The sequence below is a fragment of the Magallana gigas genome, chromosome 2, assembly GCF_963853765.1.
Source record: "Magallana gigas chromosome 2, xbMagGiga1.1, whole genome shotgun sequence".
In the NCBI taxonomy this organism is placed as follows: Eukaryota; Metazoa; Mollusca; class Bivalvia; order Ostreida; family Ostreidae; genus Magallana; species Magallana gigas.
This window is the reverse complement of record NC_088854.1, coordinates 26,571,970-26,716,148: the sequence shown is the minus strand read 5'-3', so window position 1 is coordinate 26,716,148 and position 144,179 is coordinate 26,571,970. Positions and strand designations below refer to the sequence as shown.

At 33.2% G+C, this 144,179-nt stretch overlaps 9 protein-coding genes, 1 long non-coding RNA gene and 1 pseudogene across 22 annotated transcripts; 8 read left to right on the top strand and 3 right to left on the bottom strand.

Moving 5' to 3' along the window:
• Positions 1–2,014: 2,014 nt before the first annotated feature.
• LOC105344556 (nose resistant to fluoxetine protein 6) lies at positions 2,015–14,432 on the bottom strand. The gene is made up of 14 exons (XM_034447729.2): positions 13,916–14,432; positions 13,023–13,192; positions 11,277–11,367; positions 11,038–11,137; positions 9,516–9,682; positions 9,109–9,276; positions 8,720–8,816; positions 7,851–7,943; positions 7,552–7,717; positions 6,997–7,076; positions 5,762–5,878; positions 5,442–5,568; positions 3,084–3,413; positions 2,015–2,475 (listed from the first exon to the last, which is right to left on the bottom strand). The coding sequence occupies exons 1-14, from the start codon at positions 14,229–14,231 to the stop codon at positions 2,335–2,337; spliced, it is 2,163 nt and encodes a 720-aa protein (XP_034303620.2). The 5' UTR covers positions 14,232–14,432; the 3' UTR covers positions 2,015–2,334.
• A 16,188-nt stretch (positions 14,433–30,620) lies between these two features.
• LOC105344563 (uncharacterized) lies at positions 30,621–33,932 on the top strand. The gene is made up of 3 exons (XR_004596377.2): positions 30,621–30,772; positions 31,855–32,212; positions 32,761–33,932. It is a non-coding gene; the product is annotated as an uncharacterized lncRNA (long non-coding RNA).
• An 11,938-nt stretch (positions 33,933–45,870) lies between these two features.
• On the top strand, positions 45,871–48,897 carry LOC136272890 (uncharacterized). Its single transcript, XM_066075896.1, has 3 exons — positions 45,871–46,097; positions 46,687–47,044; positions 47,776–48,897. Exons 1-3 carry the CDS (start codon positions 46,037–46,039, stop codon positions 48,866–48,868), a joined length of 1,512 nt encoding a protein of 503 aa, XP_065931968.1. The 5' UTR covers positions 45,871–46,036; the 3' UTR covers positions 48,869–48,897.
• A 7,554-nt stretch (positions 48,898–56,451) lies between these two features.
• Positions 56,452–61,333, top strand: LOC136272891 (uncharacterized). The gene is made up of 3 exons (XM_066075897.1): positions 56,452–56,568; positions 57,980–58,337; positions 58,690–61,333. The coding sequence occupies exons 1-3, from the start codon at positions 56,508–56,510 to the stop codon at positions 59,780–59,782; spliced, it is 1,512 nt and encodes a 503-aa protein (XP_065931969.1). The 5' UTR covers positions 56,452–56,507; the 3' UTR covers positions 59,783–61,333.
• A 3,394-nt stretch (positions 61,334–64,727) lies between these two features.
• Positions 64,728–92,289, top strand: LOC105330661 (tripartite motif-containing protein 2). Of its 8 annotated transcripts, none has more exons than XM_034447720.2 (5): positions 79,585–79,858; positions 86,956–87,017; positions 88,963–90,863; positions 90,973–91,133; positions 91,491–92,289. In XM_034447720.2, exons 3-5 carry the CDS (start codon positions 89,039–89,041, stop codon positions 92,154–92,156), a joined length of 2,652 nt encoding a protein of 883 aa, XP_034303611.1. In that variant the 5' UTR covers positions 79,585–79,858; positions 86,956–87,017; positions 88,963–89,038; the 3' UTR covers positions 92,157–92,289. The 8 variants fall into 8 exon arrangements, with proteins under 8 accessions (XP_065931966.1, XP_034303611.1, XP_034303608.1 ...); XM_034447719.2 differs by lacking the exon at positions 79,585–79,858 and adding an exon at positions 85,776–86,458; XM_066075894.1 differs by lacking the exons at positions 79,585–79,858; positions 86,956–87,017 and adding an exon at positions 64,728–64,793.
• On the top strand, positions 66,821–76,022 carry LOC105330666 (uncharacterized). Of its 3 annotated transcripts, none has more exons than XM_034447726.2 (4): positions 66,821–66,918; positions 69,884–70,262; positions 71,636–71,993; positions 73,237–76,022. In XM_034447726.2, the coding sequence occupies exons 2-4, from the start codon at positions 69,890–69,892 to the stop codon at positions 74,327–74,329; spliced, it is 1,824 nt and encodes a 607-aa protein (XP_034303617.2). In that variant the 5' UTR covers positions 66,821–66,918; positions 69,884–69,889; the 3' UTR covers positions 74,330–76,022. The 3 variants fall into 3 exon arrangements, with proteins under 3 accessions (XP_034303617.2, XP_034303618.2, XP_034303619.2); XM_034447727.2 differs by lacking the exon at positions 66,821–66,918 and adding an exon at positions 67,488–67,640; XM_034447728.2 differs by lacking the exons at positions 66,821–66,918; positions 69,884–70,262 and adding an exon at positions 70,281–70,642.
• Positions 67,580–68,583, bottom strand: LOC136271418 (uncharacterized; annotated as a pseudogene).
• A 6,073-nt stretch (positions 92,290–98,362) lies between the features above and the next one.
• Positions 98,363–107,733, top strand: LOC105317954 (solute carrier family 23 member 1). The gene is made up of 13 exons (XM_011414775.4): positions 98,363–98,578; positions 99,648–99,805; positions 99,999–100,099; positions 103,069–103,151; positions 103,284–103,465; positions 103,817–103,937; positions 104,029–104,182; positions 104,453–104,602; positions 105,422–105,525; positions 105,724–105,853; positions 106,060–106,203; positions 106,444–106,539; positions 106,665–107,733. The coding sequence occupies exons 1-13, from the start codon at positions 98,363–98,365 to the stop codon at positions 106,913–106,915; spliced, it is 1,890 nt and encodes a 629-aa protein (XP_011413077.2). The 3' UTR covers positions 106,916–107,733.
• A 582-nt stretch (positions 107,734–108,315) lies between these two features.
• Positions 108,316–116,735, top strand: LOC105317952 (solute carrier family 23 member 2-like). Of its 2 annotated transcripts, XM_034447716.2 has the most exons (13): positions 108,316–108,492; positions 109,681–109,838; positions 109,983–110,083; positions 110,973–111,055; positions 112,044–112,225; positions 112,380–112,500; positions 112,611–112,764; positions 112,945–113,094; positions 114,095–114,198; positions 114,365–114,494; positions 114,774–114,917; positions 115,243–115,338; positions 115,487–116,734. In XM_034447716.2, the coding sequence occupies exons 1-13, from the start codon at positions 108,364–108,366 to the stop codon at positions 115,738–115,740; spliced, it is 1,806 nt and encodes a 601-aa protein (XP_034303607.2). In that variant the 5' UTR covers positions 108,316–108,363; the 3' UTR covers positions 115,741–116,734. The 2 variants fall into 2 exon arrangements, with proteins under 2 accessions (XP_034303607.2, XP_065931965.1); XM_066075893.1 differs by lacking the exon at positions 108,316–108,492 and having other exon boundaries at positions 109,793–109,838; positions 110,000–110,083; positions 115,487–116,735.
• Positions 116,736–117,404: 669 nt separating this feature from the next.
• On the bottom strand, positions 117,405–122,648 carry LOC105317956 (cilia- and flagella-associated protein 77). 3 transcript variants are annotated; one of them, XM_011414776.4, is made up of 7 exons: positions 122,453–122,648; positions 121,682–121,781; positions 121,184–121,427; positions 120,869–120,971; positions 120,512–120,565; positions 118,606–118,710; positions 117,405–118,286 (listed from the first exon to the last, which is right to left on the bottom strand). In XM_011414776.4, exons 1-7 carry the CDS (start codon positions 122,549–122,551, stop codon positions 118,152–118,154), a joined length of 840 nt encoding a protein of 279 aa, XP_011413078.2. In that variant the 5' UTR covers positions 122,552–122,648; the 3' UTR covers positions 117,405–118,151. The 3 variants fall into 3 exon arrangements, with proteins under 3 accessions (XP_011413078.2, XP_019918642.2, XP_011413079.2); XM_020063083.3 differs by lacking the exon at positions 120,512–120,565 and adding an exon at positions 119,543–119,569; XM_011414777.4 differs by lacking the exon at positions 120,512–120,565.
• A 16-nt stretch (positions 122,649–122,664) lies between these two features.
• On the top strand, positions 122,665–130,213 carry LOC105317957 (UPF0547 protein C16orf87 homolog). The gene is made up of 5 exons (XM_011414778.4): positions 122,665–122,821; positions 123,759–123,840; positions 127,100–127,218; positions 127,868–128,012; positions 129,729–130,213. Exons 1-5 carry the CDS (start codon positions 122,750–122,752, stop codon positions 129,863–129,865), a joined length of 555 nt encoding a protein of 184 aa, XP_011413080.3. The 5' UTR covers positions 122,665–122,749; the 3' UTR covers positions 129,866–130,213.
• The last annotated feature ends 13,966 nt before the right edge of the window (positions 130,214–144,179 follow it).

Sequence of the window (144,179 nt, the reverse complement as noted above, 5' to 3'; positions counted from 1 at the left end):
TTCGTGATGTTCATCATAAGTCAAGGTCTCGGGGGGGGGGGGGGTCGAAACCAGAGGTCAAGTTTATTATTGTTACACCCTTCATAACTACTTAAAAGTTAAATGAAAAACAGTTACCCCGACAGTGACAAAATATGTTTATTTTATAAAGTAAAAACAAAACATTATACAGAGTTAACACTTAGAAATTTGGTTCAGTGTATATGCTTCAAAGTAGAGGTTTAATTGTGGTATTGCAATACAAAAACTTTAAGGCTTTTGATTTTTAATTTTCCTTTATGATTATTAATGTATAAATACATTTTTTTCCTTTATCAATATTCATCGAACATTTTTTTTAAATGGTTTGAAATGGTAATTTTGATACCAAATGAAATAAATGAAACTTTTTATCTTTTACACATTATTCATCTCCTTCTCTCTCTATCTCCTTTTCCATATTATATACACATATCAAATGGAATTATGTACACTAACCGTATAATGCTGTGAATAATACATGAAAGAAATGATTTCATGATACCAAATAATTTTCACCCACATATATGTATAAATTATGCTAAATGTATGCATTTTTTAAATACATGTATTTTGGAAAATAAGTAAATATGCATACTGAATCTAGGAGATATACAGCTAAATAAGTGAAAGAGTATATCGTAAAGAAATATTTTTGCATGCAGGCATGTCTGAAATAAAGACTCACTTCCCTGCTTGCTCAATATAATTATGTTGTATATTGGATTTTTCTTATTTTTAAGAACACATATATTATGCGATATTGGTATAACATAATTAGAGTACATTTCACAATTTTAAGACCTGTAAAATTGAACAAGAACCTGTACAATTGTATATATTTGATAGTTATCTATATCCAGTTTTCTGTGTCACCACCTCTGCTTTTATAGCATCCAAATCGTTAAGGATGACGTTTACTCAGAATGAAAAAAAATTCCACTGATGATAATGAAAAACCAACTATTGTGTGTTATAGACCTTACATGGTAGTGTCATTCTTCACTTTCAAAAAAGTAGGTCAATGACCTAATTTTTGAGTAAATGGCCATTGAATATTTTTTGAAAATTTAAGAAAAATCCATAAAAATTTTACACTATGATTGAGATTTTCTTAATTGTGAAAATAATACAAATTGCTTAACTCTTTAACAAATGAAATACAGTTTTTGAATGGTAGTGATATTAAATAGATACAAAGCATTAAGTTTTCATTCACAATTTTTATAGATATTCTATTCCGAATTTCCTCTATCAGTTTTCAAATTACTACCCATTTTTGATTCAACATAACAAAAAACTTAATGATGATAATGCTAAAACATTTATAGTATTAAACCAAGTATATTGACTTTTCTCTGCTGGCATGAAATTTATATGAGGTCAATGATCAAAATTTTGAGATATGGTGTCTTTAATCATTTTTAAGCATTTTTCAATATTTTTGTAGTGTGTGCATGCGCTTATCTAAACGAAAAAGCAAAGTAAAACCAACAGAAAATATGCAAAATTATGTTGACTAACAAATAAATTCTTAACTTTAGTTATTATAGTACTATCAAAGATGTTTCAGTGGAAAACAAAATCTGAAAAATTTAGTCCGAATTTCCTCTGTTTCGCTAAAACACAAACTTTGTCAGAGCCTAATTCCATAATGTAGTAAAACTATCTATTGTTATGTCAATAATAATTCATTTCATAAATACTTTTTGTATTTAAAACAATTTTTACCCATGAAATTGAACCTTTTCACAATTCGGATTTGAGAACTCAAACCCTGAGTAAACAACGTCCTTAAGTGTATTCCTCCAAATATGAACTTAATAACAACTTGTGTTTGTACAATATTCAAAATGTATAAAGTTGTTAATTCTATTTTATTGTTTATTACTAAAATCCATACAGTTCAAAGGTTTGAATAAGCTGTACATTAATCATTACACAAATAAATACAGTGTTATTACAATCTTAACTTAGACTGCTTTAACGTATGATTACGTATCGTTTAAAAAATTATAGTGAAGAGTACATTAAGCCGTATTAAGTATTGTTTATCATGCAAACATTGTCACGTTTAAAAAAAGTCGATAAATCAGATTCTTATATACTTTTTATTTCACATGCGGCCTTATTTTTTTTTAATTATTTACACAACAAGGATATAAAATCATTTTTCAAAAAAAGAACCGATACATGTTATTATAGTCATACCATTTATTTAGAACATCTATAAGCGTTTGGAGAATTACAATGTAAAGTTTTGTTGATACACATACAGACCACAAATACAAAAGGGAAATAGAAATACCTAAACATCTATGCTATTATAATCTCATCTTTTTTTTTATCTCTTCCGAGTAGTACTTTCTCTAATCCCATCATAGGTGCCTCGAAAACCAAGGACGCAATACACGCAACCATGAGGGAAAACACTAAATTACCAAGGAAAAGGTATATCTGAAAAAAAAAATCATTAAAAAAAATCATACGTTCATCAACAAACAAGTAATTAAGAATTTACCAACAAAAGAGTCAGCAATAATCGGCTTTGCCTTAAGAAATAGAATTGCTTTTGGAGATATCGAATCTTGCTGACCGAATCATCGGTGCACTTTTCACTGTTTTATTATACTAAAGCTAACAATAAATCAGGAAAACGTTCAAAATGATAAAACTTAGTTCTTCATAAAACAAAATAAACCAATTTAATTTCTATACGATATAGATCAATTTGTAAACAAAATTATATGGGGGTTATAACCAGATTAAAATTATAAATGATTATTTTTGGATACATTGGATAGTTCTCCTTTTGTGTAAATAGCTTAAAGTTCCGAATTTTTGTGCATCCTTTACTTAATATAATCAAACTGACGTTATTTTATGCAAGGATCCAGCCTGTTAGCCTAATTTTCTAAGATTAAATAAAATATATTGATTTATTCCTAGAAAATAAAACTAAAAAGATATATAATTTTATCTTACATATAAAAAAATAAGACTAATGTTTTCATCAGTAAAAGTTTTGACGCCAATTCAAATCTTTTTGTTATATTTATACATACCGCTGTAAAATCAGTAAGATATATCGGAGTCCTGGACGAATAAGAGTACGCATACATGATAACTGGATGGACTAGGTAAAGACAGTAAGATAGTCTAGCTAAGGGTCCGAAGACAGACCAGGACAGAACTGTATTCACAAAACCTCCGTTTCCGGTTGCGCATGCATATATAACCCAGCAAACGCATGCACCCCAAACGGATCTGTGCGTTGCGTTGTAGAGAGATGACACATTTGTTGACAACGGATTGCCATTCAAAGAGTCATAGAGACCGTAGAGCACCAGGCAAGCCAAAGTAGTAGAAACTGCCCAAACTAGTAAGTTTAGTACCTACATGTATATCATAAGCAAACTTAGAAAATATATTTCATAAGATAGTCTATCTACCACTCAATGGTAAAAAAGATTGATATAAATTTACATGTTGAAATCAGAATTTGTTTTAAATAAAAACGTGATCACATCCAACAAAGTCTGGAAAGCTTTATCATAGATTTTATTTCGCTCCGACCACAATCTTTACTTTAATATATTCAAAGAATGACCCCCTGATAATTATATTTATTTAATCAAATTGTGAGCACCTGTGCAATCAGATAAACCTAATATATAAGAATATATGTATAGAAGAATATGTTACATAGTGTTATCACAGACATCGACACTGAACATTTACACAGAATGCAAAGAATGAAGAATGCAAATATATGTTTATAGAACCATACAAATTCTTCTTTGTCCAGCTTTGACTTTAAAAGCAATTTGTCAACTCAAATACTATTTTTTTTTCAATTAAGAATTGCGTACACTTAACAAAAGGCCCATGGACCACATAAGTAAATTTTTAAAACTTTGAACCCCCTCTGGGACCCCATATTGGTCCGTGGTTTATGGTTGGCTTTAAAGGGGCATGGTCACGATTTTGGTCAAATTTCATTTTTCTGTTTTTATTATTTGTAATACTTTAGGAATGCATTTCTAATGATCAAATGAAATTTGGGTGCCAGTTATTGAGTTTTAAGCAAGATACAGGACTCACCATTCTTCGCCATGTAAACAAGGCTCGTGCCCTGTTTTTGTTTACATAGGTTCAATATACCAGTAAAAAATCTTTTTAAAGCTGGTTTGTCTATCTTATTATTCATTTAAAGCATGAATAAACAGTTCCTAGCGATTTAACATTTATTTTAGGTCTAAAACTGGAATTTTCACTTCAACATTCAAAATGTAAACAGACGCTTTGTTTACCTAGCGAAGAATTGTAAGCTTTGTAACTCGCTTATAACTCATCAAATGACACTAAAATTTTGGTTGCCTATTAAAAATGCCTTACTGAAGCATTGTAAATATTAAAATCGAAAAAATTATTTTTGATTAAAATCGTGCCCATGCCCCTTTAACAATTTGGAATCTACACTATCTTAGGATGCTTGCATAGTAATCTCACCAACTGTATGCCTCTTAGGGCCCCAATAATACTCCAGTGGTCACAGTTTTATTGATTTACTAGAATCTACATTATTTAAGGATGCTTGCATAGTAATCTCACAAATTTAAGCATTGTAGTTCTTGAGAGGAATATTTTTAAACACTTTTTCAATGTATTTCAATCTTTGAACCCCACCTCGTGCCCCATTTTTGTCCGGGCCACCACATTTCATTATATATACTACCTTTTGTGTAAATGTTAGCACTACTGGTGCAGTAATTCTCGAGAGAGGATTTTTAAATATTTTTCTTACGTATTTCCAAGTTAAAATTTGAACCCTGTCTGAGGTCAGTGTTTTGGTCCGAGGGTTACGATTTTTACAATTTAGAATTTTTTCTTTATATACAAGCTGTGATGTAAATATTGGCATTTCTGGTGCAGTGGTTCTTGGGAAATATATTTGTAAACATTTTTCCTATGAAATTCTATGTAATTAAAACTTTGAACCTTGCCGGGGGCACGAGTTTTGGTCTGAAGATCACGATTTTAACAGTTCAGAATCTTCAGTATATAAACAAGCTTTGGTGAAATATTGGAATTTCTGGTGCAGTATTTCTGGAGAAGAAATGTTTAAAGACACACACCCTATACTCACTGTTTCGCAGTTATCTCCATTTTTAAAAGGGTTACGCCCTTTATTTTAACAATTTAGAATCCCCTTGCCATAAAGATGCTTTGTACTAAGTTAAGTTAAATTTGTACTAGTGGATTTAGAGAAAAGAAAAGTGTGAAAAGTTTTCAGACGGACAGACGGACGGACAACGGAAAATCAGGTGATCAGAAAAGCTCACTTGAACCATCGTTATACGTGAGCTAAAAAAATAAAATAAAAATAAATTGTAAAAATAACGATGTGTTATTTTACGTACTTTATTGATCCTTAGTTTGCTTTTTGTTTTATACAAAAGATATCCAAATAGTATTCCAATTATATATGGTCCCATTCTGCACCATGGCTTGACATAATACTGGTTAGTATAGGCATCATATACGTCCCTGTAATTATACACGCACAATAAACGTAATTCAATTTTTTTTACTGCAACGTGCATAGATAGATACCGGCACGTATTTTTATAGCATTTGTTTTTTAATTTTAGTTCATTGCGTAGAAGAACTTTTTGTAATTTTAATGCTTTTTTAATGATAAACAAAGGAACAAGAAAGAGGAAGTGATGGTTTTACTTACTGCGAACTGTCAGCAAATAAACTTGCTGGCATATCGTAATAAGAAGAAAGCACCCCAGGGGCTATGGTTGTACCCAATAAAAACACCATGCACACGATGATACCAGCAACCTCATTACTGTAGAAAAAAATCTAATGGTTTGATTTTGATACATTGCATTCAAAACTTCATTCATTCTTATATTTTTTCACTATCATCAAAGAAAACATTAACCCTTGATAATAGTTCTCATGTGTGAATTGTTGTATCCCTTTTTTGTAGTTCCATTAAAAAAATACATGCATAACTCCGGTTAATTTGATTGTGATCAAACTTTGGTTTCATATGCATGTGGTGGAGATTGGGGAAATCGTGATATACTACTAAACAAATTAATGTTTAACATATCTTAAATCTTGTGATAGATATTAGTTTATTAATCATCTTATGTTTTTACTTATAAATTCAGTGTCAAACAGATACAGGCATGCATACAACATGTGTTTAGAAAAGCTCAGCAGGCATGTAACGGGTCTAGTCCTTGTAATCTTAGAGGCCTGTACATCAGGTCAGGCACTTGCGAGCGCTTGACACAAGAAATCTGTTGCACTGGTACGGTTAAACTTTATTAAACCCGAGGAATTAATATCCGCTAAAATTGTGGGAAGAAACATTAATATCTGCTATTTTAAATTTCCGCTTTATAACAATCTTTGTCGCTCGATAATTCATATTTATTTATATGTTAAGACCTTTTATTAACAAATCAAGGCAACGTTGAACGTGTTTATAGTAAACTATAGAAATAGTATTGGTTACATCAAAGGTAGCTGTAAGACATACAAACAGTTGACTAGAAGAGAAAAAATAAAATGGGTCTCCCATTCACAAAAATGCTATAACTTAAACACACGCTAGAAAAATACAAATTCGAAATTCAATGGAAACGTGGTGCATGAAAAATGTCATCAACTGTTTTCTCGTAAATTTATAGAAAAAGGTGGAATCACGTAAAAAAGAGAATTCAAATCTATGGTATGGGGAATTTCGGTCCGTGGCAGCATTTGTTCTGCTGAACAGGTCTCGAGTGAATGTGGTAACAGATACCTAGCTCTGTTTTGACTTTTATTTCGTCAATTTGAATGGAATGAAAGAAAGAATAGATGTCTAGCATGATCTGTTAACGACACAAGAGGATACAAACTACAGGACATAATTAATAATATAGTTACATGTACAGAAAAATCAGTACTTACTAATACAAAGGAATTAACAGGAGAGGACTAAGGATGAAAAACTGCATGTCGTTTGATAAATACCATGACCAGCCCATGCACTAAAAGAGTTAAATTATAAAAGTTTCATTCTTGAAATCATATACATCCACAGTTTACTTTATAGTAAAAATACTTACCTCGTTGGTTCATTAAAAAACTCAGGGATTACTAGTATAATATATCTAGTTGTTCGTATGGCCAATAACTATTGTACATAAATATATAGAAAGAACATTTCTTAAAACTTCATGTACATGTAACTCTTCATACTTTAGATTTAATGATACATTTAATATCCCAAATTGATTTGTTTTATGCATTTAAATTCGGTAAAGGAATTTGATGCATTTTGGTTTCGACTGAATGCCCAACGGATGGAAAGACGGCGCTAAAGACTGTTTAAATAGCCCCCCCCCCCCCCCCACGATTTCACTGGTAAGTCGACTAAGCGGTATAAAACTCCGAGTTTGTCCTCCAATCTTCGACGTTAAAGACAAGGTAAATATTAAATGATAACGCACATTGTTTACTTACCATTTCAGCTGGATCAAATAAATTGTTGATGTAAAGTAGATTCTTCCACCAGCTTTTCTCGCAATAGTCCACCTCAAACCCCTGTGGCGGGTATACGGGTCCGTCGGCAAAATACGAAGACAGTGTGGCCTCCGTCATCAGAACCAGCATATAGGCGGGAGTCAACCTTGTCGAGGGAAAGAAAAAAGTAATACAATATCCGTATTTATTTTGAAAGAGCTGTGAAAAACATGTTCATTTCTGACTGATAATTTGCTAAAATGATTATTAATTGATTTTTTTTTGGTGAAAATTCCTACCTCCAAAATCGATGGAAATAAAACATAGCCCATTTCAATTTCCCATTTCTTTTGTCCATTTCTTTTAAAGTTAGGTATGCTAGAAGAAATCCACTGCAATAGAATTTAAATGTAATTCTATTCAGAGCTGACATGAATTCATAAATACGCATTTTTTCTATTTTATCTCCGACTACTGGAGTATTAGTTTACGATATCTGATCACTTCACACCCGTTTATAATGCTACGTTCCCACTAACACGATTCGCGGGGCGATTGATATAGCGGTCTTAATCGTAGAGTAATCGCAGCATCAAGTATCACTAGATCTTGAGATCTGTGGTTGCAATCGTGGTAATCGTAGAAATATTTTTGACGATCAAAACTTTCATAACAATAAACACAATTATTATTTTAAACGCAATCCAACGAAAGATGAAACAAAATAAAATGAAATGTTTTAATGCCCCCTAATTGTGATGATCTGGGTCAACCTTTCGGGTGAAAAACATCATGCTGCGCTGCGTTTTATTATGGCCAGTTGGGCTTAAAGATAATTCTCTTCACTTTTCAATTATTGCGAACATATATGTAACTATGGTACATGTAGCTCTTGCAACTACATATTTTCTACTACTGTAGAAAGAGCCTGTTCTTGAAAATCACGCCCTAAGTATTTAAATTTCTTGACAAATTCTTTTTCAATCGATATCATTTAAATAAAAATGATAAAATTAAAGTTGACAAGCGATTAAAAATTGCATGGTGACTAAATACCTTTATTTTTTCATGTCAGATTTAAACTTATACTTATTCAGTATACATTCTTGCACAGATTTTAAAAAATAACGGACATAATACACTTTATAATAATTAAATTATTATTTACCTGATAGCAAAGAAAGAATCAACGGCCACCAAAGCATTAGCTATAGCTTGGAAACTCCTTCTTCCCAGCATTTCTTTTAAAAAGGGCCCAGTATTGCCTAGAAATATAGAAATATGACATATACTTTTGTATTTTTTACTTGGGCAAAAGTCCAACCGACATCGCAATACAACTACATGTATTATGTAAAATATGCTTACTATTGTAGATTCCTTATTTTACTTAATTCCGCGATTAAATGCTTTTGCATCAAATCGCGAGAGTATAAAATCGCGAACGCCGAATTATTTTCATAATTCCAAATAGTTTACATCTGTCCGAGAAATAAAAACGAGATTTAAAAATCCGCGAGATGTTCTTCAGTATCCATTAGACAATACAATACGTACTGATACTTGATAGTGCAAAGGTATACGTGTGACCAAGAACAACCCAGGATATGCTCAGGAACCGAATACCATTCAATGCAGTCAATGTTTCCGACGTTTTACCGGTGCTTAGGATCTTTTTAGCATTGGAGTAGACGGAGAAGGACAGAAGAAGTTTCTCAAAAGTGTCTAAAGAATAACAATTTATTATTGTTATTTTTATATTCAACATATTACATATATCTATAGATGAAATATTATTAAAAATAATACGAGAATAGGACACCATTGTTGTACTCTGTCTAGTGCATATTTTCTCTATAACAAAATGGACAGTCATAACCATTGGGCAATGTACGGTTAAGTAATATTGTTGATTTACTCAATATCTCTCTGATTACTTTGTTGAAAATATCAATTCCTTTTACTTTCTGATTCCATATGAACATCTTTTGAATTAGGATTCAATAAGGGAATCTTCTCATCTTCTATATGTTTCTCCAATTCGGATCCGATGTTACGCAACCACTGAACAACTATGACGTCATAAGATGTACCCACGATAACGATGAGTGTCAATATGCTTAGGATAACACTGAAAAAAATACAAATAAAGTTATTTACCTTTATCTCATACGTGTGATGTATATTACCCGTGTGATAAACCTTTGCTATATCACACGGGTGATGCTATATCAAATACTTCCGGTCCGAACTATTTTTGACACAACCCCTCGCTTCAACGCTTCGGTGACCTATTTTCGAAGATTTGCTAGTACTTTCAACATAACTATATCTACTACAAAAATTAATATAAAATTGATTTTGTCAAAGATTCAGATTACAAATATGAAGGAAAACACATAACTGCGTAGCACAGGCGTCGGAACCGGGGGGGGGGGGGGGGGGGGTGTTAGCCCCCCCCCCCCCCCTACACACATACCTTTTTTGCAAAGCTTTTCATAACCGTAACCACAAGACCCCTTTTTCTTGTTTGTCAGGAGTTTTGATAAGTTTAGCCGACTTCCAACTTTCAATTTTCTTTGTGAAGTTAATAAAACTGCAAATTACGTTAACTATCAAGGAGTACATCCTGACGACGCGATGAAAACAGAGCGCTCTGTTTGTGTTTATATACAATAACTTACCGAAATAATGTTTCATAAGACTTTTATTCCACCACCAGTAAGCATCCTTATTCATTATTTTCAATTTCGAATCATAAAGCTAGCCTAGTGTTTGTTTTATTAAACAGCAACAACTGTTCCTCGTTCGAGTCAATTCAAACTAACGAGCATTCGCAACTTTGTTTATGTAAACAAACTTGATTATTCAAGTCTTCTAATCGGAATTTCCATTTAATCAAGTGAATAAGCTCTAAGAAAAATTATTTTGAGCTAAAAAATTATTTTAAGGTTTATTTCAGTGAAACTTTACATTAAAACAGTTAGATTTATCTCAGGAATGACGTACTAAATTGTATTGCGCAAGGTCACAATAGCCGCATAACACAACGTTGCATCATCGTTTTTATCTTTGAAAAAAAAAAAAACAATTCGGGTCACATAAGGGACTGTCTCAAAAGCTTCATAATATAAATCAAATTGTATGAGATAAATAGAACATCTATAATTTTCAAAATTTTCAATAATTTTCAATAATTTTCAAAACTCGTTGAAATGGTTATATTCGCTCGGCAAGCCTCGCGAATATATACACCATTTCAACTCGTTGGATAAAGCAAATATAAAATCACACAATATAGATATCCTCTATATAACTTACTATGAAACTATTAGGGTTTAATCTTGATATAAAAAGGGGTAGTTAGTATAATGTGTACCATGTTGTAGTACTAGTTACTTAACCAAAGTGATTATTTTAGTGATTTTTTAAGAATATTCATTTATTTGACAGTAACAAAAGGCTGATTTGTATATTTATACTTACATTGCTACGACTGCATTTGAAGTGAGCGGTTTGTCTTCTTCCTCAGAGGTAACGTAAAATTTAGAGCTGGAATAGTTTCCAAAAGGTATCCTACCAATATCTGAAATGAAATCATAAAGCTCTCTCTCTCTCTCTCTCTCTCTCTCTCTCTCTCTCTCTCTCTCTCTCTCTCTCTCTCTCTCTCTCTCTCTCTCGCTCTCTCTCTCTCCACGTCCCTCTCTCTCTCAGAAGTAACTTACTGTTGTGGACGAGGGCTGTTATATCTCCCGTACTACAACCATCAGGGAGGCATACTCCGATAACCAGAGAGACTACCTCTGGTCCAGACACCTAAACAAAGTAGTATAATGATAAATGTACAAATATGATTAATCGATAAAACACTTACATGTATGTATCAATCAAAAATATCTTGCTATGTAACCACCGACATTGTCGTTTATTCATAATGTACTTCATGCTTACATGTTCCTTTAACGTTCAGTAATTTATCTCCAACTCAGAAATTATCTCCAACAGAAATTCATCAAGTAAAGATTTTAAGGGAGATTCTTGGCCATCGCTGTACACATTTGGACCAAAATGTGAACATTTCTTGAACTAACTTGGCTATGACTTAACTCTTGTCAAAAGATAAAAAGCAGTGAATATGAGGTTTATGACTTAAATATTAGTGTTAATCGTTTCTCAGAAAAAGATTGTAAAGCGGACAGTAATGTTCCCTTTCATCTTTTCTTCTGATTTTTTAATCTTCAGTTTAAGTCCGCAGCTGAGAAGTTCTAAGTGATTAAAGAGGCACTGCTCTGCTCTTGCATGCGTACTTTGCATTGCATACCAAATAACAAATAAAACCTCATATTTATTCGCTTTTTATCTTTTGACAACAGATTTATCAGTTTAAGGCAGAAACAGAACAGTTAAAGAAATGCTTACGTTGCGGTCCTCAAATGAACAAGATAGCCGGACATCTTCCTTATAAGGGGGAATGCTACACTAAAATTTTTAAAATTAGCAATATTTCTAATGTTTAGCCAATTTGATTCATTTAAAAAAAAGACTGTCTTATATTTCATCTCTGTAAGTCACGTCTCTTTAAAAGACTTTATCCATAGGTTTGGGATTTGGGGGAAATGAACAGAATTTTTGTATTAACTTAAAAATTACACATACTTTTTATTTTAAAAATAATTTAACGTCTTATTAGACATTATTTATTAAATATTAATATCATGCATTTATTAACACTTAGTTTAAAGCCATACTGTGTGTTACCAAACATGTTTTCCACTTTCTAAAAAAAATCAAAATTCGTTTTGAAAAATTGAGAGCATATAATTATCTTTCTTAGAACAACAATAATATCATCTTTCAGAAAAGATACTTTACATGTAACAATCAATACAGTTTGGTTTACTATTCCACCATTATTACCCCCCCCCCCACCCCACCTAAAACAAAACAAACAAACATACAAACAACAACAACAACAACAACAAACGAACAAACAAACAATAAAAAACAAACAACAGCAACACGCATCAAATCAATTAAGATACAATTTTCGATGTACCTAAATTCCAAAAATTATCATTTTCATTACATGCAATTTTTGTAACTGAACTTAAACATGCGTTCACATAGTTTGATAGGCTTAATGTGCGCACTGAATTAAAAACGATCTGAATTATTTTCTTGATGAATTTATCAAATTTGGATTGGAAACGTGGATTTGACTGGGGTAAGATTTATATTAAAGAAAGTGAGACAATGGAATGCTCAACTCTAAAAATTGTACGTTGTATACCTGCCAAATAATGTTACTGACTATAGTGTATATTTGATATACGCTCTTTGTGTCACAGGAGCGGGAAACGATATCGATGTGATTTTAAAAAAAAATGTTAGGCAGCATGTAATACACGAAAAAATATGTCATTGAGAATGTAAAGCAACAAAAAATTGAATTGAAAATGCGTGAAACATACTGCGGTTGTGCTTGTTCCAACTGGTATTGTAAGTAGAGAATATTTCCCCTTGATGTCAAGAGATCTCGATTCGTTGTGATAGTTTGTTCGTTTACACTCGTCGTAGGAACCAAGCCATTTTAAACTACCATCTAGGACTCCGGCTTCAGGTTTAGCTATGGCGTCAATTACTGAAAACGAAATTATAGCATATGTAAGTGTAAATATCTATTAATTGCCTAGACTCATTAAACCTCAAAAGTTAATAAAATTAAGTTTAGAACGTATGTCCAATACTTTGACTGAAAATTATTATATTGAATTCAATGTATGAAAAAAAAGTTACAATAGTACATGTTTATCAAACTATCCGCAGGGTACTACTCAAGCTTAAGCATACTTTTGATTGTCTTGTTGTAAAATAGCACGTGTAAAAATGATGTTTTAAAGGAATACATGAATTATGTATAATTCGTTTTTTTACGCACTTTTCCTTATTGTGTTATATTGCAAATTGAATAAGAGCATGCCCAAAATACCTTATAAATATTAATCTAGAAAGCCAAAGATTGCATTTCAAAAGCAACAGTTTCCGGCTTTGACCGCAACATTAATCTATTTACTGTCGAATATGTAAGTGTTCATACTTCGTAAAGTATTGCCAATACAAATATTGATAATGACCTGAGAATAATCAGCGGTTACCGCCCTTCTTCCTCCTCCAAAAAAAGAAACGTATGATAAAATAGTGTAAAGGAGAAAAAGACAAAGGAATCGGGAATGCCGACGTATACATACATACACATACAACTCAAAGTCTATCCCGACGCTCACCCCTACCTAATCGTAGGTTTCAAGACTGATTAATTGAATCAAAATTAAATAAATTGTTTAAATCATAATAATAAACTTACTTTGTAAGGCCCATGTTTCTCTCTGAGTGAGGCCAAGCTGTAGGGCAGCCAAGCTGAAACTACACTGTTCACTCACGTTGTATTGGTCGGCTGCATTTTCATTTTCATTCAACAAATTTCCCGGGATTTCTTTCCAGTAGGAAAGAGTATCGAGAAACTTGTCATTTTTAGTTTGGTCTCGATTTGCGTTATTAACTGCTTTCACTGCGTCCCGTATCGCATCCAAGTAAGGTACATGTTTCTGTGCCAATGACGAGGGGGTATAAATCGCGAAAACGAAACCGAAGTACATGTACAACGGCGTACTAGAAAACATGCCTTGAGATTCTTTGGTCTACACAACACGGCTAATTTTGTAATATCATAAACGAAAAATCGAGAACTTCATTTGTTTATCTGAGTTATCTGATGTGTGGTAAGTGATAAAAACGATGTACCCTAAGTCAATATAAAGGTGAATTTTATATAGAACAGGGGCCCGTTTCACAAAAGTATCTTAATTATGACTAATATCTATCTTAAAACCCAATTTGTTATAACATCTAAAAATTCATATTAATATCTATGAATATTAAAGGTCTGTCATAATCTAAAGACAATCAAAATACTTATCTTAAGTCCAACTTTAACATGGCAAGAGCCTTTATTTTGGTTCACAACCAAAAGGCGAGTATCATTCGAGTGCGCATTGTTTTATTTTCATGCTGCCGTTGGTGCAACGTTTCTGTAGTATTGTTTTCAATCACAATAAACATTTTCCGTAACCTTTATGTGTTAAAATAATTCATTTTTAGACATTAATCGGATAAAATGCTAAAGAGATGCTAGCTTTTAAATACAGCATATAGTAATGATTGCAATATATACTGCACTTCTCCTCTCCAAGTTAAGAGTGATAGAGCGCTGAAAAAAATTAACGTTGATATAATCCAAGTTTAACCAATGATAGACATTTTAAAAGCATTTGGACTTTTTACGATAGTTTTCTTACATGTGAAAGAAACATTAGAAGTACAAAAACTAATAATTTATTTGTTGATGATACAAACTCTTTTTTGACCGTCTTCTGGTTTATAACTTCAGTTCATCCCTCTCCTCTCAATTCCTGATGCTTTCTTTTCATGTCTTCTGTATTCTTGTTCAGAGCATTTGCAACAAAGAAATTCTGGATTGAAATTAAATTTCAACTGCATTTTTTAAATTGGACACAACATATCGTAGACGTTTTCACATGAATGTTCTTAGTCCAGTGTGTTCTACGTTATCAACTAGTCGCTTGCGTACAGTGTACCTGTCCATTTGTTCTTTAAAATATAACATAAATCGGACAAACCATTAAACAGGGTATAAATTCTGCCATTTTAAAACTTCTGTGAAAATGCAATTTGACATATTTTATCATGTTTCTATTGTTTGTATTATATTTATTATTAGCGTACACTCACACATCATTAAAATATCCCTTATGGTTTAATCAATCTAAATCTATGTTTTTTGGTAAGCAACCATATTTGTTCGTCATTATTTGCCGTGTATCCAATTTTTAAAATCTTTTTTTTTACTCGCAGTTAAAAAAACGGGGAAAATATTCATTGTTGTAATTATCCAAACCTAATTTGTATAAGATGTCTCACGGGCCGGGGGATAAAGGTAAATGTTAATTAATGTACAAATAACCACAGAGTCGTTGTTCACGGACGATTGATAGAGTCACAGTACTAGGTATAATAAGCCTTTATGGTTATAAAAAGGACAATTAATTTTCAGAGGCTGTTTAGAATATATTACAATATCAGTATGGAATCATTTTATTCGCGGGGTCAATGTAAGCAGGAACCTAGAATTTTCCTGGTTCGTGGGGACGTAGTTTTGCTTGTAGTTAGTTTGGAATGATTTTAATAAATATTAAACAGATGCATTTGTACAAGTTTGTGGGGGTGTAATTCGTGGTCAAAAACTACCAAACGAAAGCCACGAACATTGATCCGACAAAAATGATTCCACAGTATCTCTAGTCAATAGTACGAAAGCCGAGAAGGATCATTCGAGATTCGAGATTCGAAATACGAGATTCGAGATTCGAAATTCGAGATTCAATATCTAAATTAACCAATCAAATCATGGATCTGAAACCTGTATCCTAGCAACATCAAACTGTTCTAAATAAAGATCATTCGTACATGCTCTTTCCTACAAATAAATGTCTTAATAGCTCTTATATAGTGGTTATAAAATGGTTAAATTAACATTGATGAATTAACCCCACACAGTATAAACAATTAAATTAGAAATAACACTGTTGGCTTTGCGAATCTATTAAAGTGGTTTTGTTTGCCCTGTATGTATTCCCCCCGAACAATTTTAACCCGAAGTGTATTCACCCCAACTGTGTAAAAATCGGCTCGCGAAGAAAGATCTGTTTAATCTAAATGTTTTAGCTATGAAACGAAACTCAATGAATTAATCGACATGTCAAAATATAGGTAATGATAAAGTTTTAAACCATAGAAGATATAATGATTTACAACCTCAAAGACAAAAATCCAGATAAGAATAGTATATTGTAGGGTATGACAATGCCATTGTCGATATGAGAGAGAGAGAGAGAGAGAGAGAGAGAGAGAGAGAGAGAGAGAGAGAGAGACAGACAGACAGACAGACAGACAGACACAGAGAGAGTTTTGTAGTGTCAAATTCAGTTTCATTTAGAATTTGAAATTGATTTGATTTGTTACAAGCATATATAGACAATAATTAAGCCTCTAAAACGAGAAAAGAGAGGAGGTAGCTAGGGTAGGGCAGACCAACTAGCAAGCTTTAATTTTTACGGTGTTAGCGCACCTGTGATTTACATCGACTCTCTCTCTCTCTCTCTCTCTCTCTCTCTCTCTCTCTCTCTCTCTCTCTCTCTCTCTCTCTGTCTCTCTCTCTCTCTCTCTGTCTCTCTCTCTCTCTCATCACCTAGCATTTCCTTTTCAGTGAGAGGGTTTGGGGTATTTGTGATGTCTTACATTAGCCAGCGAAAATGATAAAAAAAACATGAAATTTTCTTTGAATTGTGTGGGGATGTTGTACGCCAATAATCTATTTTCAGTATATACATTTCAAGAGGGGGGGGGGCTATATAGTCCTAACTAATTTGTCAGTTATTCTGTCCCCGCTTTGTTTTCTCTTCGTTTTCCAGGTTTTTTTTTTATTTGGCTCGGCAAATTAATATAAAACTTTCTGTGTAGCTCCATAACGATGCACTGTAGATTAATTATGAGTAGTTTTACTTTTGATAAACAGGTACATATCCGTACTTGATTTTTAATTTGACTCTTATAATCGGATTTAATATTCCAATAATGCTAGGGTAGGAAAGAGTAGACGGGACTTTTTTGCGCATATCCTACTGTACCATTCATTCAACACAGGTATTAGCACTCATCGAGTTCGACTTGCTTTCTTTTTCTTTCATCCACTGGATTTAAAGCTATTAATTTTTGAAAATATTTTGAATTTACGGCCTGATTATATATAAATTAGAGCTGCGCTGGTGCATATATTTACCCAAATGGACCAAAATGAATCTAAAAATTTTGACAAAATTAGTTTTAAACGTACGACTCTTTTTCAATTCTAATCGGGTATGTCCTTTAGAAAAATCTTGAACCACACACACTTTAGCAAATAAAACGGCAATTGTTTCATTTTTTTAAGGGGAGGGAGATGGTGCCGGTAAAGGACATGTATTGCTTGTGGCAGTTGTGCTATACTCTCATCTGTTATAATAGGTAATACTACATATTGATATAAAATGAAAGTTTCCAATTACACTGTACATAGCTTCTATCACGCATTTTGACCCGTGCGATAGTTTAAAACAATTTTCAAAGCATTTAATGTAATTCAACCGATCATTTTTGAAATTTAATTTTCTGGATCCCCGCCTGATACGTCCGCCTTCTTGTATATTAGAATTACATGTACGTTGACCATATGTACACATTAACTTCATCGGCTATGTTATGGGACGATAACATTTTTTATCAATGTTTTTGCAGGATATGTAACAAATAACAGCCTATTTGTGGGTTTTTGCACTGATTATTTGAGATAATTTGCCGCCATCTTTTATGCATTCCACACACCACTCACAGTTTCTTTATTTGGTGTTCTGTGTGTATGGCGACAAATTGGTAAATTTGCACCACTCACCCCTTGTAGCTTCATCCTGATTACATTTTATCTGGCTAAGTGTAATGTAGTAGTAAATTAAATACACACATCTTTGTTTGCAGTGCTTATTTACATCTTTAGAGATTTGCTTACAAAAAAAGTAAACATTTGTATAACTTGTATGTAATTATTGTCAATTTTTGTGCGGTGGGGGGTAGGGGGTAGGAAACTACAGAGAAACTTAACTTGGCTGTGAAACATATGCTTTTATTCTTTCTTGTTGATATATCAATGAATGAATTATAACAAAATATATGTACAACAATTAATTTTGAAATATTCATGCACAATCAAATAAAAGGTTTTACTGTTCTCTGCACAAGAAATCGGCAATGTGAACAAATTGGCACCCTATCATCCCTACCTTTAATTGTAGAGAGTAGGTATCCTTCTATATTGAAAACAATTCCAAAAGTAAGACTCATAATAAGTTGTTTACTGAGGAAAAGGGAAAAAAATTGTATTTATTAATAATTCCGTATGATGTGATAATATCTCAATGATTTGTTTATAATCATAGTACTAGTGTATCACTGTATGCATACATAAAAACGATAAGTAATGCTTATATTTATTAGTGAAACAGGACAGATTATTTATATTTAGATTATTTAGATACATGTACTAATCTTCATGCGGGGATCTAGAAAGGAGGGGGTCAGGGGATCTGGACCCCCTCCTCGGGAAAATTGGAGCTAATTAAATTTACATAGTAAACATTTTTAAAATTGGCCTAGGACCCCCTACAGAAAAAATTAGCTACGCTTATGAAGTTCTCTACCATAACCGCATTTTTACACAAAAGGGGTGAATAAACCCGGGTTTTAAACTATTACTGGTGGTGAAATACCTTAGGGTTCAAACGCATCAGGTGGAAATGCACCAGGACAAACAAAATCACTCAGATCCGCGAAGCACACTGCATTATTACTAGTCTACTTAGATATTCTGTGTAAAAGTAAATACAAATAATTATTTAGTTAGGTAGGGAGAAGTGAACATAGCATTTATTTGTATATAAGAGCGTGTACGTATGATTTTTATTTAGAACAGTTTGATGTCGCTAGGATACATATTTTCAGATCCTTGATTTGATTGGTTAATTTAGATATTGAATCTCGAATTTCGAATCTCGAATCTCGTAGTTCGAATCTCGTATTTCGAATCTCGAATCTCGAATGATCCTTCTCGGCTTTCGTACAATAGTATCATCGTGCGAAATCCACTTTTCATTAATAACTTTATTTTGGACTTTACTTTTTAAATTCAACATCTGATTTGTAATATTTTTTTTACACAATATTTCGTACTAATTTACTTATTCAATCATTATTTGACACTTTTCGGACTCTATGTGTGATTTTAAAGAGACAGAATTAATGTCTTAAGAACTGCTAATCTGTTAAAACAACATTGTGCGAGTATCTGTGTTTCAAGTCTAGGACTTATAAGACTAATTGAGTTCATTAGATTATTTTGTATCTGTCAGTCTTTCACTCAGCTTACTTATGTAATCAACGTTCAATTTATACTTATTGCTCAGATTCTTATATATAGTTATGTACAATTGTCAGTCGGCAGTGCGGAATACGGCGGCGAGCCTCGGACAGTCGTCTGGTGTTATATAGTGCCTTTTCCCCTTAGCCATCTTTCCCCCCGGAAAAATGGCTATATAGCAGTTCTTCCCCCCGGAAAAATGGCTATATAGCAGTCTTTCCCCCAGGGAAAGCTGACTATATAGTGGGCTTTCCCCCTTTTTATAGCCAGATTACCCCCACGGAAAACCTACTATATAGTGGATTTTCCCCCTTTTTTTTTTACATTCCGGCCATGTATATGGTGGACCATTCGTGGCAATAATTTGCAATAATTGATATGATATTAATTTCTCATAAAAAAGGATAATTATGGCATTTATTAATACATAGAATAAAATAGTATTTCATGGTTTTTTAACCCCAAATATGAACTAAGGCACGCGCCTCCATAACATCCGTGTGTCATCATCGTTTATTTCACCTGTTTTTACACCTTTTTGGAACACCTTTTACACGGATTTCGGAATACCTCGAATCTTTTTCATCTCTTATCTACAGTTTCGACTTCGACGTTAAGAACACGTGAGAACACATTTGAGTAAAAATACGCTGGTTTGGAACTTTAATTTTCCAATGTATTACCATCTCTGTATAAGCTTCTCCGAGGGAAATAACTGTACAATCTTGACTTAATTTTGTAGAGGAAGGGAATAAAAAGTGGAAATGTATTACTCCCTTCGTCCAAAAGGCTATCAATTTTAAATTAATACCCTTCGAATTGACGATCTTAAAAACAATTATATATGACTGCCGTCACGAGAAAAGAGCCCTTAAGGTCAAAATTTCACAAACTCACTTTTTTGTCAATTCTGATTAGTCAACTCTTTCTGAATACAAATATACTAAGATATCCAAGATCTTATGTGTTTTAAGCATTTTATGACAATCTTAGTAAGTCACGAACGTCAATTTTTTGGGCATTAATTATTTTCTTCTATACTTCCTTTTATCGTCTTGAATTGTTTGAAATGAAGTAGAATTAATTCATAATTTTCTACAATTCTAAATTTCTTACAATTTTAGCAAAAGAGATCAAAACATTTTAAATATCCGGATATAGTTAAAGTTCTGCACACTTCTGATGACTCCGCACGCAAGAACCCCCCCCCCCCCTCCCCCCCCCCCCCCAACTACAAGAATGTAGACAGTTGATTTGAGAAAAAAGATTTTAACAAAAATGGCATCTTATATTTATAGATTAAAATTTACATCCACTAAGTATGATTCCCTGTATTTCTTACGAAAATTGATTGTAATTCACAGCTGTATAGAAACAGACAGGTCTGAAATCAACTCGTTCCAGTTCTAACCATGCAGTTTACCGATCAGTCGAAATCTTCAGCAGCCTAAGAAAAATCAGTGATTGCACGAACTACCATATATCAGGGTTTTTTTCCGCGTCATGCTTTTTCCGAGATTCAGAACTTAGAACTGTATATGACATTTACGCGAATAAAATTTTTACTATTTCAAAGTCATAGAAAAAATATTATAATATTCAAGATTGTTTAAACTTGTGAGGAAGTAGGGTAAAAGTATCTAAATTGCCGCTCTTTATGATAAAAAAATTTTGAACAATAAAACCATTTACTCGATTTCCGTAATGTTAAATAATTACCGATAACTATTTTCAGAGACGCAAACAGTCAAAGATAAATATATCATGTACCGTTACTTATACCAGTAGCTCAGGTATAATTAGACATCGGTTTACGCAAGAAAAGCGACCATTTTAATAAGCTTGTCAATGGATTATTAAAGAAACTACGAGGCTTACATACCTGTTACATGTATCTGGCGCTTTTCCTCCGATCCCGCAATTTCCACCTCTAAACTTATTGAACACAGTTTAGTGTACTTTTACATACCTGTTTACTTCATAAGAAAAGAAAGAACTAAATTATAAGAACAAAGCTTTGTATCAAATTTACGCTGATATATTTTCTGCGATTCGGAAATCGTCGCAAACAAATCAGAAATTGGATACACGCGGAAAAACCTGATATACGGTAGATAATCATAATAATGCCAAACTCAAATTCCCATATAAGACGCTTTGCCTACAGCTTTCATCTATCGTTCTGGTGTACATTAACAATAATTTAATGACCTTTGCTTACTTTTTTTTCGATCAATTCAATTCATTGACTTATTAAATAATGATGTAAATATAAACAATAAAATGCTTTTTTGCGGTCTTCGGTGATACATGCGGGTTATGGCTATAAAGATAGCCACATTACATTACATTAGATCGCTACTTTTTTAATGTTTATTGTTTGAATATACTAGTAAACACCTAATTAAGTGTATCAAATAAGGCAGGCCAACTAAATACAAAAGGCACTCCACGTGCTGAATCTACACTTCTATTCAATCACTTTGTAAGTTCACCCATACCCTTGTATTTTTGTGATGCGATTTTTATAAACCATAATCGTTGAAATAATTAATTATATATAAGCATTATTCATTTTTTTCAAAATATAAGATTGCAAGTAAATTTCAATAAGACTTCTGCATTAATTATGTCTATTCGTTTGCACTAATTGGTAGTACAGTGCCGATAGGCGTAGCTTATACTCAGTAAGAAGTAACATTTTTACATGTTGACTAAATTTAATTTTCTTATTATCGATGTTACACGATTAATGAATCTCTCTCTCTCTCTCTCTCTCTCTCTCTCTCTCTCTCTCTCTCTCTCTCTCTCTCTCTCTCATTGAATACAAATATCGGCCAAGTGATTATCGATTTTAAACAAAATGCCAAATTAAATGATAGACGTTTATAGAGTGCATAAAGTTGCATACGGTATTCCGAAATTTAAATAAATATCGCGATTCTCAGATTTTTACCATTATCTATGAAGGTAAATTGTATGGCCATGCATGTTATTAATTGTAAATGTCGCACATGTAGTGTTTATTTATCGATTAACATGAATTAATTTAAAAAACGGCAATTTTATCGACTTGATATGAAACGTATAGTAGCATAATGATTGCGTTTACAAAGCTGTTTAATTTTGAATCATGTACGTAACTGATTTGAAATGAATATAATCATATAAAATGCTATAAATCTATGAAAATGTGGTGAGTTTTCAGGCATTATATGACTGATTTTTTATGTAAGTTAGCTCAAAGAGACAAACAAAATGTGGATTTGGGTTGTTAAATTGCACAAGAAAACAAAATATGTTGCGCTCAAATAACAACTTTTTCATTAGTACATGTTAACATACTTTTATCTTGTTTCAATAAAGGCACTTTACATGAAAATGTCACTAAGAATCAGATCTTTCCATGAAATCAAATGCGATATATCAGAGTAGATTTTTACGCTGTCAGAATATTTCTCAAACTCTTCTAATCGTTAGTAATAGCTTTTTAATTTGTTAAATAATTTCAAAATTTGATTGCAAATTCTTAAATTGTAATAGAATATGCGAGAATTTATTTTGTATGTTGGCAGTAGCACTATAATTGAGACATAGCCGTTTCTCTCGTATTCCTTCCTACTAATTCAAAAAGTGTAGAATCGTGTCCCGTGAGGTGAACTTCCAAACTAATGATTTGAAATATTTGACTTGATTGTTTCACAGTAATTACTGCACAGATAACTGTTAGATTTGAACAATACTGCTCCATGCGCGGATCTAGAGGGGGGGGGGGGTCGGGGGGGTCCCGACCCCCCCCCTGGAAAATGAAAATTTATTAAATTTACATAGTAAAATTATCGCGAAAATATGCCTCGGACCCCCCCTGGCAAACACAATTATCCTTCGGACCCCCCCCCCCCCCTGGAAAAATTTTCTGGATCCGCGCATGCTGCTCTACATCGATTCGGTATGGCTTAGCCTTCAACACCTTTTAACAACGACTGAACGAGTGTGCAGTGAAGTTTTTTTTTTTACTTTATTAAATCATACATGTATTGCTCATGCAAACTAAAGTTGTAAAATTTTACTTTAATTACTTTATATAAATCATCATCAGAAATCCACGACCAGTCTCGCATTCAATTAACAGCGTATGCGAGACGGGTCTTTGGTTTCTAACATTGATTTATAAAAAAGTGATTTCCCAATTAGAACATATTTTCATCACACACTAGAAAGAGAAATGTGGTGATTAGGTTACATAGCGGATGCAAAAAAAGCTATTTCATGACGTCTCAGCATCAACTTTTGTGCAATATTTACGCGTTCGAAATGTGTAGATTATGTCTATATTTCATTTATCAAATATTTATTTTTAAATCAACAGGTAATATTTGACTGAAAAAAATATTGATCGCGGTATTAAAACAAGGCCAGACTCTAGTTATTCAGAAAACACAACACAGACGCTGAAAAAAAATAGAAACAGAAAATTAAAAAACTGCGTTTACAAAGCCGCAACTTTGACGTCGTTTTCTGAGCATTGTGACGTCAAAAGATAAGGGCCCTTGTCTCATGACGGCAGTCATATTTCTTCTTCTAAATATCAAAGGGGAGACAGGCTAGGGTGCAATGATATGATGAGAACTGAAATGTTTTAGTTTTATTTTGATTAATGGGGTTCTAAATCATGGGTAAGGGGTATTTTAATTGATTATATATTAAAAGCATGTGAAAAGTTAGTGTTACAATTTTGTTTTAAATCTACGCATATTCATATTTTTCAGTACATTTTTTACGAAACGCGAGATTTTATGATGTAAACATTTTGTTAAAAAAGTGAAATGTCTTCACAACCAGAACAATGTCGGTATCTTTGCTGGTTACTTTGGAAAATGTGAAATTGAGCCTGAACTAACCTTATGTATATATTTACACTCACTATTTGCTAATTTTCCACTTTAAAGTTTTCAACGTGATTTATAAATATACAATTTTGAAAACGATGCCATATAAATTAAGATATACGATTCACTTACCTAAAAATCGTATACAAAAATGTATTACTATTTGTTTCATATTTTTGCAATAAAGATGTACTTGTGTACCATATTATTTCTTCGAACAATGAAACAAGGGTTATTAAAAAAAAAACCCAAACCCCCAAAAAACCAACACATCTATTGTGATGAGCTGACTTATTTTTTTTCAAATATAAGCTTGGTCTTCTAATCAACTAACAAGTTAAAAAAGTCGTATACATGTATGCGCTTAGGTTGGTTATTTATTTTTGATTTTCGGTTGCTCCTTTTATGAATAAAAGTTTATTGATTTATTTATCTAGTTATTTATTAGTCATTAGTCATTAGTCATCTTATGAATTGATTAAATGTTTTGAAGAATAATGAATTTACCTGCGTACCTTTTTAAAAAAAATTGTTCGTAAACTTTGGACTATATATGATATGGGCGCCTTAGATGGCCCCCTAAAATGAACATCGTCGTTTTACTTCAATTCTTTTTTTTCTTTACATAAATATAATATATTATATGTACAGAGGGTCTGATTTTAAAAAAAAAATGTTTGTTTTATGTAATTTTGGGCAATGGATGAATAAATTAGATGAGAAATATGTCATTAAAGGATAATTTAATAAAAAAAGAAAAATAAAGTCCCGGGGGTCTATATATTGGGGCGGGGGGGGGGGGGTCGATCCTGTCCTCAAGCACCTGTGGATTTTGATTGAATTGTAGTAATAGCGTTACTTCTGACGTCATATACTGCAAGTGAGTGCAAATAAATCAAACGAATAGGTAAAAAAATATATTTTAAATCAACTCTTCTAAAAATAACATAATATTTACTGTACCCGAAACACTTTAAAAAATTGCGAATTATGGGGGCCAAATTTAAATCATATTATATATAGTTCTTAAAAAAGAAAAGCAGAATCGTAATTTTCAATCATTTTGATAAGGAAATATATGAGCGATTGTTTATTTTCAAATGATGTTATTACTTTTAAATGACCGTAAAAATATGTTCATGTGGTCATCTTTAGTTTTTGAGATATGGGGCCCTAAAAAATACATTTTTCCTTATAATTGGATTTCAAACATCGGGCTCGAAAACATATGAGATTCGGATCCCCACTTATAGAACACTATTCAATCATTATAATGGGGTTTTAAACATCGGGCCCTGAAACATCAATGGCCCCTACCCTGAGGGCTGAAATTTTCAGAGTCATCTACAAGTGGTAAACCGGTTTATTCCCACGTAGCTATAATTCTGACATTCTTATTCCCACCTAGCTAAAATTGTGGTTTTCACACCTGAGTGAGCACTGAGTATAGTCTGTTTTAGGTGTGAACTAACGTTACCTGTATAAAACTCACTTGTGATATACTTTTAGAAATTCTTGATAATATGGATTTACAGTGTTATAAAAATGTTAAGAACTATCAATTATTAAAATGTTTCATATTTATAAATTAAATAAATAAAATAAAATTCAAAATAAATAAATTAAAAAGGAAGATGACCATATATTATGTATTCTCATTTCTGATGTTAACATATTTTAATTTGATTTCTATTGTCATTCTTTTGAGCTACATGGATAAATATGATTCTGGCTCTCCAAAACCGTCAGAGTTGTAAATGTAATCATCCCTAGATAAACGCCTAGATAAAAAGGTGGAACTTTATCCGTACATATTTTCATTAACCTATTGCTTCATCACCAATTTATACTTTTTAATGATTTTTTGTTTGCTTGTTTGTTTGTTTGGTGTTTTTTTTTGGGGGGGGGGGGGGGTTGCTTATAACAACCTGTATATGTGTCTTTGAAATCAACAGATCCTTTTTCATAAAAGGGGGGAATCAACTTTTCTACATTGCTACGTGCATTGTTTTAAAATCCATTGTAAAGAAGAAAATGTTTGTAATGCAAGTTAATAACGGGGACTTCACACAGTAATAATGTTGAAAAAAAAATTAAGCACGCATGCAGAATATTACATTATCAAGCGTTTCAGTAACTTTATTCTAACATTCTTAAATCATCTATCCACATACCCTTTTCATGTGATTAAAAAAATCAAATTTATAAAATGTTCTTATAAAAGTTAGTACAAAGTTTCCAGATAAAATTCTACACTGCTTTATATGCAATGTTGCAACAACAAAAAAATTACATCAAATTCATTTACTTTGATTTTTTCATTTCATCAGCAACTCCTTTCGGGAAAATTAGCATAGGAAGTGCAACACCATCTTTGACCAAAATCGTGACCATGCCCATTTAATGCAACTATGTCTGTTTACCTTCTCATCACTCAAAAGAATGAATATTGAGTAATTTTAAATAAAATAAAATTAACTCCAAGATGAATCATAAAACAAACCATTTTAATTATTAAAATTTACATCTATTAAACGTATTTAATTAATTTTTTTTTATTTTAAAACATAATCTTGAAAATTTGTCTGTTATTTTTTCATTTAATCAAAAATGTACCTAAGGTCAATAATTGAACAGACTATAGTTCACCTGTAACTAATTTCCTTTGATCTTTGACACCCTTACCTGTGCACCGTTCCCACTTAGCTAAAATCAGTCACCCATAGAAAATTCAGAATTTTAGCTAAGTGGGAAGACACCGGTAAACCACCGCCACTATGAAAATATGGTGATATGGTCATCTCTAGTTTATGAGACATTGGACCCTTAAGAATATGCACTATAATCATTATAATAGGATTTTAAAAATCGGGCTCTGAAACATTGGAAACAAAATCTCTTTAGAACAGAGGTTTAGCCTGGATGAAATTTTCAAAAACAGACAGACAGTCTGATAGATTTATCAAAAAATTCTGAAAACATTTTCGCTTAGTACAATTTCAGAACACAGAATTATGCATATAAGTGTATAACTTGTAAAACCAAGTTTTTTTTCAATTAATTACCTAAATTAAGTTTTATGTGTAATTCCATTACACACATGTTCAATTTTCAGCATAGTCTATAAAAATAATAAATCGGCAAAACGAAACTTAGCCTTTATAGATGAATGCAGTTGTACATGTATGCAACCTGGGAGTGTAGAAACATTAATTTTAATCCTTACTGGATTTCCATCAATATTTTTTATAAAATCTGAACCAAAAACATGAGGGAGAAACCCTACTATGGGGGAAAAGCTACTATATAGTAGCTTCCCCCCCCCCCCCCCCCCAGGGGAAAGGCTACTATATAGTAGGTTTTCCGGGGGGAGAAGCTACTATGGGGGAAAAACTGCTATACAACACCGGCTCACTCACAGTCTGAGGTCGGAGGCCAATACCGACCATGTCCGTCTCGTTAGAAACATGCCTGTTTAATTGTTATTTCGTGTTGCCATCATTGATTTTCTTCGAAGACTGCACGAATTGCCTGTTTATTTCTCTCGAACTGCATATTGGTGGAACTTTAGGAATACGACAGACCTACCATTTGTTCTTACCTTACGGCCCACAGCGCGCCTCAACCTTATACATGTACCTTGCACTCTCATACGCCAACATCCCCTCATCCTGTTCATACTGCAAAAGACGGATGCAATTTCAGATGAATATCCTAGGACTGTACAAATCATATTATTAAAGGATAGATAACTTACGAATGTTATCGCCAAATATAGAGTTCTTGACATTTAAGGATGTACGTGTCGTGTTGCATTGTAAAATATGCAGTAAAAAGATTTACTTGTGGGCCTAAAGTTTAACATACGAGTGTTGTTAAAAAAAGTTCGCGGACAAAGTGCATTACGGCAAAATTACTGTGAATTTTGTAGGATGGCCTACGTTTTATTAAATATGTATGCAAAAAATCAAAAAAATTGGAAATTTAAAAAAAAAAAAGATAAAGCGGTTATTACTTTGCATGAATTAGATTTACGGAGCACCATTTCATATTTCCATGTAGTCAGGTGACGTCACACAAAAAAAAAAAGTAAAACCTGTTACTCTTTTTCAAAGTAAACACCTTTCAGTTCCACACACTTTTCATGTCATTTAACCCAAATTGCACGTTCATACCATTATTTCTCAAGTTTTTTGTATAATGTCTTTTTTGGAATATTGTAGATCATTTAAGTCCAAAAATCTCTGTCCACGCAATTTCGACTGTTGATTTAAGGGAAAACGTGAAATCCATAGGTGCAAGATCCGGGCTGTATGGGAGGTTGGGATGCTGCAAGAGCTCAAAATATCAGTTCTTCTTATCTTTAAACGTTTGTGATTCTAAGAGTAAACATTTGTTTAGAAAAATAGCAGCATCTAAGAACCTTATTGGTCTCCATTGGAGATTTTCCTGCGTGCACACAACATTAAACGAAGGCCCAGTGCTCCAAGATGTCAGTTGACGTCAACATTTATGACTCATTTTTTGAGCATTGTTCTTACAAATTCGGCGATAAAACGGTAATAATTTTTTCAATTTAATTGAAACTTTCAGAAAATGACCTTCAAAAGTGACTTTGATGTCATATGAAATATTATCTGCGCTTAAACCGTTTTTATATTTTCTTAATAATGATATATGCGTACAAAATATAAAAAAAATAAAAAAAAATTGACATGCTCCGTGAAGCATATCTTATCAAAATGATTAAGCTGTATATTTTTTATGGTGCATTTAATACATACAAATCTTTACATATTTCAGAGAAAATACGTCAAGATTAATTCTGGAAAGTTTCGCTGGTATCATGCAAATAGTCCGCTCACAAACGAACTTGTCCGCAAACTTTTCTAACAACCCTCGTATTATATATAACGAAGCAAAAAGAATTAAACCATTTTCTTACGATTGCTTATATTGCAAAACAAACAAAATGAAAAACTGGCCTGGTTAGTCCCACCTTCTGTTAAGTTTACAAAAATGCTTAATACAAATCAAGACAGCAATCACACTCTCGACTGTTATGAACAAGAAGATTAACTACTAGTGCATTTCATTTAAACGTTCAAATGCTTTCTTTTGGTGATTTATTCGGGATATGAAGATAGCGACATTGCAGAGAAAAATACATAACCTGCGTTAGCGGGTTACATTATTTTTTTCTGCAAATAATCGCTAACTTATTAACCTGCAGCAATTCTATCATGAAAAAGCAGTGTATTGAAAATAGATTTGGTTTTTTTAATTTCCCGCTTCTGATTAAGGGGTGTTTTCTCAGACGTCCGCGTTAAAAGGTATATAAGCGTCGCATCACCAACACCCATACAAGTTCAGAGTAGTTTTGACTTCAGAAGCAAAAAGACGTGTTGCACAAAGGTTTGTATCCTGGTAAATTCCCATAAGACAATGTGGAACTTTCCTTACTCTGGCGGGTTGTGACGAGCGTACTACACTTTCTTAGCTACACAGAGATTGAGTAAATGAGTACTCAGTTACTCAATCTCTGTGCAGCTAAGGAAGCTTACATGCTTAAATGTAATATTCTATAAACAATGGATAGTATTCATGCTCTTAGGAATAACCTTCACCAGATGTTCATGTACATATTAATTTCGTTATTACATTATAAAAGTACATGTACTGTTATCATTAAATAGAAATAAAAATTATTAGAATTTAAAAAAACCAAACAACAAACATTCATGCAATGTGTTTCTTTCTGAAATATTTCCTGTATGTGTGCGCTTATTTTAAGACATCTTAAGTTATTGCGCAGGGTTCACATTTCTTTTTTAAGATGAGAGAGGACATATTGGCTATGGTTTGCGGCGATGACGAGCGAGCAGCATGTGTGTATATGAAGTTGAAATTTTAACAAACATCTGTAATTTGATCAACTCAAAAAAGTCTCAAACGTGTTACAACTGTCATTAGTGTATCAAGTGATCCTTAGTCTGTTGCCAAAGCTGGTAACAGCTGTTTTAGATTTTTAAAGATAAAACTGATTTATGCAAAAATCATCAAAAGATGATTTTTTGCTACCGCATGAGTATTGTACACAAAATTGTATTCTAGCATTTTTCTTTTACTATTAAATAAACTATATTAAAAGAGATCAATCTAGAGTAAGCAGTTGAAAATTTTCTTAGAATGACTCAACTCGCAAAAATATTTTTACCTGTGCTTTTTCTGGTTGAAAACGTTTTATCAGGTAAGTCGTATACTTTACAATCATTCATAATGTAAAGAACTTCTCATTGTGCTTGTTGAATGCCAATGAAAGATTTTAATTTTTACATAAAATTTTAGTGACATTATTTACCTCAGAATTGCACCAAAATCACATTCAATTTGAGAGAGCTTGGTCGAGATCATTTTCGGACTATAATGATCTCCTGGAAAAGGAGAGATGTGTATAAATAAATGGCTATGATAATAGTTTATTTAATAACTATAATGTTGAAACTCTAAAGGAAAATTTATGGATAATTGGTTGATCAGCTGGCCACATATGCATTAAACATATATCTAATTAAATTTGACTGAGTTCACTTTTAACACTGAGCTGGATAATTATGCCAGTGCCAAGGGGGCATAACTGCACCCACTTAATATGCAGTTTTGGAAAAAAATCCATATATACCAAATGACAGACCATTGTCTAGAGATTTTACAACCACTCTTGTTGTTAGTATGTTTACTGAAAAAATCCTAGAAGAATTATATTGTATACAGGAGAATGGAATTTCCCGTAGAAATTTCATTCAGACGTGCAGTTTTCTTAAGGGAAATTAAGATTTCCTATCGAATTTTATCAAATATTCAAATCCTTTTATAATTGAAGTTCCGGTAGGAAGTGTTTGTATTCCTTTAGAAAATTTCAAATTTCCTGTAGGAATATTGTTTTTCCTTTAGGAAACATATTTTCATGTAGGAATTTATTTTTTGAAAGGTAAATATCTAACCTGACAGTTGAGATTAAATGATAACAAAGATGGTTGTAAACTTTTTGAGCAATGGTCTATCATATTGCATATTTGAATTTATCGATATATACAGCTTAGACAGTTGCAAAAATGCCGCACTGACATCACTGTTAGTGTGAAAACATTTATGCGTCGGAATTCTAAAAAAAAATAATGGCGATAATTACAATTATATAAATAACTCGAATTTTTGTAATTCTGACCCAAGGAAAAAAGTATCAAATTTAAACTGAGAATAAATAGCTAGCCTTTTAATTTTAAATTAATGCATTTGTACGGCATTTCAGTAATATATTTTTATTTCAAGGTTGCAGTGACAAATGGAAAACAATCGTTAAAACTGGAAAAGACGGAAAAGAGAAAAGCGGAAGTAAACGTGATCTAGTGAATCATTTGATGGTCGGAGATGATATCAGATTTTCTTTAGACAATGGGTTATATTTCAGTTCAATACAATCAGCCATTCTGACTGGAGATGAAAATATCTGTGCTCAAGCACTTTTTCACATCAGTAAATCTGGATACAACAATTTCCAAAGCGACGCCTACTGGTCGTTCTTAAACGTCTGTACATCAGGTCACGTGCATATGTCCAGGTGGTCTGTTGGTGCACACACTGATAGAGGGCAAACAAAAACGACATACGATATAACCTGGTATGCAAGGTAACTGAAACCCTACGGAAGCGTGTTGGTTCCATTGACACTTTTTCAATGCATGTTCATTATCCTATTTAAACATACAAATTTTACCCTCTAATGTGTAAATCTTTTTCCACTTTAAAAATGTTAATTTACAGTTTACATGTCAAATGTAGATTTTACAATTTAATCTGTAATTACTAAATGTAGATGTTTATTTAATCTGTAAAATACAAACTTAAATGGTAAAAACTATATAAAAATCTGACGTGTATTTAAATATTAATTGTAAGATTCACATTTTAATCTGTGCCATTTAAATTTAATTCAATAAAAATGCAGAGTCAATTTTTACTTAAGTACATGCATCATATAATCGACCACTCTCTGACTGCCGGTAAAAATATAATAAAAATTGTCAATGTAATTAAAATGCCTCCGTAAAAATCATATTTTTCTAAGAGCATGTTCAGGTTAAGTTATTTGCTGAATATTCAAAGCTTTTCAAATACTTGCTATACCTGTATCTTTCGATTTATGATGAAAAATATTTTATATTCTATAATTTGTAGATCACGTAATTGCCAGACAAAGCCCGTCTACTGCAATCTGGAATCTGGCTGGAGAAAGTGTGGTAATGTATCTCTGTTGGCAAAGTCGGTACGGAACGGCGCTAGCGTTAAGGTCCTCAACCCTCAAAATGGATACATCACAAGCTTTACAAATATTGCAGTATCCGGTGATAGGTTATCCGTAGCTGGGCAATATCCATGGCACGTCAGTCAAAGTATTGTTAATAATCATGCGGAGTTCAAGTCAAAGGTTTTCTGGTGGGCAACAATATGGTCAACTACTGGCCGATTGGAGATGTCTCGATGGAATGTTGGTGAGCATACTAGTCGAGGGAAAAGTCGCATGAATACCCCAATGGAGTGGTTTGTAGATGATTGCTGGACACTTGCGTACAGTCACAATAGTTTAGGGCATGAAACAGATGGTTCGCTAGACATGCTTGTTGGAGCTGTTCTTGCAGGCAAAAGAGTCAGGGTCAAAATAGGTTCGTACATTTACGTTGTTGAACCAGAAAATCTTTATGTAAGAAATGGTCATGTTTCTGCTCAAGTTTTAGGCCATTTATCAAAGAGTTCAATTTTTGATTTTAAAACCAATGTTTATTGGTTTTGGCAAATCGCTTCCACAACCGGTGATGTTGAGACAGTTACGTATAGTATTGGAAGCACTCAGAACAGAGGAAACTCGGCTCAAAAACTTGCAATCACGTGGTTTATTGAGACAAGGCCATGGTCTAATGTACTATCTACTTCCAGCACTGGCTCTGTGACACACGGGTCTAAAGCTGACTTGATAACTGCTTTACAAGCTGGATCTCAGCTTCGGTTAGTAGTCCACGAGGCCGTGGACTCTTTCAGCATAATTGAAGCAGATAATATAGCAATAGAAAACTCTGAAGTTGCAGCTCAATCGATTAGATACATCAGTGATGAAAACGGAAGTGGTGGTATTCCAAGGCGTTTTAAGACTCCACCATACTGGAAATTTACTTTGACATCAACAGATGGCAACCAAAGAGCTGTATGGTGGAAGGTAGGAGAGCACTCTTCACTTCCGGCATCAACAGAGAGGTACCCTGTAGACTGGATTGTCGGTTGATATATTTAAAAAAAATCATTAACTACATCTGATGAATGTTTTTTTTATGAAAAATAAATCTTTTCGTGCTTTTTTTTTGCATTTTGTTATTGTCAACTTGAATAAGTATTCAAAGAGTAGAATTATGTTCGTTGAATTTATATAAAAAATTCAATTTACACGTTTTAAGATTTAAGTATTATAAATACATGTATCATATGAATGACGCATATATATATATATATATATATATATATATATATATATATATATATATATATATATATATATATATATATATATACATATTACACCAAAAAAATGAAAAGACAACACAGAGTTAAACGTAAGCGTTTTCATTAAATCTTCAGACTTTTAAAAATAACAATAACGTTCCTTCGGTATTTACGATACAATGACGTCACTGTTATAGTTCTAGTTATAGAGGGATATTGCCGCTTAATTTAAAGCGCCATTTAATGTAATATTTAAGCAATACACAGAAAGTTAAATTAAATTGTATCAGTCTCTTGTTTCCTTAAAGCTGAATTAAATAATTAAATGAAAATACTGATTAGAAGTTTGTTGACATACACAGAGTTTCGAAGGCTCGTTAGTTTGAATTAACGCGAACGAGGATCAGATGTAGATGGTTTATAAAAAAAAACACTAGCCTAATGATTTGAAATTGAAAATATTGAACAAGGATGCTTACTGGTGGTGAAATAAAAGTCTTGGGAGGCATTATATCGGTAAGATCTCGTATAGAAACTTGTTTTCATTGCGTCGTCAGGATTTACTCCTTGATAGCTAACGTGATTTGCAACCTTATAAACTACATAGTTATGTCTTTTCCTTCATAATGGTAGTTTTGTAATTATTTGTAATTTAAATCTTCGACAAATGCTATTTAAATCAATTTTTGGTAGTTGATATTATTAGGTGTCCAAAATACTAGAAATTTTCGAAAATAGGTCACTGAAGCGTTGAAGGGGCTGTTTCAAAAATAGTTCGGATCGGAAGTATTTAAATAAAGCATCACCCTTTTGATAAAGCAAAGGTTTATCACACGGGTAATATACACCACATGTATGATATATATAATATATATATATATATATTTCAATCTGAAAAAATCACATTTTGTAACGGAATTATAGTAAATTTTCCAAGTTTATGACCTGTAAAATCAAACAAAATTATGTACAATCAATCAATATGCTTAGAATAGCACTGAAATTTTTAAGATACAAAGGGATATTAATTTTAATATGCAACATGTACGTTCCAGCAACCAAGGTGATCGTTTTATTTATGTTTTCTAAATTATCATTTATTTGACTGTAAAAAAGAGGTGTGCATTTGGATATTAGATAAAAAAAAATAAATCTGTATAATAATATTATACAGGTTTACATTGCTACTACTGCTCTTGAAGCGAGCGGTTTGTCCTCTTCCTCAGAGGTGACGTAAAATTCTAATCTGGGAGAATTTTCAAAAGGTATCCTTCCAATATCTGAAAAATGAAATCATATAGCCCTATTCTCTCTCTCTCTCTCTCTCTCTCTCTCTCTCTCTCTCTCTCTCTCTGTGGAGAAACAATGTTGTGGAAGACGACTGTTGCATGATGTATATCGTTCGGACCAGAGAGGCATACTCCAAGAACAACAGAGACTGCCGCTGGTCCAGAGACCTGAACAAAGTAGTATATTGATTGATGTGCTTAATAATCGATTATACAAACACTTACATCTATGTATCAACCAAAAATATCCTGCTATGTAACCGACATTGTCGTTAATACATAATATTTACATTCTATTGTCTTTTTCCATTACATTCCGTGATGTTTAAATGCCTCTAAATGCAACACCTATTCACTGCGTATGAATTTACGAGTAATTTACATAAGTAGTTCTCAAACAGTGATTTCTATGTTATCGGTTAAAAATGCATTTCATGAATGTTGTCAAAACACCATGTTTTACAATTATTCAACAACAAAAAATGACTTTATTGTTAAAAGAAACATTTCAAGAGTTATTTATCATGGATTATATTTTCATGCTCGTCGAACTCATCTCAACAGTCTATGGTGAAAACCAGTTTAAACCGGTTTTACAAAACAGCTGTTCTTGCTGTTACTTATTCACTCCCTCCGTGATCTGCACTTTATATCGATTTATTTAAGTAAACAATTGATTTCTTCCGTAAGGGAATGTAAATATAAGCATTGAATGATTTATTTTTGACGTCGTCGTGTCAATAACTGCCGTCAGGTGAGCAGACAAATTATCATAACGCGCTAACGCGCGTTATTCAATTTGTCTGCTCACCTGACGGCAGTTATTGACACGACGACGTCAAAAATAAATCATTCAATGCTATAATGTACTACATTCTTATATGTTCCTTTAACGTTCAGTAATTTGTGGCTCAGAAATAATCTCCGAAAATATTTCATGAAGGAAGGATTTATAGGAGATGCCCGGTCATCTCTCTACATATGTGGACCAAAATGTAAACATTTCTTGAACTGATTTGACTATGACTAAAACTGACCACAACTTTTGTCAAAAGATTAAAAAAAAACTCAGTTAATATGAGGTTGATGACTTAAAGGGAAAGTGTCAATCTTTTCTCAATTAGTGATTGTAGAGAGGTCAGTAATGACCCCCTTTCATCTTTTCTTCTTATATTTGAATATTAAGTTTAAGTCTGCAGCTGCGAAATTCTAAGTGATTAAAAAGGCATTACTCTGATCTTGAATGCGTAACTTGCATAGCAAACAACATGTAAAACCTCATATTTATTTGCTTTTTTAAAGGGACATGGTCACGATTTTGGTCAAAAATTATTTTTCCCGATCCTAATATTTACAATGCTTCACTAAGACATTTTTAATAGTCATTTAAAATTTCAGTGTCATTCGTTGAGTTTTAAGCGAGAACAGAGTTTGCATTTTTCTGCTATGTACACAGAGCTTTTGTTGACATTTTGAATGTTGAAGTGAAAATTACAGTTTTAGGCCTAAAATGAATGTGTTAAAGGTTAGGAACTGTTTATTTATGCTAAAAATAAATAAGTATATAGACAAATCAACTTGAAAAAGATTCTTTACTGGTATATTTAACATATGTAAACAGAAACAGGGCACGAGCCTTGTTTACATATGTACATGACAAGGAATTGTGAGCCCTGTATCTTGCTTATAACTCTACGACTGACTCTCAAATTTTACTTGATCATTAGGAATGCATTCCTAAAGCATTATAAATAAAAAAACAGAATTTGACCAAAATCGTGACCATGCCCCCTTAAAGCGCTTTGTCGTTAGACTTCTACTTCAGGTGCATCGAACAACTGCCCTCTATGAGCAGAAATATACATCATTTAAACTGGCCAGGGAACCAGTTTCAGGGGACTGCACGGGCTATTGTGGATCTAATGTGCAGGGCTAACGTACATCATTGCAGGGGTTGCTACGCAGTGATTAGTCAGCCCGCGGGCTGATTAATTAAGTTGTGATGAAACTTCAAATGCGCTTGCGTTGTATACGTGTACACTGCTACACACTTGCCTCCTCACATACAGTTATAAAGACATATGTACATCCGCTTATTATTATTTAAACTACATTATGTATTTATATCTTGTATTTTTATAGATTGTGTAGTCTCTTGTAACTTAAAATTTATATTCCACTGGCTTTCTTAGCTTTTACAAAAAGCTAACATTGTGAGGAAATATAGTGCGTAAACAGAAGCTTAAATGTTGAAAAATCAAAACGACTTGTAAATAGCCACATGTAGTTTTTGGTGTTCGCCGCTCTCCTCACAGCGCATATATAAGGAACTGACTAAACACTTCAAATTTGCATAGTAGATCTCATGTTGCAACCACTATTGAAATAATACCACTATTGAAATAAATTATTTCAATAGTGGTTAGGAATGTATTTCATTAGAAAAATCACTTTGCAACCACTATTGAAATAAACCACTATTGAAATAAATTATTTCAATAGTGGTGGGGATGTATTTCATTTGAAGAATCACTTTGCAACCACTATTGAAATAAACCCACTACTAATATAGAATTTTAAAAAAAAATGTTCCGGGTTGTATTACATTTTATAAATCAATTTACAGACACTGTTGAAGTTCAACTACTATTACAATTATTTTTTCAATCGTGGCTTAGAATGAATTTCTTTATCAATATTACTTGAAAATTTATATTTTTTTCTTTTCAATTCTCTTTTTACAGACATATCATGTTCTTCCTAACCACTATTGAAATAATTTATTTCAATAGTGGTTTTATTTCAATAATGGTTGCAACATATGCACTATAGTGAGCGACGAAAAGAAAAGGAATCAACGTCTGGAAGAAATAAAAAAATATCTTCGCAAGCAGGGATACCCTGTAAAATTAATCGAAGATGAAATTGTAAAATCTAAAAATCTCGACCGGAAACAATTAATAAATACTCCGTCCCATGATATAATAACACAAGAAATCAGTCCATTTGTTACCACCTAAAATCCGAAAAATAAGAACATTACACCGTTTGTTAAACACCTAAACGAAGTACTCAAAACAGATGAAAGGATGTGTAAAGTTCCCGAAAATTTCCGCGTAATAGAAAGTAAAAGACAACCTAAAAATATGAAACGCATACTTTGCAAAATTAATCTAACTTTCGCAATAACAATTTGCATACAGTAAGAAAATGTCCAGATCACGATGTTGAACCTGTCCACATTTATATACAGTAAAAGATACATTTTAGTTAAATCTATTTCTGTTAAAATTGGTGCAAATGATAAGTTTGGTTTACCAAACGGAATAGATGGAACCGATACAACCATTTATATTTCTACGATAGCATGTCCCAAGTTATTGCTTCCGTGAATGTTCATGATTTTATATGAAAATGCAAACACTTGTCAACGAAGTATAATATAAAAACGATAAAGAGATAAAATCCAAAATTTCTTCTTTGACACCATATATATATATTTTAACCCAGAGAAATTCACTCAATCAAAACAAAGTTCTAACGAAGATTTATTTTAAAATGGAGAATGTTGACATCATTTTTCATTCGGAAGTCACTCGGAACACCTCGCACAATTTTTTATCATCAGGGTACTTTTATGTCCCTTGCAATGCAAAATATACCTTTTATCTTTAGCTGTGTATTGAAATCTAATAAGCTAAAATGTGCCGTTTCAGGAAAGAAATCTTGGTTTGTTTTAATAATATAGAATGAGCATTGCTTGAATTCTGAGGTATTCATGAATATCTGATGATTAAAGAAAATGTTCTACATAAATACTTTACTTATGTAGTCATGACTCGACTCGACTTGTGACCAAAAAAAGAAAACGAGATCATATCACCCCTATTCTTGCTGACTTACATTGGCTTCCTGTTGAATTCCGTCCGAAATATAAAATTCTTGTTTTTACTTACTTGACAATTCATGGATTCGCTCCAGAATACTTACAGGAATTAGTTACAATCCGTAAAATAAACCGGATTCTACGATCCGACGGGAGCTTGTCACTGATTTTACCTAGGGTGCGCACTGGAACATATGGTGAAAGATAATTTAGCTTTGCTGCTCCCTATTTATGGAACAGCCTTCCAGTGCGTATCCGTCAAGCCAAATCCGTTCAATGTTTTAAAAACAATTGAAAACTTATTTTTATAAACTGGCTTTTGATTAATTTTTAAGATATATATTTATGTGTGCGCAAACTTTTTACCATAGATGTTTGTAATCTGTCGGCCTACAATATTTACTTCTCCTTTTGTTTTTATAGCTATGGATTCCATGTTTTGTAATGTCTATTTTATGTCCATTTTATGTAAAACGCCTTAGAGTGATATTTTTATCATATAGGGCGCTATAAAAATTATTATTATTATTATTATGAGAAAAGGAAAATCCTGTTTTACTGTATATATCATTCGAAGATAAAACTGGAACTAATTTCAGTTTGTATAAGCTGCGATTCCCGTTCCTGTCATCTGACGTACTTATTAAACCTGCAAAACACACTTTAAAAGTAGTATCAACATATCATATTAAATTATGTACATTGTAAAAGTAAGTCACAGCCTACCTACTGCAATTTGATATTAGGCTGGAAGAAATGTTGTGATTTATCAATGTTGGGACTTTTAGGGCTGGCGGAAAGGGTTTCACTTACATGTAAATGATGTTACCTGCTTCGTAAATATTACAGTGATTGCAGTATCCAGCAGTGATGAATGAATGTTAATATTAAGGTGTCACAAAACTGTTTTCATGAAGGTTCACGTCAAAACATAGCTTAGAATTTTTTTTTTCTGAATTCACCTTTTAAAAAATGGACTTTTTCGCCCGCGACAGGAACTGATTTTTATGAGATGAAAAAAACAACGTTTACAGTTTCTGACTCTCTTGTTTAATTCGATTGAATTTCTGATGATGCGGCGATGTGTCTGAAAGGGGGGGGGGGGGGAGTTAATGGGTCCGGTCTTTATTTTCAAGCGCAAATATTTTAATTCACTGTGTACATGTGTACATGTATTTTTTCCTATATATATCAAACAGACCGATTAGAATTCACAGGGCTATAAAAATTGACAAGTTGGAAATCAACATGATCGAGTTCTAATCTATTTGTCGATTGGTCGAAACCTTCAGCAGCTAAGAAATTTCACGGACTTTACAAAATAATCATAATGTCAGACAAAATTTCTATTTATGAAGACTGCTATTTCTTTTATCTTACTTACTGACTGATGTTCATTAACAATAATTTACTTAATTTTACCAACTATTCATGATAAAAAACAATTTATTACAAGAAAAATGTATATACAGACCCTGAAACGTACTACTACACCAAAAAAGCGTGCGACTTTCGTGCGAGAAACGTTTCGTGTAAACCGTTTAGCGTTTCGTGTAAACCGTTTAGCGTTTCGTGTGAATCGTGAAGCGTTTCGTGTAAACCGTTTAGCGTTTCGGGCAAAGCGTGCAGCGTTTCGGGTAAAGCGTTTAAATCGTTTCGTGCAAAGCGTGCGAGAACCGTGTGAAATGTTCATCAGATTTCATTCGGAACTCTCTGACAATTTAATTGTTTCAAATAGCGCTCGTGTTAAACATTACTTTAAACTGTTTGTGATTGGCAAAACTCCTTTGAGATATTCTCGTGGAAAAAATTCTATAAGAAATGATATACTTATCTTTTTACATAATTGAATTTATTTTTAACAAACAAAAGAAAAGTACACGTTTTGAAAGAAGACTAGTTACTGAGACTAATCGGCTGTGTACAACCAGTACACATAACCTCGGACATCGGGTAAGACCTGCACCTGGCTGAACCTGTCAATCAAACTCTGTGTATTCGTTTTCATTGGATGGTCACGCGTCTCTTTTTTTGTCAATAGCCAATAGAAATTTAATGACTTCAAGGTAGTCGGAATCAGTATTTGATGATGCACACAATTTCAATGATAGATTATTTAACATTAATTTGAACAAAATTAAATGTAAACATAGAAAGAAAATATACCGTTCATTTCTATGAAATGGGGGAAGTAATTCTTAATTCTGAATCCCGATTAAAAATATTTCTACAAGTTATTATTTTAATTATTTAAACACTGGTTACGGAAAACAACAAGTAATTAAGACATTGAAATTTTCCTAAAATGTACACATGCAATTAATTGTTATGGGAATCTATATGGCTTGCATGGTACTTAATTCAAATAGATTATGATAGATATATTTTACGCCGTTATGCGGGGCGCCGGTTATGTATACGAATATTGAGACAAAAATTTAAATCATCTTTTATTTTTTGTTCTTTCCGAAATCCGAAATAGTAACGACATCTTTCTTTATTGTTTAATCGATTAAATTTTTCTGTAGTATTATGTACGGAACATTTATTTACGCGAATGATTCGACTTAAGAAAAAAATTAATCGGTTGTTTTATAGCATTTTCTAACTTATGTGCCTGATTTTATTTTACATGACTTTCAAAATTATCAATGTAAATAATTACGGGTTTATTTACTGTTAGTATTTTTACATCATATTCTCTGAAACCAATAAAAATATTAATGTGAGAAGAAAAAACAAATCCCGCCGAATACTGAAAAAACCGATTTCAGTTTGTAATCATGCGGATTTTATTTTTGGTACTGAATATTGTGTTACGGTAACTTTTTTCTTTGGATTTTTTTTTATTATTTACGGCGCTAATAAGAATCATGGATATTTCTTTTGAGCAATAAATATGTTTATAGGAGTAAAATTTTTGGCTAATTCTGTGAAAAAATAAGTTTTTGCTTTAAATATAAGTACCAAATACATTAATTAATCAATTTAATACTTATGTACATATATGTTTCTAATATCAGTATTTTATTATTTCGTGTTTTCTCAAGATTAATTCTTACTAACAGAGTCAGGGTAAAAATCCGAGAGGATCCGAATCGATCGGAACAAAAGCGTGTCCAAAGCGTGTGAAAAGCGAGCAAATCGTTTCGTGCGAGAATCGTTTCGTGTAAACCGTTCAGCGTTTCGTGTAAATCGTTAAGCGTTTCGGGCAAAGCGTGCAGCGTTTCGTGTAAACCGTTCAGCGTTTCGTGTGAACCGTTTAGCGAGCGTGTAGCGAGCGTGCAGCGAGCGTGTGGTGTAGTAATACGTTTCAGGGTCTGTACATAAATATGTATACAGATACAATAAAATGCTATCATTGGTGATTTCTGTGGAATATGAAGGTAGCGATATTACAGAAAATATTTTTTCTACAATGTCTCTGCCTCCATATCCCGCATGAATCACCAAAGACAGCATTGTATTGTTTAATAACTTTGGGGGATTGTACTGTGTTTTCATAAATATTCAAGGGTATCAATTTTTGTGGATAAAGTGAAAATTACAGTTGCAAGGATATGTAAATTCGTGGCTGGCCAATGATTCTATCAATACAAAATGTTGATAGAAATTGCACTTCAATGAACATTTAAAGCAATATGAGCTGTATTTTTTAGAATTTTATTTTGCTGCAAAAACCTGCTAGTACGATACGTCTGCATGAAACTTAAACTTGTATGATAAATAAAGTTGGAAAAAATCATTAATTTTTGTCAGAGGAAAGATATCTCTTCTAAGGAACATATAGCAAATCAATTATTGTACAGGACGACAATTATTCAATTCCCTCCAATTAAGATTCCTGAACGGTCCTTTTCACAAAAATTTGGCGAAAAAGAAATTTAAAAACCATGATATTTTTTGTCATTCTAGTAGAAAATAACGTTTTAGTTAAAAAAAATTCTTCATGAAAATTGCAGCTCATATTGCTTTAATGTCGTTGATCAATTTAACAATGACATCAACGAAAACTTGTATTAATCAACGAATATTCATTTTGATGAAACCACAAGAGGCATGCAGTTCATATAGTTTTAACGTAGATGTACATTTGTATATTAATTTTATTTTGTTTATTTTGGATGTTTCATGCAAGATATGCAGGTAGCGGTCATTGCAGAAAATATTACATAATAGTCTAACATGAAGGTGCAGCATCACAGAATAAAATATATATGCATAACACGCGTTGAAAGTCATGCATTTTTTCTGCAATGATCGCTTCCTCCATAACCCACATAATTCATAAAAGAAATCCTTTTTTTATTTACATCTTCCTTTTAACAAGTTAATAAATTAATTGTAAAAAGTAAGTAAAATTTAATAAATTACTCTTAATGTACATCAGTACGTTAACGTTAATTAGGTTTATCAAAATATGGATAAACCCCGTTATTTCATGCGATTCAGCATATTTTTCGGGGTAAGAACTATCGAGTTCAATGTACATGTATGAAATCTATCTGATGTACATGTACTATATATCTGACTGATATATATCTGGTATTCATCTACTTATCTAATGTTTGCATATTTGATTAAGTGACAACTACGCCAAACAAACAAAAGTCTATTTAGTTTTGTATATACATCAGGATAAATATCTGAATCATAATTGTTTGTTGTTTTGATATCAGTACTAGCTAGAAACATGAAAAGCATATTTATTTGGGCTTAGGTCATGAAATAAATAAAAGAAACAGTCGTATCGTCGACTACGGGAATTCGAGTCTAACATCATCATAAATATTTCATACAGTCTGTGATTTTTTTTTCAATCGTTGTAGATTTCGACCGATCGATAAACAGGGCTTGTAGATTTCAGCCTGTCAGTTTTAAAAGAGCTATGAATTACAATAAGTTTCCGTATGGAATAGAAGAAATCATACTTGGTAGATGTAAATATACATTTAAGTAAGCCGTTTAAAAACATGTAGACATATATATATATATATATATAGAGAGAGAGAGAGAGAGAGAGAGAGAGAGAGAGAGAGAGAGAGAGAGAGAGAGAGATAATGACAATCGTATATATATATATATATATATAGAGAGAGAGAGAGAGAGAGAGAGAGAGAGAGATAATGACAATCGTAAATTAGTCTGCGGGAATGTAATGTATTATAATGACCATGATACAATAGAAACAATATATGCAATAGTAAACAGGATTATGGAGAGTATATTCTCAAAAGAAGAATGATTTAATATTTTCTATCTCAGTTTTGATTCATTGTAAAATTAAGCAAACTTTCTCTTGTCGTGCTGGATTTTTGCATCTAAATTGTTTAATAAAGTGTTGTTTTGAAAGATAGATGTCTAGAGAAATATTTCTAAAAGTTCATTTTGAATTTATAGCCAGTATCTAACGTTGTGCAATTTTCGTAAGAATATACATGTGCAAAAATGTAATACTGTAGTGACAACTACATTGAAAGGGCTCGTTAGTACACATGTAGTGGTCATTATTAGTCGGTACTGATCTCCTTAAAATCCTGGAAAAATCTATGTAAAAAGAAGAAAAATTATCAAGAAGGTATAATATACGAATTTCTTCATTAATCAATAATAGTTTATAGCTAAACAAATGATGGTGAATGATAGCAATAAGGCCCTTTTTATCAAATGGATAAGTGTAATAATTTTACTATTTCAAGCCAATCATTGACATTACATGATCCAAGACGGATCTTACAAGTATAAAGGCACAAATTGTTTAAATGTAGAAGAGAGGTTGAGATTTAAAACGTGTACGGTTACGCGTACGTGTGTTAAAACTACACGTACACGTTTTTGTAATCTATCAGTTGAGAATTCTTAACTTGTAGGATATAAACGTGTATGTACATCGACGCAGTTTTGTGACATGAATTTATTTAGTTAATTCCAAATAAATAGTAAATTTCTTATCAATTTTGATGCAAATAAAGTTTAAAAATCTATATAATGTATCACAAGAATACATTCACTCATTAATACGATTTTATTTGTTGTAGAAAGCTACACGTTTGTACTTACGTGTAAACGACACTCTACAAGTTCAGAAAACGTGTAGAAACCATGTCGTCACAAAAACTGATGACGTAATACGCGAAGAATTTAGGTGATTCCCCTAGTTCACGTACACGCACCCGTACACGTTTGAAATCTCAACCTCTCTATTATATACATAATTGATTTGTTAGAAAATTTATGCATTTGGGAATTCCTTTCAATACATATACATGTTAAATATCGTTCTGACTTTACATTGAGTACTTTTATCCTTTAAAAAGAAAAGAAACGATCAAAATTGGAATGAACCAAATATACATGATAATTATGTTTCTTTTGTAATATTGCCTTTTGTATCTCTCCTAAGATGAGAGAGGCTATGGTGAACATCGATGAAAAACAAGCAGCATGCGTGTATATTAATTTAAAATTTTAATGCAAATGTATGAAATTTGATCAACTCAGAATAGTCAGACACGTATTACAAGTGTCATTAGTGTGTTAAGTGATCCTTTGTCTGTTGCCACAGCTGGTAAAAACATTTTGTTTTGTTTTGTTTTGTTTTTAAATTAAAATCAAACTACGTATGTTTGCATGTAAAATCAGTTCGCGATTTTTTTCTATTGCAAGAGTATTGTATACAACATTATAGTGTAGAATTTTTCTCTAACTAATAGATAAACTTTTTTTTAGGCTCTCCGCAAAAGAGATAAAGCCAGAATTAGCAGTTGAACATTCTCTTAGTCTTAGAATGGCTCAACTCGCAAAAATATTCCTAACTGTCATTTTTTTGGTTGAATATGTTTTATCAGGTAAGTCTTACTTTACAATAATCTTTAATATAAATAATTACTCGCTGAGCCAGTTAAGTATCTATACCAAGCTTTATTTTAAAGTAAAATTAAAGTGTTCCAATGACTAAAAAAATTGTACAAAAATAATATCTTGCTATTAGATCTGGATTGTGATTTTTTTAGAGTATGTTTTAAATCTCTCTGAGAAGGGATCTCTGTGAGAAGATATGGCAGGGATATTAAACTCTTTAAGCCAGTATATATGTACATTTTCTTTTCTACATATGTAAATAATATTTTGTAACAAATTATAACTAAAATTCATGGATAGTGCGTTTACCTTCCGGCCATGGCCATATTAAACATATTTTTAAACTTATTAATTTTGACTGTAATAATGTCTTTAGATACCACATTAATATGAGAATAATAAATAATAATTTTAATAATAATAAAATAAAATTATTTCAAAAAATCGGATTTTTGTAATTCTAAATAGAAACACGGGAAAAAGTGTCACATCTAAACTGTGTGTAAATGACTAGCCCTTCCACTTCAAAGCAATGCCTTATTATGGTTTTTAATTGATCTTTTGTTTTATTTTGAGGTTGTAATGAAAAATGGAAAACAATCGTTAAAACCGGAAAAGACGGGAAAGAGAAATACGGAAGAAAGCGTGATCTAGTGAACCATTTGATGGCCGGAGATGATATCAGATTTTCTTTAAGCAATGGTTTATATTTCACCTCAATACAATCAGCCATTCTGACTGGAGATGAAAATATTTGTGTGCAAGCACTTTTTCACATCGGTAAATCTGGATATAACACATTTAGAAGTGATGGTTACTGGTGGTTCTTAAACATCTGTACATCAGGCCACGTGCATGTGTCCAGATGGTATGTTGGTGCACACACTGATAGAGGGCAAACAAAATTGACATATGATATAACCTGGTTTGCAAGGTAAGTAAAATACTACGGAAGCGTGTGAGTTTCATTGCCAATCTTTCAATGTTTTATTATCAATACGTTTATATGCAAATTTTACCCTTCAGTGTATAACATTTCCTACAATCACTAAAAAGGATTAAATACTACAGCTTACATGTAGAGTTTACGAACAAAGTATGATACGCCTGGTTGCATACTAAAATCATTAGCCAAAATTAAACTAAGCGTCGCATGCTTAGTCTACATTATGACGCCATATTCCATACGTAAAACGTACTTGTTTTGTCTTTGTACATGTAAATATCCAAAGAGAGTTACCTGTACCTGATTAATGTTTTTATTTTCCGTCTGATAATTTGATAAGACATTCGTAGAACTAGTTGTGTATCTTGATTGAAGCATTATTGAAACTTATCTTGTTTTCAAATTAATTTTTTTTAATTACATTTACCTTCAATTGAAACATTAGAAAGTTGTTAATCTCAATAGAGTTTAGGGACAAAAAACATTAATAAGTGCCAGTCAATCAATGATCAAACTAACCTTTTAAAAACAAAATGGCGCCTAAGTACTGGAAAAAAATTTGCCTAAAATGCCCCTGACTAAGCTTTCAATTTTCACTGATTTTCTTTTATCATGATTTACATAGAAGTAATATTTCTACAAAATTTAAATAAATTGCACTGTGTTAAATCTGCGCTCGGATCAACAGTCACACCGTTTACATATTATTTGATTTGTAGATCACGTAATTGCCAGGCAAAGCCGGTCTACTGCAATCTGGCATCTGGGTGGCGGAAATGTGGGGATGTATCTCTATTGGCAAACTCAGTACTGAACGGCGCTAGCGTTAAGGTCCTCAGCCCTCAAAATGGATACATCACAAGCTTTACAAATATTGCAGTATCCGGTGATAGGTTATCCGTAGCTGGGCAATATCCATGGCACGTCAGTCAAAGTATTGTTAATAATCATGCGGAGTTCAAGTCAAACGTGTATTGGTGGGCAACAATATGGTCAACTACTGGCCGGTTGGAGATGTCTCGATGGAATGTTGGAGAGCACACTAGTCGAGGGAAAAATAGCATGAATACCCCAATGGAGTGGTTTGTAGATGATTGCTGGATACAAGCCTACAGTCACAATAGGTTAGGACATAAAACAGATGGTTCATTAAATCTGCTTGTTGGAGCTGTTCTAGCAGGCAGGAGAGTCAGAGTGAAAATAGGTTCGTACATTGTAGAAGCAGACAATCTTTATGTAAGAAATGGACATGTGTCTGCTCAACTTTTGGGTCAGTTATCAAAAAGTTCAATTTTTGATTTCCAAACCGATGTTTATTGGTATTGGCAAACCGCTTCCACAACCGGTGATGTTGAGACAGTGAGATATAATATTGGGAGCACTCATAACAGAGGAAACTCGGCTGACAAACATGCAATCACGTGGTTTATTGAGACAAGGTCATGGTCTAAGGTACTCTCTACTTCCAGCGCTGGCTCTGTGACACACGGGTCTAAAGCTGACTTGATAACTGCTTTACAAGCTGGATCTCAGCTTCGGTTAGTTGTCCACGAGGCAGTGGACTCTTTCAGCATAATTGAAGCAGATAATATAGCAATAGAAAACTCTGAAGTTGCGGCGCAATCGCTTAAATACATAAGTGATGAAAACGGAAGCGGTGGCATTCCAAGGCAGTTTAAGACTCCGCCATACTGGAGATTTACTTTGACGTCAACAGATGGCAACCAACGAGCTGTATGGTGGAAGGTTGGAGATTACCAGTCACTTCCGGTAACGACATGGAAATACCCAGTGGATTGGATTGTTGATTGATGTATTTAACAATTAAATTTTTGACTTCAGATATTTGTCATTTGTAAAAGTTAAACATTTTGAAATTGTTTTGGTTAAAAGAAGAAAAAGATATAAATATATATAATATAGAATTAAGTTTGTTGGTGTGATTAACACATTGAAAGATTAAAATATGATATAAATCCTACAAACTATCATATAAATATATACAGGTCCAGTACAACTCTAGATTTATTTTATTAAGCTTTTTATGATAGCTTGATAAAGCTATTTATATACAGTGTTTCAGAAAAAAAAATTATTATAAGAAATAGACAAAAAATCACAAGTATGTAACTGCTACAGCTGTAATATTTACACCATGGACCTCTCAAAAAGCAGCCCCAATTAAACAAAGTTTAAACATTGCTGCTTTTGGAACACTTTAAAGCAAAAATATATTCCTATTGCTTGGGTAACTGTCCATTATCTTGTGTGCTTAAAGGCGTGGATACCTATGATTTCTTCGCATTTTGCTGTTTATTATCGCCCTGTTTATTAGAGTTGACTTCCTTTATGTTTATTAAAAAAAATAATTAATGGCCATAAACCAGTTTTCAAAAAACCGTTAAGAACTTTCAGTGCAAAGTCTCTGAAGAAGACACAGTTTGTAAGTGAACTTTTATTTTTTACAACCCTCAGTGCTCTAACGGTCGATTCATTTAAAAGAAATTACACATTTAAGGAAAAGGTTTGACAAAATAGCTATAAATCAAACTACATGTAATAAAGCTATATATATTATTTAAGCTATGCATGTAAATCCCTTGTAAATCAAAATACTGTACTGGACTTGAATATAATTAAATTTATTAAATTAAATCATTGATGGGACCTTTATTAAAAAAAACGAAAATACATGTATATACGACTAAAAAATATCCAAACTGTTGGTAACATTTAAAATGTAAAAATTTTGAAGGTATTGATAAGTAAGTTTTTTTTTAAAAAACAATGCTTCTGAATACATTACATCGAATTTATCGATTATTTTCAACTTCTAAGTCCTGTCAGCATTGATGACTTGTCCTTGGGTCCAAACTTGAGTAACTTCATACGATAGTTGATTAAAATCAACCCCAAATACCAAATGCTGTACACTTGGTAAATTCCACATTCACGTACAGTACTGATCATGAGTATACATTAGTGGAGAAAATATAATTGAAACTGCAATTACTCTATGGAACAGATTTCAATCGTAAGCTATTAATTCATGATCAATTCTTTTTTTTAAAAATCTACAGGAGTTTCAGATCATCCCATTTGAAAATCATTTCTCCTATGAAAATTATTTTCTTTTGTGAAATTCGTTTCTAAAGGTAAATGTATCAACTCTCAGGCGAGACACTCTGAAATCAAAAGCGATCAAATACTCTCTATACATAGACAATGGCCTATCACTGGGTACGTATGCCTTTGGATTTGTACAAAACTGCATCTTACACGAGTGAAAAAATGCCACCTTGACACTAGCATAATAATCAAACACAGATTTAAAAGTGAGGTTCGTGTAATATCTAAGCTCTTCCCCATAAAACTTCAATTAATGTCTGTTTAGACTTGGCTGGATTAAAGTCCATTTTCTAGTTTCTATTTGCAATAATTTATGTTTAAGGGTCATCCCCTTTTAAAAAAAAAAGGTTTCGGATACATTTTTATTTTTCCTCAAAAATAAGTAATCCAAGCATACATTCAACTTGAAAATGAAAAGAAAAAATTATTTTGGGGGAGGATTAATTCTTTAAAATTATATAATTTGTTGCTATTTATAAAAAGAAAAGTCTTTTCTGCATTCATACTTGGGACCTGCATGTACGTAGACTAATATCATACCCATTGCGCAACAGAGATAGACCACAAATTTTTGTGACATAGTCAGTTTCACAATGGTTTGAAATCGCTATGTTTTGATCTACTGTTCTAAAAGTAAAAGTCACCAGGTGTCGAGGGCCCTTAAAGGCTGAAGATACAACACATAATTTAAACTTTACTATAATAACCGCCCTCCTGGGTCATTCATCGCAAACCAACGCAGGCGCGTTGCTACAAGGGGTGGGGCAGACATTTCCGAAAGTTTGAGAAGGAAAAAAAACGGAAAAAGAAATACAATGCAGTGAAGAAAATGCATGCATTCTAGTATAACCTTCACTACATAGACATGTACATGTCGTTATCATTGACTGTTGTGATATCTTGTCATGAAAAGAAGGTGTTTCAAAGGATTAGATGTATGTTGTGTTTATGTATATATATCGCATCATTGGCAACTTTGTTTTTGAATAGTCTTTTATCGAATATCGTCTCAAGTTACATTTTAAAGTTCACACAGCTTTCCTCAGATGAGAGAGGATAGTCCATGTTGGCTGTAGTTCACATATCTATATCAAATACCAAGTTGATTTTCTAGCGCAAAAATGATCAATTAAAAATACAATACACACAATACAAGTGTCATATGTTACAAGGGTAATTATTACATTATACAATTTACATTGTACTTATAACCTATATGCTCTTTGACTATTCATTTAGCTCATTTTGAGCCCTCAAAAAGGGGGAAGAGCACCTCCTTTAAAATATGTTTTTATAGCTAAATTTAGAAATGTCTATTGCCAAAAAAGTGGGGAAGGGGGATGGGGACAGCCCCCTCTTCCCGATGTTTCGTGTCTGAATCTTTGTTACACACCATCGTTTAGCTGGGTATAAATACTCTAAATTCATTTGTCTTCAGTGCAGTTGGTTTAAAAAAAAGTATGTTCAAGTTTTACTTTCACTGTCTAGAGCGCAATGTTTAATGATATAGAATCGAACGACAATTGTTGACATTTGGATAGAATTTAATTTAATAGGAGTTGTTGACCTTACTGAGGCACAGACTTTTGTCAATCACAAATCATTTGTAAACATGAATAATTCCGTAATATGTAGTTTTTGAAAGCTCACAATATCTGTTGTTATTATTCTAACGAGAAAATTTACTGTTGTCAGTCACATGTGTGTTATCTACTTTTGAAATGAAAAAAAAAAGACCAAATTCATTTGAGCAGCTATGTAATTTGCTCTTAATTAAACAATATTTATGCATCAAAATGAATGTGTTAAATGATTGGAAAACAGGCAGTGCCTATATACTTCCTCTCCACAAATAACAAGGTTACAAAGGATATATTTTAGTTTAAATCTCGCAGCAGATAATTGATATAAACAGTAAAAAACCAGATATTCCAAAATGTTTGCGGTATAATAAGTAGTTGAAATATAATTTTTGGTGCACATAATTTATTCATTTGGATTATTTAAAACGCAGCATTTGATTTATTTTGAATGGAAAACGACGAGGATATATCGCTTATATACTTAAGTATTCACAGGATGAATTGCTCTTGCATTCAGTAAACTCAAAGGTGATTAAAAGATAACTTAAAGGCTGGGGCCCAGGTATAAATAGCAGCCAATCACAAAATGAATGGGAAATTCAATTTTCTTTGCAGCCTTCAGTTCAGAGAGAATATTTTCAAATTAATAGCATTATTCATTAATAAAAAATTCTAATTTTTGGTGTGGAAGTAGCTACCAAGGCAGCTATCAATTGACGTCAAAATTTTTACAAACAAAAAATTATTAAAAGAGTATTAATCTTATAAAGTTCTGAAGCAGCTCAAAATTTTGAATTCTACACTAATGATTGACATTGGAGGCGGAGATTACCAATGTTTTGTTTACAAAGGAAGTGGATGTAGCCATGTGGTCTGTAGATTACTCATCACAGTATGAGAAATGTATCGGCAAAAATCTTTTACCTTAGCATTGATTAAAAATTAATCCATCACATGAATAACACTGTTGGTGTGATAATTATTGAAATTTATTAAAAACCTAAAGTTAAAATTATCACATTGCTTTTAATTTCACATAAGAATTGTCATGAGTCCGTAATAAAGATGCATAATGTTTTATCTATGGTAGATAAATTGTCAAAAATGCGAGTTAATTCATATGCAAAACTTCCTATTTTATTAATACATCTGGGTTATATTTGATATCTCCCAAAAATGCCTGTGTCGAAATTTAAATCAAGCTTCTGTCCTTCCAATGGTGTGAGCAACTTTACTCTGCACATTCCACTAGCCACCATAGTTTTGTATGTGATGTGCGAAACCACACAAGCAATGCTGACATTCTTCAATCTTCAGTCTCCCGAACCTGACTTATCACAAAGTCATCAAAATGTGGGTCACTGTCCTGAGAACTTAGTAATAAACCCATTATTGTTTTTCTCAACAGAAAATTAAAATCCCAACTCAGTGTGTCAAAAGCTAAAAAATGTTTCTCCACGACATTTAGTTACTTGCAAAACTGGAATATCCATTTCTCCCTGCTTATTGTGATGTCCTTCCATTTCCTTCCAATTTCACTCTGGTTCGTAGTTCCCACCACATGATAATTAATATGGGGTAAATAAGGGGTATATGAATATATGTTTGCTTGTAAAAGCAAATGAAGGTTTTATAAACGTTGTATTTGAGTTCTCAACAACCAGCTGTTAATTAGTGTTCATATTTTCTTCTCACATCGTAATGACAATCTACTGGGATTTTAATCAGTTGAAAAAAATATCCCTAGAGAACCTCTGATTATTTTTTGTAAGCGGGCAACTGCTAAAAGTTTCATGCTTGAAACCATTATTGTTTCAGGAATGCCATATATCAGTATTGAAATTTTATCATCTTCACACATAAATGTTACAAAACAACATAAATAAAATCAAAAACTGATCAAAATCCCTCTATATGAAAATTTATACAGCCCCTCTTAATAGATTGGGTTTTCCCCAGTATATAAACAAAGCAGACTGAGCCACATGCAATGTTTACTCTTATCAGCATCACCGACAGTGATGGAGGTAGCCCCGCCTTTTTGCCCTTATAGGCTTAATTGTCTACCAGGTGGCAGAAAATCTAGGTCGACCCCGGCCTTTTTAAAGGTGCCTGAACGGTACATAAGATGACTTAAAGATAACTTAAAGGTAAATGAGAAATTACTTAAAGGAAACTGAAAGATAACATAAAGGTGACTGAACGATAACTTAAAGGAGACTGAAAGATAAACTGAAAGGTGACTGAACAATAACATAATGGTAACTGAAAGATTACTGAAAAGTGACTGGACGATAACCTATAGGTGACTGAAAGATAACAATGAGGTGACTGATAGATAACATAAAGGTAACTGAAAGATAACTTAATGGTGACTGAAAGATAACTTAAAGGTACCTGAAAGATAACTTTAAGATGACTAAATGGCACAGCGATGTCATTTAGTCATCTTTCCATACTTTTGGACTTTCTTTTAGTTGACTGAATGGCAGTGTTTAATCCTGTGACGAATGTGATATTGGAAAATTTACTGGTGCGCATACAATTTACTGTATATTTTATATTTTTCAATTTCTTTATTCACTTTGCTGAAAAAAATGCTTTTTTACGATATCTTATACGTGTATTGAAAAAAGGTGTATTATAGTTTATGTGCCATAAAACCAGAACTGCATGTTTGTTATCAAGACAAATGTTTCACGCTGTGGACTGTCAATAGAAGTAGCAATCGGGTTCTCCCACGGTAAACATATGAAAAACACCGAGCCGAACAATCAAGGTGGCATTTTTGTACTAGACAAATATGCATGCTTTGAAAAACAATTACCCATAGAAACAACGATATTACATGTACTATAGAATATTTTGAATTTTCTACCGGTATAAAAGAACTTTCTATAGGAATTCAAATCTAAAAGATTAGATATATATACGGCCCGTATTCGAAGCTTTTCAATAGACATAGTTGAATGCAAGTGAAGATGCTGCCAAAGAAGAAGACAAAAGCAACAGGCAAACGCAAAGTGGCGAACTGTAGAAAGACGGCCAAGAGGAGGCCAAAGATCTGCTGCAGCAGCTAAGCCCGGTCTGCAAATAACTGAAACATGCATGTAGAAATACAGATTTAAAGAATGCTTTTTATATACCGATCTCTTTTCTTAAAGGAGATCAATACAGTCTAAAAATGGCCACTATCATCAGAAAAAGATAAATTATTTCATAAAGTTGGGTTTTTCCCTATGTTTATATACCGATTAGTTAAAAATAAACTACAAGTTACTGCATTAAAAAATGATAGTTTTTGCACTTTTGGGAAAAAATGTAGTACTGATGAAGTCAACTCATAGAGTAAACCATAAGTGTCATGTAAACTTAAGATATAATAGGTTTTGAGGTGTTCTACTTTTGCACATGAGCACAAATATGTTACTTTTAAACTAAATGACGATACATCTCAATGGTTCTTTATTCAAAATTCATTTAATATGGCTCGATGATAGTGGCCATGTTTAGACTGTATTGTTCTCCTTTAAGAAAAGAGATCGGTACAGAATATACATGTATATACCATGTAAACATAGGAAAAAACCCAACTTTATGAAATAATTTATCTTTTTCTTTACTCAATACCAGTTTATTACTCAAGCCCTATTTACATGATGTGATTCTACAGATTTGCTTTATGTGTGATTTCACATCTGATGTCAGTGTTGAATTTCCACGATATGATTTGTCAGAAATGTACTTCATTAGTATTTACTTAGTATTAACAAATTATATCTTCAAATGTTAGGCAGATCTGGTGGTGAAGTTGTTGTTCGCTCACCCTCCTTAAGTCAGGTTTGGTTTACTTTCGAATGCTTTGGGTTATTTACATTTTTGGTATGATAAAACCGTTTTATAAGGTAGGCATCGGCATGAATGTATTCAAGAGCATATATGCTAAAATGTAGATTTAGCATAAATAAAAATAAATTGAAATGTACAAAAATACATATGTTTAGAAATAATCTTCACTATATGTATATACATGATTGTATATTAAATGCCGCTATCATCGAGTGCTGTGTTATCTTTTAATTACAAAGAAAATACTGTGGTTTCATCAATATTCGTTGAATACCAATTTTCGTGGATTTCGTTGTTAAGTTGATCCACAAAATTTAATGTTCATTGAAGTGCAATATCTATTAACATTTTGTATTGATATGGTCATTGGCCACGAATTTACATATCCTTGAAACTGTGATTTTCACTTTATCCACGAAAATTGATACCCTTGAATATTAATGAAACCACAGTACATGGTTTTATAGAATTAGAAATAAAGGTAATATATATTCATTTATCATGTTCTTTTTTAATATTGCATTAAAGGTTTTAGTTTGTCTCATTTACAAGCTACCTCTGATTCAGGTTAAGCTACATTCTGGATTTCGCCTAGCGCTCCCCAGATATAAAAGGATGGAACATATTGGCCGTGGTTAGTAACAATGACAAACTAGCTGCATATGTGTACATCAAGTTCAATTTTTAACGCAAGTGTTTAAAAAATGATCAACTTAGAATTCTTCGACACGTATTACAAGTGTCATTAGTGTAATAAATGATCCTAAATATGTTGCAAGAGCTAGTCACAGGTTTTATGATTTTTAAAGATAACAATGGTATATATTTGAATCAGGAATCAGTTGAATAAACAGATAATATTGGAGGAACCAGTCTAAAAATGTTTTAAAATGTCTCAACTCGCAAAGATTGTCTTCACTTTACTTTTTGTGGTTGAATATGTTTTATCAGGTAAGTCGTCCTTTACAATATATCATGGTATAAAGTATAACTCACTCGCCTGTTGGGTGTATATAACATGCGTATATAGAATTCGTATATATAGAATCAGATGATATAGTGACCCAAAAGAAAAACAAAAAAAGAAAATGTAAACAAAGAGGTATAGCGCCATTTTCCATTATAATGCCAACACCCGTTATTAAAACAATGCATATTTAAAAAACACTAATTTGTAAACCTTAAATATGTAAAGTAATTGAAATATGTTGATTTAAACTAGAGTGTGAGTGTCCACACCTTTAAGTAGTGCCATTTTTTATAACTTCAATGCGTTTTCTCTTAAAGAGTGGGTCTGGAGTTCCATATTTTTGTCATAGTCTAAATAAGGTTTACTGGAATTCAAACATATTTTTTTAAACAAAAATGTTGAGAAATGACCAGATATCCTTTTAAAATGTCATTTTGTATTTCAACAATTGAACATTTTAGAAAAATAATACATAAGTCCATAGATTCGTGGCCAAAGTCGCATTTAGCATTAAAACGTTGCACATTGTTGTGACTAAAATGGATCAGTGGTTAAAGCAAACATAAGGCAACTTTATTGAACAAGGTTTTTATATTAAGAGTTCGATACCAGCAAAATAAGGTTGATATTTTTTCCTTATAATTTATCCTCATCCATAATTTGGCCTATTCACTTGGAGAAAATTTAGATCAACTCGTCCCCCGTATCCTTAAAAATACCTAGGCGTAGACGTCAAATTCTTCTGCATTCAAGATTCTCTCTATAACAGAAAAATTGCTGGACGATAAAAAAAAAGAAAGAGAAAAGGAAAATTAAAGCCACTTTACCTTTTTTCATCACAGCTCAAAAGCAAGTCTCCAGTGTGAATAAAACAAAAGCGGCTCTACGAGATCTCCGATTCCATGGGGAAACATGATATAAGATTTAAAGTTTAAAGGGGCCATATGATTATGCCTAGCGACCAGCAATATGTACACCTTGCTAGAAATATCCTACACACTTCAGAACTGTTCGGGAGAAATAGAAGCCCTTGATAACGAGAATATCGTGCACACCGAACCGACAATGATATTGTACATTAGTAATATTGAAAATGTCTGATGACTGCAAAAGCCCTATATTGTAGAAGGAATCGAATACTAGGTGCACTATGCCTCTTTATTTACTTTAAACCATCGTTACTTGCTTTTTAAAAGGTCATACTTTTTTATGATATTACGAATAGTTTTAGAAAATTTTGTAGTTCAGAGGTTTGTATGTCACCATATTGCTGCAAGATTCAAATAAGGTGAACAAGCGTCAATTTTCTTATTAAAAAGAATGGACATTGAATAGGTAACCTTTTCATATTAAATCAAACCATTGAGATAGTGTATCATATATATTTTTAAGGTTGTAATGAAAAATGGAAAACAATCGTTAAAACTGGAAAAAACGGAGAAGAGAAGAGCGGAAGTAAGCGTGATCTAGTAAATCATTTGATGGCCGGAGATGATATCAGATTTTCCCTTAACAATGGCGAATATTTTACATCAATACAATCAGCCATTCTGACTGGAAATGAAAATATATGTGTGCAAGCACTTTTTCACATAAGTAAGTCAGGATACAACAACTTCCAAAGCGACGCCTACTGGTGGTTCTTATACGTCTGTACATCAGGTCACGTGCATATGTCAAGGTGGTCTGTTGGTGCACACACTGATAGAGGGCAAACAAAAACGACCAACGATATCACCTGGTTTGCAAGGTAAAACAACTTTTGCTAAGATAACATGTTACCTAAAATTAAGAAAATTATTATATAAAAATGTTTAAACTCCTTATAGATTACTTTGGCATTTCAGCGATCAAGCAAAGGGAACATTAAAGGATAGGATATCTTTGTTCCCAACAGAAGTATTTCAGAATGTTTGCAAAATATAAGTGATGCAAACTCCAATTGGCCAAATACCTGGACCCTGCAATTAAAATTGCTTAATGTCCGGACCATTAATTTGTTCTTCAATATCTATCTAAATGACATATCTAAATTAAAAATATTAAACGCTGTCTTAAATCACGTATATTAATCTCTTAATATATATTTTCTACTGTTTTAGATCTCGTAGTTGTCAATCACAGCCTATTTTCTGCAATCTGGAAACAGGCGAGAAGAAATGTGGTGATGTATCTCTATTGGCAAACTCTGTTTTGAATGGTGCAAGCGTTAAGGTTCTTAACCCTCAAAATGGATACATCACCAGCTTTACAAATATTGTTGTATCCGGTGATGGTTTATCCGTAGCTGGACAATACCCATGGCACGTCAGTCAAAGTACTGTTAATAATCATGTTGAGTTCCAGTCAAACGTTTACTGGTGGGCATCAATATGGTCAACTACTGGCCAAGTGGAGATGTCTCGATGGAATGTTGGAGAGCACACTAGTCGAGGGAAAAATCGCATGAATACCCCAATGGAGTGGTTTGTGGATGACTGCTGGACACTTGCGTACAGTCATAACAGTTCTGGTCATGAAACAGATGGATCATTAGACTTGCTTGTCGGAGCTGTTTTAGCAGGCAGAAAAGTCAGAGTCAAGATGGGTTCATACATTGTGGAGCCAGACAATCTTTATATAAGAAACGGACATGTGTCTGCTCAACTTTTAGGACATTTATCTAAAAATACAATGTTTGATTTCCAAACCGATGTTTATTGGTATTGGCAAATCGTTTCAACAACCGGTGATGTTGAGACAGTGAGATATAATATTGGGAGCACTCATAACAGAGGAAACTCGGCTGACAAACATGCAATCACATGGTTCATTGAGACAAGGTCGTGGTCTAAGGTACTTACTACTTCCAGCACTGGCTCTGTGACACACGGGTCTAAAGCTAACTTGATAACTGCTTTACAAGCTGGATCTCAGCTTCGGTTAGTAGTCCACGAGGCAGTGGACTCTTTCAGCATAACTGAGGCAGATAATATTGCTATCGAAAAAACTGAAGTTGTTGCTCAATCAGTTAGATACATAAGAGATGAAAACGGAAATGGAAACATTCCACGGCGGTTCAGGACCCCACCATACTGGAAATTTACTTCGACGGCAACAGATGGCAACCAAAGAGCTGTATGGTGGAAGTTAGGAGAGCACACGTCACTTCCGGCATCAACAGAGAGGTACCCTGTAGACTGGATTGTCGGTTGATGTATATAACAAAATTATTAAATCTTTAATTTTACTTCATATAAATGTCATTTTTGTGAAAGTTTAATTCACTTTGATGATTTTTTTTTGGCTAGACACAATGTAATTTACATCATATAGTAGAATTATGTCTCTTGGTGTGGTATGAAAAATTTGATTTACGTATTAGAAGATTTATGTACTATATAAATGATACATGTACAATATTCAAAACTTTTAATATGGCTTCTTACAAATATTGGTAAATAAACTGAATTCATTTACAAGTACTTTATGACTTTATTAATTGTCTAAATGATTACGGGCATATTTACATCTGGTATGGCCATTAACATGACATTGATACAGAAACAATTACTGTAAAAGAATATCGCCTTCTTTTAGATTCATTGAAACTTCAGTCAGTGACATAAAAATTCGTTAAATCTGCTATAGATTAGATGATCATGTTCCTTATTTTCAAGTTTTGCTGAAGCTATATTCATACAGATCCTCCTATAGCGATGGTGTTTTACGTCAAAACAACTTCTGGTAAAGTAGTATGTTTTCCTAAAGTTTTTGCAATCCTTCTTTATTCTTATCTACGTCGTATAATATGGATTAATTTTCTGTTCACAGTTTCGAGTTTTGTTCTGGTTACTCTTAAAAGCTATCAATACTATTCCTCGTTTTTTGTTGACTTGTTTGTTTGCATCATATGCATGCTTGCTGATGCCTAAAGATTCTTCCCTCTGTTTCCTTTTAAAAATGTTAAAGAAAAGAAAAATAATACAATGTACTGTAGAATAGATGATTTTCATATGTATTTACTGTAAAAGATACATTTCAAATGAATATACTTCTAATTAGATTATTACAAATGATAAGTTTGATTAAACAAATGGAATAGATGAAACCTTTATATGTATTTTATTTACTAAAGTCAGTCCCAATTTTTAGTTTCCGCAAATTATCACAATTTTTAATGAAAACACACACACTTGTCAAAAAAGTACCATTGAAAACGATAAAAGATAAAATCCAAAATTTCTTCATGGACACCTCATATATTTTTACCCAGAAAAATTCACATAAACAACAAATTTCTTACGGGGATTTATAATGTGGAATGTAGACATCTTTAATCATTCGGAATTCACTCGGAACACCTTACATATTTTTTCAAAGTTATCATCCAGGTATTTTCATGTAAGCTGCAAATTCTCCCGATACTTCTTATTTTTAGCTGTGTATTGAAATGCGATAAGCAAGATGGGGGCGTTTCAAGAAAGAAATCTAGGGATTTTTTCATAGTATTTAATGTACATCGCTTGAATTCTGATGTATTATAAATATCAAATGTATCATTTAAGAAAATATGCTGCATTGATATCATTGGGAAAAAGTATAGTTTTTTTTCATTTTGATAATGGTGTTTTCCCATGTCAAGCTATCTCCACTGTCGCAATCTCTTTTTCATATCAGTCTGTCCCCAATGGGAAAAATACGCATATCAAATAATATTTATTTTTAAAATATATTAATATGTGATGTAGATGTGTAAATTAAAATACTTGTAAATATAAATAAAAAACAAGTAAAAGTCATATATATGGACAGTATACATTATCTTATTCAAAATAAAACTGCAATCATACCAGTATTACTAATTTTTGTGTAAGCTGCAATCCCTGTTCGTGTTATCCGATGTAGTTGCTTGACCTCTTAAGTAGTATCAACATATATCATTTTAAATAATGTACGTTGCTAAAGTCAGTCACAGCCTACCTACTGCACTCTAATATTAGGCTGAAAGAAATGTGCTGATTTATCATTGGGACTAAACGGGGCTAGCGGTAAGGTTCTCACATGTAAATGATGTCACCTGGTTCACAATCATTGCAATGATAACAGTATCCAGCAGTGATGATTGACTGTCAATATTAAGGTGTCATAATAGTATTTTACCGAATGTTCACATCAAAACATGGCTGAGGAAAAATAATACTCCCGAATTCCTCTTTAAATTATTGACGCTTTCGCCGGCGACAAAGACTGGTTTTTTTTAGATTAACCCCCCCCCCCCCCAAAAAAGAAAAAAAAAACCCAGTGTGAAATATTTCTGACCATCTCAGTTAATGCGAGATCATTTCAATATCTGATGCTGCGGTGTTTTTACCGGAAGGTGGTGGGGTGAAAAGGCCCGGGCTTTATTTTCAAGCACATAAATTTACATTCACTGCCAATTTCCTCCTACATTTCTTGAGCAAACCGATTGTAATTCACAGTAATATTGAAACTGATAGGGTTTAAAACTACCTGATCAAATTCTAACCGGTGTATTGATTGTTCGAAATCTTCTGCAACCTAAGAAAAATTACGAAAGGCACAAAATAATCATGATGATGCCAGACTAAAATTCCCATTTTAGTAAGATTGCTGTTTCTTTTATTTAACGTACCGATGTACGTTAAGGCTGTTAGTAATTTACTTTTACCAACTATTTATGATGAAAACAACAATTAATTACAAGGAAAATGTATATTATGCAAGTACATAATTATGTATACCAAATCAATAAAATGCTATCGTTTGTGATTCATGCGGGATATCAAGGCACCGACTTTTCAGAAAATATTTTCTGCGATGTCGCTACCTTCATATTCCGCACGAATCACCACCAAAGACAGCATTTTTATTGATTAATAACTATTGCATTGCTTATTATCAAGACCAATACGGTCTATAAAAATGTAGGTTTAGATGTAGATGTTGACATGTATATACATGTACTTGTATATAAATAAGCCATACAAAAATATGTAGACTTATGAATAATCACAATCTTAAATTAGTCTGCGGGATAGCAATGTATTGCAATGACGACGATAAAATGGAAACGCTAAATGTAATAATGAACAGGATAACGAGGAGGATATTCTCAAAACAAAAACGTTTATATCTTAATTTTGAGCACTTTTAAAAGTATTCATATAGAAAATAATCATAAATGAGTTGTCTACCATACTGAGGCACAGAATTTGAAAATATGATTCAATATTTGCGTAAATTTTAGTCCACTGAAAAGCTTAATATACGTTTATTTATATTATAGCGAGAAATTTCGGTTTTGTTAGTCACACGCGTGATATCTGTTAAAAAAATAATAATAAACAGTAAAATCAATTTGTTTAGTTCGATAAAGCACGTATCAAGCATAAAGTTGTGCACATAATTCATTCATTTTTACCTTACCCTTGAAATTAATATCACAGTGATACATGTTAATGATTCTATAGTGTGGAAAGGATAGGATTATACAATTCAAACAATATTTATTATAGTATAAGAAGGGAACATAATAGCTCATTGACTATGTACAGGATTATATAAAAAAAAAACAACCTGTGTCCACATATATACTAAGTACTTTCAATATATCCTACTTGTTATGTAATATTTAATGTCTGACATTATATAACAATATATGGTCCTAAAGTAACTATTTTATCATGTCTTGTAAGAGAGAACAGAAGATGCATGTGAGTATTTTCGCTGTAATTATATTATATGTAACCGAGCAGTCAAGGAAAATGAAGATGATGTACTGTGTATCTGATGACTTTTTTTTAATTTTGAATATAGAGACATTGACCTACAAAATAATATATAATATGAGAAAACTGACAAAATGAAACAAAATACATTAGCTATAAGTTACCACAAATACATTATACGTTTCATAAAAAAATCAATTACAGTGCGTACTGTAAAGAAAGCTAACCTTTGAACTTTACAGACACATTCCAAGTATTGTAACTTTAATTACAAAAATACACTTTAGTATTGACAATGCAATTAAAATAAAACTAGAGACTAAACATTTACACTGATAAGTAAAACATAAGTTAATATGAAATTTACATACCATAAGATGCCACAGATATCAACTGGGTGTTATTTTCTTGCTCTACTTAATTAGAATTATAGGTAACTTATTTATACACATAGCTTCAATATAATTGGTTAATATTATGAACCAATGAAATTACAGATAGGAAGAACTCAATTTACTTGCGCAGTAAAACTTTGACTGATATAATTTTAAGATTCTATTGAACAAAACGAAAAATAGAAAATACAAAACGAATAAATACACATAGACATATTACTCTATCACATATACATGTACGATATCTCAATATGTCATTCATGCATTTAAGTATTTTTTGCAATTATATGTGCATATAATGTAATATAAATCTACTTTAATTATTCTCCGGCAGTATACATGTACAACTACATGTACATGTACGAGTATTTATACAGGTCTCAATAGAATCTATCATCTGTCGATGGTTGACCTGTTACATGTATTGTTTTGTCCGTCTCAATAATAGAAGTGTGCTTGAATGGCACAGATGAATGCAGCAAAAAGCCGCCAAACCTGAACATTTGGACCATGTTTATATAGTTCGATCATTAACAAGAGTTCAGACACGGTAATAAGTAAAACTAATGGTGCGCATGTCTGTGTTCGAACGCACATTGGTCGATGTCTGGTTAAAACAAATGAGAAAGATGTTAATTGCTACTCATAATTTTATTGTTCATGAAAAAAGAAGGAAAATATAACGTGTAAACACATTGAATCAAATGTGTGCGCGCTAAAATTTAACACATTGCATGCTGTGCTCATTAAAATAAGCAAAATTTGGAAGGTTTCGCTTTCCGCCGCCATCTTTAAACTACCTGACTAAAGACAGACCAGAGTTTCTCCGTTTGTTGGACATCGGTTCCATTTTAGTCTGACTAAAGTGAGTTCGATCTCATTTTAGTCGAACTACGGCGACCGTAGTTTGTGATCGAACTCGCTCAAATTCTGTGTACACACATAAAAGCTTCACTGTTTTTGTCAATAGCGGGTAGAGTCACTGTACAGATAGGTACTTCAGTATATTTTCTGGTGAACATTGTTGGAAAACCAGCTTTAAGCGATAATCTACCGGCACAGATTTCATTCAGATCTGAGGTAGGTATTGTTTCCATCTACAAGTGTTGCTATTATTTGGTAACAAACTTTATTTGGATTTCATTGTGCATCTTATTTGATTATCTTGCTAAATCCGTAATGAGTTATATGGACAGGGTATAGTTCATGTACATGTTATAAAACAGAAGGTCGATGTTTGCTTTCCTTTTAGTCCTTTAAGAAGTCATAGGCAGAAAATGGTTAGTAAAAAAATACGCAACATACAGTTTAACTTTTTACGTACATGTACCTGAAAAGTTACCTGGGCAATTAATGCATTGTATTCTACATACACACTTAGTCTACTTATTATTCGTTATCTGTAAATTAAAAGATTTTTTTTCAAAACCTTCTCAAATGTCCATGTCTTGACATTCAATTTGGTCTTTCACAGAAAGAATTTAGATAGATGAAAATTTCATCCCATAAAGACTTATTAACCGTGGAAACTTATTTTAACAAAATCCAGTTAAACCTGGCTTTATATTAAAATACATTTTTTTAGAGTGATCTGGTTAGACCATCCTTGTGGGGGTACTTTACTCGAACACTTGTGTCGCAACTTGTGCAATGCACCGAATGTATTAAGTGCTTGTTACAACGCTGCGATTGGATCAGCTACTCGCAGCTTCAGCCAATCATAAAACGATGCTTGTCGCCGAGTTTTCGTAATGACATCTTCCGAGGGTTTATGGGGAGCGAAGTGGACCGAAAACCTTTTGCTAGCGAAGATGAGAGGATATATAAAATTTTATGTTCCATAAAATGTTTTATATACAAACTTTCTTCGCTAATTAGCTATTTAATTTTTCAAATCTTCCGATTTCTGGGTATTGTTTGTATTATCTTCAAGTTCATTTTGATCGGCATCGAACTCTCAAAATCTAAAACCTTTGCCGCTCTAATTAAATTTTTTAAGACGGTAACGGGTGGTTTCGCTCCGATCGCTTGCTCGCCCTGAGAGGTTTCGCGCCGAGTGGTTTCGCCCCTTTTCAATATATGATATAGGTATTATTAACGATCAATGATTACCTGTATTTATCGATCTAAGCAAACCCCAAATAATTGCTAACGTTGTGTTTTATGGAATAATTTAAAATTATCGTGATTTTACGTAATCGAGCCGTCTTAATTAATGCCTTTTATAAACATTTGTGTATAGTGAAGGCATTTTTAGCCAATTTTCCTTGTGCCATTATCTGTCCGTGATTTCACTTAGTTATGTAAAATTTCAACATTACTTACATTGCTTTCTTAATGCATTTATGAACATTTGTAATGTCATTGTCATGGGAGCGAAATCATTTTTTGCAAATTTTCCGTGATTTCACTTAATTATGTATAATGTTCATAGGTTTTCTTAATTAATTATGTAGTATTCATCTTGTATATATAGACGAAACCTTGTAATGACAGCAATTGTCCCCTTGGCTTCAGGAAGTCTGGTACAATCTGCAATATAACATGAATATAGTAAATATTGAATCACAATTTAACACACACACACACACACACACACACACACACAGAAAATACATTTATTGATATAGATTATGAACATTTATGAGAATAATAGTATACATTTTTATTATATTTATTTTATAAACTAAGCTCATCATAAGAAGAGGTAAACTTACAGCGATTAATTATGAACATATATAATTCATTTCAAAAATTACCTTAAAGGTTCCATCCATGTACCAAACCTTGGTCTCTGCCAGGAGTTCTAGTTGGTATCTGGTGGCAAATACGATGTGTCGAAACCCCTCTCCTTGGATGTGACTTATGCTTAAATACAATAAGACAGTAAAAGCATATCCCTTTCAAAGTAAATACTTGTAAAAAAAAATAAATAAAGTAATAAAATCAATAGATTATTAGATTTCAAAGGCTGTGACGGAATTAAAAATTAAACAACCCAGAAATCACTGAATCTACATGTATCGATTACATAACAAGCAGTGTGTATTGTAGTGTTTATTAATACAATCGGGGCGAATCCACTCGGGGCGATCATGCATTCGGAGCGAAACCTCTCAGGGCGAACAAGCGATCGGAGCGAAACCACCCGGATTCTTTTTTTCAATACGAGGTGCAAAATTAACGCATGCAGTGAAATAAGAAAGTAAGTCTACTGATATCTTCCATTAACATGGCAGGGGTGGATCCCGAATCAACAAAAACACACGTCTGTCTCCTCGGACACTCATACATCAGAAGGCTGGCAGAATTTATGACCGTTAACCCGAATTTGCAAAACCTAAATCTAGACGATGACCGGTATAATATCTCGGTTTGTGCCAGAGGAGGTTTACGAACATACGACCTACATCGAATGATAAGGGACGTTACAGAGACTCCTCATATGTTTTTTATACAAATAGGTGGCAATGACATTGGTTTTATACCAAATAAGCAAATTGTAACCAACATTGTTTCCTTCGCCGAGTACCTGATATACGGCCTCGGGACAAGAGTAGTGATCATCGGTCAGCTTCTGCGAAGGGATCCTTCCGCGAATCCCCCGGGATACAACGAGAGTGTGACGGAAGTTAATGATCTCCTAACACAAAAAACGGGTAGACTTTACTTTACCGGTCCCCAGAAATCAAGATCCGCGCGCATATTGCACTATGACGTAAGATTTAGGTCGTTGCTATGCATCTATTTACGGCGGCCATTTTGAGCTCTCGATCAGAAAACTTCCGAGATTCTAGTTGACACAAAATACAATGATATGAATGGAATAAAATCTTACCTTAGATTTGAAAGTCGTCAACGCTGTTGTTCGGATTTTGAGGGAGGTCTACAAGTGCCACTCGGGTTTTTTTGGTCGGTTCTTTCGTGGTAATAGCGGGGGTGATGGTAATGAAGTCGGATTTGATGGATTCAGGGTTGTAGACTTTTGTAATAATTTCTAAAAAAACGCGTGAATGGGTCTGTGGAATCGTTGAGGTATAGTTTACGAATACAGTACTGGGAAAAATAACTGTCATACAGGGTTTTCTGTGTACCGTTGGAGGGTAAGGATTTTTTCAATGCTCTCCAGGTAGATTCAATGGTGTTTGTATGAGCACCTGAGTTTGGATCTACAAAATTTACCGAGTGGTTTACTGTCAAATGAGTGAAACCCTCCTTGTCCAAAGAATTGTAGGCTTTCCAACAATCACTAATTATAGTTGATCCGGGTTTAATGTGTTGTTTTATTATATTGACAAGGGTATCGGCAGTTCTGTTTTCAACGGTTGTGAAAAAACACTTTTTTGAGTCCCGCTCTATGCCCCCAAACACCCAGACTCCATCCACCCGTCTGCCCTTGTGATATTTTCTTTTCCCAAACTTGCTTTCGTCTATTTCCACTACAATTCCCGGGCCACCGATGACATTGTTTTCATTGGTTTGCAGAATGTTATCACAAACTTCTCTGGCGTAGTTATACCAGTCCACTATAGTCCTTTCACAAACTCCCAGTTCATGGCACACAAACTCCTGGTTACATCGATAAACCCAAAAATAGATTATGTGAAGAATTTGTTCTAATGTCAAATTGTGATTCTCGAACCACGATCCTTTTCGAACGGTAACTTTTTTATGACATTTCTCGTTTGCATCTCCAAACGTAATTATCCCGGCTAAAGGAGGAATCTTTTCGAAATCCAAAACGCCCAATTTCACAAAATTTGCATATACAGTCTTTAAGATTAAGGAGTAAATTAAGATTAATTAGCCATGCAATAATAGATTCTGTAGACTCACATATTTTTGCTAGATCCTTAAGCTTCAACGGCATCACGTGTATTTATTTACACTGCAGCTGTCAAACTATGAAAATTACACCACTAGGCATGCGCAGCTCGCGCTTCGTTAACGATCATACATCATCGATATTCACTTTATAAACATCAATATATATTGAAATTTATTTAAAAATTAGGTTGAAAACTCTCGTTTTAAAAAACGAAGTTTTAAACCATAAAAACTACCGTAGATTTCGATTTTGGGGTCAAAATAGCTCAAAACCTCACAATTTTCATTTTTATCGATCGCTCACGCGATCTCATATATATACATGTAGAAATCGCCTACGGCGATACTATACTTTAGCGCGTTTTTGGAGGGACCAGTAAAGTAAAGTCGTTCCCAAAAAACACAGACATTGAGCAACATCTTCTACTGGAGACACAGGGGATTTTGGTTAGATATGTCCCACTTAGGCAGAGATGGCGTGCACCTCGCCAACCCTCCGCTGAGAAGCCTGAAGCCCGGGGATCCCCCCTCGCCAATGAAAAAATATTGGAGAAGCATAAAGAATACAGTTATTGTGCATTCTCCTAGATAAGTATTATTGTATCAATATTAGATGCCAACTGGGTTAGTTTATTTCAAATTATTAAGTATGGAAATGCATTTTATTTTATAATGGCCCGTTGACAATTAGTGTATAATTATGGCACATCAAGTCATGCCATGTATGATATTTACATGGGTCAATCAAGTCATGTTGTCTGAGCATCATTAATTTTACATGTTGCACAGTGTGAGGCAAGACTCCTTAGAACGTGTCGGGAAGTCTGTTTATTTATTTAAAATGGTTGCCTATAGAATGTTGATGATCTTGCATCTGTGCTTGATCTTGAATTATGATCATATTTTGTGCGGCAGCGAGTTTATTTATTTAAACTTCTTGAGTCCTTGTCTTTGTGCTGGGAGTCGGGAAGTCTGTTTATTTATTTAATATGGTTGCCTGAAGAATTTTATGATCTTGCATATGTGCTTGATCTGGATTTATGATCTTACCTTGTATGGCAACAGGTTTATCCATAAATTAGCCTTCCGGGTTGTTATGGGGAGTCAGGAAGTATGACAAATATAATTATTGAGCCAATATTGCCTGCCATGTCTATCTTGTATGACTTATAATTTTCGTGTTAAATATTACTGACAATGACTGGTTAAAAATTGGCAAGAACAGATTAATTATGAGATATAGAGTTGGGCTTCTTGAAACTTGCACTCTATGTATAATAAAATTCTGGGTTGCTTATTGTCTTGTCAATACACCATCTACACCATCTATTCACTTATTGTAGAACATAATGCCACCAAAGAAAAGAAAATCCTCAGCTCCTAAACCCACTCAACCAGCAAAGACATCAAAGAGATCCACTCGTCATGCTTCTACAATTGCCAGTAGTCAGACCATTGCAGATCCGAGTATGTCCATACAACCTGTCGGCCAAATCAATACAGATTTGAATCCAACCACACAACCAGTAAGCAGTGCCAGCAACCCACTCATCGACTATGACCAGTTGGCAGCAGCCATCCTCAGGCAACAACAGCAAGCAATGCCGTCTACAAGCAACCCCCCTATTGCTGATACACAACTGCAGGCTTCATCGAGTAGCAATAGTTCTATTGATTTGAATAATGCTAATTTACTCAACAACCTTCAACAGCAATTTTCAGGTGAGTCGGTGGCAGATATAGGTTCTAACACTTACTCTCCTCATCCTGTCCCATTCACAGTTGCAGATGGCATACCTCTTGGGTCAACTGTTCCGGTTCGTGTCAAAAACAAAATTTGGAATGATCAATTCATTGATCTTAAATGTTTGCTACCAAATTTCAAACAAGAAGATTTATCGATCAAAATAGAGAATAATTCAATTCAATTTAATTCTCAGCATTGTTTTGTGATAATATTGATTTGTCTACCTAACAAATTATTATAAAAGCTATACGCCGACAGAAAAACTTGGAAAAAGCAGTCAAACATTCTATAAGGATGGCTCAACTCGCAAAGATATTCTTAACTGTGCTTTTTGTGGTTAAAACCCTTTCATCCGGTAAGTTTTATTTAACAATACACGTATATCATGACGTAAAATATAACATGCTTTATTGTGATTTGAGTGGAGCATTGACCTAAAAGGTATACAAAAATCATGTAAACATTATTTTTCTTTGGACCACCGTAAGTTGTTTTTTTTTTTTGCTTTTATGATATTTACGTATAGTATACAAACTTTACCTCTTGTAATTTAGAAGCTTGTGTGTCAACACCTATTTTTATACGCATATTTTTACAAGTTTATTTTTTAAAAAGACTGGTGAAGTAGCGGACGCAAAGGAAAGTTTGTTTGGCTTATTGGACAGCCATTGCTCTTTTATTTCGTTCATAATTCGGCGCAAAATTTCCCGCATGAATGATGTTTCTTTCCTCAGATTTTGACGTATGATAAAGTCAAGCTAAATTGACCAATTAGAAAATAGCTTTGTGTTTCGAGTTACAATTATCCCGCTTTGGTGTCGTTCTTTGTTTTTAACTACCTTAGCAGACTCTACCTTCAAGAAAGAGAAAAATAAAAAACTAAAAAGTTATATCAGTGTGAATGTGAATTGTGTCAATAAATTATTGTTTCTTGTCTTTCCGATATACCCTGAAAAAATATCCTGTTTTGTTTTGTATATTTCAAGATTTTTGTGAGCTTGCTGGAGTTATCTTGAAGGTAGCATTACTGTAAGAAATGCTAGGTTTTACCAATTAAACACTACAATCTTGGCATTTTAACCTAAGTTTTCTTGTACTTGTACTGTGTAGGTTCAATGATAAATTCAGAAACTTCAGAATTCAGGTCATATCAATTTTATGTTGAAACAAAATTTCCATCGTGCAGATTATCTGTAGTAGTTTCCCAGAATGCTCGACCGTTAAGTCAAGCATGCGAGTTTCAGAAATGTGGACAATGGTACAGTAGTTATTGTGCATTGTGAGCAGCCTTTTAATACCACGGTATTGCATTTGTATGTAATATAAGTGATATATCTTTTTTTTAAAGGTTGTAATGAAAAATGGAAAACAATCGTTAAAACCGGAAAAAACGGAGAAGAGAAATACGGAAGTAAGCGGGATCTGGTGAATCATTTGGTGGCCGGAGATGATATCAGATTTTCTCTAAACAATGGTACATATTTCACCTCCATACAATCGGCCATTCTGACTGGAAATGAAAATGTATGTGTGCAAGCACTTTTTCACATCAGTAAATCTGGATACAACAATTTCCAAAGCGACGCCTATTGGTGGTTCTTAAACGTCTGTACATCAGGTCACGTGCATATGTCCAGGTGGTCTGTTGGTGCACACACTGATAGAGGGCAAACAAAAACGACATACGATATCACCTGGTTTGCAAGGTAAAACAACTTTTGCTCAGATACCATAATGGCACTGTACCAGTTATCGGCTAAGACCAGTTAGCGGCTAAACTGAGGGTTCGGGTTTATTGCACGTGAATATCCGAGATTTTTTAATTCAGTCGTCTGTTTCGAATAAAGAAAAAAGTATGTTTGCTTGAAAACTTTCCACAATATGTTTTAGACACGAGCTTTAACGATCCTATTGTTTACCGCTGATTTACATCTTTGCACTTTCAGAAATTTCTTTATTCGAAACAGTCGTCTGTCGTCTGTTTCGAATAAAGAAAAGTATGTTTGCTTGAAAACTTTCCACAATATGTTTTAGACATAAGCTTTAACGATCCTATTGTTTACCGCTGATTTACATCTTTGCACTTTCAGCTGTGGGGGAAGTGACGTAATAAGTTAAAAATAGAATATGACCTCTTTATGATACGTAATTATAATATCCCTTCTTTGATTTGACATATAATATCAATACATATAAAATTTATAAACAAAAGGAACTCACTAAATTCCGAGAGATATATTGCGCAGTTGAACGCCTGATTGTATAATTATGCATTGATTAGCGTACGATTGTGTATATTACCGTATGATGATAAAAGAATATTTTTTGTGTTTTATTTATGTGTAATAACCCTTAAGACCTATAGGCTGACCGCGCAAGGGACATAATTCAATCAAAGCTTTGCAGAATATAAAATCAACATGTACAAGGATTTTACTACGTTAATATCACGAAGCCGATAACTGGTACAGTAAATCATAAAACCTCGGCAAATTCGGGGCGTGCTAAAATGCACAGAAACAATATGTTTTGGGTTGTAAACGATGATATAATCTAACCGATGGATAAATAAGGAGTTCACAATTTAAAGTATTAAAAGTTTTATTCCAATATATCAAGAAATAAGGAAACACAAAAAAGAAAACGTTAAATTATAGCCAATAACTGGTACAGTGCCAGTACAATTTAAAATTTAAGACAATTATCATATATTAATTTTAGTAATTTTAGTGATCAAACAAAGATTATATTAAAGAATAGAATCTCATTGTTCCTAACAAAGGCGTTGTAAAGTGTTACAATGTCTGCAAAGTAATAGTAATAGCTGTTACAAAATTGTCAAAAATCTGGACCCTGAACTTTAAATTTGCTTGCTGTTTGAACCATTAATTTGTTTTGTAAATATTAATCTCTTCTCTAAATTAGAAATATCGAAAACTGCTGTTTTAGATCACGTAGTTGCCAAACACAGCCCATTTTCTGCAATCTGGAAACAGGAGGGAGGAAATGTGGTGATGTATCTCTACTGGCAAACTCGGTTTTGAATGGTGCAAGCGTTAAGGTTCTCAACCCTCAAAATGGATACATCACTAGCTTTACAAATATTGCTGTATCCGGTGATGGTTTATCCGTAGCTGGACAATACCCATGGCACGTCAGTCAAAGTACTGTTAATAATCATGTTGAGTTCCAGTCAAACGTGTATTGGTGGGCAACAATATGGTCAACTACTGGCCGGTTGGAGATGTCTCGATGGAATGTTGGAGAGCACACAAGTCGAGGGAAAAGTAGCATGAATACCCCAATGGAGTGGTTTGTGGATGACTGCTGGACACTTGCTTACAGCCATAACAGTTCTGGACATGAAACAGATGGATCATTAGACTTGCTTGTCGGGGCTGTTTTAGCAGGCAGGAAAGTCAGAGTCAAGATGGGTTCATACATTGTGGAGCCAGAAAATCTTTATATAAGAAACGGACATGTGTCTGCTCAGCTTTTAGGGCATTTATCTAAAAATACAATCTTTGATTTCCAGACCGATGTTTATTGGTATTGGCAAATCGTTTCAACAACCGGTGATGTTGAGACAGTGAGGTATAATATTGGAAGCACTCAAAACAGAGGAAACTCGGCTGACAAACAGGCAATCTCGTGGTTTATTGAGACGAGGCCATGGTCTAATGTACTCTCTACTTCCAGCACTGGCTCTGTGACACACGGGTCTAAAGCTGACTTGGTAACTTCTGTACAAGCTGGATTTCAGCTTCGGTTAGTAGTCCACGAGGCAGTGGACTCTTTCAGCATAATTGAGGCAGATAATATAGCAATCGAAAACTCTGAGGTTGCGGCCCAATCGATTAGATACATCAGTGATGAAAACGGAAGTAGTGGCATTCCACGTCGGTTTAAGACTCCACCATACTGGAAATTTTCTTTGACGTCAACAGATGGCAACCAAAGAGCTGTATGGTGGAAGGTAGGAGAGCACACGTCACTTCCGGCAACAACAGAGAAGTACCCTGTAGACTGGATTGTCGGTTGATGTTTAAAAAACAAAACTATTTTTTCTTTACCACAGATAAATGTCCTTTTTGTGAATGTTAATCTATATTTTGGTTTTGGTGTTTTTGACTGGGGGGGGGGGGCTAAATGTTTTTAGTAAATTATGTTTCTTGGTTTGGCATGAAAAATATGATTTACATATTAGATTTATGTACGAAATAAATGATACATACATGTATCCTTACTTATTTTAAAAATAGTGGATGTGAATATTCAAAACTGTTTATGTGGATTCTTACAAATATTGGTAAATAAACTGGATTCAATTGCAAATACTTTATGACTTTATTGATTGTCCAACTGATTAAGGGCACAATAACCAAGCACATGTACCATGGGGGGGGGGGGGGGGGGGGGGCTGGCGCTGAACCTTTTGGCTTAGGAAAGATTTTTCTTAAATTTACAAATAAAAATCAACGTACCGAAGAACTGACGGGAGTTGATTTTATCGATGGTTATTTATTTTAAAATCAATGATATGTTATATTGCATGACAAGTACAGGGAGTTTCTAATCTGTATTTGAATTACGTACATTTTTATAATATCAATTTTCGGACTTTTTCGACACAAGAATGTTGATAAAACCCCATATGAATCATGTTAAGTAATATCTAAAGATAGAATAAATTCAATCAAAATATGTATCAGTGATAGAGATATTTCTGGAAAATTTATGGATCCAAGCAATATTGAACTCTCGTCTCGTTCACACAAACGCTCGGCTATCGCCGTTAATCTCCGACAAGCAAGAGAGACTCTCTGCGTGTCGGAGATTTACGGAGACAGCCGAGCGTCGAGTTGAACGAGACTATATTGAACTCTGGCGTAAGAATACATACAACTACAAAAAATATCTAAATTGTTTGTACCATTTAAAATCGAACTATTTTCAAGGTATTTATAAATATGTTTCCTTGAAAAACAATGCTTTAGCATACATTATTTCGGATTTATCAATTATTCTCAAGATCTAATTCTTGTCAGCGGCGATGATTTGTGCTTTGATCCAAACACTGTTTCACTTTCGGTTTGTCAGAGTAACTGCATAGGAGAGTTGATTAAAATCAACTCCCAAAAATGGATTAACATTGAGTCCTCCGCCTCAGTTGTTATGTAGCCACGTATAAAAAAGAGTTGAAAATATGGAAATAAAGAAATATACAGGGAAATTGAAGTTAAAGGTACACTCCCCACCCACCCAAGGATTATTTTTGTTTTTTTGCTTCTCAAATATTTTTTGTTAAGTCTGCCCCCCCCCCCCCCCATTTCTAAAACGATGCTTCGTGCCTGTTTACATCTTGTATACCCATGAACATGACATCAATACAGAAACAATCACCGTAAAAGAATTTCGCTTTCTTTTAGATATCATGAGTAACCTCAGTTAGTGGTACAAATGTATGCTGAATTCATTAAAGCCGCTACAATAATAACAAATGTGTTCCTTATTTTCAAGTTTTGCTGAAATTGTTTTCTTACAGATCCTCCTAGCGATATTGTTTTACGTTTCAAAACAACTTACGGTAAAATAGTACGTTTTCTTCAAAGTTTTCGCAATCCTTCTTAATTCTAATGTACGGCGTATAAAATGGCTTCATTTTCGTTTCATCTATTTTACATCTTGCATGTAACACTTCGGTTTTTGTTTACTCTTAAAAGCTATCAAAAGTCTCCCTTGTTTTGCCTTGTTTGTTTACACCATATGCCTGCTAATGCCGGGGGGGGGGGGGGGGTAATTGAATGATGTTAAATGATAAAATATACTTCTCTGTGATTCATTTACAAAGATAAACAAAAACAAAAATACATATAAAACAAAAACAAACAAAAATAATTTGCTAGTATCATGTACAGTATACATTATATCATAAGAAAATAAAACTGCAATCATTGTAGAACCAATTTCAGTTTGTGTAAACTGCAATTCCCGTTCGTGTTATCTGATGTACTTGCATGACCTGTAATACTTATGCAGTATCAACATAAACCCGGTATATCATTTTAGATTACGTGCATTGTAAAAGTCAATCACAGCTTACCTACTGCACTCTGATATCAGGCTGGAGGAAATGTCACAGTGGAGATTTATCATTGGGACTAAACGTGGCTAGCGGTAAGGTTCTCGCATGTAAATGATGTCACCTGGTTCAAAAGTATTGCAGTGCTTACAGTATCCAGCAGTGATGATTGACTGTCAATATTAAGGTGTCACAATAGTATTCCCCCGAAGGTTTGCGTCAAATCATGACTGAAAAAAAAAAAATTCCCGAATTCCCCTTTAAACTATGGGCGTTTTTCGCCCGCGCCAGGGACTGTTTTTATGAGATGAAAAAAAAGAAGAAAACCAAAACGAAAAACAATGTGTAAGATGTCTAACTATCTTGCGGCGTTGTTTTTTGAGGGGTGGGGTGGGGTTGAATAGGCACGGGACTTTATTTTCAAGCACATATATTTAAAACATTCACTGTGTATTTTCTCTTATATATCTGAAGCTATTTGATTGTAAATCACTGTGTTATTGAAAATGACAGGGTTGAATTCTACATGATCAAATTCTAACCGGTTTTTTTAATGGTCGAAACCTTCAGCAACTTATGAAAAATCACGGACTGCACAAAATAATCATGATGATGCCAGACTAAAATTCCCATTCATGAAGACTGTTTTTTCCTTTAATCTAATGTACCGATGCACGTTAACACTATTGATAATTTAATTACTTTTACCAACTATTTATGATTAAAAGCAACACTTTATTACAAGAAAAATGTATATACATATACAAACATGTTGATACTAAAACAATAAAATGCTATCTTTTGGTAATTCATGCGGGATATCAAGGCACCAACATTGCAGAAAATATTTCCTTCCTATTTACCTTCATATCCAGCACGAATCACCAAAGGCCTGCAGCAATTTAATGTATTGTTTATTATCAAGATTCATACGGTTCATAAACATAAATAATTACAGTCATAAATTAGTTTTAAATTAGTTTTAGTCGGGATCAATAGTGATGTATAATAATGACAAACATTCAAATGGAAATAATGCAATAGTGAACAGGAAGAGAGAATATTCTCAAAACAAAAAATAAATATATATTTTTCTATCTTAATTTTGAGCACTTGAAAAAAGTAAACCCTCTCTTGTCTTGCTGGATGCCACCGTGTGTTTTGCTTCTAAACTGTAAATAAAGTTGTCAAGAGGAATTTGAGTTATAACCTGTATCTCAAGTTGCGCAATTTTGGTAAGAATATTCATGTTCATGTACAGTAAATTTAGTAATGTAGTGACACCTGCATTAAGAGGTTTCGGTGGTAGTGGCCATTATATCCTTTTTTATTTGATCTCCTCCAAGATCTCGGAAGAATCTGTTTAAAATATCGGAAAATAACAGGAAGGTATGATATATGGATTTCATCTTTACTTAATATTAGTTTACAGATACTGTAAACAAATCAAATTAAAAGTTTTAGGTGGATCTGATAATGATATCCTGTAATGAAATACATTCTCAACCACTATTGAAATAATTTATTTCAATAGTTACTGCAGTTGTATTTCAATAGTGGTTGCAACAGTGTTCAATAGAAGGGACGACAACTCTTGACATTCATAAAGAAAAAAAATGTAAAAGAGTTGTCTACCATACTGAGGCACGCATAGGTATTCAATATTTCCGTAAATTTTAGTCTACTGAAGAGCTTAAAAAGTCTCTCATTAATATATTATATTATAATGAGAAAATTCAGTTTTGTCAGTCACACGCGTGTTTTTTGTTTAAAAAAATAATAACGGTAAAGTTGATAAGTGTAGTTTGACAAGGCACGTAACAAGCATAAAGTTGAGCACATAATTCATTAATTTTTATTCATGTATAATTTCAAAATTAATATCACAGTGATGGGTGTTAAAATTTTATAGCGTGTAATGGTAGGATTATATAATTTAAACAATATTTCATTACATGTATAAGGAGGGATTTTAATAGCTTGAGGACTATGTACAAGATTATTGACATAATTACATTTTTCAGTGAACACTACGTATCGATTTTGTACAATACAGACAAATAAATTCATATGACGTTTAACTGTTGCGCAAGGGGGTTTGCTTTTTGATATTCAAATATTTAATCGTAAAATGACTGAAAATTATATGAATTTAAGTAACAAGGAATCATCTTTGAATATTATGAGATTATAGTTAAGTTTCGGTCGAGGCTTTATTGGATTTGATCACGCCCCGGCCGAATTCATCACCTCCCAATACTCAAAGAATGATTCCTTATTCCTTAAAAAAACCGTGTCAATTAAAAATACTTATCACTCATATACCTTACCTGTTTTGGAGTCTTTGATATTTGAACTTCAATATGGTGTAACCCAAAAGTAACAATTTTATCATGTCTTGTCAGAGAGAACACAAAATGCATCAGGCTTAACGTGTTCTTCATGATCAGTGCATGTGATGTTAATATAAACAATGAAATGCTTTCTTTGGTGATTCATTCGGGATATGAGGGTATCGACATTTCAGAAAACATACGTAACCCGCGTTAGCAGGTTGTGCAAATTTTTTTTCTGCAATGAACAATACATGTCCCTTCATAACCAGAACGAATCTTTAAAGAAAGCATTTTATTGTTTATATTAACATCTTTCTTTTAGCTAATTAATAAATTGATTATGAAAAGTAGGTAAAATTCACTAAATTACTGTTAATGTACATAAGTCGGTTTGCAAAAAGAAACAGCCAAATCGCCTTCTGTGAGACTTTGAGCTTGACATCATCATGATTATTTCGTGCAGTCCGTGAATTTTCTTAGGTCGCGCTGTATGTTACGAGCAATCGATAAATACGGCGTGTCAATTTCAGTCTTGTCAGTTTCAGCCGCTGTAGATTTCGACCAATCGATAAACGAGGCGTGTAGATTTCAGTCTGACTGTTTCTATAGAGCTATGAATTAACTGTAAGTTTCCTTAAGAAACAGGGAATGATACTCGGTAGACGTAAATATATAATAATTACAAAACCTTAATATGTCATTCATGCATTTATGTATTTGTTGCAATTATATATGTGCATGTAAACTTAATCTAAATCTACGTTAATTATTCCCCGGCAGTATACAGCAATAACACTATAATATTACGTGTATTATACAAGTCTCAATAGACTCCATAATATCATTTCTAGTTCTGTCTGTCATCTCATTCGATGGTTGACCTGTTATGTGTTTGCCCGTCTCAAGAATAAATTAAAAAAAAAAGAAGACGCGTGCTTGAATGGCACAGATGAATGCAGCAAAAAGCCGCCCAACCTGAACATTTGGACCATGTTTATATATTCTGTGTACACACATAAAAGCTTCACTGCCTTTGTCAACAGCGGGTAGATCGACTGTACTGATAGGTACTTCAGTAGATTCGCGAGTGTACATTGTTGGAAAACCAGTTTTAAGCGATAATATACCGGCACAGATTTCATTCAGATCTGAGGTAGGTATTGTTTTCTTCTATAAGTTTTGCTAATATTTTGTAGCGATCTTTATCTGGATTTAATTGACAATGTGTATCTAGTTTCGATTACCTTGCTAAATCCGTATTGAGTTCTGTGGACGGGGTATTATACTTCATGTACATGTAATAAAGTAGAAGGTCGCTGTTTGCTTTCCTTTAAGATGCAATACCTAAGTCATGGGCAGAAAATAGTTAGTAAAATAATCGTTACATACAGTTTAACTTTTTAAATAGAAAAATGATGTTTTATGTGCAAATGGGCCTAAAGCAATGCATACATGTACTGTAAAACAACATCGGTCATGCTGCAGACAGAGCCATGCAACAATTCCATGCAGCGACATCTTGTAACAGCCACCCTTCTTTATTATTATTCATAAACAGCTTCATTAAGCAAAATTTAAAGCTGTATTATCATATGACACTATACCCACTTCACAAAGCTGTCAGATATCAAATATAAAACCTCTGCCTTTTTTAACCAATTTGTATTGCCACCCAACTCTGAGCAGACGATAGGTCGATAATGTCGTAAAGTTAATATCTTCTGTTTGTTCTCATAAAATTCTATATGGGACCTTCACTTTGTTCAGGGTACATATTTGTTTTCCCATTAGTTTGCAGCTTCTTTGTCACAGATTGACAAATAGGGTAAAACGAGTTACTCAAGTGTCTCAAACTACAATAAAGTTTGTATTTATAAGGGAAAACACTAGTAATGGTGAATGATGGTAGACCAAGTATTCCCGCATTGGACTTTGGAAAAAGTTTGCGCAGATGTTGATTTTATTTATGCTGGGTTTATTTAAGTGTCCTATCATATTTTTTCTTACATACATGTACCTTAGCAATTTTACGTACATCTACCTGAAAAAGATACTTGAGCATTTAATTCATTATTGACTACCTACAAACATACCAACGTGAGCCATTAATTAATCATTATCTGTAAATTAGAAGAAAAAAAAATGCAAGACCTTCTCAAATGACCTTGTCTGGACTAGGCTCTTCCCTAGAAAGAATTTTGATGGATGAGAATTTCACCACATATATACTTTTTAACGGCAAACTTAATTTAACAAAATCCATTAAAACCTGGTTTTATTTGCTAGTCAATAGAACCATCGTATTAGCAATATCTTTCTGTGATCCTTTTCACCTTTTTCGTCTTATTCGGCATAAAAAATATACCCTTAAAACGCCGTCCAAAGAATTGTAAATATGAAGGCATTCTTTAATGCATCAAAATGCTTTAACCATAACTATTCTTTATTGCTGTTTTTTCCTCAGATCTCGAGCATTTATTTCATGTAATTCCATCATGTTTACTTTGACATAAGACTTTTATTTGTACGCGAATTAAATATCACCAGGGGCATTTATCAAAGTGAATTTAGATAAAAATTGTAAGCATGTTTCTGTCGAAAATTTCAGCTTTTCAGTCTGCTTTAAGACGTCATATAATCGTATCGCTTATAAAATAATGCTAGCTTTATACATTTTTAAAATCAAAAGGCACTTGTTCATCGCTACGGCTTATAATAAATTACTCGTGCAATCAGTTTGGGTGGTATATGGCTGCAAGCAATTTTGAATCAGACAAACGAAGTTGAGGTAGATACACAAAGCAAAAGTGACGGGCCTTAGCGTACACTTGTAAAAAGTCAACACGAGATATGGATTCTATTACTTTGAATTGCCAACATTGTATCAAGCCTTTTTCATGCCCAGGTGTGGGTAAATATTGCACTCGTTTAATAAGACTCCCTTATAGAGTGCAACACCTGTTGTCGGTTACCTTAACAATATATGACTATACTCTACATATATAATTAATGTACCTGTTTTTCGAAACTTTAAAACCAAAATGGGGGGGGGGGGTGTAAAGTAAATGAAGCTTCCCTGTAAGTCAGTCTTTACACTACTTATATACACTACAAGAAAATATGTAGTGTATCAGAAATTACGCCTGCATTCGACAATTTAGATACCATGATTAACTTTGTACTTGGGTTTCAACGTACCGCTTAGCAAACGATTATTTGCAATTAGAGCAAAGTGCTTATGTTATTCATACTGAAGGTATATTTCAGTCGTTTTGTAAACAGAAGGACAGAGTGAATTGAGCTTCAAAAATTAACCTGTCAAATTGTAAAGATTACAATTTCAGAAGATCGCAGCCTTGATACGATCGGGTCTCGATTATAGCATTCTTATATCGGCTTTCCATTAAAAACTCCAAAATGACAGGGGTACAGGTTGTTTAGATTTATAATTAAGCGCTCAAAGTGGTAACATTGTTTGAACGAGGCAAAGGCCATAAGTCAATTTCAGAAAATCCTTTCAGCGGTGGCTATTTCACTCCAGCGGGGGTTTAAAAATCAAGGTTTTAAAATTGATCATTCCGGGAGCTAAGTATAAAAAGTGATTGTCTGATTTGGTCAATTAGTTTTGTACCCCACTGTGTATTTTCTGACTGTCCTTTGAATCAACGAAACACTCTACTTCCATAAGAGGATTTTGATCAAAGCCCGAAATTTTTCATCTATAAATAAGGGGTTTTTTCATAGAAAAAAAGACGAGATACAAAAAGTACTCTGAATCATAGCTTTCCTTTTTCATTGAAAACTATTATACATCGTTCGAATAATACAATACAATATCAATAACTTGTACATGTATATATTGAATTAAGGGAGATAAAAAACAAAAAAAGTACCAGATGTGATCTGTCAAATACACATTAAAGTCTTCCAATGACTCAGGATACAGTTATTAAGTAGTGCTAGATATTTCTCTGTCGTGATCGATCTACAGATTTTTCTTTCATCATGCAGTCTTTCTTCTTCTAGATCTGCGCATACCTCATTTATTACGGTGGCCCCAATTCTTCCCCACTTTATAAGCAAATTATTGAAATTCCTTGCCTCAGATCAGAAATTGGTCGTAAAGATGATTTGGATTTAATTTGTTGTTGGTTAATTGCCCGCTGACCACGCCTGGGGGACAGCTTATAAAATGAATGTTATCTTTATACCAGGAGTAAACAATCTCACTCTTCTTCCCATGAAACTGAAGAGATTATAAATTTCCTTGTTTATGTTCATTAATTTGATTTTAAAGCTCTTAAAGAAAAGTGTCATAAAGTGCATTTTGGAAAGTGTTTTTATTTTTACCCATCTCTTTTCATTTTCTTGGGAATATACTACAGTAATCGGATTGAAAACTTCTCGACTCATGAGCATGACAGCATTTTAAAAATGTTTTTAAAAAAAATCACAAATTTGTGCACTTGAATTTAAACATTCCATTCTAATTTTAATCAAATACAAAATATTTTCCTGTGTATAACAGTACAGGACGAATGAATTCAATATTTATTTCTTATGGCTATTTTGATTAAGTAATTTGACACTGAACAAACTCTAATAAAAATGTCACGCCAAAATTTTTCTTTACCCATTATCCACCGAGCGCTAGGCACTTATCTTAGAAAATACTGTTTTCATAAGGTATATCCAGTTCACCACAGATAAGTTCGATTGATTAATAGAATGCAGCAAGGTTTATACATATAGAAAAAATTGTCTTTAAATACCCCGTTAGACCTATGTAGCGTTTTTATCTTTTGGCACCGCCGAAGAGCATATTTAGGTTTGGATTTTTTTTCTGACACAGCACAAAATATATTAAGGAAAGTCAACATAGAGGTGAAAAAGGTCAGTAGATGCGCATTTCATTAGTTACTAATTAATGAATTTTAATCAGAGAACACACCAATGTTTTGCCAAGCTAGGACAGAGTCTCCTTGTATAAATTTATTGTGTTGAGGAGTAGCATGAATTTAGGATGATTTTAGCTTTGTTTGTCCAAGGTAAGAAGCTAATTATGCACACTCTGTAATCTGTATATACCCTCATGTTTGCCCATATATATCTATTGACTTGTGAAATTAAGTGTATGTATTGAATAAACAGAGTACACGACCTTTTCATCCTCATTCCTGTACATGTGTAGCAGTATAATTAAGAAGATTTACATTCAAATTTGTCAAATTTGCTGAATTTCATCCGTTCGAAATATAATATCTAATTCTGTAGGCCAGTGAATGATGTTCTAATCCAAGAGGAATCTTTGACTAGATTTGGGATTACAGTTGGATGGGGTCAAAGGGTGAACGAAGGTGGAATGTCTTTGAAAAGCTTATTCATGTCACACTGTCATATTTACTCTGTATTTAGAGAAAGTCATTCTTAACTGATTTATATTCTCCTAATTGTCCACAGAGCTCGGTTAAGAAACATTCAAAGACAAAAGGATGTGTGAAGACAAGTATATAGATAAAGTTCGTCCCAATTCAACCTGTCGCATTTTAAGCGTAGTGAATTTTGGAGTGTACTAGGTAGACGGATTGAGTGCACTTGCGTTCGTTTTGGTCTATTTAATTTGGATTTTCTCCTCATGGGCTACGTACGTATATATTTACCATCTTCATGTATACTTTTTGTGTTTTTTATACACAGCTCTTTAAGTGGGAGGAATTCATTTGACCAACTTTCAAAGGAAAATTGATGTGTTTTCAAATTGTCTGTAAGTGCTTTCACTACCTATACTCTCTGGAAAATACAATCATTATAATTAATAATTAAATATTCTTGTTGATCATTGATGTTTTCCTTCGGAGGTGATCGTCATACTTTCAGATAATAAATGTATATAAATATCCAAATTTAATCATTAGTAATTCCACAATTTGTCCAAGTCTACTATTTCTTTGTATTATAAACTTGAAATCCTAGATGTAGACGATAGGATAAGTAGCAAACTCAACGCTGGAAATACCTTCACACAGGTATAAAAATGAATTGTTATCATCACCAATCAGTACAGAATTATTCGGAACATTAAAAGGTCATAAAAGCATACGTTTGCCCAACCCACGGGGCATAACAGCTTCTGTATAGTCACCGTCTTAACAATTCTCCTTGTGTAGTTTTGTTTGAATCTTTGTTTGACACACCTGTGCACCTAATTGACACGAAACCTATGCATGTTACAACGGTGTTGTGTTAAAACTTAAGTTAATTTGATAAGAATTTTATAAATATTTTCATGTTTTAAAATGAATTCTAGATGCATAAAAGTTACTTTATTCTCTATAGTATTCTTACTAACAATTTGAAATTTAATTTATATACATGTATTTAAAAAGAAAACCGCTCAATTCTGCTGAAACTACATGTCAGTTACATGTATGAATAAATGTCATGTTTAATTATTGGTTTTTAAAAAAAAATTTAAGACAGATATGAATTCTGTTGGAGTGTATTGCTTAAATCAATACTTTTATCTCTGCAAGATCTTTTGATGGATGGGTTGCATTGGGTAGGTGGGTGGGGGATATTCCCTTTTCTTATGTTCTTATGTGTTTCTATAGAAAAATTGAAAGTACACGCCTATCGGTCCCTCCACTTCGCGAAACGAGGCTACCAGTCTGATTAAAATCAAACCTTCCACTAGCTCCTTAGTCCTTCCACGCGACCATCAAAATAAAGGAGCTAGTAGAAGGTTTGATTTTAATCAGACTGCGAGGCTACGTGCCTGTTTTGTTTCAGGACAAGTCGGAAATTTAGACAAAGCTTGCATGACAGAAACTGTGACTTCATTTCAATACATCATGAACGGTATCTATACACACCATGCATCTAGTCGTTCCTGAAAACCCACAAAGTCCATCTTTTACAGTTGTTTGTGAACATTAACTATTCTAGAATAGGTGATAGTGCCTGTATGTAGTCTATATATAGAGAGGCTAATTTTATATAGACAAGTTTTCTTTTCGCCATTCATTGAATTTTAACGTAAATAAATATACAGTGACATGGTCTCGATTTCATTTCGTTTTCCCATGAGCTGAATATCGGCCAAATAGTTTTTCCTTGCAACCTTACACCTGTCAGATATGTCTGTTTATAAAACTTTAAGTGTCCCAACTGTCTTTCATTTCAAAGAACCTCGATCCACTGCAAAAGACAGGATCAGATATGGTTATATATGATAGCTAAAGACAGAAATGTGTCTTTTGTTGTCTATCGGTGCAAGCATCTCTCCACATCAGTTTTTTGTTCCTTTATTTAGGGTAATCACAATTTCAATACACATCTTACGTGTCTCCAGACCGGGGGTGCCCAGGGACAATACAGGTATCATACCTGGCTGTTGTGTGTGTTTGTATTATAGGTGTTCCAGAAATATAATGGTGAATCAGATCTCGCTCCACTAAGCTTCAGCAATGAATCAATTCTTTACTTGTATGAAAACACCGACCAGTGTAGGGGAAATCTGGTGTACTTAGCGGAGAATTTGACAGATCATCAGCTATCGCTACCTAAACACGTTGTCTTTAAATCGATCTAGCATTAAGTAACAAGGATTTAACATAAATACAACTATTTGGTAACACTAAACCTGCTACTAAGACGTTTAACATGGAATTGTGAAACTTCACTTCTTTTGCTACTAGCCAGGCAATACGAAAGGATCAATGGGCCCTAGGGATGTGTAATGGTTCATGTGAAGGTAAATAGATAGGATCAACCGAAGAAACTCAATTTAAGTGTTTGGAAAAAAATTATCTCTCAGGAAATTTCTAATGCTTAAGTATTATACAAATAAATAATGTTACAGCGTAGATTAAAGTAAAAACTGGATAGCATGTTATACATAATAATTGCCTACATGTGTCAAGATTTGACCTAGCTCTAGAAGTATTAAGGGTATTTCAGACTCCATAATAATCAAAGTTCAGGTATTAATAGTTTATGCTTAATGTTGTATTGTGTTGTTGATTTCGTGGGATTTTAGTCCATTATTTGCCTCTATAACATTCGTATTTGTCATTAAATTTTAATCAACGACGAAATGGAATGCTAAAATATCTAAGAAAAGGCTTTAATTGCAAACCATTCACAGGGTATATGAAAGCATTGACAATAAAAGTAGGGTTTTTAATTTCAAATTACCCGTACATTTCTTTCAACAGTAAACTCGTAGCCTATGACGTTTTGCATTTGTAGGATTCAATACACACATAAAAATTTATACGTCAACCCCAACACGGAGATAAAAGAAACGAATGGTATGAAACAGCTCAACTATCAAAGCAATGTCGAGGAAAACCTTGCAAGTTTTTAATCAATTTTGCAGGTGCAAAGGATAAGAAGCAAAACTCACAGTAAATCAAATAAAAGAAAACCATTGCGACAAATTCAGATAATAGATAAACTTCTTTACATTCCTGTAAAATTATTTGCTATTTTCAAAACTGAGTGCTCTCTGGAATTTCAAAAACATCTAATACATTTAGTCAGTCAACGTGTAACGTTGTGATGGTTAGTTTTGTTTGTTTACTTACAATATAATTCTGGTTAGCAGTGTTATTGCTGTAGTTAGAGTATTTGTTGCCTTTGGTTTCCACAAATTTATATGCCCAGGTACTGAGCTAAGTTACATGTATATTGGTTTTAAATATTGATTTAGATGAATTATGAAAAAAAAGTTTAGTCTTTTATGTAGATTAGTTTCATTAATTATCCTAAATCAAAGGTATATGCATAGCAGTATAATTAATATATCGGTGTCCGATTGGCTATATTTGCGTGCAAGTTAGTCCGCACCGAACTACCCGAGATTTGGCGTGAACCCCACTCGCAAGTGCATAAGATTATCGTCGGCCGAATATTAAGGGTCTTACTAAGAAAATATGACTCACATGTTTTATGTTCCAGTTTTGAATGGAATATTTAAAAAAAAAAAACCCGTTTTCACCATATCCTAACATAAAAGTTGATGAATGCGTTTATGATTGATAGCGATAACTCTTTAATGTTCGTAATATACATGTAAAAATGACTGCTGCTATAGTCAGACCAATGTATTGATATGAAAATGATGAAAAATGACAAATTTCTATGATTTATGTAATTCATCTTCGCTGGTTATATGGCGTGACTGCTCATTTTTGAGGAATCACTTTTTAAAAAAAAAACCTTTTCTGTCATTGAAAGCTTTTTGACATTTATTACATTGTGTATTGTAAATATCTGTTTAACAAAGGTTTGAAAAACTGTATTCACATTCTCTGACAAATTTTGAATACCGGTATCCCTTTGGCTTGTACAACATCACAAAGTACTAAATTGTATCATAGAATAGATGAAGCTGAAAAACAAAAGAATTTTATATTCGTCTCCTGAATAATGAATAAGTCAGACAAACCAAATATTTTCAGTTGTTAAGTTTCTCCATATATATGCATATGGTATCAATTCACTTGCTGTGTTGAAATCGATATACCTGTTTTTACTTCAACAACGAACTTGCCAATATCCTGGGTAAATATTTGGCCTGCATTGTATTTTTGGCAATTTCAACTCTGTAAATTGTATATAAGAGATCGGTTACTCATTTATTTAAAATTCAGATTGGCAGTGATTCTGGTATTTTGATGCTGATCCTCTTAATAACATTTGTTTGGTGTAAATTGCAAAGAAAATATGTGGCCTCGGGTAGATAATATTATTTTTCAAGGAATAAAACTGCTTTTAAAGGAAGATGGGAGTATATCTATATGTAATTGGAATTACAAAATCGTCATTCCGTTCACAACGAAGACATATCTTATATAAGTACATGTATAATCAGATTGAAAATAGTTGTGGAAAGATTTATCTTTATTTGAATTGGACTTAAATGCAAAGCTTGGTACGGAGATTTCACTCTAGCGAAAATTAAGATCCCATTATCTCCGTTCGTCTCCTAAATCGATACAATTATCGATGTGATGTAAAAGTTTAATTCATTTTGCGAAAAATTACTTAACATTATGAACTGATATCTCTTATTTATAGCCGTTATTGGAATAGCATATAATGGATTTCTCATTAAACTTTGAAATCCAAAGGCTGAACTTTGGTTCTCCTTAGACTCAGTTCTTACACCTTTCCGTGTAAGCGCATTAAATTTTCAGTCTAATCTCGGCAAACGACATTTAATAATCTTTATGTTCTACTGTCTTTTTGCAGAATGGGCTGAGTGAAATACGAAGAGATAGAACTTTATGTCTTGAATTCCAAGCAGTTCTTAAATTTTGAAGAAAAAATGGAGACTATAAAGCAAATTCAGGACGAGTTCCTCGTTTGCCCCATGTGTCACGAGCGATACAAAGGACCAAAGCTTTTGCCATGTCTTCATAGCTTTTGCCGCTCGTGCCTTACTAGTGATCTCGAAAAAAGTACAGGGAAGAATCTACAACCGGAAGTGAATGGAAATTCGGACGAAAATACAGCGTTGAAGAACTCCAAGCTTTACAACTGCCCAGTGTGCAAAGCCGATATACACATTAGTATACCGTCAGGGAACAATAACACCGACCAGTGGGCTGATCTGTTTCCAGACAACAGTTTTATTCAAAACATGATCGAAAAAATACAAATGTTCACCGAAACCAAGAATTGTGAATCATGCACCCGCGAGGGAGACGAGGAGCCAGCCAAGGCAGAGGTGTGGTGTCAGACATGTAGAGTGGCCTTCTGCGACGCTTGTATCAAAGCTCATAACATCATAAAGGCATGTAGAGAACACCAAGTCATGCCTCTCAACAACATGCTTCAAGATCCAGTTCAGAGTATAAAAGAAAACAAAAAGGAAATTCAATGTCCCTACCACAGGGAGAAGATGATAGAGTACTACTGTGTCGACTGTCATGTCACCATCTGCTCGTCTTGTGTGGCGATGCAACACAGAAGATGTGAGATAGTTGAAACGATTAGAGAAACGGTCCAGAAATTGAATCCTGAGAAAGAGTATATCAAGAACGATCTTGAACTCCAGTCAACAGTGATCGAGGAATGGGAAAAGGAGCATGTCCGAGAATTGTCCGAACTGACGACCAACAAGGAAAATTTGATCAAGGAAATGTCCGGTCTTCGGAAAAAAGTAAACGAAGTCTTGTTAAACCTAGAGAACAAACTCGTTGACTCTTTGGATCAGAAACATAAAGACACACTCGTTGAAGTAAATGAACGCTTGAAAGACGTTGAGGAAATGAAGAAGACGCTAATGAATACGACTAGATTCATGAACTACTTGATGGAGTTCGGAAGTGATTCAGAGGTCGTGTCTGTGTTCGATGTCATCAAAGTTCAGACGGACGATATGAGAGCGACCATCCAAAAGGCCAAAACCAACAAACTCAACACTAGATTCAAGCTCGCACTAGACCCTGCTATACAAAGAGTGTTAGAAATGAAATCCTTGGGGAAAATTGTCGACATGGTAGACCTGAATGCCAACGGACTGAAGAATTATCAGCCTGTTGAAAGAAATTCTTCTATAAAAAGGACTGGAACATTTCGAGTAGAAAGGCCACCCCAGCCCCCTTCTTCTCTGCACTCAAGCTCATCGGCCTCTTCAACATCCAACGAGTCAATAAGCTCGCAGGAAATGGCTCCCATGAGACCGAGAAGAAATCAGCCAATCAAGCCGAGTTTGCGAGAAAGTATGGGAATAAAAACTCCGAGGCCATCTATTGAAACGCCTTCTCCTGGAAGCGGAAGAAAGACGCCTCCTGCAAGGTCAGGAACAATGCCAAGGACAATAAGAGTGCAGCGACCTCAGAGTGTCACCAGAACAAAGTCGTCTGGAGGTTTGGACGGATCAAAAGATAAGACTGGCATCTCAAACGTTCGAGCCACCACGCCTTCCAACGTTCGTGACCGACCAACCACGCCTTCCTCCAGGCTGTCAAATATTCTCTCCCCGCGCACGTCAAGGAGAGATGCTCCCCAACCTCCGCCTCGGCCGAAGTCGGCAGGAAAACGTGAAGTTAGCAACGTCAAAACGCCATCAAAGGAGGAACTAGCTAAAGAAAACAAAAGGAAATCCAATGAAAACGTGACTCCCCAAGCACCAGTTAAATCAAAAGGTGCACACCACTTCTATGATAACAAAACTAAATTAAATAAAAACGACATTTTCTGAGATATGCAGACTATTTAGTTATTAAAAATCACACTTTATTATTATCTTTTTAGGTCTTCTACAGATGTTTTCGTTCAATGGAAGAACAGACGGCGATGCCAAGAAATGTTGGCCGCTAGATGTGGCTGTTCTTGAAGATGGCACTCCTGTCATAACTGACTTCCATAATAAGAAAATCAAAGCATTTGATGCCACTGGGACTGTTATGGGAGAGGTAAATTTGTACACTTTATACGCAAAACTTTCTACATGTATAAATCTACTCATATCTTGTTTATATTTAAATGCCAGAAATGTGATTTCCGAAATATGTGTTCACCATATCAATTAATAGAAGCCATCTTTGAATTTTTAATATGATGACTTGTGCCTTACATGTAACAGTCTTCTGAATATATTACAGACATGCATAAAATGGGTTGTTATGATTGATTGCAGTGGGCATATACTTAATCCTAATCTGAGATTGACTAAAACCGCAGTTCTGAAAGCCTATACATTTTTAAAAATATCCTTAAGATTAAGTCAATACAACTTAGTATTAATTAGTAATTGTACTTTTCTTACACAGAGTGCAGTACCTAGCTGGCCTCATGGTATCGTGGATGTGTCCAGCTGTGAACTGGCGGTAACCCTACCGGAACTATCCACCATTATGTTCGTAGTTGTTCAAGAAACAAGCATGCGCATACGGAAGAGAATCCGCACCAGCAAACAGTACCGCGGTGTGAGCTGTGACGCAATCACGTGCCCCGGAACTCCATCCCTTGTGGTCACGTGTTGTGCTGCTGGGATGCAGTGTGTAGATGTTTTGACTCTAGATGGCGGTCTTCTACAAACTTTCCGAGATGATTACAGACATAAGGGGCAGCTTCTTTTCACGTGGCCTTACTATGTGACGTGCAATACTCAAGGCGAGGTCGTTGTATCTGACTGCCAATCAAAGAACGGCATCATCTGCCTCCACCGGAATGGGAAAGTCCGATACGAGGCAAACTTGAATCAAGACGTCATCAGGGATCCGCGCGGTATTTGTACGGACCAATTTGGAAACATATTCATTGCAGACAAAACTGGAAATGCTGTCCATTGTCTCAGCAATGAAGGTGATTACCAGTCTGTTTTGATCAATGAAGCTGATGGCTTGCATAGTCCCATTGCAGTTTGTCTGAGTCCATTTGGCCAGTTGGTTGTCACCCAAGAAAACGGTGACATCAAAGTATACAAGCATAGCTAGTCTAAAACCTATATACTATATATGAAAAGGCGTATGAAAGAGGGACAACTCTATTTCATATGAATTCTCTATAATTTAATACATTATATTACATGCATTCTAATATTGAATAAATCATATTGTATTGTATATATGCAACTGGTTCAATGATTTATTTGAAAGTTGGAATTAAGTTTAATAAATAAAAAGTCTATCAAACGAATGATACATTGTGACATATACCAGACATATAATTCTAAAAGATTTAATAATGGATATACATATGTTGCACACAAAAAAAATCTTTCATGGAAACTCTCTCTCTCTCTCTCTCTCTCTCTCTCTCTCTCTGCATCAATTTCAAAACCGACTTTTTTCATTTTCTTTGCGCACAAATTTGATAAGACAATAAGTGAAAACTGAATTTAAATACATGTATAGTTACATGTATTATGCAACAAAGATATATGTATGTAAAATAAATTTACTGCATGTTCATATAAATGTTTTACTAAATGAATGAAAATAGGGAGGCATAAAATTGTTGATACATTTTTTTCATGAAAACTATTTGGGTGCTAGATCTGATGCTACGATATTTTTTCAAGTGAAATCCGAAAGATCAAGTGGTGTTTAATGTTATACACAGAAAATACAGCTAAATATGTTTTTCCCAAGTGAGTCACGGTTTTCATAGTTAGAGTATACCTTACTACAATAACTCTTTGAAGCATGTGGTTAGTCTGTGCACAGAATTTTTATCAATCAGTCGCTTAATAAGTCATATATCGAAAAATTCTACCCCTACTATATATAGTAGGGGTAGAATTTTTCGATATATGACTTATTAAGAGACTGGTTGATAAAATATAGTAGGGGTAGAATTTTTCTATATATGACTTATTAAGCGACTGATTGGTAAAAATTCAGGTGCCTGTTGTCTGTGAATTCGTTTCTTTCAATAATGCATCTTAAGTTTCGATCGAACGGAAAACCATCATCAAAAGTGCAAAAAAAGTCATAAATTAACGATCGTCATCGGATCCCCACGGGTGATTGCTACAGTAGCTCGTATAAAAACGGTGTGTATCCGACGATGCGTAAAAGTTAGCTTGAATTAAACTTGATATTTATTAAATTGTTAAAAAAGATTTTGAATAAAGAGGTTAAATAAATTCCATTAAAAGTGTCAAGCTTATTTTGTCCATTTCCCTGTGATAAAGCGTATTATATAATTATTATTATCGAAATAAAAAAGAATTCCTTTTTTTCTAATTTGGTGGATGGTGATTTCCATGTTTATGAGACTATTTTTTTATTATATATATAAATGTTATAAATATTATATATAAGTTTTTTATGATATCGTCCATTTTAAATTTTAAAACTTATCAATTGTTATAGTCAGTAGATGTCTTAAATTAATTGAGGTTGCCACAGGTGCTTGAGGACATGATCGACCCCCCCCCCTCCACCCCCCTCCCCGCCCCAATATATAGACCCCCGGGACTTTATTTTTCTTTTTTTATTAAATTATCCTTTTATGACATATTTCTAATCTAATTTATTCATCCATTGCCCAAAACTTCATAAAACTAACATTTTTGAAAATCAGACCCTCTGTACATATAACACAAGAAGGTTGCTAACTTCGTCTGCCAGTTGAGAGGCACTGCCGATGAATATTTGTTGACATGTACTACCAAACTACATTTACCAGTAAAAACGGTGACCTCATGTCGTAGCCCGATAATTCCCTTCAGGTATCACACCGGTAATTGTTTTCGCTATATAATTCTATGTAAGAAACAAAATCGTAAAAAATCGAAATATTTTTTTCGTGAGAAAAAAATACATAGCAGTGTTAATGATACCTTACTCATTATCTAACATCAGAAAATGGGCATGCGATACTGCATTTTCTCAAGTTTTCTAGCTGCGAACATGCCTACCCCCAAAACCACGTGTTTTCAAGCTGTTTGTAAACAGACTGCGCGCACCCCAGGAAGTCGGCCTATATGCCCTTTAAGAAATAGTTCCCGTTAAAAGTCAAATCAAATTTACAAAGTACAGAAATTTCCCTAATCATAGTTATGTGACTGTATATAATAGATGATTGAATAATTATGTCACTGTATAAAAGTTAAAATCTCAAGAAAAATGCATCAAAATATGAAATTAATTTACACAAAGCTGTCGCTGCATAGTTAACAAAGTAGTGCGAAGATTACTATGTGCGCAAATAGTAGAATTCGCCGAATGCCTGATACTATACATGCAATCTTCATTAATATAGATCATAATTATTTTAGAAGTATGAAATCTTTAAACTCTGAGATAAAAAGTCAGGGCTATACGTGATACAACATACAAATTTAGTGGTTAAAAGTAGGCGGCTAGAGTCGGAGGAATCTCTGAATATCTTTAGGCTTTCACATTTTCGTTGGAAACATATGCATATGGTCCACGTATTGCAGTCCTTTTTTAAAGGACAACAACTTATTAAGTAAATAGGACGACAAGTTGCAAGTTTTGAACCGATCCATCTAGAACCAACGGAAGCGAGGTTTTATCGCAAGGAAGACAACTCCGAGAGATTTAATATGAAATTGCATGGCAAACCCGAAAAAAGTACAATTCATAAGAAGTATGAATTCTAGTCAAGCCGCGAAAACTTTTTTATCGTCTTGGGAACTGAAAAATCTAAAATAAGGCACTCATACGGGGTGTATTACAATGGAAGACATAAAAGAGAAATAAAAAAATAATGTTACGAGTTATCTTCCTTGTGATAAACCCATACTTCGTTGGTTCTAGATGAACGAAGTTAGCAACCTTCTTGTATTATACATGTAGAGGATCTGATTTTTTAAAAATATTTGTTTTAGGTAATTTGGGACAATGAATGTATAAATTAGATTAGAAATATGTCATAAAAAGATAATTTAATAAAAAATAATAATAATAATAATAGAAGGGTCTTCCGCTGAAGACGGAAGACCCTAATAAAGTTCCGGGGGTCTATAATCTTCGGGGGGGGGGGGGGGTTGATCCTGTCCTCAAGCACCTGTGGAGGTTGCGAGGAACTGCTTTACACAAAGGGAACTTACTCATGGATAAATTTTTTTGACGAAAGAACGGCAACTCTTCTTCAGCGATCGGTAACCGGCTCTTGGAATAAATTGCTAAACACTGGAGTTTTCATAAAACTGACTCAGTTTTAAACTCCGTGGTGTTCAAGTAACAGTTATCACGATTAGTTACTCCTTGTAATTAGAATACGATTTTGAATTTTTTAAAATTAAAAAAAAAAAATAATTATTTTTGTAACAATGTTGGTCTTATGCAAGGTGAAGTGCTATCTCCAATTTTGTATAATCTATATGTAAAAGATTTTGAAATGATTTTTTTAAAATCTGGATGCATACCGAACGAATTATTATCATTAAATTTGTTTCTATTAATGTATGCAGGTGACATGGTACTTTTCTCCCAATCTGTTGAAGGTATACAACTACTTTTAAATGAACTGTCACACTATTGCAAAACTTGGAACTTGTGTTTAAATGTTGAAAAATCAAAAATTGTAGTTTTTAGAAATAAGGGCAAAATCAAATGTAACGAAAAATGGTTTATTGGTAATGACGTTTTAGAAATCGTGGAACAATTTACCTATTTGGGAATGATATCCCAGTACAATACTAAATTTACAAAAGCTGAAAAGCAATTATCTGACCAGGGTAGAAAGGCAATGTTTGCGCTTAGGAAAAATATTAGAGGCATGATACTTAATTATGAAACATTATTACCGCGCGCTTTTTGATTGTTATGTTAGTGGCATTATAAATTATGCTTCAGAAATTTGGGGCTCTCATAAAGGTAACAATGTTGAAAAATTGCACCTTGATTTTTGTAAGCAAACCCTGGGTGTGAAAAGGTCTTCATTTAATGCTGCTGTGTATGCAAAGTTAGGTACATGTAGAATACCTCTTATTACAAAAAGGTTTTGATCAATTTTAAAATTTTGGAAGGATGTTTTATGTAGTAATAATTGTATGATACAAAAGTGTTACGAGGAAATGTACATTAACTGCGAATTACATGGACATAAACACTGGGCTTCTGATGTAAATACAATTTTAAATGAAATTGGGTTCAATGAAATAATATTTGGAATAAACAAACAATTGATTCACTTACTCTAAAAGTCATAAATCAACGAATCGCAGACCTTGCTAAACAAGATATTTTTGGTAAAATAGAAAATTCGCAGAAATGTCATTTTTATAAATATTTAGTGGATGGATTTTTATCTTCAATATTATCTTAGAAAGTCAATTCCTGTAAAATTTCAACAGTGTATATCAAAATTAAGATTTTCCTCTCATCGTTTAGCTATCGAAACTGGAAGGTACAATAATACACACAGAGCCCAAAGAAACTGCTTTTCATGTAAAAATTATGTTGAAGATGAATTCCATTTTATTTTAGTGTGTCCAGTATATATTGAATACCGTCAAAAATACATTAAAAAGTACTGTTATGAGAAACCAGCGATGTTCAAGCTGTTGCAATTGTTTAATAACGATAATTTTAAAGATAGGTGTAACCTCGGCAAATACATTTATTATATAGTATGAAATTATGAAACGATATATGTATAATTAACGTTTACTTATATGTTGTTCTTTTGATTCTTTCCGCCTTTACTTATGTCAATTTTTCATATTTATGTATGAACAATGTATTAGGGTCTCATGTAAAATACCCACTTCTATACTTTACTATGTTTAATTTGTAAAATCTGATGAGCTGCAAAGCTTAAAGAAATAAAGAATGAACTCAATGAATGAAGTTAATTGTGATAAAAGACGCGCCCGTTATCCTTTCCATTTAAATTTATGATCAAACGAGCGAAATGACCGGACTATTGGTAAAAAATTTAACACGGGCCATGCTGACACGGATCTGCTTAATGGGAAGTGTTAATTAATTGAATAAATATGAGCCAATCAAACTCGACTTATATAACTATGAGTAACCCTGGCAAGTTAAGTCATTCAATCAAGAAACATGCCAAGCATCAATTGGTTATTAAGTGATAGCCTGGGGCGCACTCTCATGAAACAGTCTTACAAACGTTCTTAATTAGCATATTAACCTTTCTAAAGAGGTCTAAGATGTTTATTCTTTAATACAATGCAATAGGTCCATGACATCTCAAAATGAAGGCTTTACGAAGGGTCTTATTTGAAGTATTGAAAGACAACTATTTTGGATATCGAGTAAACGAAGACCATTAAAAATTTTATACTTAAGTTATTTTTATTCTAATTTACACACTAAAATCTAAAACTGTTTCAAAAAAAATTAATAAAGATGTTGTGAGGAGACACCAGTAAAAACTAGTCTAATTATCCATTTTTTTAAAAATCCACAGTATTTGAAATTTGGATTAAAATGTGATCAGTCATGATGTATGTAATTATAATTAGCTATGGAATGAACGGATATTGATTGCATCAATAAGTTGGTTCATTAATACGGCCATGACATCGTTTGTGCACAGTTCTAATTTATAGAAAGTCGAGCTATATAGTTACAATGTACTGTAAACATTTGATCTCTGACACATGTCATCTGCATGCAGTCAGTCAAGCAGAACTTGGGTTATTAATAGGTGTTTGGTCAGGACAATGAACGTGACCCTTGAACAATCACAGTTTACTCCTCGTGAAGTGGACAGTGTTACATGTAAATACGCCAATAAGACTAGTATATATGGTTTAATTTATGACTAGTAAACATTTTAGTTAATTCATGATTGTAATTAAACTGGCAAAAAATAAAGTGGTTTGTTGGTATTTTAGAACATTTTTTTTAAAAATAAGATACATTCAAACAAAATCCGGAAAGTAGATATTTTCAAATACATATAGCATTTGAACAATCTTCCACAAATTTTACATTGGCAAATCTCTACGTAATTATACAAGAGAAAAAGCATAACGGAATTTAAACATATTTTTTAACATCCAATCTCACTAAATTTTTAAAAAGTACCAAAAATCCTCAGAAAAACCAAACATGCTATATATATACATGTACATGGTGTACCTTCTTATGATAATCAATTTCTACACCGGCACACATCTTCTGCACCCAACCCTTGCTAGTTAGCTCATATCGTGGCGAGACCTAGGTAGTGCTTCCTACATACCCATCACATGACCTACTTCCTTTATAACGCGCCAAGCGTTTGTAAACACCACACGAAAAGTTCATCCGAGTGGCAAACAAAGATGGCAGGTTCCAAAAGCTCTAGCGATCCCGAGATTGAAATCCAAGTTGAGGAGACTAAGGCCTCTTCCGAAGGGGACAACATGTTGTACAAAGTTGACGATACACCGCCATGGTACCTGTCAATTCTCCTAGGATTCCAGGTATTGTAATTAATTTTGATTTATGTGCATACATGTATAAATGCCTAAGGTTAAAAACAACCATTGTGTTAGGCGTTTGGGATCTTAACGTGCCTTTGCTCTCATTCACGGTATTGCTATGGTTACGATGCATACATACATGTATTTACAAATCAAGTTTGTAAAAAATTCTCCTTGAAGTTTTGTTTTACCGATGTTTGAAGCATACCTGCAATTCTACATCACCTTTGACATTTATATTCTTGAAAACGGAATTGCATTCAGTTAATACTTTACATCACCGTAAGCAGAGATAACATGCACTCGTAATCATATGCATTTTGTTGTACTATGTGTACTTCTCCGATCTCTCCGTGCACTCCTTTAAAACTAAAATCGACGTGTATCTATATACATTCTTAAAAGTGATAATTTTAAGTGCCTAGATCATTCATTGCTGTTTATTTACATATGCAGGTAAAAAAAAAATGAAGGATCAAAAGCAACCAATTTCTAGTACTTTCAATTCATTTTTTTTACACGCATGTAAATTCTAGGTGCTGAACTTTAGAAGCATTCCCTTGGTTGAAGCAATAAGATTGCCACAATTCAACATATTTTCAACTCTTTACTATCATGTTTTAACACACAGACGCAACATGTAAATGTGCCGCAGGCATTAAAAATGTATTCATGCACACTAAACGAACATACGAAAGTATTGAAAATTCACCAACAATATTAATTTTGATATTCAAAAAGAATTTTCAAAATAATATACGTCAAATGTTACTCTACTAAAATGACAAATTAATTCATGCCATCAACATGTCAGTTTAATTTAGCGATATTCTTGTTCTCAAAAAAGTTGATTAATCTTGATTTTATCATGTCGTTGTTCTTTCTTTCACTTTTGTGGAAAGTGGTAAGTTTTCTTTCAAGATTATAGTTGTTTTATGTTTTTTGTTTGTTGTTTGTTTTTTGTTGTTGTATTTTTTTTCTACACCAAGACACCAAATTCGCGGTTACCAACCTAGCTCCTAAATGCAATCTCCAGAAATTTAACAAAAAGTCTGTTTTCCTATTACAGCACTACCTAACAGCATTTGGCTCCACACTCTCTGTTCCATTGGTCCTGCAGTCGGCCATGTGTATTGGTGACGATCGCGTCGGACTCAGCGAAATCATCTCCACCATATTCTTTGTGTCGGGATTATCCACGCTGCTCCAGACTACCTTTGGGGTCAGGCACGTGAAAGATATCCTGACATTTCTAAATTATTTATTGAAATGAAAGACATTCTAATCCATCAAAAAAAAAATTGATAAATTTAAAGTTATGTAATGCCCAATTTCTTTGAAAGATAAGATCGCTCGCGCATATCAGTCAAGCACTGCCAGTATACCCTGATGAAATGAATTTAAAATTAATATTTTGCAGGTTACCAATCATTCAAGGGGCAACTTTCTCCTTTCTGACACCAACCTTTACTATATTGGCACTGAAGAAATGGGAGTGTCCTTTCACTTTGGCAGCTAAAGGTACACCTGTGTATAAAAAAAATTTTAAGATAATAATCAATCTTCATTTTTATTACGCTCTTAAGAAAAATACAGTTATCATGGTTATACAGTGAAAATGTGAAATTTCTTTTATCATTAGGTTTTTGCATTTTCGAGGTAAATTAAACATGTTAAAGATCGAAGATCGGACTTGGCAAAAATGTTAATAGAATCCGTATGTCCTTAAAAAAAATTAAACAAACCTAGAGAGCTAGGATCATTCAGGCTCTATAGTTTTTTGTGAGTAACGTGAGCTCATGGCGACTGCATAGGGATAGCAAAGGAATTCTTTTCGGCTGCGTATGGTAACTGACACGTGCTATTGTATTTTCTGATGTTGCATATTTTGTTTCTTTATAAAAAATAAAACATAAAAGGGTTGATCCAAAAGTAATGCCACACTATGCACCGCGCTTCTCACTGGAGCTGTATTGTATGAAATGATACATCAAAGTTGTCCTTATCAAAAATTAAATTTGAATTAAATTTTTTTATTAAATTGTGTTGAACATGCACTTAACAAGATATGGATGTTTATAGCATGATATATTATACGTGACATCGCCGCGTCATGAATTTACATCCTTTTTTAAGGTTTGTATAATTATATGAATAAATTACATGCTTTAAAATATGAAAATGCCCCAAACAGCACAATTTTTTTAAAACAGATATATTATTAACTTTTTCTAACTGTTTTGAAAAATTAGAAACCGTAACTATCCATTTTGGATATCTACCCAATGCCTTTTGTCTCTAGATCAAGGGATAAAAAGGCTGGGAATGCGAATAGTGATACGATGCATTTTTTGCTTCGATGGATAGAAATCACTTTATAGATAATGTACTGGAATTGATATATCAACCCAAAATTGAGAGTGAGTGAACAGGGTACCTTAAACGTGGTTCCTATAAAAAAATAAAAGCATATGTCATGTCATGATAGATAGAAGACATACACGATTTGTCTTCAAATTTGCAAATTTTGTTTTTCCATTTTCAATGTTTATACTGATAAATATAGAAGTTTATAATACTATGTCAAAATTTGAAACTCAAATATCAAGTTATAAGCAAGATACAGAGTTCATAATTCTTTGTTTTGTAAACAAAGCTCGAATATTGTCATTTTTACATATGTGTTGTATTGGTGTAAGTTTTAGTCAAATGTAACTTTCTTTTGTTGATAATAGTATTTATGAAGATATTGAATTAGTTTAAATTGTTTTTTACATGTCATTTTGTCTAAGATATGGTAAAATTCTACATTACATTTTTGTAAACAACTATAAGACTCGAGCTTTGTTTACATAACTATCAATTCTTACCTCTGTATCTCGCTTGTAACTTGACTTTAACATTTAATATTTTGGTCAATCATTTAAAATGCACAAGTAAACCATTTTATACATAAAAAATAAAAATAAAAATTTTGATCTCAAATCGTGTCCAAGTCCCTTTAAAGCTGGGTCTTACGTCTATGGCTATATCATAAAGCTACGTTCACGACTTCTTGAAATGACCTCGACAAACTGATCGCACAATAAATCATCCAATTTACTACTTCATCGATTACAAAACGATTAATTAGAAAAATAGAAATGTAAAATGTAAAATAGAGCATCGTGGCGAATATATGTAGAGTACTAAATTACAAAATTCTACCAGAACGCCAAAGATCTAGAAATGACGTTGCTAGCGTGCGGCGACAATCGTTACCTCATGCTCTACAAAAAATATTATCTTCAGAAATAATCATCACAATGCATTAAAATTTTCAGGTCTGAATTGAATTAGGTAGATATCTTAAAGCAGGAATTTTTGTCAATTTACGCTGGGTTTCCACGATTTTATCGCATCTGTGACATTACATTTGGATCAAACCTCGTATAATCAGAAAGGACACTACGCTATGTAGTCCGTATGTATAAGAATTCCAAAATGATATGACGTAGAAAGACGGACCGGACCCCTCCATTATCGGACACCCACGGGTGATTGCGCCCTTTCCATAAAAGACACGACCACCTGTGGGTATCAGACGATGGGCCCCTCTAGATTCGCGAATGATTTATAGCAATATTAACTATTTTTCTCCCGTGCAACGCACATTACAAGTACTGTATATATAAAGATGGAAACGGAAAGAACAATTTATAACGTTATTTAAATCAGTTACCAGTGGCGATTATTGTAAACAGCAAACAAGACTAAGTATCCTTAAAGTAAGCCAATTAACCCAGTTGGTCAACTTCTTAGCATTAGATGGAGGGAAAGTCCCCTTCGACCTGAGACTCTCGAGAGCTACAGATGTATAACTGTAGATGGGATAACATTTTATGTAATTATAAGTGTAAGCACGTGAAATTGTGCTACATGTATAAAGCATGCATTATGTCAATTTGATTGTTGGCTTTAAAATTGTCTGATCCGCGTAAAAGGGCTTAAATTTAAAGAAATTGAAATGCAAAGATTTGTATAAAGAAATGCAATATAAATCTATATCAGCAAAGAAAAGGATACAAAGCAGTAATGACCCCTTTTCATCTTTTTTTCCTTCTGAATTTTGAATGATAATTTGAATTAAAAGGGGATATTATAACAGTATATATAAAAAACACACGTACATAAAAAAAATGTACATGTAATGATGACTGTTTACGTGCTACCACCCCCGAAAAAAATATTCATGAGTAGATTTAATGTAAAAATGTAGCCTTTAATTCGGCCAGTTTATAGATATATACATATATCAACTCAAAACTTAAATATACTTTTTTTCTGAAGTTTATAAAAATATTTTTTTAGTGCATTTATTTTTGTATGTGAAAAAAAGTTTTAAAAATGATTTCGATTATGGGTTAGAATTATGAACCATGCTGCAGGGATTTTTGAAAGCACAACTCCGAGTTGATTAGATGTACTTTAAACCTCTTTTTTTAAAACAGGAGAGTGGAATGTGACCTCTGACCCTCTACCAGACCCCGGAAGTCCAGAGCATAAAGAAATGTGGCAGATGAGGATGCGCGAGGTAGCTACAAACTGATATGCACTCAATTAAGTGCATGGTGATAAATGCAATACCTGTACCTTTATTAAATCACAAAATATCTAAATTGTTTGCCCTGAAGTGATTTCTGTTATTAATAATTTTGCCCACCAGATTCAAGGTGCCATCATGGTTTCGTCAATTTTCGAAATCGTCATCGGCTTCAGTGGGGTGATTGGCCTGTTTCTGCACTTTATCGGACCATTGGTCATCGTCCCCACCATCTCTCTGATTGGTCTGTCCTTGTTTAAGGAGGCAGCCGACCTGGCATCTAAACAGTGGTATATCGCCGTCATGTGAGTTCAAATACATGCATAAATTATATGTTTGTGAAAGAATGTACATGTGCATGAAATATAAGAGTTTTGTTGATTTTAAAATCAAAGTAGTTATTGTAGCGAAAGGCAGTTAGCATACTTGTCTGGAATACTTAAATTTGCATTAAAATTTCGTACATGTATACTGAAAAATCATACTTTACGGTATGACCAGCCGATATCTTTCACTACCTGTAATACCTGTTTATATGTTTACTAAAAACTGGATCAAAACTCATGACATGCATCATTATAAAGAACAACCACAATATTAGGATCCTAAATGACAAATATATTCGAATTTATAAGGCTATAGATATTTTTTTTCAGGACAGTGGCCCTGATAGCGATATTTTCACAATATCTGAAGAAGGTTAAAATTCCAGTTTGTCGAGTCACACGAAAAAATGGATGCTCGATGTATAAACTACCAATTTTTAAATTATTCCCGGTTAGTATTTTCCGGACGAAATTTTTACATGAAACGGCTATATTAAAGATACTAAATAGAAATTATCATAATCATATTTGTTGTTTTCCAGATTTTATTAGCTTTGATATCTGCTTGGGCTATTTGTGGCATCTTAACTGCAGCTGGTGCTTTTCCGGAACAAGGAAAATGGGGTTCTGCCGCCCGGACTGATGCGAAGATTGACGTTTTAGAAAAGTCGCTTTGGTTCCGATTCCCTTATCCCGGTATATGCCAACTAAATACATCATATAGATAACACTATACTTGAGAATAAACAAGACACTGACAAACTTTTATTAAAAACCTCCTTACAAAAAATCTTAAAAGTAACATACTGCTATCAAATATCAGGGCATTGTGGTCATTTGTTGACTATTTTAGTTTCCTTTAGAAAAGAGCTTTGTGTAAATATTTTTTTTTTAACTTTTAAAGCTTCAATTTTTTTTTACTAAATGATAGCTTTAAGTTAACAAAGTCATATCTTATGTACGTAGGTCAGTGGGGCCTGCCAACAGTCAGTGTGTCAGCCGTGTTTGGGATGCTTGCTGGAGTACTCGCCTCTATCATAGAATCTGTGGGAGATTACTATGCATGCGCCAAACTTGCTGGAGCTCCTCCTCCTCCAGTTCATGCTATCAATAGAGGTAGGTCAAATATTTTACACTAATATACAATAAATTGTAATTATAGTACCTTCCATTATCTTGCATTGGGCTTTAACTTTCCTACTGCTACTTGCACATATATAATTATATATATATATATATATATATATATATATATATATATATATATATATATATATATATATATATATATATATATATATATATATATATATATATATATATATATATATATATATATATATATATAATAAAACACCAGGACAATGATATGAAATTATTAAGATAAATTACGAAATAAGAAATGAAATTTATTTGATCCAATCTAATTAGAATTAGATCCTTCACGCTCCCGTATTTGTTATAATTTGGTCAGGCTATGTTTTATTTTTCAGCATTAGAAAAAAAATCAATTACTTTTCAGGTTATTGAAAACAACCATGTGACTTGTGTGAAAACTTTAATGGCATTCACACATATTTGTTTTTCAAGTTATCCGTTAAAGTCTTTAGATGGAAGACTCAGCCATTATGAATGTTTATGCACATAATTGTACATGTACATGTATAACTGTATGTAGCGCATTAGGTAATGAACTCCCTGCGACCTGAGTTCGATCACTGTGATCTACAGTGTTGTATGTGAAAGGGTTTTCTCCGGGTACTTCCTCCCGCATCGATAACCCCCTTGCGCTGCGTTTACATCAGTGCCAACAAGATAGATCCATATTTAAAAAAATTGTAAAACTTGTTTATCAATCGTTTTAAAATACATAAAGTTTGCTTATATATCTTATATTATCATATGCTTTTTCATTGTTTTCCTTATCGGTTGTAGGAATAGGAATGGAAGGAATAGGCTGCTTGTTGGCCGGTGCTTGGGGATCTGGAAATGGCACGACCTCTTACAGTGAAAATATTGGTGCAATAGGGATCACCAGGGTAATTTTAATATCTCCAGATTTTTTGTTAATAGAATCAATGTATGTCATTTACCGTTTTAAAACTCAAACATACTACAATGTTGGTTAAAACTCGAGATTTTTGAAGATCAGCAATACGTTTTATCAAACGTGATTTGAATAATTATATATATTTTACGGGCCCTTGTTTGATTTGATGGTCTTCTTTCTGCGCCAGGTTGGAAGTCGACGAGTTGTACAGATGGGTGGTTTGATCATGATGATCCTGGGATGTCTGGGTAAATTCGGAGCTTTGTTCGTCACCATTCCAGACCCGGTGATTGGGGGACTGTTTATGGTCACCTTTGGTATGTCTGCCAAATCGACACCTACAAATATGTGTACCTGTCTCGGAATCGTTAAACACACGCTACTAACAACTTACGCAATATTTTCTTCACATTTCGAGAAATTTCTTACAACTTAACAGCAGTGACAAATTAACAACTTTTTTCTGTTGATTAAACACTGTTATCCTATTTTGGAAGATTGTTTTTTCTTCTTCTATTTTTAGGCATGGTGGTAGCAGTGGGACTCTCCAATCTGCAGTTTGTGGACCTCTCGTCATCAAGGAATATATTCATCATCGGAACCTCCATATTCTTTGGACTTTCCTTCCCAAATTGGATGAAAACCCACCCGGGTTATATTGATACAGGTTATCTGAAGAATTGAGATTCATATATTATTAAAGTATTAATGATTTAAGAATATATAAATCACTAAACACAATTAAAATGTGTCAGTTAATGGTATGGTCATAACACAATTACTTACTAGTCTATCAGTACATGTAGGCACGGACGATAAATGTTTGATCCTTGAATGCACATGGCTTCTTCATTATTATTTACAGTTTAACAAATGCGATTAACACTTTATATATTTACAAATTTAGGGAGTGATATTTTAGACCAGTTGTTGAGCGTTCTACTCGGAACTAGCATGTTCGTTGGAGGAACAATTGGTTTTATCCTTGACAATACTATACCAGGTAAATTACCTGCAAAAAGTCATTGAATAATTTCAATAATTTAAATTTTCGTCTTAAATTGCAATTGGTACATGTAAAATGTCATTGTGAAATATTTGAAACACACTTTCCCTTATATTTACAAGGAACTTTAGAGGAACGTGGTATTTTGAGATGGCGGCAAAAAGATGAATCGTGGACAGCCAGTGGAGATAATGTCAACTCTGTATATGACTTACCTTGTATACAGAAATATCTCAACAAACTGACAATCACGCGGTACCTCCCATTTTGTCCTAATTTCCAGCCTTGTTGTGGGAAAGGTAGCAAGAAGCAAGAACCTCCGGTAGAACCGACGTCGGTTTACGAAAAGACAGTTGATGACACCAATATGTAACTATGTTATGTGCAACGGCCCATTTGAAAACGTCATGTTTATACAACTGACCAACTGCAAATCTCAATCATCCCAAACAGGAGTCAAGATCGTAAAGACATTTAAAATCAATATCTTTTTTGTTACTTTTCAATATTTCATTGATAATTTTATTGCCTGAAGATTTGAATACTAATAATTGGAATTATAGTAAGATGCAATTTATTTACCAATGTGTTCATATTTAAAGGGGCCATATTGAATTCGTTATAGTTATGTATACGTGCAAATTAGATTTGTGAGTCCGCATTAATTATGAACTGGACATTCATCTTTTGGGGTTTTTTTTTGTCTTCGGTAAAAGAATTTTTTTGTTCTGTTGCAAAAGTACTTAAAGTAGGAATGCAACAACCTAAATTTGTTGGTTAATTTTTGCAGAATTTACCTTACCTTGTACGTGTATAAGGAATAGATACAGTGTAAGAAGACTCCTAAAAAAAATGTCCAGGACATAAAATATTTGTCATATCGTTAATAATATCGTTATACATGTATCGCTAGCTGATATTCATAATTGTATATATTTAGATGTATCTTTATTTTTTAGAATTTTGTTGCCCTGACAACTATACAATTTAGCATTTAATATGTTTAATGAACAGTCTCTGTGTATATGTATTGACTACAATGTATACTAGGTGTTCATCCTTCATTTTTTTTCTCAAGTCTTGTTTTTTATATGTATTTTACTTTATTAATGAAGAAACATGAATTCTTTTTGTGGATTGAAGATATCAGGGATTCATCAAACAATAAAAAAAAAGTTTTCCATTGAACAGTGTTCTTGATAGATTGATGTCTCGCTGTACCTTGTGGATTAAATTAGTGTTAGTACGGAAATATAGCTAACAAACACTAAATCATACAGGTTCAACATATTGATAATAACAATATGGAAAACAGTTTGCATAAATATTGAAATTTAAGTGTTATCTATGATAAAAAGGGGAATTTTTGACTTTTTTATAATTTAAAACTGAAGTGTACATCGGGTGTGTAATCTAAAAGTGTACATCATAGATAAAACAAAAAATTGCACTAGGTTGAACGCCGTTGAGGACTTCTACATAGTAGACACGGAGGTTATAAAATTACTCAGGTGAGGAAATCGGTGGGAGTTAAAAAAATTGTTAAGCTTTACCTGACTACCTTGACATTTTAAAGGAATTGAGCGATAAGCAGTTTTATGTGCAGTGATCGAAAATGTTGTTTTTTATTTGATGATACGTACCCACATAGCAATGTTAATCAAACTTAAAGTTCACGTTGATACATAATTATGTATAGGCCTATATTGACATTATTGTGTGCATTCACCGCCGATTTGAGATCGTGTATATAAATTTATTGGTAAACACATGCCGACTGTCACCTACTTCATATCAACATTAGGTTTAAAAAAAAAAAAGATGGCGAACGGTACGCCTGGTGTTGAAATACAAACTGAAGGAACGACGACCACTCAAGACAATGACAACATGTTATATAAAGTGTCCGACTCACCGCCATGGTACTTGTCAATTCTTCTTGGATTTCAGGTAATGTAATTAATTCATTCTGATTACCGTACAATGTTCACTCAAATGTCTAAACATTAAGATGTTTTGACACCAATAGTGTTCGTGGCCAAGCCTAGCTAATAGTTTCCATTTGTTATAACACGTATGCTGACGTTCGTGTGGTGTTCACTCTAGAAGATACAAAAGCTATTTACTTGGGACAACTAAAGCCCCGTGCTTACAATAAAAAAAAACACTGTTAATGAAAGATTAAAATTATTAATATATGTTTCAATCCACAACAATTCTTTTAAAAGGTACTTGTATTTATTACGTTCCATCCCTTACTTTTAGATACTCGCATACCCGTAGATACGTTCTCCAAAAGAATTTTTACCGACTTAATGGATGTAAAATCATATTCAAGTTCAATTTTACAATATATATATACAATGTATTGTTTCTTATACATCTTTCTTTTGACAAATTTAAGATTTTTAAATCGATTGAAAAATTAACTAAACTTCAGTAAAATTAATAAATTACATGTATTGTTAATGTGCATAATTACGTAGGATAAAAGAAATCGTCTTCTGTGAATAGGAATTTGATCTGACGTACATCATCATGATTATTTCGTGCAGTCCAATATTTAGCATAGGTCGATAAACAAACGTTTCGACCAATCGGTAAAAGGGGCCTGTAGATATCTGTCATGTCAGTCTTTACAGAGTTATGAATTACAATCAATTTTCCTAAGAAATAGAGGGAATCATACGAAGTGGATGTAAATATATCTCTTTTACAGCAAATGCCCACATAAAGGTTAAGAACAGTCATTTGTTTTACAAGTGGAAACGCATAAATTCTATCTCAAAAGCTCTTTTAAAATTTACCATAACCATATTCATGTGATAATAAACATTGTAGAATGATGCAAGCCTTATACATGTAAGCTTGCTTTTATATATAACATTAGAAAATGCAGCTTTTTTCATTATATGTTTGTTTCATTATGAAGCAACATTATAACACAAAGAGTAGATTAATTTAGCCGACTAAATGACACTGTGTACTTTGGCGTCACTAACATAAATTTACAATTAATTTCATACAGAAATCTATGTCTCGACCGTTTTCCACTAAATGCCAAATTTTGAAAACTATAGTCGCCTAAATACTCGACTTGCTACATTTTTTATTTGTAAACTTGGCTTTATTTTGCAGCACTACCTAACAGCATTTGGCTCCACACTAACCGTTCCGTTAGTCCTGCAATCGGCGATGTGTATTGGTGACGATCGCGTCGGACTCAGCGAAATCATCTCCACCAGTTTCTTTGTGTCGGGAATATCCACACTGCTTCAGACAACTCTTGGAGTCAGGTGTGTCTATATACAAAATTAGACAAACTGACATATCCCAAATTGTTGCCTGAACCAGAAAGATATCCATTCCGAATTAAAAACATAACTGACTTTTCATTAAGTGTATTAAAAATGCAATAAGTTAAACTACATATATTGCAGGTTGCCTATAATTCAAGGACCAACATTTTCCTTTCTTACACCAACTTTCACAATATTGGCACTGAAGAAATGGGAATGTCCTTACAATCTGGCAACTAAAGGTACATGAACATGTACACTTTTTTCATTCAATTTACTAACTTACATGTAATATAACTGTAAATTCCTTATTTTCTCCGAGTACTTCATTCCGCGATTCTGCTGTTTTGTATCTCATCGCGAGATTATGAAATCGCAAGCATCAATATTTTGTTATGATTTCATATATAAGATCAAAACTGTCTGAAAATTAAAAAGGAGTTTTTTAAATCTGCGAGCTCGGGGTTGCTTCTCGCGATTTTACGCGGATATTAATTCTCGCCTATTAATGAATTTACAGTATTTTGGATGACTGATAAGACGGTGCTTTGTTTGGATAACAGGACTCGAGACGAGATGTATGTCAATTTTTCTATACGTGTTGTATAATAATTATATAATTAGTGCCTGTTTGGGAGGGTAACTGTTGAAATTGACACCCCTCCAAAACCATTGTCAACCTCCGCTTAGCATCGGTTGACATTGGTTTTAGAGGGGTGTCAATTTCAACAGTTCGCGTCGGTTGACAATGGTTTTGGAGGGGTGTCAATTTCAACAGTTACCCTCCCAAACAGGCACTATTAATTTTATTATACTGAATGTCTCAATTTTAAAGAAAATTTTACTATATATATAGAAATGAAGTGAATTCTACGGCGAACCCTACGCGCATAATTTACGCGCATGTAACAATTCGTTGTGTTACCTGTTGCCAGGTGTGTTGCTAACGGTGAGGGTAATAGAAAGGATTACCAACTGCGTCTAAACCAATCAGATTTCAGTATTTAACATGAAAGTATAATAAAACAGTAATGGTATACCATGCACGGTTAATCTTAAAAAAACCCACTTAGTCCAGCGTGGTAAAGTTGATCAAGATTACGTGTACTTACTTTCTGCACGTTTTGACAGGAGAGTGGAATATGACATCTGACCCTCTACCAGACCCCGGAAGTCCAGAACACCAAGAAATGTGGCAGATGAGGATGCGCGAGGTAGTCATCGAAAAAAACAAATAAACATAACAATAAAATTATGGAATCATTCTTTTAGTATCATGAAGTGATCAAACAGGGTTGGGGAGTGATCAAATCAATTAAAGCCCGAAAGGGTTAATGATAGAATTAACCACGCCCGACCGCATTTGATCACCTCATTATACTCAATCTCTACCCGGAGTTATCGTTCCTGCTTCGCTCCACTTATACCTCTGTTAACGTCTAAAAATTAGTGCCACGAAAACATTGGTAATGGAGTATTACTCCGAGAAATAGTTCTTTGTTTGTTACCGTGATTTACCAATAAAAATCTTTTTATTTCAATATTTTTAGCGAGGCTTTAACATCGAAATGTAGACTGAATACATATATAAAACTATAATTTATAATATCATGATTGAGAATGGGTTTTGCCAAGATTCTTGGCATTTAGACGTTAACAGAAGTGTTGTAGCGCAGCGTAATACGCGCTCTGGTGAGAAATTGCATTATATTCAAAGGAATGGTTTCTTATTACTTACCATAGGCGTCAGAACCAGATATGGACATTTGTTTTTGCTTGTCAAGAATAAGTCTAGCCCCCCCCCCCCCCACACACACACACACATACGCGCACAAACACACACACCTTTCATTAAGATCCGACCCCACTGATTATTGATATTTATATGATTTTCAGCAATTGTTCAATTGTTAGTAAATATTGCTCGTATAGTGCTATTACAAACAATGAAGTGAAAATGCAAATATAAATGATTAGATACCGTACACGCACAATGTACATGTATGTCCTTGTAGTAATTCTCCATCATGAGCGAGACAAATCAAAGCATATATGGGATTTTACAAAAATTATTATGTCAAAAAAAGTAAAAAGCCAAATATGATATAAATGGAGAGATTGATGTACATGTTCAAGCAGGGGCGTCAAGTTTCTGATTAAGGCAATTTAAAAGACATTTTTATCTGAAAAGTCATCCTGTAGATTCAAGGCGCCATCATGGTTTCGTCACTTTTCGAAATCGTCATCGGCTTCAGTGGTGTCATCGGCCTGTTTCTGCACTTTATCGGACCACTGGTCATCGTCCCCACCATCTCTCTGATTGGTCTGTCCTTGTTTAAGGAGGCAGCGGACCTGGCCTCTAAACAGTGGTACATCGCCTTCATGTGAGTTTATTTTCAATTGTACTTGCATAAATATAAAAAATTATTTACATAAAGACTAACAAAAATTATATACCTGAAAGTAAATTAGGTTTGCGTTAGTGATTCTACAAAAAAAGTAAAAATTTAAACATATTTAATGTTTGATTCTTTTCAGGACAATGATTTTAATAGCAATATATTCACAATATTTGAAGAATGTTAAAATTCCCGTTTGTCGAGTCACAAGAAGAGATGGATGCTCAATGTATAAACTACCGCTTTTTAAATTATTCCCGGTTGGTATTTTGTGTTTAGATGTTTTTCGTTTGTTCTTTTCCAATTTGTTTTTTTTAGAATAGAAATAACTGTACTGTTGTTGTTCTTGTTGTTTGTTTTTTATTTTAAGATTTTATTAGCCTTGATATCTGCTTGGGTTATTTGTGGCATCTTGACTGCAGCTGGTGCATTCCCGGAGCAAGGGAAATGGGGTTCTGACGCCCGAACTGACACAAAAGTTGACGTGTTGGAAAAGGCGCTCTGGTTTCGATTCCCTTATCCCGGTATTTTCTCATACAGAAATCATTTACAGATGATTAAGTAAAAATAGTTTCGTTTACGAATTTATGTCAAGTGACTGTAAATAAGATTAATCAGTCCAAAATTAAAAAAACCCACAAATTTTTTATCTCAAATCGTGTCTGGATCCCTTTTATTGTCTTAGGGTTTCATTGGTTATGTAGGTCAGTGGGGCTTGCCAACAGTCAGTGTGTCAGCCGTGTTTGGGATGCTTGCTGGAGTCCTCGCCTCTATCATAGAATCTGTGGGAGATTACTACGCATGCGCCAAACTTGCTGGAGCTCCTCCTCCTCCAGTTCACGCTATCAATAGAGGTTTGTTTTTCAAATCAGAAGACAATAATTTAACGAATTTAGTTTGATTGTTCATTCTGGTATGGATAATTCTGGTACATGTATGAATGAAGCGGACACTGCAGAAAAACCAAGTAACCAGTGTTATTAATTATGTATCTATTTTCCTGTGTATTCATTTGAAAATTAACAATGCTTGTCCATTGCTAATACATGTATAACCGCCGGGTTTGTACCGTATGGGGTATTTTCTGTACCGGGCGATTACTAGGGAATTAGCTCAACACTCGCTGTATTTTCCACATTTATTCCAGTTAATAACACAATTATACAAACAGTTACTCTCCACTCCGTACACATTAAAAAGGGGGAACTCGCTTATTAATAATTCTAACTTAATGTTAACCTACATATGACAGTGAGGGAAAACGTAACGGATTAGACGGACGACTTGTATCTTGACTCTTAACCTCTATCTATCGAACTCTGACTCGATTCAACTAACTTGTAATCATCTCTAAAACATACATTATTATTTTACTGGCGTGACCCTCTAAATAATTGACATATATAAATCACCCAATCAGAGAATATATTTCTTAATCCTAACTGACCATCGTCCAGGTAAACGCCCATTTATTCACCTGCGTTAATCCGCTAATTGTTATGTAATTGCATTAACTCTATTAGTGTCAAACACACATTTCTTAGTTGAAACCATTGTCCTTCAATCCCGCCTTTCTAATAAAAATATCTTTCCCAAAGCTACACTTGATTACTTTGATGTCCTATTTCTTTGTTACAGTTAAGGCGTTTGATAAACATTAATTTACATTCTATCACATCACAGTCAGGAGGAATTTCACGATAATTAAGAAGAGTGAATAACGTTAATTTACCAACAAGCTAAACTATAGAAAATAGTCGGAACATGTAAAATATACATTTTACATGGTGATACATGTATCAGCACAATGCATGCATGCTTATACATCAATATTGAGTATTGAATTGGTTGTAGGGATTGGAATGGAAGGTATAGGATGCTTGTTGGCCGGTGCTTGGGGATCGGGAAATGGCATGACCTCTTACAGTGAAAATATTGGTGCAATAGGGATCACCAGGGTAATTTCTTGTGGAGTGTGTCTCTAATCTATATTTTTACGTATCAAGATTCTACTTAAAGAAAGGTGAAAATCAAAAGTTAAGAAGCCAAAAAAGCATATACATGTATCATTTTTTTAGTAATAATAATTACTGTTAAGTAAAGTCATCTTTTACATTTCTCCAGGTTGGAAGTCGACGTGTTGTACAGATGGGAGGGTTGATAATGATAATTATGGGATGTCTGGGTAAATTCGGAGCTTTGTTCGTCACCATTCCGGACCCGGTGATTGGTGGACTCTTCATGGTCGTTTTTGGTATTTCCCCAAAATCGGCACTTACAAATACCCATAGTGAATTTGTTAAAAAAAAAATGTTTCAATTTGTCCGGGTTCTATTTTATTAACTTAAAAGACATACATTGTATCTCACCTATTGTAATGGCTGATGTCTCAGTTGTATATTTATCATCAATAAAATTGCAATCTAAGGTTTTTGGTTTGAGACCTTGAAAATATATTCTGATGTACCACTATGCTATGATAGCCGCACGCATGATAAGATATTTACTGTAGCGATGTTGTCGTCATTGCTAGGCATGGTGGTAGCAGTGGGGCTCTCCAATCTGCAGTTTGTGGATCTTTCATCGTCAAGGAATATATTCATCATCGGAACCTCCATATTCTTTGGACTTTCCTTCCCAAATTGGATGAAAACCCACCCGGGTTATATTGATACAGGTCATTCTTGAACAAACTTTTCAAAACCATAGCTGAATCGTTTAGTACAAAATCGAAGCAGTGTCAAAGTTAACATACTTATAGCTGCATTGTTTACAATGATTGAACTAGACGTGCACAAAAAGGCACTACAAAAGCTTTGACAACGTGCTGAAACTCCTATATTGAAAGAATTAAAAAAAAGAACGCTCTTATTTTCTCTCCATCATTTAATATAAATTGGAAACTTCAACGTTTTATAAAGCGCATAACAAATTAATACAGGTAACATGTATGTGCATATTGTTTGCATTAAGGAAATTTAATTATAATTATGTATATTTAGGAAGCGATATAGTTGACCAACTGTTGAGCGTTTTACTTGGAACTAGCATGTTTGTGGGAGGGTTGACTGGTTTTACCCTCGACAATACTATACCAGGTATTTGAAGTTTTGACGAATTTTATTCCTTTATTTATGTACAATGTAGTATAAGATCATGATGTGAATGGATTCCCCAAACGTTTTGACGTTTGGTTTCTTCACGGGTTACACATGTACATTAAAAGAACTTTTGTTTTCTACTTAGGGACATTGGAAGAACGTGGTATTCTAAGATGGCGACAAAAGGACGATTCGGTGACAACCAATAAAGAGAGGAACGACTCTGTATATGACTTACCTTGTATACAGAAATATCTCAACAAACTGACAATCACGCAGTACCTCCCATTTTGTCCCAATTTCCAGCCTTGTTGTGGGAAAGGTACTGGTGAAAAAGACGAACCTCCGGTTGAACCAGTATCGGTGTACGAAAAGAAAGTGGAAGACACTCACATGTAATTCTCTCAGTCACGGATCGACAACGGATAACCTTGGAATCTCAGCTTGGCGCATCTAGTTATTATAATTTTCATATGTCCGACGCCAGTGGGAGAGTGTCGTGAAGACACGGGGGCCTTTTGAACATGAATTTGTCATATATTGCCAGTAGCAGTTTTATAATTATACATTTACATAATATTCCAGTTTAATGTTCCGTATTTTGGAGAGACAAGAAAAAAATAAGTGACATGCACAAGCAATTTTAAAACGTATTATAGTTTAAAACTAGCAACTACCTTATTATCTTGAGAACGCTACGTTACAAATGACAGTTTTCAAAAATTTCATAGATCCAAAAATGGAACTGACAGTGCCGCAGAATGAACGGACATGATCCAATTGCACTCGTGATGAAGGTTTACTTTTATTTATATTCGTTGTCATTAAACCGTTAGCATTCAATTTGTAGTCCTTGTTGCTACGCCACAGATAAGTCTATATATTTCATTTGCATGGTGGGTTGCATTATGTACATTTTCAGGTAAAATGCCGTAAATGTTATTGAACAAGAAGTTGCGTTCATCATATGAACTTATATGAACTTTAATTAACTATTTGCAAAGAATGTCAACTGTCTAGAGCCATATGTTTGCCATGTATGTAATCTTGCCTTTGAAGAAATCCGAGGTTTAATACGGCAGCTTGTAGCTTTTATACTCCATATCAATTAGACTTGTTGCCATTTTTTGGTGAGGGGATGGTCTCTTTTACTTATATAAGGGATATGTTATTACATTCCTGCTAACTGGTACTTATAACATGGTCAGTAACCAGTACATTGTTAGACTATATATTTTATCTTTGTATTTTATATTTATGTATTCTACATACATGTGTAATCTATTTATGCTGACTTAAAAGTGCGTCAAGTAATGCTATAAAATCAAGGATCTTCGAATTCAATCCTGTGATGGCTAAATCTAGTATATGTTACCGTTTTAGCTAGCTTTGATTCAGTCCTTCATGCCCAATATTACTTCCAATCTTTTAATAAAACGCCATATTCACAGATATACATGTGCGCACGTGTCGGTCCATCAAAAGGATATTAAACATTGTTTTCCAGAAAACAAGTAATAAGTCCTTATGTTTGCTTAAAATCATTGCAATTGATTCGAATCTGTTTATACATTATCAAACTTTTGTGTCAATTTGTTATCAATTAATAAATCTTCGATCAAGACAATTGTTACAATAAAGTGGTTTAAATATGAACTCGGTGAACCAATATCGTGTTTTAAAACCAAAATAGTTTTGTGTTGCGATGCTCAATATTTAAACACTCTTGTATGCTTTACAATACATCTTATTCAAAATAAATATCCAAAAACCAACATTGTCAGAGTTTCTCTCTTTCCCCAATGTTTACCTTATGTTGAAGTATAATAGATATGCATTCAGTTTGAATTTCAACGATGAGGACATTTTCTTTTGTATACACAATGAGGGAAGCACTGAGCAGCATACATATACATTACACGCTTTATATATTTTGCGATGTATGTATACGGACGGTCGGCTTGCAGTAAATTTGAAAAGCTTTTGTAAGAGAAAGACAAGACCTCAATAAATGGTAACCTAATCGTTAGATAACAACAAAAAAGCACTCAGTAACACCGAGATAACCAGATTTTTTTTAATTTATAAATACAAACACAACATAGTGGAGATAGAAAGTGACTGTGTTCACAAAAAACTGTACAGATTTTTTTTTTATTCCGATAGCTCCAATCAAAGGTAACGATTCTCAATCACCAAAACCATGTAAACCATGATTGAAAAGATACATAGAGGAAGGAATGGTATTGTGCATGAATTTTTATGTAAAGTATGAAAAATAGATGCCGATCATCAAATTGGAAAATAGTGTACAAAGGCATGTATGTACGTATTGGTTTCGCTCTCCATGTGTGTTCAGTCGGTATCACAGATAAGTCTCAAAGCACACGATGAAACAAAAAGGTTAAAAAATGACACAATAATTTAACAAATCAACAAACAATTATGTTTTTAAAAAATCAAGTCTTGTTAGACTCTTTGTTTTGCACTCTTTGGCGTATAAAAAAATATACGCGCTAAAAAGATAACTTATGTATGCATGCAAATCCATATAAAATAATTTTTTCACGTTGAAAAATGTTTATAGAAAAGGTAACTAAATGTTACACGGATATTACAAAGAGGAAATATGGCAAACAAATAATATTTTCAAACCTAATGCATGCAATTAATTGTCTCTACTGGCAAGCAGATTAATTAATACTTCATTAACTTGTCCTAAAAACCGCTATTACTGCTGAAATTTCTCAGTAACTGTAATTATTTCATGATTCTGTTTTTTTTATAAGATGAGAAGTCAAGACACTAATTTAGTTGACTGCGGGCTCGTAAACCCCGTGGCCTAACTTTCCTTTCCTGGAAATCTGATCAGATCCGAAATTTTGGTACGCTAATTCTCTAGCTTTGGGCGAACGGAATGTTTCCAGTGATGGCCTAGCAGAATTCTGAAAAAAGTTCAAAGTAAAAAAACTTTGTTCAAAAAAATACCGGTACAACGCAGAACAATTAATTACTTTGCACAAAGCTAGTTGCTACATTACGTACTCAAATATTAAAAGTTTAAATAAATTGAGAATCTCTTTCCCTAACCGCAATTGTAAATAATATTTGAAAGATAGAAGTTAAATAAACAAATACATGTAGCTTTCTAATGCATGATATTGAGCTAAGATAAATAAGTTGTATAAACAGTTTACCTCTGAATACATGTACATTATAATTTTTTTTTTGAAACATCTGTTAATTTTTATACGGAATATTTACCCTGAACTTTGGCATTTGCCATAGAGGGGCTGGGTCCACGGGATTCTGGTATGTTCTAAGGAGGGAGGCCCTCGTCTCATAGACTTTGCTGGGATTTCTTTTTTGCTGTAACAAAAAAGCGCTTATAAACACAGGCACTATCAAGTTGACGCAAAATTATTATATCAGTTATATGAGAGAAATGATAAAAGAAACGATGAAGGTAACAAAAAATAACCAACGAATCTTTATATCAAAACACACAAATTGTTGTCATACATGTAATGACATTTCAAGCAATTTAGATACATATTTCTTTCTTTTACTCTAAGTTGTCTTTCATACTCAAATGCATTTATAACTAAAGACATTGGCAACTATAGCAGAGGTCAGATTAAAATAATATGCCAAATATTATATAAGAATAAGAATATAAGATGGCGTTTATTTGACAGTAAAACTATGAGAATATCTGAACACTGAACAGGAATACGCATAGCTGTATACCTCATTTTGTATCCCACTAAGATACATTACTACGCTGACTAAATGTATATGTAGGGTGGATTTTAAATATTCTACATCTAAATATGAGAGAGAGAGAGAGAGAGAGAGAGAGAGAGAGAGAGAGAGAGAGAGAGAGAGATTCTTATTTATGATAGGCATGCATGCATTGGAGAGAGAGAGAGAGAGAGAGAGAGAGAGAGAGAGAGAGAGAGAGAGAGTACATGCAATTTGATTAACTTCGATTTTATTTTCATACTGATTTTAAGGGCTAACTAGGGATCCATGCTGTCAGCGTTGCTTAGAAATTCATACACATGACATTTCATAAAATATAATCAGTTCCTGAAAAGTTACATAATTATGCTAATGAAGCCATTCCAGAATTGGTAAACTACTAATCTTAATATGTGCAAGATTCCATCTATCATAATTTACTTGATATAGTAAATACCTTCATTTCCCATAAGTGTTTCCTTTTCTGTTGGGCAAAAATTTAGCTCATTATAATTAGTTTCATTTAAGCTAACAGTCTCTATAAGTCAATCACTTTTAAAGTTTTTTTGAGTACTTAATAGTACTCATTTGCATGAAGAGTTTCCTGTTAGGTTTTGCAGCAGAATAGAGTTTAAAGCCACACAATTGCATAAAGAATTAGCAAAACTAGACTCAAACCACATACTTAAATTAGTATTAAAGCAGTTATCCAAAATTAATTAAGATAAAAGTGAAATAAGACTGATTACTTCAAATGTGAGTTAAATCCAAAGTTTTCTGTTTATGTCATACATGTATGAATTTTATCTGTTAATATGTAGAACAATATAAATAGTAAGTATTTTATTCTGTATTAACATGTTAATGTAAAATAATAAATATTAACATGTAATATGATATCCCCTCCCCATTACCAAAAAATCAAAATGGTTCATAGGAAATTAAAATATTTCCAATTTAGAATTAAATCTTGTATTGATATAGTTCCAAATTTTAAAAAAATTCAAATTGGTCTGCACTGGCCCAAAAATTTAAGGGTGTCTTAATTCATGCTATATTTAAATGTACTTATACTGTATAAAAAATATATTGTTGAATCTTCTAAATAGTAAATATCATAAATTCATACACAAAGTACATGTATTTAAATTTCTCCTTATAGTTTTTATTTTATATTTAATTGTGTTTTTCAAAGTTTTTATGTACAGAATTTAAGAAGAACAGCATGGTCACATGATTGATAAACAGAATGCATGTAAATGTTTTTTCAAACTGTTTCAAAAGTGTATTTATTACAAGTATATCAGCTATAATGAAATTTATTAATTAGGTTAATTTGGAAAGCAAAAGGTGAAATAATCTACAGGTTATTTCATAAGGTCAGAAACCACCACAAAAAAATGTTGCTGCAATTTGCAACACTCACTATTGGGTATGGCCCTGCTGATTGTGACAACCTGGCCTCAGGGAGAATTGGATTCTAATGAGGAAAATCATCAGTCAAGTTCTATATTTTTCAAAACACTTTAGTTTTAATAAAGTAATGTTTGATATGAAATATAATGTGCAATTTCAATTAAAAAAAATGAAAACTTTTCATTCCTTGCATACACTGGTTGGAAAATGCAAAAATAAACTGCATAACTGTGCTTATTATAAAATATAAGAAATTCAGTACCTCTGATGTGAATTCAAATTTCTCAAAATTAAAGTGCAAAAAAAACCCCAGATTCATATTTTAAACAAATATATCAGAAGATTTCTTTTTTAGTCAAAATTTTACCTGGGTTTCTTCTTTTCGGTTGGCAAGTTCTTGTTGCCTTCTCTGTTGTAGCCATTTATCCTGATATTTGTGTTCTAATAGATCAAAAATGGGCGTTGATGGCCTGAAACAGAAATATTTTTTTTTCTTCTCAGAAAGTTATATATAATCATTTTACAGGCTGAACTTAGATTGATCCAACAAAAATAAATCAACTGTTAATTAAGCCAGTAGTTCTGTGTGATCTCTCACTATGACATTATAAATATAACATTACTTACAAATTAGTGAACATCAGAAGCATTTGCTTATATAGTAATTTATTGTTAGAACTACCGTGTTGATATCCCAAACACCATAGTGGGAGGTATTCTTCTTGTTCTAGCCCTAGTATTTTCTGATCCAGCTGTTTTTCTTCGGACATCATGAGTTGCCCTGAATTCATAATTTTCCCCAGCAGTGACTAAACCATTTTGCACAGCAGCTTTGTTGAGAGCCATAAAATCTCTATCTGCATTTTTATCTTTTCTTGCAAATGGTAATGTGGTTGTGGAAAGAGTCCTTTGCCAACCATGTAAAGCTACAAATTTATAACATTGTATAATATTATACATACATGTAGTACTAGCATAATTACATATATAACCATTTGAAAAACTTTCTTTGTCAAACTGATTAAAATCAGATCCTCGATGCTCCCGTTTTAATGATATGGCGAGCATCGAGGATCTGATTTTAATCAGATTGTTTCTTTGTGACATTTTTATTTGTGAAATTCCTTTCTGTTAATGTGACAATACTGATCAGCTAATGTTTTTTTTATATTATACTTACCATCATCTGCTCCACCATGCCTCGCTTCATTTGGTCTCCCAAACACAAACCCCTCTCCAGGGGATCCATATCCTCTTCTTTTTGGTTTTCCTAGCTCTGTCTATAACATAATTTAGATATTATAGTGGCTACTGGGTGCTTAATATTTTTTTCTATTGATACTTAAAATATGAATGTATATATATCTGGGTGATTTTAAATTTAAAAAGTTTTTTTTTTAGAAAAGTGACTGCTGCATATGGCTTATTTAGTTATATATATATTATATCTAGCCACATTGAGGTTCAGAAAGAACCAGTCATTAATAAACCACCTCCAACCACTTCTTCTTCTTTTTCTTCTTCCCAAATAGTTCATTCCACCATCTGGTGTAATATCACACTACACTGTATGTGTAATATCGAGCTATGATATGATTGATGTGCATATGTTAATTTATGTTTACTCAATTATTAACCTATACTTACTTTTTGTAGTATAATATTAATCTAACTTTGAACAATACTTTTTTAAAATCTGATATAAAGATGCACATTAATATTACCATGATTACCATATATTACAATAAAACGTTTTGTTTATGGAACGATAAAAGTTAAGCTGTTTTGATCGACATACAGATAGGCAACAACAAGAAAACACAATGCTATAAAAGCACATATGAGATAAACTGGAAAGAATGTAGTAAAATATATTGTCTCATTCTGACTTTCAAAATTCGTTAGTTATGATCACAATTGGGATGATGATAAATTGAAAATCTACACTTACTCTGAGAAGTAATTCGTTGTTTAGCATTGTTTCGCGGTGAGCTCCAAGCTCTCCCGCTGCTGTTAGGTTGAAGGGATTCTGCCCAATCGCTGCTGCCATTTTTCTTTTCTTTAAATGCCCTTGTGTGTGTATTACTGACAGCAAAACAGTTGTTATGCGGAAGCCATGCAAGAAATCTCCATAGAGACAATAAATAATCTTGGTTTCCGGTTTACAGCGCCCTCTTGAACAAGGACGATAATCAAGAGAAATTACTTCCGGTTAGAGAAAAAAAAAATGAAAAGAACAAATTGAACAATGAGGGGAGTTGCAAGGAAACGAAGTTTTGACAGAACTGTTGTTAAAAAATGTCCAAAATGCGAGCAACAGGTACCTTATCTTAACATTCAAGAGGAATTTTTCAACCACAACATGGCTTGGTGTTTGCATTAGATTTGTGTATATTTTTTTACACTTTCAGTTTATGTTACTTGCAGGTCTTTAGCTCCCGGTCTGAAAAAAAATCGGATGTACGATCTGTGAGCTACAGTGCCTCCCAAAGTAAAAAAAACTGCAATTTAATGTGCACACAAAACTGCTCTATTTTTGGACTAAATAACCTTATGAACACACAAATTCTGTGGAAAAAAATTAGCACCATTAAATTCTTCATGCAATTTTACTTGCCTCAGGCTTTCTCCGAAACGTGCTAACCAACCTTGGTAAATTAAGTATGTTAAATTTATGACGAGATCAAGAGTTGCCATTTTTACATGTGAACAAACTTCACCACTTCACTTTACGGGGCTGATGATGGTGTTTGGAATCAAATATTTGCACAAAATGTGTTTGGAAATAAGATAAATCAGTCCAAAACTATAGATCGACACTAGCACACTTTTTTGTGTGCCATAGAGTGCAATTTTTTACTATAAGATGCACTGTAGCTCTCAGGTTGTCCACCCAATTTTGTTCAGACTAAGAGCTACAGATCGCAGCTAAGTTTATGTGTAATTGAAATCTTTTAAAAATTGCTTAGAGCAAACTTTAAATGTGTTTGATAAGACTTGAGGAATGTGGACCAACCATTTCATGTGGCTGTGTAAATTTAGTCACTTCTGACTGATGACAGCAAGCATTTACTGCCCAAGTGGAGGCTTCTCAAAAGAAATTTTTTAGCTAATGATATATACATGTAGTTGACAAAAAGGAACACAATGTACTTTATTTTTTTTCTAAATTAGTGTAGAATAAAATGAGTTGGGTAATATGCTCTCCAGTTAGATTAGAATATTTACTTATACATGTAATCTCAATATTCACATAGATTCCAGTTGCCTGCAAGTTCTGCTCATGTGGGCATCAATTTTGGTCGAAAAAGTTCCCATCACTCATATCAGGATCATCAGGTATTTCTAATATAACTAGAGGGATATGATTATTTGTATATATGACATTTTGACTGTCTGTCCTTCTAAACATATACTCTATCGCGGTTCATTATGCATCTCATTTAAACAATGAAAGCAGGATATGATGGTGGCGACATTGCAGAAAAAATATGTAATCGTGTCAGTGCGTTATGTACATGTGTACAGTATCGATCAGACCCAAACTAACACCAGAGTAAATCCATCCTAACCCCAGGTTTACTTTTTGGGTTTACTCTGGGATTGCTTTTTGAAAATTTGGGTCCACTTGGGGTGAACTTTAGGTTTACTTGGTGGCGGGTGCTTACTTTGGGTTTTCTCGGGAATGCTTTTGGGGTCAACTGTATGCACTGAAGTGTGAAACAGACCTGTCTTTTACCTTACCATTTTACTGCCTATAATTTCTGCCCCGTTGTTTATTCTGAATACACATGTAGGTTGTAGCATCTGCTTTTTGGGGTATACTTCTGATCGGGGTTTATTCTATATGTCCACTCTGGGTTTACTCTGGGTCCACTCTAGTAAATCCAAAGTAAACCCAGGGTTTGTACATTTTTAGTTTAGTTTAGGTATGATGGATACTGCAAATTATTTCTTCAATGATTGCCATCCTCATAACCTGCATGAATCATCAAAGAAAGCATTTTATTGTATATATAACATATTCCTTTTAACAAATTAATAAATTGATCGCAAAAAGTAAGTAAAATTCACTAAATGACTTTTATTGTACACATGCAAGTACGTTAGCTAAAAGAAACAGCTAAATCATCTCATATTCATTGGGAATTTGAGTATGACATCATCATGATTATTTCATGCAGTACAAGATTTTTCTTTGATCGCTGTAGGTTTTGACCAGTCTATAAATGGCTGGGGCATGTAGATTTTATTCAGGCTGTTTCTATAGAGCTATAAATTAACTATAAGTTTCCGTAAGAAATAGAAGGAATCATGCTTGATAGATGTAAATATAAAGTAATCATTTGCAATTTGCTAAAAATAAAAACTTCATATATATTTATATGAATCTCTGTGCTGAAATATGTTCATATTAAACATTTATACAATGTACGTTTTTAAACTAATAGTAATAAGTAGCTTAATTGATAATGAATTATAATTGAGATCTTGGCACTCTTGTTTCATGTCCATGTCCGTGTTCATCATGTTCATGAAATTCTTTCATGACAAAACAAATTCAACAAATCAAAGTTACAATATGATATATTATATTCTATTTTGGTTTCATTTGGATCCATTTTTTCATACCTTGTACTTTTCGACTTCCCTAGGCATTCTCGTCACAATAACACATTAGATATCTACATTTATATGTACTTCCATACTATAGATATAGAAATATTGATTTTGTTTTCATTCTTGTCAGTTTCTACATGAATTTCAATAGAACCATTTTTGCAAGACCTTGGACTTTCGGTTGGAGGTAGCTATCTATTTCTTAAGTCAAAACAAGTTAAAAATGATGCGGTTTCAAGCGAAATATGCACCGATTGCGTAGTCTTAGCTCCAAACCCAGAGAAACCTTGTTGATTTCAAAGAGCAGTAGCTGAGTGGCCTACAATGAAATAGACAGGCCTACGTCACAATGCTGTTTGACACAACTACCCAAAGTCCAAGCTCTTGTTAAAATGGTTCTAAGAAGACATTTAAGATTTTTTTTCACCTTGAATTGATTCAACTTTGTGTTTCAGTGATAGCTAGAAATTTGATTTATTTTTTTCAATACACAAGATACAGAAAATCCCTGAGAAATGTTGTCAATTACTTCTTATATATCATATTTACCTGCTTCTCTTCTCATACCTTTTTTAACTCTGTACTATAAATTTTCTTTTCTCTTTTGGAAAATTACTCAAGGTTTACAAATGCATATGTATTTATCACCATGCACTAACAGGTCCGTGAATGTCTCTTGAATTTGTGTAAGATTATTTACAAATATGTATATTCTGTCATAAAATACCAGCTAGAAGATACAATGAAAAAACTTTTCAAAAAACTTCTTTAATTTGAATCTCACTTCATGTATTAGTACATGTACTCAGAATGCAACCAGGGTTGGCTAAAAAGCGGGAAATACTCATATTTCCCAGGACGGTTGGAAATACTTGTAATTCCCGGGAAATACTGGGAAATAAAGTACAACTAAATATTATAGTACTTAATACTTACATGTAGTCTATATCAAATCTTTTAGCATGTAGACAACAGTACACCTTGTCAGCTATGACATTTTATAATTGACTTGGATTTTATCATGTTTTGACTGGCCAGTAATGCATTGGTTATCTTTTTATGAATATTCCAAAGATGGGCAAAGAAAATTATGAAAAATAAAGTGTGACTACTGTAAATTTCTTATCTTACGCGAGTTCTTAATTCCGCGATCCCACTGGTTGGAAACAAATCACGGGAACTTAAAATCGTGAACGTGGAACTTTTTTTTCTCTTTTTCTTATGGTTCTTGACTCTCAAGAAATAATGGTAAGATTTTAAAATCCGTGAAGGGTGCTTCTCGCGATTTTACAAGGATATTAATTCCTGGTGTTTAATAAGGAATCTACAGTATGTCACTACCTCAGCATGCAATGCACTTGAATAGGCAATGAGCCACACTCGTAGTATATATCTCCCCAAAACAGGAGCTCAAAACTGTCAAAAATCAATTATTAATTAAAACAACATGTGTGATTATTTAAGTTTTACGTGTGACACGTACAGTAATTATACATGTAACAGTTTATTTTGTGCTTTGAATCTGTAAAACACCAAACTTGGGGTTCAAAAAGCTGGACTAAAACTTGTACTCTAGCAGTTAAAGAAGTCTCTGTGAATAGATGATCTGGTGAATTTAAGATTCATAAACAGACAGTGAAATGGCAATTAAAGTATGCTAAATTGTGTTTTGACGCTTACTGTTAATATCTTAATATCCTAAACATTTGTTTTATTTACATTGAACAAATTAAATAAATAATGATTATATTTGTATTTCCCAGTATTTCCCAGTTTAGTGAAAATCAGTAGTATTTACCGGGACGGGAAATACCAATATTTACCACAGGTAATTTCCAGCACTGGTATTTCCCAGCCAACCCTGAATGCAACTGTTGAATGTAATGTCATTGTATTTTGAAGCAGGGCCATATGCTTATCAGCGTAAATATCAATAACAACATGAACAAGAAAACAAATATGAAGGCTTTTGCTTCAGACAATGACTCATCTACCAGAAGAGTACGGAGAACAGAGAGAGCTCGGAGAGACAGTCAGAGACCAGACTACTTCAACTCAGTTGTTATCGATACACAGTCTAAGCGAGGAAGAAGAAAAGTGAGGGTCCAACTCTATATTTCTTCTTTTCTAATTCACTGACTATCGTAGCTGCAGGTCTGTAGCTCGAAAATTTTGTCAGACTTGGAGCTTTAGACCTGCAGCTTTGCCATTTGATACACAGAGATTGAAGCCCAGTAACTTGACATTTTGAAAATTTTTATTTTACCTAAAATCATAATAAATTGTACATTTTTCTCATGTGCATTACTGATACAAACTGTGAGCAAGTATTTTTATTAAGAACTCTTTTGATAAGTGAATGTTGAATGAATTAAAGAAAGATCAACTCATATTTCCTTAAGGGTGCCATTATATTGATCAGCATGCTTAGATTCTTACATTATTTCATGTAAGGTATATATAAACTTATCATACTAGACAATTTGGTGTACAAACACTTTCTTACCATTCTTGTTTTAAAAGTAAGCTAAACAAGGAAAATTTACCAGTTTGATTTCTTAGAATGTTGCAAAGGGAATGAAATTTATCTGTAAGGTTGCAAACATCTAACATCATTTTTGAAAACAATTTTGTTTTTGAAATCATTTTTCTTGAAATGAAAACACATATACATGTAGAATGGCAATACTTAAAGATACGGTGCAACTGTAGTTTTATGAATTTTTATGTGAATTTACAATTTCAGTCCCAGTCTTTACCAGCACACCAGGTACAGGGGGATAATACTGCTACACAAGCATCCTCAGACAGCAGTCCAGTCAAACGACGCAGAGGGAGACCGAGGGGGACCCCAAACAAACCCCTGCTACCAGATAGAACCAACACTAAAAGTAGGTGTTTCTTTGGTTTTCATCAGATGTGAAGTGTTGGAAATATTGTAAAACAATAATTTTTAAAGAAATCAAAGAAGAAATTGATAGGTGTTATGAAAAACCACTTTGAAGGAGGGAGGGCATTTTGCTTTGCTGCTGTCTGTCTGCCTGTCAGTTGGTCAGTCCACCAACAGTTTCCGTTCATTATCTTCGCAGAGATTGCACCTACTGAAATGATATTCAGCATACATAAGGACATTTAGAAATTAAGAATATAAGCAATTTTTGACAGAATTATGCACCTTATAGGCTTCGAAAAATTCCAATTACAGAGTTTTCTTTCATTTTCTTCACAGTTGTTGCACATACTGAAATTCGGTATACAGATTTATCATGTTAATATCTGGGTCAACTTACTCAAGTTCCTTTTTGGGTACAATCAAGCAGTTTTTAGGGGTCCATATGCCATTAGTATTTCACAAACATCTCTTGTTGTAGTTTGCCTCTCTGTCTTTAATATTCTGACTCAATTTGAAACAAAATATTTGGTACAAAGTATCTTTAGATGACAGGATTTCAAATGTGCACACCAATGAAGGGCCAGTCCTTCTGAGGGGAGATGTCAAAGAATTCAGAACAAATTTGTTAGGGTATCTAAAAATTCTTGTATATAAGAGGATAAGAATTCACTTATCAGTTGTTACAGAATGTGTTTCTTCATTATTACATTCATTTAAGCAGGAATGACCATAATGATATGCAAAAGCAGAATTTTTCAAATCTGTTTGAATTCTATTTCTTTAACATTTATTTTTTGCAGTCTCTGAGTAAAGAGAAGATTACATATTGTATATTGTAGATTTGAGCACCTGTAAAGTGCGAATCAAAATCACAAACAAAAGTGAACGAAACGTAACGAAACCATTTGAAACGAAATGAAACCATTTGAAACAAACTGTTAAAGTTTAATGGTTTAAAATTTTATTACAATATTAAAGTAGATCCAGTGTTCTGTGACCCTATACTTTTTTGTAAAACTTTGAATTCTTTAAAAATTGTGCAAGATAGTTTTATTTATTTTATGTGAATATAATCACATGGATGTAATTAGAATTATTGGTAGGTTAAAGATATTTTCGCACTTAATCTTATACTAAATTTCCAAATTTTTATATATTTTATCTATGCAAAGGGGAAATAACTCTTTTTCTGACTTTTCTCTCAGTTGTATGTCTAAATGCTATAGTTTTTCTTATTCCAACGATTAATTTTAAAATAATTTTGTAATTTTAGTTTTCTGATAAAGTTGACATTAAAATTAAACAAGAAAAACAAATTTCTGCCTACAAGAAAAAAAATACATTTTTCTAATGCTAAAATATACTTTAGTTTATGTGTATCTGGCATCTCAAAAAGTGTGATGACATGTATATTTTTTCTAACAATTGGTGACATTTAAGTCTATTAAGTCGAAATCAGTTCGGTTTTTCAACTTTCCTCAGAGAATTTTACGAGTATGGAGCTACCTTAAAATGGTTTTTTTTTACTTTTATGTAGTCATAATTGATTTCATATTTTGTTTAACTTTGTTTCGTTTCCATTTTTGGTTTCGTTTCAATTGGTTTCATTTTGTTTCTTTTCAAATTCGTTACGAACTTTACAGGTACCCTGTATATTTTGTATTCATTTACATGTTTTAAAACTCATAAATGACAGTTTTACAAAATGTTGTAGCCCCGCCCACACCATCCACCCCTCCTGTTGAAGAGGACATGCATGCGGAGCTACCCCAGGAGAGGATCAAACAATTCCAGTACATACTGATGGACTTAAATGCTAAATTCTGTTCACAGAACTTCAAACCAAGCTAAAGACTCTAAAACAATTCAGTGCATAAATGTGCTTACTGATGGACTTGCATAAATGCTAAATTCTGTTCACAGTATTTCAAAAGGAGATAAAGGCTGTACCTGTCATGAGGTTTTGAGAATTGGAATTGAAATTCACAGATTTTGTTCCTAGTTATTTAGGAATAATTGACTGAGCAGTCAGAAGACTGTCGTGGTAATTCGTGCTGGTTTTTCCACCGCTGAATTGCGTCTCACACATCGAAAAGAATGGGATAAAATTAGAATTTCTATTTGCGTGAAAAATAATTTAATTTATCATGTTAATATTATTTCATTTTTACTAAGATTCAGACATTTTTGTCTCATGCTGAGTGTCTGCTGTTGTAAACAATGTTTTCGCCATGCTCACATAGGGGTTTTTACCTTTTAAATAAAAATTGAATGTTTTCAATGAAAAATTTAGGCAAGGTTATTTTTTTCAAAATTAATTTGTTTCTCAGTTTAGTTTTATTCTATATCTAACAAAATGCCAACACAGGAGGAATGTGCATGATTAGTTGGTACTCTTTATCCCTCTAATACATGTACACCAATTTGTAAGTACATGTATTTATTGAAAGTGGAAAATCACATGCTCATATGCTATATTATTTAAAGTTATTATCAACATGACTGTCACCTAAAGGTTAATTGTTGCGTTAATTTAGCAAATGCTCTTTTATACATGTACATGTATTTTACAACATCTGTCAGCTGTTCAGCCACGTGTTTGTTATTTTATTATGATTTTATAAAATGTACACACTATACGCGCACTGTTTTTGTGCGACAAAAAGGGAACCTTAAGTCCATATATCAGAAATAACTACAAATCTGCTCTTCTGTCAAATAAACATTTTTTTATATTGTATAATAATATCATTTATATAATAAAAATAATGTGGAATCATCGTCTATTTTTAAGATTTCAACATCTTCATTGGAAGGGGTCCTTTCTGTTATTTATACATATTATAATATATATATTTATATCTAGAAACTATGACGTATTTATGAGAAGAAATTCCGAACCCGACGTGCTTTCTATAAATAGCACGATACAAAAATAGCCGCGACGAATTTACTACATCAAAGGCATTTTGACGCCAGCGACGAATACTTTTGTCCAATGACTGTACTTTTGATTTCTGCTGAGTTTCTATTGTATCATATTAAGTTTTATCTGAAACACTTTATCTGAGTTTTCAGCTCACAAATGTACCAAGATATAGTATATTCAGAGGCTTGAGACAGATTTAATAGCTGTGGGGGGTGATGGAAGAGTCTTTTCTAATGCATGGACTAATATATTAAAACCCCACTAGTCCTTTCTCATGCAGCAATTCTTTCTTATTTATGGCTTTGGCAACTAGAGAGAGAGAGAGAGAGAGAGAGCCAGGAGAGAGAGAGAGAGAGGGGGGGGGGTCATTACATCCTTTTTCCCTTTTCCCTTAAATTTCTGCTCAAAGTAGGTCTTAGACATATGATTTGAAAAAATAAGTTTCAAAATGTTAAGAAAACCTTTAGCTATACTGCAAAGATTCGATAACAACAAAGACATATTATCTTGGTAGAAGATGACGATTTTATGTACAGCACACGGCTGCTATGTAGAGGTGTTATCAAATGAAATACTCCACCAAATCACTTTTTAGAAAAAAAAAGGCATGCATTTAAGTCGCATGTGTACGAGATAATAAAAAAACTACTCAGCTATATTGGACATATCCGCGTTTTTCATTTAAGGATTTGAATGCCTATTTTGGGGTGTCGTCAGTCCTGTAACACATCAACGGTGCAGACAAGATAATTTGCCTGCACCGCTTGATGTGTTTTAGGACCGACGATTTCCAAAAATAAGCCGTAGGAATGTATAGAAAAAAAATTCTTTTTTTTTTTAAACCGATCAGTCAGAAAAGCTGTAACGTGTGTAAGCATCCTCAGGTAGGGTAGATTCAAGTTTGTTCAAATCATGATTCCCAGGGGTAAAAATAAAATTCATATCATAAAAGTTTGCTCCATTTGTACGTGCATTTCAAAAAGTTTAAATTTAACCAGACTGCTAAATTATTTTGAGATTATAGAATCATTGAGTAATTTTAATTTTATTTCTGATGCAAGCATACATGTTTCGATGCCATTTTCGAATTGCTGATGTCGCAACGTCATCCATATATCTTTTTATGTGTGCCATGTAAAACCTTATGTTGAGACATAAACCATCGCTTCTGCGGTGTCAAATTACAATTAAACCCAAAACAATATATGTAAATGTACCAAAGGCTAAAGCAGAACCCCATCAAGCTCCGAGACCAATTAATAGTTTTAAAAAATTGGAAAGTGACATCTGGATTTTACACACTTCATTTTCCAAGATTGGTTAAGAGAAAATATCGTACTAAATAAAGGCAATCTGAATGATAGTTTCACTAATAAAATGACCTAATTAAGTTACTTTAATATAACACAGAGTATAATGCTAATAAAATTTTGTATCAATTTCGCCAAAACTGACGCGAGATTGTAAAAACTGCTAGTTTTTCATGTAAAAAATCGGCATTCTATCCACTCTTATCCCCAAATCCTCAGCGCTGTGGTGTTTCATTGTAAAAATTAACTCGAAAACACGACTTTGGTTATCTCTCTTTGAATGCTGTGAACATACAAAGTGCTCCCCAAATCAAAGTGAATTTTTTTATATTTAAGTACAGGCGCAAAGAGGAGTTTCTGTTTCTTCATAACAACATGCATAGGGTTTAAATATAGTTTAACGAATTTTGTAAAAAAAATTCTTTACGATGTATGCAACTAAGAAAAATCGCAAAAGATTGATATCTAACACTTCTCTGACACAAAACCTGCGACAGATTATTCAACACATATTTAGTATCGCTATGTGTTCCAATATTCCTTATGGAAAATTCTTTTTGTTATTAAACACGTGTGTGCGTGTGATGCTGTTTCAACGTCACTGTGGTATTAAGATGTGGAACATTCATGACTCGGACATGCAAGTTTGTGCAGAAAACTTAGATTACTAGTTTCTTACTTATGGCTTTGGCAGAGAGAGAGAGAGAGAGAGAGAGAGAGAGAGAGGGGGGGTTGGGATTGGGAGTGGGAGAGAACGGTCATTACATCCCTTTTTTTTTCAAAGTAGGTCTTAGACCTATGATTTGAAAAAATGAGTTTCAAAATGTTAAGAAAACCTTTAGATATATTGCAATGAATCGATAACATCAAAGACATATTATCTTGGTCCAAGATGACGATTTTATGTACAGCACACGGCTGCTATGTAGAGGTTAGGACACTGTTATCAAATGAAATACTCCTACAAATCACTTTTTAGAAAAAAGGCATGCAGTTAAGTAGCATGTGTTCGAGATACTAAAAAAAACCACTCAGCTATATTGGACACATCCGCGTTTTTCATTTAAGCATTTGAATGCTTATTTTCGGGTGTCGTCGGTCCTGTAACACATCAACGGTGCAGACAAGATAATTTGCCTGCACCGCTTGATGTGTTTTAGGACCGACGACTTCTAAAAAAGCATTCAATGCTTATTTTTATATATTGAAGTCCGTTTGTATAGAATATTTGTGTATCGTCGCTTTAAAGCCAATATATTATATACGTTGTTAATCAGGGATATGAAACATACATGGACCAGCCATATGAACAATCATGTTATTTAGTTCGCTTCCGCGACAAAAAATATAGTACCAGGAACTTTGTCGAAAAAAATTTTTTATTGACGAAAAGATATGATTTAACGATTTATTTATTTCCCACTAGTACATATCAAATTAGTTAAGTAAGTTTGAACGTTTCATTTAATCTTACAATGATGAATAGATCTATACGCAAGGCGCGTTCTGACGTTTATATGTTTGCTCATGGGGCATGAATTAGCAAAATGTATTCAAAGGAAAATGAACGTTGCAGATTTCCAATGCAGACAAGGGGAAATATATACTGAATGTAAATATATAAATATATGTATGGCAAATCAATACAATTTTTTTTCTTTTAAAAACAATTTTCTTACCGACAAAATGCAATGTAAAAAATTGATTTTTATCTTCACCTGTACATTGTGCGAGTCATACCCAATTTAGCAAGTGTTTTGTGCAAATCTCACTGTAAGGTTTGTAACAGTTATAAATAATTAGATATATTCGGAGATCATTCAATTCTCGAGTGTCACAGTTTATTCTTCGTTTGTTTGAAATCGGCACTTTGCTTTTTAAAACTGTGAACTGCAGCTGCAGGTACGTTATAAAAGTAAATTATTTTTAATATTTGCACCCACAGGCGCTTGTTGCATACAGGAGGTCTATAAGCTAGACCCCTGTATGAAACAAGCGCCTGTGTTTGCACCATATGAACATATGTATTTACATAAAATAAGTATAGATCTAAATACCCCCAGAACATTTTTGAGATGAAACATTGGATTATATTGATTTTAATATTTTAGACATGCATGTAACAAACTGATCGCACTAAAATCTGCTGATACGTTTTTTACCACTCTTTTGTTGTGTATGCTAATTTTAAAATTTAACTAGCATTTTTTATGTTGGTTTTATGCGAAATATGTACTGATTGCGTAGTCTTAGCTAAGTGGGTGAGTGGCCAGCAGTGAATTATACTATTGCACAAGCCTACGTCACATTGCTGTTTGAGACTACTTCCCAAAGTCCAAGCTCTTGTTAGAATGATTCTACTTGCAAACATTTATAGAAAATCAAACTCAAAACTGCCACCTAATTATATATATATTAATCATAACAATGTACGAATCTGTTTACAATTTGTTAAAAGAACAGTTTAAAATCATGAAATTTGTGACCTTTTATTATGCCTCCTACGAAAAAGGGAGGGCATATGGCTTTGCTGATGTCCGTTTGTCTGTTATTCCACCAACAGTTTCCGTCCATTTTCTTCGCAGAGGTTGTATATGCTGTTCATAATGAAATTTGGTGTTCAAATTCATCATAATGTTCAGTATCTAGGTAAAGTTTGATTTTTGGTATGATCAATCGACAGAGTTATGCACCTTGGACTTGATACAATTCGAATTTCTTGCAGTTTTCGCATAGGTCTCCAACGGAGGTAGAGGGGGGGGGGGGGGCATAGGTGTTTCACAAACATCTCTTGTTATAAAACGGGTCGGGTAAAATCATTTGAATTTTAAAAATGGATGAAGAAAGACCTTAGTATAGTGAACAAAATGATATACATGAATATAAGCCGCAAACCTGTCTTTAAAACACCTTTAGCATTGTCGTCAGTCTCTCTCATCCTTGCTTACAAACATGCACGTTGTTTGATTTACCTGCCATATACGGGACAGAGACCAAACTGTAGCTTGTTCGATGCGAAATGTTTTCACAAATTTTTCAACTTTCAAAGCGGCAGAATCTGCCCAAGATCCAAAAATTTTACTCTGAGGAATATTGTAAGCTTGCAATTGTGTGCTATCTGTTGATGCTTCTTTCATGAAATATACATATTTGAGCTTGATGGCAATTTGACACTGTCTTACAATGTATATAAAAATCACACCATATAGCGCTCGTCCAATTGTGTAAAAACTGAAAATGGTGGTAAAATATGTGCTTTTTCTGACTTGTGTTGTGGTGTCTCTTCCCTCATCTGAAATTCCTGATTGAAATTTTATCAATCATTTGCCTACCTACATGTATATATCTCAATTAAGTAAAAAAAACGTGATTAAGTAATTAATTTATATATTATAATACTTATTTGAATTCAGTTCAGTATAACGTAAGAGGAGTTCTGATTTTAAAAAAAATGTTATTTTTAGTACATTGAATACTCTCTATCTTAAATCTGTCTAAAGATCTTGACAGCTCAACTCACCATTAAAAAACATTTGGTAGAAAACAATATATTTCTAATTGTGGTCCCACCACAATACAATTAAGATGATTCATTATTCGGAATACAATAATGGTTTTTATACCTTCTTGCTGATTTCATATACACAAGAAATGCTAGTTTTTGTTTTCAATAGAAGTCAGACGAAGTGGCCAAATACCGGAATATGTTCAGACAAATAATTTATTTTCAAGATTATTTTAATTTGTAAGCGATAGACAATCGATATTTACATAATATTAAATGTAATAAACAAGAAGTTAAATTTGATTAAAACTAATTATTGAAAGTTAAAATTGAGTCACTAAATAATTTTTCACTTATTGCAGGTCCGGAAATTTAGGCGTAATCATACAAGATGTAGACTGATATTTGTCATGCATAATAACGTGTGCCTTTCTAAACAATAAAAAGCTCTTTTGAAATACTTCACTGCTCAATTATTTTTGAGCTAACCAGACCTGAAAGCTCATGATCAAATGAACTTTTGTCCTGCGTCTGTCTGTCCGGCTGTCTTTCCGTAAACTTGACATTTTCTACTTTTTTCTGCTGAATCAGTAGACTGATTTCAACCAAACTTGACACAACGTATCTTTAGGTAAAGGGATTCAACCCCTAACGGAGGATCAAACCTTTTTTGAAAGGGAGATAATTAAATTGAAAATTTGCCGGTATTTTTCAAAAATCTTCTTCTGAAAAACCGTTTGAACAAGACAGTTGAAACTTTTGTGGAAACATCCTCAGGTAGAGTTAATTTAAATTTGTTCAAACCATGATCACCAGAGGTAAAGTATGACCACAATTTAGGGTCGAAATTTTACGTAGGAATATATAGAAAAAATTCTTTTTCTCTGAAACCAATCAGTCAGAAAAGCTGTAACGTGTGTAAGCATCCTCAGATAGGGTAGATTCAAGTTTGTTCAAATCATGATTCCCAGGGGTAAAAAATAAAATTTGATATCATAAAAGTTGCTCCATTTGTACGTGCATTTTAGAAAGTCTAAATTTTACCAGACTGCTAAATTATTTGAGATTATAGATTGAGTAATTTTAATTTTTGATGCAAGCATACATGTTTCAATGCCATTTTCGAATTGCTGATGTCGCACGTGATCCACATATCTTTTTATGTGTGCTCTCCATGTTAAACATAACAATGAGACATAATTAACCATCGATTCTGTGCTGTCAAATTACTAACCCAAAACGATATAATGTACATGTATCAAAGGCTTAAGCAGAACCTCATCAAGATCACAAGACTAATTAATATCTTTAAAAATTGGAAAGTGACTTCTGGATTTTACATACTTCATTTTCCAAGACTGGTTAAGAGAAAATATCGTTCTAATCTAAATGATAGTTTCACTTTAAAAATGACCAAATTACTTTAATATCAAATTTTAATATAGAGTATAATGCTGAAAACAATTGTATCAATTTCGCCAAAACTGACGCGAGATTGTAAAAACTGCTAGTTTTTCAGGTAAAGAATTGGCAATCAACTATTACCTCCTTATCCTCAGCGCTGTGGTGTTTCATTGTAAAAACTCAGGAACACGACTAGGGTTATCTCTCTTTGAATGCTGCGAACATACGAAGTGCTCCCCAAATCAAAGTGAATTAGTACATGCGTTAAGAGGAGTTTCTGTTTCTTCATAACAACATGCATAGGGTTTTTAAAATATAGTTTAACTAATTTTGTAAAAAATTCCTTTACGATGTATGCAACTAAGAAAAATCGCAAAAGATTGATCTCTAACTCTTCTATGACACAAAACATGCGACAAATTATTTACCGCACATTTAATATCGCTATGTGTTCCAATATTCCTTATAGAAAATTCTTTTTGTTATTAAACACGTGTGTGTGATGCTGTTTAAGGATTTTCCAACGTGCACTGTGGTATTAAGGTGTGGAAAATTCATGACTCGGACATGCAATTAAGTTTGTGCAGAAAACTTAGATTACTATTGAGAAAGGATTCAAAGAGGCAATTCACTGAATGATATAAATGAATCAATGTGTTTTTTTAAATGATGAAAGCTTTTAATAAAGTTATAACGAGGTAAATTTGTTCTCTTGGTTATGAAAACATTTATGCTAAAATTATAGAATAATGGGATAGCGTTCTAAGATATCTAACACATCACACTTTATCCTGCAGATAAGACCACACATATAGAATTGGGAAATATTACACAAAACTTGCGTTGAAATGGTCATAAAAACAGGGTTTCTCCGTTTTGTTTTAACAATGTTTTTTTTAATAGCAATTTAATTTATAGCTAATAATTATTCTCTAAAATCATTTCTTATTGACAAAATACAATGCAGAATTTTAATACTTCCAATTTGATGAGTCAAGATTTATCTGACAGGTGTTTTGTGATAACCTTACAGTTTGTTTTGCAACTGTCATACATTTGCTTCTATTTTATTGCTGAGTCGCAAAACATGTACTCTAATTTAATTTTAAATAGTTATTTCAATTTTGTACCATTATAATTTTCGCACGTTTGACTCTTAACCTCGAAGAACCAACCTCGAAATTAACACTTTGTATTAACTGTCAAATTATTAAGGAGGTTGGCCCCTGAAATAATAGAAATTAATGTCAACCATCTGAAAACCACTTAGATATAAAAATGTTCATTTATTTTATTTGTGACCAATGTCACATGCCATTTTTGGGAAATATAGGGCCTCAAACAGAAATGATAGTTTTCCGGAAATTTTTGCTAAAATTTGACATAGAAATTGATAATTTGAAGAAATCGAACAAATATTTAAAGTTTGAACAATTATTGAGTGATGATTTTAAAGTTTAAAGTTGAACACATGTAGTGACTATAAAAGTAAAATCTACATGTAAGTCAAAGATTTAAAATGCTTGATTTTATGGTGGCTTCAAAGGAAAAGTACACAATGAACACAACAACAGATGTTGCACAATTTTGGAGCAATCAAATTATAACGCAAATAAATGCCATCATTCCAAAACTTTGCATATTAATAGACATACATTTATTGTCTCATTTAAAAGTAAAACAAGTAGGGGTCACATTTCAAAAATTTGAGATATAGCATGAAATTAACTAATTTTAGGCCAAAATTGAAGTTAATTTTTTCTTAATTTATATGGAATATAAGCTAAATATGCCAAAAATATCGATAAGATATATAAAAATATTGTTTAAATATGTTTTTCAGAACATCATGAATATATCGTAATACACACTATCTAGAAATTTGGTCTGCGCTGAAAATTAGGAAGCTAAAATAACAGTACTAGTGAGTTATGAAAGTTGTTCATTTCCTTCCTGAAAACCTTCCTCCACAAAATATAGCCCCTTACTGAACTCTGTAAAAATGAATTTTTTTGAAAACCATTTTATTCAGTATAGTTTATTTGGCATTGTAAAATATAAATATACTTCTAGAATTTTAAAATATTTGATGCAGAATTTTCAGACTAGAGGTGACCCAAAATGGCTACCCAAAACCTAAGGAGCGAACTTCTTTAACAGCGGATAGTAATTTCTGTATACTTGAGCTATGAATGTTTATTTGTATGGCAGTAAGTGTACGATAATTTAAACATATAATAATGCTTTTTTGTTGATTCATGCGGGATGAAGGTAGCGGCATTGCAGAAGAAATACATAACTCGCATGATTCCCTAAAAAAAGCATTATTGTTTATTTTTCATCTTTCTTATAACAAATCAATAACTTGATTGAAAAAAGTAATATTAACCAAATTATTGCTAACGTACATTAGTACGTTAGATAAATTAAACGGCCAAATGATCGATCAATGGGGCATGCGTGTAGATTTCAGTTATGTCTGTTTATACAGAGCAAATATAAATTTAATAAATTATAATCACTTTCCGCAAGAAATAGAGGAAATTTTCTTGGTGGATGTAAACACATAATTTATGATTAAGGAGAGGACAAGTTATAAAAAAGGATATCCTATCCTTTTAACATATTTTCAATTCAGTTTTCAACTCAACAGCAGATACATCTATGGTAATGAAAAATAAAATTCATATTTCGAGAGTTTGCACCATTTGTACGTGCATTTATTAAAGAAATCCAAATTTGAAACCAGACTGCTAAATTATTTTGAGATAATACATTGAATAATTTTGATTTTTGAAGCATCTACACATGTTTCAATGCCATTTTCGAATTGCTTTAAGCTTCACAGAGAAAATCGTGAACCGCTTTTCAAGATCTCGTCATCCACATATCTTTGTGATCTCTATGTAAAAGCTGATGATGAGACAAAACCCATCGCATGTTTGGTTCAAAATTACAAACCCAAAAAGATATCAAAGCAGAATCTCCTCAAGATCATAAGACATAAATCTTAAACAATTTTGAATGACTTATGGATTAATCACACTTCATTTTCCAAGACTGGTTAAGAGAAAATAGCGTACGAAGCTAAATGATAGTTTCACTAATAAAATGACTAAGCCAATTTTTATATCAAATTTTAACACAGAATAAAATGCTGATAAAATATTTTGTTGAAAGTTCATCTTAAATACTGAAATCTGATTGGTTTAGAAGCGGTTCATAATCCGTTCTATTACCCTCAGCGTTAGCAACACACTTACATGTAGCAACGGGTAACATTATATAAATAGTGCCTGTTTGGGAGTGTAACAGTTGAAATTGACACCCCGAGGAAACCATTGTCAACTGACGCGAAGCGGAGGTTGACAATGGTTTTCGAGGGGTGTCAATTTCAACAGTTACTGTTATCCTCCCAAACAGGCACTATTTATTTTATTATACTGAATATCTTAATTTTTGAGAATTTTTATATGCTTTTATATAGAATTGACGTGAAATCTACGGCAAACCGTACGCGCATAATTTACGCGCATGTAACAATTCGTTGTGTTACCCGTTGCTAGGTGCGTTGCTAACACTTAGGGTAATAGAACGGATTTTCAACTGCGTATACAATCAGATTTCAGTATTTAACATGAAAGTATAATAATACGAATTGTTACATGCGCAAAAATTTTGCGCGTAAGGTTCACCGTAGAATTCACGTCATTCCTATATAAAAGCACTTAAGTTTTCTTTAAAATTAAGACATTCAGTATAATAAAATAAATAGTGCCCGTTTGGTAGGATAACAGTTGAAATTGACATCCCTCGAAAACTATTGTCAACCTCCGCATCGCGTCGGTTGACAATGGTTTACTCGGGGTGTCAATTTCAACTGTTACCCTCCCAAACAGGCACTATTTATATAGTATCAATTTCTCCGAAAGTAACGCGCGGTTTTGAAAACTGCTAGTTTTACATGTTAGAATTGGCGGTCTATCCACTCCTCAGCATTGCGTTGTGTCATTGTAAAAAAAAAATCTTCGCTCGAGAACACGACTATAGTTATCTCTCTTTGAATGCTGCGGACACACTCCAAAAATCAAAGAAATGTTTCTCTATAACATAATTACAGGCGTTAAGAGTAGTTTTTTGTTTCTTCATATCAACGTGCATATGGTTTAAATATAGTTTGACAAATTTTGTTAAACAATTTTTATGATGAATTGTATGCACACAAGAAAAATGGCAAAAAATTGATCTCTAACAAAACTTTAACACAAAACCTGTGAAAGATTATTTACCACTTATTTAATATCGCTATGTGTTCCAACATTCCTTATGGGAAATTCTTTTTAATATTACGTGAGCGTGATGTTGTTCTGAGATGTTGTTTCAACGTGCTTTGTGGTATAAAGATGTGGAAAATTCATGACTCAGACATGCAAGTTTATGGTAAAAATCTATATTTCTAGGAAGAAACGATTAAGAGAGGCATATCACTGAATGTTTCGAATAAAACAAAGGTTTTTGTTTTTTAAATATTGAAAACTTTGAAATAGTTAACGTGGTAAACTAAATCTTTTAGATATCAAAACTGCCGTGCTAAAATTATAGAACAATGGGATAGCGTTTTAAGACATGACCTTACACTTTATCCTGCATATAAGACCATGCACATATTAACTTGTTAAAGGGTTATATCAAGGCGCAGTGAAATACAATCAATATAGGGTGTCTCCGTTTTGGTTTTACATGTATATAAAAAGTACAATTTAATTTAAAGCTAATAATTATTCCCTGAAGCCATTTCTTATTGACAAAATACAATGTAGAATATTTATGTTTCTATTTTGATGAGTCAAAACTTATCTGACAGGTGTTTTGTGCCAACCTTAAAGTTTGGTATGTAACTCTCATAAATTTGCTTCCATTTATTGGTTAGTCGCAATGCAGGTACTGTAATTTACTTAAAAATTGCTATGAGTGTTTGCTTGTTTGAAGGTAGCAGCACTGCAGAAAAAAATATATAATGATTCCCAACAGAAAGCATTTTTATGTTTATATTATGTATCTTTCTTTTAACAAAGTAATAAATTGATCGTTAAAAGTAAGTAAAATTTATTAAATTATTGCCAATGTACATATTTAGAATGTTCGGTAAAAAACAAAAAAAAGACCAAATGGTCTTCTAAAAGAGTTTGAGTCTGACATCAACATACCTTTTTTGTGTAGTCCGTGACTTTTCATTAATTGAAGAAGGTTTCGACCAATCAAGAAACGGGTCATGTAGATTTTAGTCCAGTCAGTTTCTACAGAGCTATGTATCAAAATCAATTTCTGTAAGAAGTAAAGGGAATCTTATTTGATTAATGTAAATATAAAATGCATGATTTGAAAATGCATTTTTTAAAGAAAGTCTAGATTTAACAAGTCTGCTAAATTATTATTATTTTTTTTTTTGGATTTTAAGGGAGAACTGCGTGTAAGGTTCTTAAACAATGTTATTTGTTTGACATTTGAATTGATATTCTGCATCTATAATTTCACGCTCTCGACGGAGAGAAAAACTCAATTAATTAGAAAACAAATATTGTTTACTATAGTCACGTCGTATTTCATATCAGATAAGATGATTCATTGGAAATTCTATTATTATTCTAGTTAAAGTCTAGTCTTTTGTTTTGAAAAGTCAGACGAATCGATCGTATAATACCCGAATGTTTCTCGACATTTAATTATATTCTAATAAGTGATAGACAATTCAAACCAAATTTGAATACGAAAATAGCTCCTGCGCTCATATACAGTGAATTTAATGAACATTTATCAGCGAAGAGAGAGAGAGAGAGATACAGAACTTTATATTTCCAAAAAAGTTATTTCATTGCATTAAAAAGCTTACAAAATCACATTCATTTAAAAAGACATTGAGTTATTAAAAATGATTTCTTTACTATATAAATATATCATGCAAAATATTTTATGGACGATGTTTTATGTGTCTGTGTTTATTGTGTGTAACATATATTAACCTGTAAGTAAATCGATGAGTTTAAGTTGAAATATTCTAACCGATACCTTTTTTGGTAATTACGATCGAATGTAGTAATTTGTAAACATTATATCAATAAAAAAAACACGAAAAGCTTTGTTACGGAAGTGCATAGGAAGTTTAAGCATTCCACTGCCTTACACAGCATTTCATCCTCATTCTTCCCATTCTAAACTATTTGTCGAATCATTGAAGAATACACAATATGCTTTGTTTTAGGATTAATAAATGGTATTAGCCTACAGTAAGAAGGGGTTGGTACAATTTTGATTGTGTGCTCTATTCCATTGTTCCATATTCCGATCGTAATTTTTGATTTAAACCGCAATGCTATTTTCTCCCTCGTCATGCACTTACACAGGGCCTCGGAGAAAGTTATGCGACACGCGCCAGATGCCAGTCAAACTAAGTGGGCTGGGCTGTCGCGAAAGGTATGCTAACGATTTGCCAGTAAAAACGGTCTTGTCATAAATTCTTGATTACGACCACGTGGGGTTTCACCAACGGTATATAAGAGCGACAAGTTCAGACTTTCATCAAATAAACACACTCACGATCTGATAAAACATTCTGCCTGGATTAAGTTTGCGACAGAGAAATCAAACATGGCAATCGTACTTCCAAGAAACTTCAGTCTGGTTCTTGCCGAGGAGGATGGAAGCTGCTTCCAGAGAATAACACCATCCTCTACTGTAAACAATGAAGGATTCTTTAGATCCTGCAATGGGTTCTCCACCTTACGCAAGGTTGCAGATGTACCCAAAGTATGGCACAGCACCATGCTACCTTCGGAGTGATTGATGGCAAATCATTGACATAAGACTATATAGTTCCTCGTGCCCCACGGGAGGAAAATAGGACGTGGTCCTCTTCACTATGCAACTGAAGAACTAACTCTATCATTTCGTGGAAATTCAATGGATATACAAATGATTGGGACCTCCTTCGAAATGTCCTCAAACTTTCGCTACAGATGC

Bases quoted from the DNA above. Each gene is read 5' to 3' on its own strand.
- LOC105317957 (XM_011414778.4), top strand. From the start codon at position 122,750: ATGAGGGGAGTTGCAAGGAAACGAAGTTTTGACAGAACTGTTGTTAAA. The intron at 127,219-127,867 runs GTGAGGGTCCAA...TTACAATTTCAG, and splicing joins CTAAGCGAGGAAGAAGAAAA to TCCCAGTCTTTACCAGCACA. The intron at 128,013-129,728 runs GTAGGTGTTTCT...AAAATGTTGTAG, and splicing joins AGATAGAACCAACACTAAAA to CCCCGCCCACACCATCCACC.
- LOC136272890 (XM_066075896.1), top strand. From the start codon at position 46,037: ATGGCTCAACTCGCAAAAATATTCCTAACTGTCATTTTTTTGGTTGAA. The intron at 46,098-46,686 runs GTAAGTCTTACT...TTTTATTTTGAG, and splicing joins GGTTGAATATGTTTTATCAG to GTTGTAATGAAAAATGGAAA. The intron at 47,045-47,775 runs GTAAGTAAAATA...TTTGATTTGTAG, and splicing joins GATATAACCTGGTTTGCAAG to ATCACGTAATTGCCAGGCAA.
- LOC136272891 (XM_066075897.1), top strand. From the start codon at position 56,508: ATGTCTCAACTCGCAAAGATTGTCTTCACTTTACTTTTTGTGGTTGAA. The intron at 56,569-57,979 runs GTAAGTCGTCCT...TATATTTTTAAG, and splicing joins GGTTGAATATGTTTTATCAG to GTTGTAATGAAAAATGGAAA. The intron at 58,338-58,689 runs GTAAAACAACTT...CTACTGTTTTAG, and splicing joins GATATCACCTGGTTTGCAAG to ATCTCGTAGTTGTCAATCAC.
- LOC105330666 (XM_034447726.2), top strand. From the start codon at position 69,890: ATGCCACCAAAGAAAAGAAAATCCTCAGCTCCTAAACCCACTCAACCA. The intron at 70,263-71,635 runs GTGAGTCGGTGG...TTTTTTTTAAAG, and splicing joins CCTTCAACAGCAATTTTCAG to GTTGTAATGAAAAATGGAAA. The intron at 71,994-73,236 runs GTAAAACAACTT...CTGCTGTTTTAG, and splicing joins GATATCACCTGGTTTGCAAG to ATCACGTAGTTGCCAAACAC.
- LOC105330661 (XM_066075894.1), top strand. From the start codon at position 89,039: ATGGAGACTATAAAGCAAATTCAGGACGAGTTCCTCGTTTGCCCCATG. The intron at 90,864-90,972 runs GTGCACACCACT...TTATCTTTTTAG, and splicing joins AGCACCAGTTAAATCAAAAG to GTCTTCTACAGATGTTTTCG. The intron at 91,134-91,490 runs GTAAATTTGTAC...TTTCTTACACAG, and splicing joins CTGGGACTGTTATGGGAGAG to AGTGCAGTACCTAGCTGGCC.
- LOC105344556 (XM_034447729.2), bottom strand. From the start codon at position 14,231: ATGTTTTCTAGTACGCCGTTGTACATGTACTTCGGTTTCGTTTTCGCG. The intron at 5,879-6,996 runs GTAAGTACTGAT...TTTTTTCTACAG, and splicing joins CTGTTAATTCCTTTGTATTA to TAATGAGGTTGCTGGTATCA. The intron at 2,476-3,083 runs GTATGTATAAAT...TTTTTTTTTCAG, and splicing joins ATCTTACTGATTTTACAGCG to ATATACCTTTTCCTTGGTAA.
- LOC105317956 (XM_011414776.4), bottom strand. From the start codon at position 122,551: ATGGCAGCAGCGATTGGGCAGAATCCCTTCAACCTAACAGCAGCGGGA. The intron at 121,782-122,452 runs GTAAGTGTAGAT...ATTATGTTATAG, and splicing joins ACAACGAATTACTTCTCAGA to ACAGAGCTAGGAAAACCAAA. The intron at 121,428-121,681 runs GTAAGTATAATA...ATAAATTTGTAG, and splicing joins GCATGGTGGAGCAGATGATG to CTTTACATGGTTGGCAAAGG.
- LOC105317954 (XM_011414775.4), top strand. From the start codon at position 98,363: ATGACCTACTTCCTTTATAACGCGCCAAGCGTTTGTAAACACCACACG. The intron at 100,100-103,068 runs GTACACCTGTGT...TTTTTAAAACAG, and splicing joins TTTCACTTTGGCAGCTAAAG to GAGAGTGGAATGTGACCTCT. The intron at 106,204-106,443 runs GTTATCTGAAGA...TTACAAATTTAG, and splicing joins CCCGGGTTATATTGATACAG to GGAGTGATATTTTAGACCAG.
- LOC105317952 (XM_034447716.2), top strand. From the start codon at position 108,364: ATGGCGAACGGTACGCCTGGTGTTGAAATACAAACTGAAGGAACGACG. The intron at 112,765-112,944 runs GTATTTTCTCAT...TTGGTTATGTAG, and splicing joins GTTTCGATTCCCTTATCCCG to GTCAGTGGGGCTTGCCAACA. The intron at 115,339-115,486 runs GTATTTGAAGTT...TTTTCTACTTAG, and splicing joins CCTCGACAATACTATACCAG to GGACATTGGAAGAACGTGGT.